This window comes from Panthera onca, chromosome E1 (genome assembly GCF_046562875.1).
Source record: "Panthera onca isolate mPanOnc1 chromosome E1, mPanOnc1 haplotype 2, whole genome shotgun sequence".
Classification (NCBI taxonomy): Eukaryota; Metazoa; Chordata; class Mammalia; order Carnivora; family Felidae; genus Panthera; species Panthera onca.
In genome coordinates, this window is record NC_138352.1 from 52497605 (window position 1) to 52623778 (window position 126174).

The 126174-nt window shown below is 52.5% G+C and overlaps 2 protein-coding genes across 4 annotated transcripts; one reads left to right on the top strand and one right to left on the bottom strand.

The window, feature by feature from the left end:
• The first annotated feature begins 61988 nt into the window (after positions 1 to 61988).
• On the top strand, positions 61989 to 68471 carry TAC4 (tachykinin precursor 4). 2 transcript variants are annotated; one of them, XM_078437287.2, is made up of 5 exons: positions 61989 to 62207; positions 65501 to 65594; positions 66234 to 66266; positions 67233 to 67308; positions 68079 to 68471. In XM_078437287.2, the coding sequence occupies exons 1-4, from the start codon at positions 62088 to 62090 to the stop codon at positions 67301 to 67303; spliced, it is 318 nt and encodes a 105-aa protein (XP_078293413.1). In that variant the 5' UTR covers positions 61989 to 62087; the 3' UTR covers positions 67304 to 67308; positions 68079 to 68471. The 2 variants fall into 2 exon arrangements, with proteins under 2 accessions (XP_078293413.1, XP_078293414.1); XM_078437288.2 differs by lacking the exon at positions 67233 to 67308.
• Positions 68472 to 76959: 8488 nt separating this feature from the next.
• Positions 76960 to 108713, bottom strand: KAT7 (lysine acetyltransferase 7). Of its 2 annotated transcripts, XM_060646337.3 has the most exons (15): positions 108482 to 108713; positions 105891 to 106038; positions 103365 to 103541; positions 101520 to 101759; positions 96315 to 96397; positions 93176 to 93265; positions 91623 to 91721; positions 88839 to 88949; positions 87130 to 87321; positions 84205 to 84294; positions 83829 to 83969; positions 82650 to 82743; positions 80326 to 80472; positions 79605 to 79711; positions 76960 to 78698 (listed from the first exon to the last, which is right to left on the bottom strand). In XM_060646337.3, the coding sequence occupies exons 1-15, from the start codon at positions 108494 to 108496 to the stop codon at positions 78597 to 78599; spliced, it is 1836 nt and encodes a 611-aa protein (XP_060502320.1). In that variant the 5' UTR covers positions 108497 to 108713; the 3' UTR covers positions 76960 to 78596. The 2 variants fall into 2 exon arrangements, with proteins under 2 accessions (XP_060502320.1, XP_060502321.1); XM_060646338.3 differs by lacking the exon at positions 93176 to 93265.
• Positions 108714 to 126174: the final 17461 nt, after the last annotated feature.

The window sequence follows — 126174 nt, forward strand, 5'->3', positions numbered from 1 at the left end:
AGGAGGGAGCTGAACCCAGTGTGTGGCCCCGGAAGCTCGGAGGGGAAGCTGGATTCACCTGTCTGGTTTCCTCCTGCTGCCCCTGGAGAGATGGCCTCAGCTCTTAGACACAGAGCCCAGGCCAGTCCTTCTCAGGGAGGTGAGAGGAGTTCAGAGGGCAGGCCAAGAAAGGGTTTGCTCTTCCAATCTAGCTGGATCCCAATTCGGGGCGCGGTGGGGGTGGGGGATACACACCCCTAGCAACTGTATCATCAAAGGGAGTGGTACAGAGCTTACCAGAGAAGGTTCTGGATAAAATCCCGCCGCTACTGCTTACAGCTATTTGCTCTTGAGCATTATCTTACCTTTCTGAGCCTCAATTTTCTCATCTGTCCCTGAGAGGGACCCAGTCAACATGACAGTCCCTTTGTGGAGCTCTGGGCTCCTTTGTGGGTAAACCCCTGGCGGCGGGCCGGGGAGGGTGGGCAGGGGCTTGGGGGGGTGGGGTCAGAAGTGGGGAGAGGTGCACGTGCTGGGTGGGCACAGACCCCTGGCACCTTGAAGCCAGAGAAGAGCCAGATTTGGGGCCAGACCAACCAGGGCTGCGTCTTAAGGTCGTGGGACTCTGGGAAAGTGCCCGCCCCTTCCTGCACCAGCTTTCCCCTCTGCAAAATGGGGGCGTTCCCGCTTGCCCCATGGCTAGCGCTTGATAAATGTGGATTTTTTTCTGTCCGGCCTCCTGTCTGCGTAGTGGGGTGGGATGCTGTCTGCGGGCTCCATACCTTTGGGGGAACAAAGACAGGCCTCCTCCAGGAGAGGGGCAGATGTTCCCGTCTTGCTGTGGGCTGGTAATCAGCCCTGGGGGAGCTCTGCAGGGGCCCTACCCCTAGGGGTTCAGCCTGAGAGCGGCTGAAAGTGGCCTCCAGCCTGCAGCAGAGGGCTGAGCCGCTGGGGGAGGGGATAAGACACAGGAGGCTTTCTCAGAGGGTCATGGGACACAGCCCTATTTGCCCCTTGGGGTCTGAGTCCTCGGATACTGAGCCCAGGGGCTGATGGAGGCAGGAATGCAGCCAGACCAGACTCCCTTCCTCCACCCTGCCCCCTGTGCGGCCCTCCAATCCTCTATTCTCAAGCAAGGTCATTTCCCTTCCAGTTACCCACCCTGCTGACCCAAATGGCCGTTCCTTGGGGCGCCCGGCTGGCTCATTTGGAAGAGGGTGCGACTCTTGATCTTGGGGTCTTGAGTTTGAGTCCCACGTGAGGTGTAGAAATGCCTAAAGAAAATAAATAAAACTTAAAAAAAAAAAAAAAGACACACAAAACAATGGGTGCCTGGGTGGCTCAGTTGGTTGAGTGTTCAACTCGATTTCAGCTCGGGTCATTATCACAGGGTTGTGAGATCGAGCCCCACGTCGGGGTACATACGGAGCATGGAGCCTGCTTAAGATTCTCTCTCTCTCTCTCTCTCTCTCTCTCTGTCTCTGTCTCTCTTTCTCTCTCTCTCTTTCTCTCTGCCTGTTCCCCCCGACCCCGCACTCTTTCTCTCTCTCAAAAAATGTAAAACAAACCCAAACCAAACCCCAAAATGGCCATGCCTCCTAACCATCTGGAAATACCTTCTTCCCCTCCTCCTCCTTCTTCTGCCTCTCCTCGCCCAGGCTCCTGCTTCTGGAAGCTTTCTGGGACCCAGAGAACAGATGACCGCTGTCTTCACAGACCTTTCCCCTGCCAGGATCCACCCCTCGCACCTGCCGCTTCTCCACAAGAGACACTGAGTCAGGACTTGGGTTTGGACTCGGTGATTCGCTGAATCAGGGACCCTACAAAGAGCAGGGTTTAGGGTCACAATAGCTGCGGTGAAATAGCTAAGCAAGCAGGCTCTGAAGTCAGACAGACGTGGGTCGGGCTCCGTCTCTGTGCCTCAGTTCCCTCACTGTGGAACAGCAAGTAAGATCATGCATGCAGAGTTTTACCACAGCAGCTGCAACTATGCTTATGAATATTGCCTATTACAATTGCAATACGTCAGGACCATAACATCGTAGGCTCCTATATGCTCAGGATTGCAGGGCGGGGGTCTTAGCGGTGGTCATCTGAAACAACTTACCTTCGCACCTCCTGGGTTTTCTCTTCCAGCCTGCCTTTTCTGGAACCACCAGACCTGAATTCCCAAGAGCAAGGACTCCTCTGGGATAGTCACTGCCCACTACCTGTGGGCATTTGGATGACAAGGGTGACCCAGGTGGGTGAGTTAAGTCTCTTCCTGACCCCTCTTCCCCAAAGGTCCATTCCTGGCTCCAAGGAAGTGTTTGGAGCAGGGGAGCCACCCCCAAGCCCCCGCTGAGCCTGTCAGCTGGGGCCCAGGGCCTGTAGAGGTCTTAGCCTCAGTACCTTCTCCCCACAGCTCAAAGCTCTGACCTCTAGGACGCTGGGGCTGCGCAGGGTTGGCAAGGTTAACACAGGACCCTGTCTCTCTCAGGCCTGGCCCATTGTGGGGACCGGAGGCCAAGACCTGTGGGTGTCTGACTCCCTACCTCCTCATCCCTGCCCAACCCGGTGGGCTTCCTGTAAGAGGTGGGCTCAGGTCTGAGCGGTGTGTGGTATGTGCAGGTGCCGGTCTGGGCCCTGAGGTGGTGGGGGCGTAGAGATGGGAGGGTTAGGGGTAGAGGTAGGAGGAAGGCGGCAGGAGAGACGCTCTCAGAGGGCTTCTGGTGGCCCTCGGCCTGGATGGGGAATGGAGTCCTTTTAGTACTCAGCTGCGAACGGCGAATGTGGTGTCTGGGAAGCTTCTGGGCCCCAGTCCCCAGGAAAGGTTGTGTCCAGTAGGTCCCAGGCCTGGGAGTCAGGAAGGTTCCTTGAGGTTGGCCAGCTCCCAACAAGGGTGGCCCAGCCCTAACCAGTCAGGTCACTTTGGACAGTCACCACCTCTTGCAGGGCTCCCCCCCTCTTCTCTTCCACGGCGTCCTCATTTTGTGCCTAGGTGACAGGAGCATAGGACATGCTGGGGAGTGAGCGACCTAGCCCCGGGCGGCTGGGGGTCAGCAGCTGCTCAGGCCAGGGGAGGAGGAAAGAGACGACAGGCAGAGCCCCCGAGCACCCCTTTCCAGTCTGTACCCCAAAGCCCACTGGCAAAATCAGAGTCCTCTCTTGTAAGCCTCTGAGACACTCTGGGCCCTGGAAGAGAGGTGGGGACCAGAGGGGTGTCGGGCATGGGGAGAGGACTAAGAGGAACTCCGGTCCCATGTGACAGTCCCGCTCCTCCGGTGCCTCCCTCCATCCTTGACCTCACCCTCTTCTTTCCCTCCTTTCCAAGGCTGCTCGTCGATTTCCTCTTCCGGGAACCTTTACAGGGCGAAGCCTTCTTCCCTCTGGCCAGGTTCCGCCATCCACCTCGCCACCAAGTGTGCGTCAGGGGCCCAGCACAGGGAGCTGGTGCCACGGGCTTTTTCCCATACCAGGCTGCCCACTAGGAACTTCCAGGAAGTGGAGCAGGAACACGTGGGTCTGCCAGGTGCAGAACAAGCGGGCACGTCCCTGGGCACCAAGCCTGGCAAACAACCTTCCACCGCTGTTGGCGGAAGCAAAGGCAACAACAAGCCAAGCTCCCTACACGTGGTGCTCTGAGCCCAGGGACCAGCGTCTGGGGACCCAAAGCCCTCAGGAAAAGCACCAGGAAGGGGCCGGGGAGGGGCGGGGGACTCCCCACCCTCCCTAGGGGCCACAGTCATGGCCCCCACCCACCATCCAGGGCTGAGCCAGGCCCTGTCATCAGTCTGTCTTCCCAGGAAAACATGTCACCCACCAAGGAGGCAAACAGCAGCTCTCCCCAGGCCACTTCTCTAGCTGCAGTCCCCAGGCAGGACCTGTCCATCTTGCAAAGCCCCTCCTGCTTCCTGCCTCCTGCCTCTCCTCCTGACACTTCCCCAAGAGACAGAGACATGTCTCTCTTCGTTCTAGTATTGCTGCCTTCACTCCTTCCTCACCCTGCTCCTCCTCCAAGCAGCCCACCGTGATGTCCCCCCTCCACGCCGCCGTCGGCTGCTGAACTCCTGCCCCACCCCAGCCCCAGCTCTCTAGATCTGCAGGACAAGCTGTGCTGTGTACAAATGAACCCACACGGTGGAGAACAGGCGATTAGGATGGGAGTGGGGGCGGTGTTCTTGGCATTTATTATTCCTCAGATATTTGCAGCGCTTAAGTTTTCAGAACGCTTCTCCACGCATCGGCTCAAAGCATTAAAATGACGAAAGAGAGGTAGGCAGAGAGGGTTAAACATCTACTTTTTTTTTTTTTTTTAACACAGAGGACACGGGGCGGGGGGGGGGCAGAGAAGGGAGGCTTGCCCGAGGTCGCCGAGACCGTTCGAGGATGCCTCTCACATCAACCGACCTTCTGTGACGCAGGGACGCCCACGCTGTCAGGGCTTGTAAGTCTGGGAGGGCCTCAAGGAGGAAGTGTGCGCGCGTGCTTGCGCATGCGCCGCCAGGGGAGGGCGGGAGAGCCTCAGGTGGCGAAGGGGCGAGGGGCGAGGGCGGGGCGGCGTGGGAACCGGCAGGACGGCCCGGGGGGGGGGGGGGGGCGCGGGGAGGGGGCGCCGCGCTTACCGCAAGGTTCCGCCCCTCGGCGGGCGCAGACAATGGGGTCGCTGTGCCCGGCCGCCCCCTCTCCTCGCTCGGCGGCCCGCGCCCGCCCCCTCTCCCCAAAGCTGCTTTCAATTTAAACGCCTCCAACCAGCGGGCGCTGCCCCGGGGGGCGCGACCGCAGCGCCGAGCGCCCCTGTAATTTCCGCGGGGAGCTGACCGGCTCAAACACGGCCCCGCGGTGCCCCGACCGCAGGCCCCGAGACCGGAGACGGCGCCCAGACAGCCTTGCCCGGGTCGTGGGAGCGCCGCTGGGGCGGCCTCCTCGCGCGGCGCCCCGCCGCCTCCTCCAGGCAGCCCACCGCCACCGGGGAGCCGCTCCTCCGGGAAGCCTGCGTGCCTTCCCCAAAGTGATGCTCCCTTGGGGCCCCTCACACCTCTGCAAGCTCAGCCCCCTTTGGGGGGAGCGGGGAGGAGACGGGGTCAGGAGTGTCCGTTCTCTTAATGTGTACTGTGTCTCCCGCATCAGACTGGAGGCTACCTGAGGGCAAGGGTTCTTTCTTTGCAGACTGGGGGAACGTGAGTGAACTGACCTATAGTTCCTGCTTGGCCTGCTGGGAAACTGGGAAGAAGGCCCTGCCTGAATGGTCTCAGAGGAGTGGGTGGGTGTGGACACAGTGAATCTGCCTGCAGATGCCCTGGCTGTACCCAGGCGGGGCCGAAAGGGTAGCTGCACGAGGGGAAGAATTTTCTGAGTACTGGTTAAGAGGCTCCAGGGACTTGTCCAGGTTGGGCCCTGAGTGGTGCCGGTGAACATACGTGCCAAGGCTCCCTTCTGGCCTAAAGCACTTCCTCTGTGCCCTGCTGCTTTCTGCCTAGAGGTTGTGCCCACCTACCCTCCCTCCCGAGAACTTTGGAGGGGACGTGTTTTGCTAGTACATGAGGGTAAGTTGTCTAAAGGGCCCGATTTCCCTGGATCACTGCTGCTTTTAGGCCTGGGTGGATGAGGCTCTATTGGAATTTTCCAGATTGTGTGTGTTTGTGTGTGTGTGTGTGTGTGTGTGCACTCAGCTGGGGGCCCTGGCTTGTCCTGAGCACTCTGCCCTACCTTGTCCCCTCCCCCCACGTCCCAAACACCCCTCTCTTACCAGCGTGGCTGTTGTGGTGAGGCTAATCAGAAGTAATTATGGGGGAAGGAGGGATCCTCAGAGGGACCCCACAAAGACCACCTCATCCGCCCTGGCCCAGCCCTGGTGGCCCTGGCCCCCAGGGCCTAAGCCTGGCTCAGCTCTGCCTGGTGAGGCTGAACCCACCAACACCACCCCTGCCCACTGCTCCCCCGCCAACCCCAGCCCCTGGAGCCACGGGGAAGCTTTGCCTCAATCTCCCCGAAGCTGTTTCGTCCTCATTCATTCAGCCCACATTCACTGGGCTTCTCCTCCAGGCCAGGGCCCGTGCTGGCACAGGAAGTAGACCGGTCCCTGCCCTCATGGAGCAGCTCCTGGGACTCAGGTCAGTGTGGACATTGCAGAGGGAACGACAGAGGTCCCCTCTGGGATCACAAACCACTCCAGGGAGGCCCTCCCTTGCCACCGCCTTGCTGCAAAGGATGCAGGGGGGCTTGGAAGCCTGTGAGGGGTGTCCTGACTTCTGCACTCCTTACCTGGCATGGTTTCAGGTCCCACCTCCCACCCGGCATCGACAGGTGTCAGGCCGACCCTGCTCTGTCTCCCTGTCCTGCCCTCCTGCCCTCCTCCTGTGGCTGTTTCCTCCATCCACGTCGTTCTCCCCGCTTCTTTGCTTGGGGTCCCTCAGCAGCGCAGAGACCCTCGGTGTGCACCCCTCAGTCACCTCCCTAGGGCTCAAGGTCCCAAGCCAGGAGAAGCCTCAGAGACTGCGGACATCAACTCCTCCTCCCGAATGCGGGGTGGGGGCGGGGAGGCCAGCAGTAGGGCTCTGAACTGAACCTTAGTCTTTGACTTCCGGCCCAGCACTCTTTCTGGGGAGCCCTCCTTGACCTGCACCTGAAGGCAGTGTAGGTCCATTCCTTCCTCTATCCTTTCACGGTGCCCAGAGGACAGAGGAGCGAACGGGGTCTCTGCCATCGTGTCCTCCTGCCCTGCCCCAGTAGCCTGGGCCCAGAGACTGGACAGTGGGGTGGGAGGGCTCGGAGAGGGGCTCGGTTGAGGGCCTCTAATTTGCTCCTGCCCCTTGATGTCCAGAGGAACACAAGCCGCCTGTGCCCAAGAGATTTCCAAGCATAAACGGAGGTCAATGCCCCCCTCGCCTGCCCCGGAGGTGCCAAGGTGGTAATTAGGCTTGGGGGTGGGTCCTGGAAGGGTGGGGGTGGCGTGGCCATTATCCCCAGGAGCTGAGCTGGGCAGGAGCTGTGTGGTCCAGGCAAATGGGTGGTTTGTAGGTGGTCTGGAGAATGAATGAGTGAGTGTTTGGGAGGGAGGCCGGTGGGGAGGGAGCGGGGCAGGGTGGGGGGTAGGGTGTGGGGAGGCAGCAGACAGATTGGAGAGCAAAGCCGGGTAGTCGAGCCCTGGACTCACTGGTCTGGGCCCCTGCCCATGTTCTGAGGCATCAGCAAAGAGAGGACCGTGAGGCAGGTGGTGGGTCTCAGGGAAGCTTGCCCCTGGGCTGCTTCAGGAGGGGTGAGGGGAGATGGGTGGAGGCCATTCAGTGCAGTGTCCTTGGCATGCTCTGGGGTGCTGGCCTGTGGCCCCTCCGTCCCCATTCCCAGCCCATGCCTAATCCCTCTCCCCGTAGGGAAAAATTCCTTGTTGGGCTGAGAAGGTCCTTCGATTGGACCCCTGTCCCCGTCTCAACCTCATGGGGGCTCTAGGTCCCCAAGATGATCTCTCTCTCTCTGACCCCCAAGATCCTCTCACGCGCTCCTTCTCCATATCAGGCTGCACAAGGTAGACTGTATCAGTTGACGTCATCGCCCTGAGCCTTGGTTTCCCTACCTGTAAAATGCGAGTAATACAGCATTTAACTGTGCGGATGAAATTAAGCCAGTCCAAGGCCAGTGTTCCTAAAATGGCGGTCTCAGCAATGACTAATGGCCCACAAGGTGCCCCGCTTGTCTGGAGGCCAGGGCTCCTCCCAGGAATGGGTACCTAAAACCCAGGACTTGGCCGTGACACCCCCCCCCCCCCCCCCGTATGGGGACCAGGACCCAGGCGGGCAGGCAGTGGTGTGAGCAGGTCACGGGGAAGGGGTGGGGTCGATGGGACTGTCCGGTGGCATCCTGCCTGGCCCCAGGCACATTCCTCCTCCCCCGCTGCTCTCCCCACCTGCTGGCTGCCACCTGAACAGCTCACCTGGCCTCTGGAGCAAGAGAGAGTGCAGTGAGACGACCATACAGGGCTCCTCCGAGGAGAGGAATGAACTGAGGGCACGGGTGTGACCGGACCGCCTGCTGAGGCTCCCTAGCTGCTGCACTACATGGAGGGGTTAAGCATCTGAGTCCCGGTTTCAATCCCAATACCCGGGGAGTATCCTTCCCACAGGCGCTAGGCCAGACTGGGGTGGGGGTGGGGGCTCCCGGAGGCAGGAGTTGGGCTCTTACCATCAGATGGGAGGATTCGTGAAGGGAGAGCTTATCCTACCTGGCCCAAGGGGGCTAGGCTGGGGTTGGATGGGTCAGCCTGGCACCTTCACGGGGTCAGCAGCCTCACCCCACTCTTTGCTCAGATCCCAAATTCTCTACTAATGGGAAAGTCCCCAGGGGAGCTGGAGAGCTTTGGAAAACCTGGGGAATTGCCCGCTGCCCTATGATCTGGAAACCGGTGAGGTAGGGGAGGGCCGTGTGTGTGTGTGTGTGTGTGTGTGTGTGCGTGCGCGCGTGTGTGCAAAGGCAGTCTCTGGATCAGGGTCATTCCCAAATCAATCTCCCTCCTCCTTTCCCTCCTTAAATCCACGCAGGCTAACCCCTTTTCTCCCTCCGTTCTCTGCGCCCCCCCCCCACCCAGAATCCTTGGCATTTATTGGTAGGGGTGCCACCAAGGGAGAAAGACGGCAACCTTCCTCCCTCTGACCTGCAGTCAGGCCAACCGAGCAGCCTGCAGGGGGCAGGCTGGGGTGGTTGGGACCATGTGGCAGGGGGTGGGATGCCGATGACACTCACAGCTTCCCACACTGGCACCCAGTCTCCTATCAGGACCTCTCCACTCTATCCAAATATGGATCGCTGGAGGTGGGGGGACGTTTGAGAGATCAGGGAGGAGGGGAGCTGAGCCAAATGGATTCTGGAAGGATTCTGAGGCACTTTGGAAGTCTCTGTTCGGAGTCATTCAGCCTGAGAGCGGACAGAGCCTGGGCAGAGGGACAAGCAGAAGACCATCTCGCCCACCCCTGGCTTCCTCGCCAAACCTCACTGAATACCTCTCGGAGAAGGTCTCCTGATTTAAGGTCTATGTCCACGAGTATTCAATGCAGCGGGCTCCACATCCCCACCACAAAAATAAAAACACTTCTGGGGGCACCTGGGTGGCTCAGTCGGTTGAGCGTCCGACTCCGGCTCAGGTCACGATCTCACAGTTCGTGGCTTCGAGCCCCGCATCGGGCTCTCTGCTGTCAGCACAGAACCCGCTTTGGATCCTCTGTCCCCCACCCCCATCTCTGCCCCTCCCCCACTCTCTCTTTCAAAAAAAATAGACTTTAAAAACATTTTTAAAAAAATAAAAACAGGGGCGCCTGGGTGGCTCAGTCGGTTAAGCATCCGACTTCAACTCAGGTCACGATCTCGCGGTCCGTGAGTTCGAGCCCCGCGTCGGGCTCTGGGCTGATGGCTCGGAGCCTGGAGCCTGCTTCCGGTTCCGTGTCTCCCTCTCTCTCTGCCCCTCCCCCATTCATGCTCTGTCTCTCTCTGTCTCAAAAATAGATAAACGTTAAAAAAAATAAAAATAAATAAAAATAAAAACCCTTCCATTCAAGGCCTACCATGTTCCAGATCTGCAGCAGGCAGAGGGCGATGGTCTAACCATGACGGAGCAACGCTCCTTTCCCTCCTTTGCTCACAATCCAGGGACTGCGACACACAAGACAGGTTGCAGTTCAAGACAGGATGAACTCCCAGCGAGGCAGAGACGCCTGGAAATCTGGGTGTGCACACAGGGAGCTTCGTCCTGACAAAAGATCAGAGATGACCTCCGCTAGCATCCAAACGCCAAAGGTAACTCGAATCAGGCACCCTGAAGCGCCTCTTCTGCCCAGAAGCTTTCTCTGAGTCCCTAGACTCAATCTGCCCCACCCCCATGGTAACTTCCCCTTGTGTTCCCCAAAGCACCCTGAACTTGTCGCAGTTTGTAAGGATATATTTATTTATGGGATTATGCGATTAATCCCTCTCCCCCACAACACCATGAAGTGCCAGGAACAAGCTTGTCTGTGAGCCAAGGTGCTCGGCCATAGAAGTACGTGGCGGGACTAGTGTGAAACAAGCCACTGGATGTGGCTGCAGTTGAAGAAGGTGAAGCGGGGGCCCAGGCTGGAAAGGTAAATTGGCACCAGATCAGGGCGGGCTGTAAATACCAGGCAACGTTGGGACTTTATCCTGCTGGCAATGGGGAGCCATCAAAGGTTTTTGAGCATGAGAGTAGCGTGTTCCAACCTGCGTTCTGAGATCCCTCTTAGTGTGGCGGGGGGGGGGGTGCGGAGGGACGGGGCGGGGGGAGGGGGTGTGCTCTCCTGGAGGAAGGGGAACCAGCCATTGTTGCAGGAGTCTCGGGGACTGGTTTAAAAAGGCCTCGGTTGAGTCCAGAGCGGTCAAAGTAGAAAGAAAAGTGGGCACCTCCAAACCCATTAATGCGGCAGAAAGGGGGAGGCTTGGTGACCCGCTGGGTGGTTTCCAGATACTCGCGTACTGTCTTAGAGATGTGATGCCTTCAGGCTGGATAGGGCATATCCAAGGCACCGTGCTGGAGGAGTTGAGCTCTATTTGGACACGGTAGGTCAGACGTGCAGTCCTTCCTGGTGGCTCTCCAATTGTCTCACCAAAGCCTGGGTTCCCTTGGCCCTCCAGAACCCCAGCTTCAGGGTGGCTTAGCTTCCCCCAGGGTGCTGAGGCTCACAGAGACCACTGGAGAGTGAGTGGGTGGGGGGGGGCGGGGGGGGTTAGAGCTGGGCACCGGGCCTCCTGGCTTGCTGCCCCTCTGGGAGCTCCCACCCCTCCTAGGTGCGGAGGAGGCTCCCTGGGGAGCCTGGAGAAGATGGGGAAGGGATCTGGGAGCTCCCAGGCAGAGGGCCAGTCCAGTGAGGGTTAACAAAGTGCTTTGGTCTCTAGGAGATACACTCGAAGTCAGGTGGCTGGAGAGGGGGGCGAGATTTGAACTCTGAGGGAGATCCAGCTCCAAGAGATGTGCCCTCCTCTCCCTGCCCACCAGATACCCCCGTGCACATCTGGGTTCCCGCAACCCTTAGCAGAAGAGCAAGCGAGGAGGGTGTGGGAGACACACGGGGTTGATGAGGAGGCGTTGGGTCCAGCAACACGCGGGTGTAGAGACGGAGCACAGGCCCCTGAGTGATAATCACAGGTTGAGGGCAGAGCCCAGGACGCAACCCCCAGACCCTAGAAGCAGGAGCCCAGCTCGCAGGGCATCACAGAATGTACCGAAGCGAGCCCTGGCCAAGGAGCAAATGCCTGCTTGGCAAAGCCCCGGCTGAACAGAGATGCATCCCGACACCCAGCAGATGCAGAGAAAAGGAGTGGAAAAGGATCTCACCCGGAACCTCCATCTGAGAGCTTTCCAAACTGTGCTCCCTGGAGTCCTCCCTAGACGGGCTCATGAGTTGGGTGCCAGGGAAAGGGGACCTCACTCCCTACTCCAACCACAAAGCCTCCATTCGTTTGATTTACACACTAGGCACCTGCCTGAGACTCTGCTTGGGGGCGGGGCGGGGGGGGGGGATGTAGGTCGCTACTAAAACAGACACAAATAAATAACGCTGACCCCGAAATACTGCACGCTGGAGAAACGGCGCCCACGTTCCCTGAGTTAGCCCCGCTGACCCTCTCAGCTATTCAGGTATGTGTGTTGGACGAACACTTGAAGTTCTGGACTCTCTGTCCAGTGCTCTTGAGGTACAAGAGACTTTCCAGGAGAGGGCACATGGGCAGGGAGGAGAGTCCCGGTGAGGGAGGGGGGTTATCATCTGTCGCCCGGCCAGTCTCTTAGCTGGGTCGGCCCTCAAACCTCAGCCCCCACCCCCCCACACACCCCCACACCCCCCACACCCCCACCCCCCCCCCAGCGAGCGAGGCCGCACACTCCGGCGGGCGCGCCCCCCGCGGTCAGCGACCACCCGGCAGCCAGAGGCAGTGAGGGGGTGCGGCCAAGAAAGGGTTAATCTGCAGAGCCTTTCATCAGCAGCTTGGCGGGCTCCCAAGGCCCACAGGCTGGGTACCTGGGCGCCTACCTCCGTCGGTGGGGCGGAGACGTGACCACAGGGCAGCCCTGCCGTCTGCATTCCTCCCGCGTGAGTGCGTGAGTGACAGCCGCCGCCGCGCCTGAGCCCCTCGCGGGGCGCCCGGCCTCCCGCCCTCCGCGCAGGGGTGGGGGCGGCCGCCCCTGGAGCGCAGTGCGGGCTCGCAGATCCCTTGTCTCTTCTGGCTGAGGCCCGCGCTCTGCAGGGAGCCAGCCCTGTGCCAGAAGAGGGACCAGGACAGCCCTGCTGGGGGACCCAGGACGCAGCCTCGCCGTGAGGTCAGGATTCAGAGATGGAGAAATCACGCGGGCTTCCTGGAGGAGGGGGTCAGGACAGGGTGGGCACAGCCAGACCAAGGCCCAGCGCTCTGGGAATTTGGCCTCTGTCCCCTCCATGTCCTCCCTTGGCTCCAGCTATCCACATAAATTTCAACCCTCCCATTACATGGTGGCAGAATGGCCATCCTCAACTCCTTTTCCCTGAACTCACCAGCCCTTGCCTTTGATCTCTCTTGGGGCCTGTTGGTGGAAACAGGAAGTCGCCCTTGGCTTGAAGCGAACTCAAACAGGGTGTAAACAGGCAAGCACCCCACCTTCGGGCTTCCCCAGGATGGAGACCAAGTGTCAAGTCCCTCTGAGAAGGCGGTGGAAACGCACTCCCTCTCCCTCTAGGCCCGGCGGGGGTGGGGGGTGGGGGTTCTCCAAGAAGGCCAACAGGACTAGAGAGAGAGTGGCTTCATACCGGGGTCCTCGTCCTAAAGGAGAGCCTGTCCCCAAAGTGGAGCTCCCCCCAAGGCTCAGCATCCCTCCTCCAGACTCGTGTGCAAGGCTGGACACTTGCCCCTTCTGCAGGATGAAATCCCCACCCCCCGCCCCGGGGTCACCTTGCCCACCCAAGGCCTCTGGCAAAGGGGCATTTGGGGCAGCCCAGGCAAAGGAGCAGGGCCACCTCGCTCCCAACTACGCAGCTTCCCAAATGCCTCTGTAGCCACAGAGTCCTCAGATCCAGGAACCCGGCAGAGGACCCTCCTGAGATTTTTCCAGTACCCCTTCAAGCGGGCACTTCAAGCCCAATTGGAAGTACAAGGCTCAGCTCTGGCTTCCAGCTTCTCTCTCTCTCTCTCTGTTGGGGTCCCCAGGGCCCTGGGCACGTGTGCAAGGAGAGGGTGAGGAGGCTGAGGGGGAAGGGGTATGTGGAGAGATGGGTGAGGGCAGGAGCAGGTGGGGACCAGCCCCAGGGTGGCTCGACTCCCAGGACAGCGGGAGCATGGCTCTGCCTGCCGCCCTCTCTCCCTCCGCGCGGCCTCCCAGGCACCTCCTTCTCGTCCACCTGGCTTCTTCAGGTTCTGTCTCTTGGATGCCAGTTGCTGCTGTGAGAACAGGCAGAAGTGTGGTCTGATATCTAGATTTAACGAAGCCCTTCTGTGCCTTTGGAATCCTGCCAGGGTGCTCTCCTCTCCCTTCTCAGTCCTCCGTGAACCATGTAATTAATGTCTGAGGAGTGGGGTTGAGGCCATCTTGGGGGGAGAAGCAGCAGACTCTCCCCCAACCTCGGGCTGAGAGCTTATTCCTGACCTCGAGAAGACAGCCAGCTTTGCCTGAACAGGAGGTGGGGGTGAGGTGCCTTGTGGGGCAGTGCGATTCCGCGGAGGGGGGGGGGAGGGGGACCCTGCTTCGTGCGCCTTCCCCCCACCCCGCCGGCTCAGCCCTGGGGCCAATGACTCCATCTCAGTTCTCTCATCTCTGAAATGGGATAATAACTGCAGAAACCACACACAGCGGGTGTCCCAAAGGTTCGTCTGTTAAGTAGAAATGGGCGCTGGGTGGTCGGTGCCCTGGGAGAGCAGCCCAGCTGAGCCGAGGACCCCAAGCCCCTGGTCCCCGGCATGTATGAGATGAACTGCCAGGCTACCCACCCCCGGCCCCTTCGCCCCCCCCCCCCCCATCAGGACAACCTTCCAACACCCGACGCATTGCCTTGAAAGGAAGGCCACAAATCGTAAGGCGTCAGGCTAAAATCAGGTAAGGGTGAAATAAAATCAAACTAAGACACCAGGCAAGAGACCTCAGAAGAACTGGTCTCTCCTCCCATCTCTCCACCTGGTGGTCTCTGGGACTTATGCTGGAGTAGGGGTGACCAGCTGTCCCAGCGTGCCCACATCTGTTGTGGCTTTAGCGCTGAAAGCCCCATGTCCCGGAAACCCCTCCGTCTGGGGTAAAATGGGCCAATCGTTCACCCTTTCTCAGAGCAGGTTTGGAGATTGGAGAGATCACAGCTGGCTGATCCCCCCCACTCCGCCCGGTTTTCTTTAGATATCTCTATGGCAATGGAAAAATGCTGGAGGCCTCAGAAGCTTCTGCCCACCCCCAAGACCATGCAACATCACGACGAAAAGCGGCACCCACCGCCAACCCCCCCCACCACCATGCTGGAGTCTAAGACCCCTTCCTTCCCGCAGTTATCCCTCTGCCGAGGAGAATTCTCATCCGAGGACTGAGGTTCTGGACCCTCTGCCTGTATCCTCACATTCCAGACACCAGCGGAGCCTTGGCACGCCCAAGCAACGAGAACCTTCCAGGAGACAAGCCCCATGTTGCCATCTGGTGGTAATTCCCCAGGGAAGAGATCTGCCCAGGTGACCTCTAGGTCAGGCTTCTTTAAATAGCCCCAAATTGCCTTTGACACAAGCAACCTGGGGTCGCCTGCCGCTGGGGGAAGGAAGACCCAAGGCTTTGAAGGCCACACCCCCCCCCCCAACGGCACTACCTTGAAGCCCCTTCTGGGGGCCAGCCTTCCAGCTGCGCGGCAGCCATCCACAGGCATTCCTAAGGGGTAGCTGCAGCAGGTCTCTGGGAGGGGCAGGGAAGCGGGGATGGGCCCTCCCTCGGACATGCCCAGCTGTTTTCTTTTAGGAAACACCAGACCCCTGCCTCCCCCCACCTACCACTCACACACACACACACACACACACACACACACACACACAAGTCTCTGTTGATCTCAGAGCATAACCATTATTGTGCAGGACGATCTGGCGGGGAAATGTGGAGATACAGCCCCCCGGGCCCTGCCCTGCTCTAGAGGGACACTCATACCCGCTCACGGAGCCGAGAGATGGCACCTACAGGTGCCTGGGCCCTGTTTGGAACCTGGCACCCCTCGTGGCATCAGGTCAAGGGGGTGGGCAGGCAGCCTGGCCTTGGGCCTCTCCCTCAGAGCCAGGCCCCCCAGGCTGGGCAGGGAGCTGTCAAATCCCCCACTACAGAGACAAATGGAGCCGTCAGAGAAAATAGCTTCTAATGGGGAGCAGGAGCCAGGCTGGGCTGGGGTGCGGGGGGGGGGGCGGGGGTGGACTCTGCTGGCCAGATGTGAATTCTTCACTAATCACACCAAATTGGCCCAATTTGTTCACTGACACGTGGGGGGACCGGCTTCATCTTTCTCCCACTAAGCAGGCTTCCCTCCCTCCCGCATGGAAGCACTTTTGGCTCTAGGGATAGGGCTGGCCAGCTGACAGCAGGCTGGAGGAAAGGGGATGAGGCCAGATCTATATACCCTCTCTCCCTGGAGGACTCCAGGAGTTGGCTTGGGCTTGCCTCCCGGCCATCTCTGCCAGCCCCCTGGGCCCTGGGTGCTGAGGACCACTTAGTTTAGGGACCGTGGGAAGAGGGGGGGGTGGCGAGGAGGGAAGGAGGCTAGGCTACCTGCAACCTTGAAAGTGGGTGGTACGGCGGCGGGGGGGGATCTAGGGGGTGGGAGGTGTTCTTGAGAAGAGCAGGGAGGGGAGAAGAGGCTAAGGGATCACTTAAGGCAAGATGATGTCACCTCTTAGAGGCAGCAGACTTTCCCGGGTCCCATTGGGGCCACAAACTCTGAGCCTGCTGGGGAGAGGAGGGAGAGTGCTTGCCCCTCACCCGAACTCTGAGCCAAACTCTGAGCCCTTCAATGCTTCTACCAGAAAACTACTGAAGGTAGGACCCTAGATGTTGTGAACGTTACCGTCCACTTCACTTGGGCCTCTTTTTCTCCGATGCAGATCACAAGGTGATAAGGCGATGGGCATCTACTAGGGTTTGAGGGCTCCGGGAGGTAAGATAGGAGGGATGTTAGGGGGTAAGCCAGGGCGGGAGCATAAATGGAGGCCCGAGCCTCTAGAACCCTCTCTTCTCTGTCCTACACCGGGAAAGGGATTCATGCACATGAGTTTGGGTGCCCTAGCCCATCGCCCCCTGCCCTGCCAGCCTCACCCCTTTCCCAAACAGCCACTCCGGGGTCAAGAAAAGCTGGAGTGAAGGAAAAAGCCCGTGTAGAGCCTGAGAGTAGGCTCAGGGAAGTCGGGGGTTCTGTGGTCTAGAAAGAGGATTGTGTCAATCTCCCTTGGCTTCAATGGAGTTCTCACTCTGGGGCAGCGAGGAGCTGGCTGGGAGGGGGCCAGAACAAGGCTATTAAGCTTGGGGCCCAAGGCAGAGGCCCCTGTGCCCAGGGCCCTCACTTTGGGCTGGAGAGAAGGTGAAGGGCATTCAGGGCACCCCAGCCTGGCCGGCTCCCACCTCCACACCCCCTTCCCTACTCTTGATCTCACCCACCCCAGGGCTCAGCCATTCCTGCCCCTGGGGATGGACCCTCAAGAACTTTCCAGGCCACCTTTCACCCCAAATCCCAGACCTTCCCAGGGCTCAACTCGGTTGCAATCAGTGCTGCTCCCTGGGGGGAAATTCCACTTGAGGAAACAGTGGAGGAGGGGCCGGCCCTGAGGGGGAGATGGGCCGCCAGGTTCTCGGAAGGCAGGGAAGTCACCTGGTGATAACCTGTGACACCAGGTGTGGCGCTCCTGGTGGGAGGAGCCTGGGAGCAGGACAGAGGGGGAGGCAGGGGGCTCCTGGGCTGCATATGACAGAGGTGGCCCACCTTGCGGGGGAGGGGGGGGAGGGGGAGAAGGGGGAGGTCAGGGGGCAAAGGGCGGGGGTGGGTTGGGGAGAAGGAGCAAAGTGCCACCCAGGGTCCGTCCGGTGCCATCAACAACTTGGTGTTGTTTTATGATCACGGCCTCCTCCTCCTTTCCTCACCTGCCTCCCTGGTCTTCCCTGGCCGAGCAGAGCGCCCCCTCCTGGCAGGGTTAGAGACCTGGCTTCCGGAATGCTGGGCACAAAAGGGAAGGGACGCACACGCAGGAAAGTCCCTGGATTTCTTTTAGACACGCCACCTCCTATTCTCCTGCAGCTTCTGGTTGATTCGTGGGCTTATCTTCCCTGAGAACAAGAGCTCTTTCTCGGGCCCGGAGAGTCATGAGTCCAAGTTCCGCTACTCACTCGCTCTGTGACCACGACCTGGTCCGACAGAACTTTGAGCTGTTAGGTAACCTCTCCGCGCCTCAGTTTCCACATCTGTGAGGGGGGAAAACCACCCCAGATCCCTGCGTGGACTGCATTCGCTCACAGAAACCTAGCACACAGAGCGGGCTGCCTCAGTACCCACCGAAGGAATGAAGGCGCGAATGAATGAGCCAACAGACTTGAAGGGTGCCCTCCGTTTATGCCTTGTGCCTCATTTCCTTACAGATTCTTGGACGCCATCTGGATTTCCATCGGAACGGGGATTTCAGCCTTCCACGTCTCGGTGTTCCTCATCCATAAAAGGGGCAATCATGAAATGAGTCGATCTAGGTGAAGTTCTTTTTTTAAAAAAAATTTTTTTAACCTTTTTTTATTTTTGAGACAGAGAGAGACAGAGCATGAACAGGGGAGGGTCAGAGAGAGGGAGACACAGAATCTGAAACAGGCTCCAGGCTCTGAGCTGTCAGCACAGGGCCCGACACGGGGCTCGAACCCACGGACCGCAAGATCAAGACCTGAGCTGAAGTCGGACGCTTAACCGACTGAGCCACCCAGGCGCCCCTAGGTGAAGTTCTTAGAGCAGTGTCTGGTCTTGGGGAGGGTCTGAGGAATGGTGGTATGGCGGGACTAAAGGCCATGTTGGCCACCCCTCAACACACAGAGCAGGGCTCATCCCTCCCCCACACCACCCTACCTTCAAATGGCCGAGGAACAAGATGCCCCAGGGCCCTTCCTCTCTCCCTAGTCTTTCTGTCCCACAGGCCCAGTCCTCCCACCTTGGAGACCAGAAAGCCCTTTGCTCGCGGTAAGCTCCTTCTCTCAGAAACACTCTGCCAGCCTGGAGAAACTCCAGGAAGTTCCACGTTCCTCAGTGCCTGCCCAGCCCCACCCCGGCCCCAGTTTGCGTGGCTTCCCCTCCCCTCCCGCCCTGTCTCCGGGACCGATCCTTCCTGGGTCCCTGCCCTGCTCTCAGCCAGTGACCTGCCTCCCTCTCAGCCCTCCTCCCCGGCCGCCCCTCTGGCTGGCACCCGGGCCGGTCTGTCCCCCGTGGCGATGGTGTGCAGGCTGAGTCCACAGCGGGCCCTGGGAGGAGCACTGGGTGCCAGGACCAGCCCGGGCCGGTGGCTCAGGCCTCCTCTTGCTGAAACCTGCCACCTCCCAGCCCCTGTGGACACACACTCATCCCCTTTCGCCGCCGCCAGGAAGCCGGCTCCAAACACCTTTACTAGAAACCAACACTCCCTGCGTACCCACTCAGGTCCTGGGAGGGCTCTGCCAGCTTGCCTGAGGGTGTGGCCCGAGGGCTCCGGCCCTGGCCCTCTCGAGACAGTCTTTCCCTGCTGTGGCTGACCTGCCCCCGTTCTGAAGCGGGCGCTGTCCCAAACGGTGGGAGAGGAAATCGAGTGGCTGTGGACCGGCAGGATTTCTCCAGGTTTCTCCTGGGGCGCCTGTAAGAGGAGAGACTTGTGCACGCAGACCCCACTCAAAGCAACTCGCACGGTTACTCTCATTTCAGGCCTCTGTTTTACCTTTAATGGACGCGTCCAGGGGCGTCCGGGTGGCTCAGTCGGTTCAGGGTCTGACTCCTTTTTTTTTTTTTTTTTTTTTTTAACATTTATTTATTTCTGGGAGACAGAGGGAGACAGAGCACAAACGGGAGAGGGGCAGAGAGAGGAGACGCAGGATCTCAAGCAGGCTTCGGGCTCCGGGCGGTCCTCGCAGAGCCCGACGCGGGGCTCGAACTCACAAACCGCGAGATCATGACCTGAGCCGAAGTCGGAAGCTCAACTGACTGAGCCACCCAGGCTCAGCCCCGGGGGTCTGACTCTCGGTTTCGGCTCGGATCGTCATCTCACAGTTCCTGAGATCGCGCCCCAAGTCGGGCTCTGTGCTGACAGTGCGGAATGTGCTTGGGATTTTCTCTCTCTCTCTCTCTCTCTCTCTCTGCCCCTCCCCTGCTTGCGCTGTCTCTCTCTCTCTCAAAATAACTATATAAATAAACATTACAAAAGCGAACATATACATATTTACAGGATATTTTACTCCATATTATCTCCAAGTTGGTTTGTTTTACTATAAAAAGCAAGCTGTAGGGGCGCCTGAGTGGCTCAGTCGGTTAGGCGTCTGAATCTTGGTTTGTGCTCAAGTCATGATCTCAGGGTTCGTGAGATTGAGCGCCTCGTTGGGCTCTGTGTGGACAGCAAAGAGCCTGCTTGGGATTCTCTCTCTCTCTCTCTCTCTCTCTCTCTCTGTTCCTCCCCTGCTCATGCTTGTGCACTCTCTCCCCCCTCTCAAAATAAATAAACCTTTTTTTTTTTTTTAAAGCAAGCTCTAAAACATTTTCTAGTTCCTTTTTCCCTCCAAAAACCTTTGGGTTAGATACACGTATCACAAAAATGCACCACGGCTTTGGGTATTCCCTGGCAGATCGCCTCGTGGCCCGGGGTACATCGGTGCCCCCGTCGGAGAAGCTCGGGCCCAGAGAACAGGTGGGAGAGACCTGGGACAGGGGCGCATGACCTTCCCTTGCTAATCTGACTTGATCTGACACCAGGCTCTCCAGCCCTGACCCCCAGACGTGCCCCATCTTTCTCAGAGTTTTTCCGCACTGGGCTTTCCCTCGCGGCTCGCCGTTCCAAACCTTCTCTCCAATCCTGAGAAGGGCCTCTGGCAGTTCCAATTCTGGGGAGCACCAAAACAGAACCCGGCCCGCCCCACACCTTCCCACACAGCTACACTGTTTACCTTCCGTCACACCGCCCCGTGTCCTCCTCTGCAAACCAATGGGGCTGAACTTTGGTCTCTAGGGATGCCTCCCACGGGCGAGAATCCTCACCTCCTTATAGAAACTGGAGGCCTCACTAGAAAATCAGTCTCTACCTCAGAACGAATATTCTTCCACTCCCGCAAACACGTACTAAGCGACGACGATACGCCCTCCTCCGGGCAAGGTTTCAGGGGCTGCGGGTCAAGCAGGGTTCCTTGCCCGTGCAAAACTCAAGCGTGGGCCTCAGAGGTATGTTGGAGGTGAGGTGAACAGCCCCGGCCCCTTGCGACCAGCCAAGACCAACATGGGAGATGCAGGAGAGTGCTGTGATTAAGCACTCGGGCTCAAGTGGAGGTGGCCTGGCATATATCCCATCTCCTCACGTAGTCCTTAATGCCTCTATACCTCAGTTTCCCCATGGAAAATGCGCTTAACAACAGTACCTCCCTCAAGGGCCATGACACTGGCTGTTCCTCTGGCCTTGATTGCTAGACCCCCGCCATTATTCAAACGGCTGGCTCCCTCCTTTCACGTAGGTCTCTGCTCACCACCTCCAGGAAGCCCACCCCACCGCTCTCTGTCCCTTTATGTGGCTTCAGTTTTCTTCAGAGCGCTTATCCCCACTGGATATCGTACACCTATTTTCTCACGAGTTGATTTTCTCCTCCCCTCGCCAGAATGTAAGCTTCAAGAGGAAAGAGGTTTTGTGGGACGCCTGGGTGGCTCAGTCAGTCCAGTGGCCGACTTCGGCTCGGGTCATGACCTCACGGTTCGTGAGTTCGAGCCCCGAGCCCCGCATCGGGCTCTGTGCTGACAGTTCAGAGCCTGGAGCCTGCTTGGGATTCTGGGTCTCCCTCTCTTTCTGCCCCTCCCCTGCTCGCACTCTTGTCTCTCTCTCTCAAAAACAAATGAACGTTTTTAAAAAAATGTCTTTTAATTTAAAAATAAATAATAATAAAATACTATAAAAAAGAATGGGGGTGCCTGGGTGGCTTAGTCCGTTAAGCATCTGACTCTCGATTTCGGGTCAGGTCATGATCTCGCAGTTGGTGAGTTCGAGCCCCGCGTCGGGCTCTATGCTGACAGCTCAGAGCCTGGAGCCTGCTTTGGATTCTGTGTCTCCTTCTCTCTCTGCCCCTCCCCCACTCGTGCTCTGTCTCTCTCTCAAAAATAAATAAACATTAAAAAATTTTAAAAAAGAGGCAGAGGTTTTGTCTATAATTATAATTATTATTATTATTATTATTATTATTCCTGTATCCCCAGTCCCAGCATCCAGAATAAAGCCTGGCACATAGTAAATGCTCAACAAATACTTCCTTGAACTAATCTTGAATAACAGAGATGCGGAAGCTAACTGCAGCCCTGGCTTTGCACGGTCTCTGGCACCTGACGGGTGACAATAAATAGAAACTGTTACTATATAACACATAACAAGGGGTCTGACTGAAAAAGATTGGAATTTCATGAGGCGAAAAACAAAATTCAGCCCAAATTACATATATATGTTGCTTCATGTTATAAACATTTCTGCTGCTGACTCCCGCCATCTGTCTTGATTAGAAGATGGTTTGACCCCACTGTTGGTGGCCCCAAAAATTGAGCCTGTCCAGCGTTTGCCAGTTCATCTTCTGGAAGCGCTCTTCTTCCAGACTCCGTGTGACCGATTTGGACCATCAGTGAGATGTCACCTCGGGGGCCACCTGGGCCCCCGAAAGCCGCTAATCACAGGTGATGGAGGCTGAGAACCCCAACCTTCCCCTTCTCTACAGGAAACCCGAATAAAGACCGGGACGATGAAGGAGGCCCTTTTGAGGGCTCTCCTGCCTTCCGTCGGGAGTTGCTTCCCTCAGTCTGGAGTCCTGTCAACCTAAAGGTCTGGGGAGAAGGATGCCACATCCCCCCCTTACCCTCCATGCTAAGAGACGCCCACCCTCCAACACCCTGTCCCTAGGTTGCCCTTCCTTTTCTTGGCCGGTTAGGACAGGAGGGGATGTGGCATCTGGGGTCCAGTATGAATTATGAGGCAGAGAGGTCACTCCTGGTCCTCCCCCCTCTCCCAACGTGACCGGTGTGGGCACAAGCTGGAAGGTGACAGTCCCTGACCAGTTTGAAGGGAGAGACAAGTCCCTGCCCTTCGTGGCTACACCATAGGATCACTGAACACTTACGGGTGAAGCTCATCTAATACCCTAACGCGGCAGGTGGGGTTAATAGCCCTATTTACAGCTGGGCAAACAGCCTCGGAGAGGTCAAGTGGCTTGGCTTGCCCAGGGCCAGAGCACAGGCCGGGTCTCTGTGCCGCAGTGAACAGAAACTTGGGCTACCAGAAGGCGAAGAGGTGCGGCCTTTCCGGGCAGGCTTCCTGGAGGAAGAGGAGGAGGAACAGGGCTGAGAAGCAGAGGCAGGGCGACTGGGGAGCAGAGAGGCAGGAGGCCGGGTCGGGGTGCGGGCCTGGGCAGCGTGATCCTGAGCCTCCTGGGCTGAGACCGCATGGGGCCCCAGCCCGGGAGGGGCCGCCGCCCCCAGCCCGCGACCCCGGCCCGCCCGAATTGGGACCAGGAGGCCCGCGCGCGTCCCGGCCACCCCAAACCGGTGGCATGGGGAGGGAGCGGCGGGGACCCGACGCCGAGATGCAAGGCCTGAGCCCCCCTCCCTCCCAGGCGGTTCAGGGCTCCCCAGCCTCGGGGCCCCGGTCTAAGAAGAGTTGGCCTCCAGTAGAAATCAGGCGGTGGAGCCCAAACAGAGGGGTCGGCTCGGCCCGGCGCCCAGGACTGCAGGGTTGGGGCGGTTTCGGCCGGAGCCACGGGAGGGGTGTGGGGACGGCGGGGCTGGAGGCCCGCAGGGCTGGGGCCCGGCTGCTTAATGGTTTTCGGAGGAGGCTCCTGGCAGATTAGAGGTCGGCCTGGAGCCGGGCGGGGCGGGCGGGGAAGGGCCTGGGCCTGAGTCGCTGGGCTGCACTGGGGAGAGGGACTTGGGTTTCGCAGCTATGGCCAGGGCTCTGCCTGTGCCAAGTGGTGCGCGGGCGGAGGGGTTATCAAGGGGCTCGTCTTAAAGCTGCCTTTGCCCAACACCTTACAGAAGGCAGAAATGCCCACTGCAGAGCAGTGCATGGCGCAGGGGGTCGGGGACAGGCTAATGAAGGTGGTGGGGACTGAAATTCCCCAGACCGGGTCTGCGCTGCTGGAGGGGATTTTTCCATGCGCTGAGCCTGGGGGGACGGCCGGAGGGAGTCTGGGGGTGGGTAGGTGGGAGGGCACGGGGACCTCCCCCACAAGACCCCATTGCCCTGGCAGAGCTCCCTCCCCGTCACCGAGCTCTCCCCCCCCCCCCCCCCCCCCCCCCCGCCCCCACAAGCCCACCGTCTTCGTTAGCCCCCTCCCTTCCCTCCTCCCCTCACTGGGCGCCCTTGGCCCCGCCCCTGCCAATCCCCGCGGAGACAGATCTAAGGAGACTGCCACCTCCTCCAGCCAGGCCCAGGCCTGCCTCCCTCTCGTGCTGGTGCTCAGGAGATGGCCCCGGGGAAAAAGAGCTTTCTCCTGAAAGGACCCCAATTCTTTTTAGGGAGGTGACCCAGAAGAGGGGCTAAGCCCTGAGTACAGGCTGGATGACTTCAAAGGGCGGTGGGTGGGGTCGTGACCAGGTGCCACTCAGGGTGGGCCAACCTGTCCAACCGGGTCAGGGCTTGTGCTGCACCCCGCCCTCAGTTCAGAACATCAGGACACAGGCCTGACAGCAGCCCCACCCACCAGGGACTCCCCGCCCCCCCCCCCCCCCCCCCCCCGGCCTCCGGAGAAAGACCTGAGACACAGGATCCAGGATTCGAGGCACAGAGGGCCTGGCAGGTCTCCCACCCGGTGCGGTGCCAAGAGAGGCCACGCACGCCCATCCAGCCAGCCACATGCACACCCACAGAGCGCCACGGTCAGGCAGGCACAGAGCCGGATTCCAGGGCCTCTGCAGGCTACACCTCGCTTTATCCCCAAATTCTCCCTGCTATCTTCTCCTCTGTGAATCCTTGGGAAGACAGCAGAGGGTGGGCCAGTCCTCAGTCTGACGCGGTCTCCTCTGGATTCTGGAATCCCTGAACCTGACAGAGGAGCCCTCTGCCCCCCTAGCCACACTTCATGTCAGGTGAACGTCTGCTCGTTCCTGCTAGGCCCTGGGGCTTTCAAAAAGAGTAAGGTTTGGGGACGCCTGGGTGGCTCAGCCGGTGAAGCGTCCTGCTTCAACTCAGGTCACGATCTTAGCATTCATGAGTTCGAGCCCCGCATCGGGCTCTCTGCTGTCAGCACAGAGCCGGCTTCGGATCCTCTGTCTCCCTCTCTCTCTGCACCTCCCCCACTCACGCTCTTGCTCTCTCTCTCTCAAAAATAAATAAACATTATTAAAAATAAATAAATAGGGGCGCCTGGGTGGCTCCGTCGCTTAAGTGTCCAGCTTCGGCTCAGGTCACGATCTCACAGTTCATGGGTTCGAGCCCCGTGTCGGGCTCTGTGCTGACAGCTCAGAGCCTGGAGCCTGCTTGGGATTCTGTGTCTCCCTCTCTCTCTCTGCCCCTCGCCCGCTCCCACTCTATCTCTCTCTCAAAAAAATAAACATTAAAAAATTTTTTTTAATAAATAAGTAAGAGTAAGTGTTTTCCCCTTCCCATGGGAAGCTAACAGCCTCAGTTTGCTCATCTGTAAAATGGGAATAACGATAGTACTTACCGCCTAAGGTTATTGTGCGGATTAAATGAAAAACCGTGCAAAGTTCTTGGCACAGAACCTGTGCCAATAAATGGCAGGTGTCATCGGGGACTGTCAATATTACTCTAGTTGGGGAGACCGCATATGGAGAACCACATACACCGTGGGCTAGACACACTGCACCCTTTGCAAACTGAGTGGATCCTGGCCTTGTGCAACTCAGTGCTGGCCTCTGCACCTGCTGCTCCACTCACAGCTCACCCCAACGTGGCCCCCAGGATGCAGACTGACCCAGCCATCGACGGGGAGGGCACTCCAAGCCCCCAGGCGGAGGCAGGAATGGTCGCTGGGGACGCTTGTCTCCTGGCTACATATGGCGAAGACGGGCTGAGAGAGGAGAGGGCTGCCGAGGAAGGGTCTCAGCCAGTGGAGTGTTCCCGAAAGACTTTCTGGAGGGGAGAGCTCCCAGGAGCCATGGCAGTAAGCAGAGGGCAGAGACCCTGTGTATCCTGAGCCAGAGAGGGCATGGGGACCAGGGAGTTTCGGGAGAGGAGGATGTTGGGCTGCTGCTCGAGGAGTTATGGGAGGTAGGAGCTGGAGAGGCGGGAGGAGCAAACGGGGGAGTGGGGGAGGGCTCCTCGCCCTGGCTTTTTCCAGGCCCCGCGCTGGCAGGATCCGGCTGGGTACCAGTGAGCCTGTCTTCTTGGCCAGCCCCTGCCTCTGCCCGATGCATTTATCCCCATGCATTTAGTTCAGCAGTCCGGCAGACACGGAGGTGGATTCCCTGGGCCCTGACTGTGCCGGGTCCTGACAAAGTCAGGGTCCCTGAGCCTGGGGCGCCTACAGTCTGGAGCGGCCAGTGACTTCCTTGATCTTTAGAAGGGCTCCTAAAGGCAGATGTCAGGCTGGACAGAAAGGGAGGGTGAGGAGGGGGCGCTGGCGGAGCAGGGGAGGGGACAGGAAGTGGGAGGGGATGTCTCTCTCGCTGGCCCTGGACTCTGGCTACCTCCGACCTCCCTCAGTCTCTTCAGCAAGAGCCGGATCTGCCACATTCCGGGGGAGGCCCCGGTTGCCATCCTCCTGGGCGAAGAGCCCCCAGGGGCAGGCTGGTCTCCAGGGCTGGAAAAACTGGTCTCCCTGCCTCCCCCCCAGGAGTCTGGAGTTGGAGGAGAGGGAGTCAGCAGGAACTGGAGGTTCCCTACATTCCACAGGGGATGGGGATGGGGATGGGAGGGGAGTCCTGGAGGAGAGCACCGGAGGGGAGGAAGGAGGATGCGAGCAAGCAGGCCAGGGAGGCTTGACTGGCTGGTGGAGGGCATTTTTCATAGACTTCGGAAGCAGGAGAACGGAAGTCAGATCCCCTCCCCCCCCCTTTTTTCCCCCTCTCAGTCTGAAAGGGAAGGTTTCCTGCCTGTGAGCAGGAAAGCTTGCAAGTTCAAGAAGAACTTCCCTGACGATGAATTGGATGATTGTCAGGGAGGAGTGAGGTATTCTCTAAGGAGAAAAGGCGACAGTGGCTTTCAGCCTGGGATGAGCCCAGGAAGTGCAACCCTAGGATGTGACAGCCCCCTCGCCATCCCCTCCTTCCTTACCAAGGGGCAGGGGTGGGGGCTGCATAGGATGGGGGTGCTGTCCCACTATCCTCAAGGATCCCTCCTGCTTCCTGGCCCCCTAGGGCCAGCCCCTAGCACTGTCTCTATAAGAATATGCTTTGCAGCAAGAGAGATTTAGAAGAAGGAGCCCTGGTGGCCAGAGGTGTGCTTCTTAAGTCCCAAAAGCGGCCCAAGGGACATGTCAAGCCCAGCTCACTGCTCAGAATGGGCTCACTCTGTTACCCGGGTCCCCATCACCTCTCTGCACTGTGAGCCCCGCACCCATCTGTCCTGGACCCGCCGTGGTGCCGGTAGAGACTAGGTCTCAGCAGGTGTGGGAGGGGCTCTAAGGGACCAAGCCCAAGCCCCTGCAGTTTCCATAGCTCCACAGATCTTCCCTAGAAACAAAACCTGGCTCCTCTTGGAGAGAAAAAGACCAGGTTTCTGCTCAAGGTCACTTCCCAGCCTTCAGGGAGATAGGCAGCACGCTTTCATTTTTTAAAGTGTCGCATGTGAAGGGCACCTGGGTGGCTCAGTGGGTTAAGCGTCTGACTTCGGCTCAGGTCACCATCTCGCGGTTTGTGGGTTCGAGCCCTGCATCGGGCTCTATGCTGACAGCTCAGAGCCTGGAGCCTGCTCCAGATTCTGTGTCTCCCTCTCTCTCTGCCTCTCCCCACCACCTCTTGAAAATAAACATTTTTTAAAAACTTGTCTTGGGGCACCTGGGTGGCTCAGTCAGTTAAGCGTCCGACTTTGGCTCAGGTCATGATCTCACGGTTCGTGAGTTCGAGCCCCGCGTCGGGCTCTGTGCCGACAGCTCAGAGCCTGGAGCCTGCTTCAGATTCTGTGTCTCCCTCTCTCTCTGCCCCTCCCCTGCTCATGTGCTGTCTGTCTCTCTCTCTCTCTCAAAAATAAATAATAAACATTAAAAAAAATTCAAAATCAAAATAAAGGGCAACATACGGATCACCCACTTGCCTCAGAATCAGGGGAGCACTTGTCCAAAATGCAGATTCCCACAGTCTCTGCATTGAAATTCACTGGACCCAGGAACCTGCATTTTATACTGCTTTCCTGCCAAAGTCCCCGCCCCCAAGGCCACCAGAGATTCTCAGAAGTTTAAGAATTTTGGCAAAGACCAGCCCAATGAGCAGCTCCTAGTGGATGTTGTTTGGGAAGCTGAAACCAGCTGGAAAGGAGCCTTTAAGCCTTCTGTAGCCCCAGGGAGAACAGTGGGACTGGAGGGGAAACGGCCCCAGTGACAAGTGGCCTGCATCACCAAGACCCTTCCCCAGTGTCTCTGTTCTTTGCACATGACATCTGCTTACTGATGTTTATTGCAAACCCACTAAGTGCCAGGCTCTGCCCTAGCGGCTGGTCATTTCAAAAGAGGCCCTGCCCACCTGCCTGAGGGGCCAAGGAGGGGTGAGGGCTGTCATGGAGGCCAGAGGAGGGCCACAATGACCTCTCAAGGTTCCCTGGGGACCCAGAGGCGTCCCTGCCCAGCCTTCCCCCCTCCAGCTCTCAGGAAGAGCCAAGCTGCTCTCTGCCTCCTCGCCGCACTGCAAATGGCCCATCATGAAAGCACGACTAACATGGAACTTCCCGATGGTTCCCTCATTCATTCGCTCATTCGCTCATCCATGTACCAAGTGTCCTTGGCCTGACCCTCTCCAGCCAGCGCTGTTGTCTGCGATAGACCCCTGCAGGGTGGTGAGGGGGCAGGGCTCTGCAGCCACAGCCCCGAGTTTGAACCCAGCCTTCTGGCTCCTGGTGAAAACCACCTACCAGCCTTCTGGCTCCTGGTGAAAACCACCTAGGGCTGTGCCTCGTGTGCCCGTGTGCCGGGGACTTCCCCTGGCTGGTTAGATCGCCAAGAGCAGTGTCAGTTAGGGGTAATTGAGGTAACCACATCAGTGAGTGAGTCCCTCACCATGCTTCCCCTGCTGCTGCTTCTCCAATCAAAGCACTTCTCACACTGTGTGGGCTGTGTCTCCTGTCTGCTCGGGGCGGGGGGGGGGGGGGGCACACGCACAGCAGACGAGCCACTGTGGGTCTCAGGACCTGGCCGCGCAGTAAGGCTTTGCCCTGTGAGGGCAGAGATGAAGGGCGAAATCAGCAACGGCCTCTGGAAGGAACTGGGTGTTGCTCTGAAGGTTCCGCCTGCGACTGAACCACTGGCTGGTTTTTGGCTGAGAACCCACCGCTCTGCGGATCAGGTGGACACTACCCCCCCCCGCACCCCCCCCCTCTGTCTTCCAGGCTGACCCAAAGGGGGCGGGGCTGGGGGGCGGGCCTGGAGCTAATGCCAGAGGCAACCGAGGAGAGGAGGACTGGCTGCTCCCAAGCTCTACCTTCACCTGACTTCCCATTATGAAAGGGACAGCCCCCTGCTCCCCTCCCTAGAGAAGCTTTTCTCGGTATCTGGGAAGTGCTTTGAAATTTCTAGCCTTGAGGGGACATCCAAGCACTTCCCAGAGACTAAGACCCGGGAGGCAGGAAGGTGCCATCTGGGACCAGCACCAGCTCTCATCTGGGCCACAATCCATCCAGCGATGATTATCCAGGGCTTCTGTGGTCCTCCCAGGAGAACTTTCTCCTCTTTTCTGCAAGAACCTCCCAATGAGAGGAGAGGAATGCTCCCCTTCCCCCCAAGAGGCACGCATCACTCTACAGTGGGACAGCAGCCTTCCCCAGCCCACCCAGCCAGCGGACCACCACCCTTCCCTGGGGTGGGGGGATCTGGGGAGGGTTCAAAACAAACCAGAGGGGATTTGGGTCAGAGTTGAGGAAGGACTTCCCAAATGGTCCGATCCACCCAAGATTGTACCGCCAAGGAGCGGTGGGGGGGGGGGGGGTGAGGCAGGATGCCCCCCTCTAGAGGTAGTGGCGAATGCATCACTCACTTGGGCAGGTGTCTGTCAGACTGCTTGTCACACACCCACTGGTACCACTGTTGTGTGTCTGAGGGGGTCAGTTCTACAGAAAGAAGCACGCGCCCACCAGCAGTGAGGCATCTGGACAAGCATCTTGGTTCGGCGTTACGGCGAGGACGAAAAATCAGATTCCGTCTAGATGCCCCTAATAAGAGAGGTTAGACTGACTCCACACAGGGGCTCCTCCGTGGCCCTTAAACGTGAGATGGCTCTGGGGCGCCTGGGTGGCTCCGTCGGTGAAGCGTCCGACTTTAGCTCAGGTCATGATCTCACCGTCTGTGGGTTCGAGCCCCGCGTCAGGCTCTGTGCCGACAGCTCAGAGCCTGGAGCCTGCTTCGGATTCCGTGTCTCCCTCTCTCTCTGCCCCTCCCCCGCTCGTGCTTGGTCTCTCTCAAAAATAAACATTAAAAAACATTTTTTTAAAAACATTGTGTATGCAGGTAGGGAACGTTAAAAAACAAGTTGTTGAAGAACTATTCGTTATCACTATTTGTTAGTAACGCCCCATTTATGTCGGGGGGGGGGAAGAAAAGGTTTTAGTGTTTAGAAAGTTCTAAAAGGAAGCACACCAACATTAACCACAGTTAACCTGATGGGGGGTTGGGCTTATGGAGCAGCTCTTCTATTCTACAGACTTCTGCATTGTTTAAATTTTACAACAAGCCTGTAGCACTTTCGAGATTTCTTAGATGCAACAATTTTTTTTTTTAAATAAGCATACCTTTTGTGGGGGGTGGGGAGGCAGGGCAGGGGGTCTTGTCTGCCCTTCAGGCAATGCAGTAGAGGTGATGACTTCTGGAGACACCCTCCTCACACCAGGGAGAGGCCTGCCCCTACCATTCTGAGCCTGAGCTCCACTGAATACTCCCAGATCACCTGCTCCAGCCCAGGCACAGGGTTTAGAGAAGGAGCCTGATCTTTGCCCCAGGGGCTCCGGTACCATGAGGGAGGCCAGGCCTCGGTGGTCCCCCGTGCAACGCAATAGGTCTGACCACAGAGTCAGACACACACAGGGTCCGCGGAGGGGAGACTGGACATCCGCATCTCAGGGGAGTGTTTGGGGCAGGTAGGGGCCTTCCTAGAGTAAAGAAGGCCTGGAAGGAACTTCAGCTGGGCTTGGATGCATGCACACTCACACACTCACACACTCAAACCTACAGCTTCTCAGCTCCGCAAACTGGGGCCCGCTCATGCTGACATCAGACCGTGTCGTGCACTCTCAGCCCCACCTTCAAAGTTGCCGTCACCTCCTCAAGTCCAGCTCAGACAGTGCTGGGGCTTGCATGGGGGGTGGGAGGGGGAGGTCAAATGGGGAGGCACCTCCCCACAGATCAGCTCCCCCCCCCCCCCATCTATTTCCTTCTCTGTCCCTTCCTCCCTCACCCAGCCCCAGGACAGGCCCTGCCTGCATGGAACCTTCAGAGACCCTGCCCCTGAGCTCAGGGAGCAAAGGTCGCTCGCCCACCACCACCCTTAACTGTCCAAATGTCCCTGAAGGAGTTTTTCCCAGCACACCGGAAGTCTGATACAAGGGAAGAGTTGAAAGGCCTCGCCGGAGCTTAACACAAGACCACAGCCAAGGCTGGACTCCAAGGCTGACCTTGGGCACCACCCTCAGACTCTGTCCCCTGTGGTGGGTCCTCGTCTTGCACTGTCCTCCTCCGGTACCCAGAGACCAGAACGAGCCTGAGTGTCTGCTTCCCACGCACAGGCACTGAGCTAACCCCAGCTCCATAGGCTCCTTCTTGTCTCCGTAAGTCTGTCAGGATTCCTCCCCCTCCATGAGAGCTGTGGCCTCTCTCTGCCTTGCTTTCCCCGTAGTGATGTTAGTGAAACTATTTCATATCAGTGGCTGCTTCTCTTTTCCAAATGCAGGCGGCCCCTTTGGGGGAGGCAGGAAGATGGCTGGAGCTAAGGTGAAATACCTGTCAGGTACCAGGGCCCTTCAGGGGAGGGACCAAGCATAGCTGTCGGGCAGCACCCAGAGGCCTCAGTGGGAACTGCACGCTTTCCCCAAACGGGCTCTGTCCCAGGAGGGGAGCCGGAGGAGGAGAGTCCGGCTGCGCGGTCCCCCCCACCTCCAAGGCGGGCAGCTCCCCGGCCCCTCTGCAGGACTCTGGGGGCAGGGTGGGCAGGGGACCTGCGGAGGGAGGGCAGAGAGAGAGGCAGAGAGTGGGCCCTCCGCCCGCAGGGAGCCCCCTAGCCCAAGGGACGTCGGGACCTGGGCTTCTGCTGTCGGGGACCCCAGGGAAGGGGTGGGATGGGGAGATAGGGCGAAGAAGGAGCTAGGTTTATCAGAGCGGGAGGGAAGAAGGACAAAGGGCAAGGGCAAGGGTAGACAACAGTGTCCACAGAAGAGGCAGGCTGAGCTGGAGACAGGCAGGGGGAGGAGGGGAAGGCCATTTTGGCCAGCCCCCTGCCTCGAAGCCCCTCCTAACAAGGATGCCTTATTGTTGGTGGTAGCTTTTTTCTTTTTTCCCTGGGAAAAGCCACCTGAAGCAGAGTTCCCAGCCTCCTTCCTGCCCCTGTCCCCCACCCCAAGTTAGGCTTTCCCCAGGCCTAGCCCTTCTGGGGAAGTTCCTCCTGGAGCATGACCTCAGATGTCCCCCTCCCTTCTGCCTGGGTTGGGGGGAGGGAAACCACTGCTTTAGTCACGCCAGATAATCACCTCTGGTCACTCACTGTCTGGCCTCTTCCTCCAAGTAACTCCAAGTATCTCTTAGACATTATCTCACCGTGCAGGGTTGGAGGGGGTGCGGCGGGGGGCGGGGGGAGAAGTGGGGAGGCAGCACTTAAGAAGGGAGAAACTGAGGCCAGAAAGGACCAACACACCCTGCTCCGCACGGAGGCTGCACTGGGCGACGCTTTGTTAGGATCAGAGGAGGGATGGGGGGCAGACAGCAGAATGAACTTCCAGAAGGAGAGGTGTGAAAATGAGCATTTGCAAGCGGCCTTTGGAGGAATCACCGGAGCCCAGTGAGTGTCAGACTCTGTTAAGGGCTTTACAGGAATTATCTCCTCCCTTCTCCCAATGAGAGCGACACTGTAATTCTTATCTTCATGTCAAAGATGGGGAAACTGAGGCCTGCTCTGAGCAGAGTGAGTGCCTTTGTCCAAGACCAGCCAGAAAGGCAGTGGAGATGCCAGGAGTCAAAGCCAGGGCATGTGACTCCTGGCACGACAAGGGAGAGGTCAGTCTGGAGGCGGGGGCAGGCCCGGGATGGCCGGTGACCCCTCCTGAAGGACTGATGTCATGGCCTACAGGTTTCCCTTAAGTTTACAACTCACCCGCAGATGGACCGTGCCCCCCTCCCCATCGTCACCGGAGCTGACCACGCTGCTGGCCTTTGTCTCCCCAGCATTTTCGTACGACCCGAGGATTATGCCTGGAAGAGGAAAATGAGCCAGAAAAGGACCAGTCGTATTCCTGTTGTGTATATATGAGCCTCAAGCCTCTCCCGTGCTCACCCTTTGAGCATCCTTCTTCCCTCTCCTGCCCACTGCCCGCCCACCTCCCCATATCCCCAGCGCCACACCAGCGGGCTGGCCCCTCGAGGGCTGGACTGATTCATCCCCTAACTCTGCCCCCCTGCCGGTCCGGATCTGGCACAGTTAATGTCATGCACTCCTATGACCTGGGGAGTTCCTCCTGGAGTCCGACCCAAATCCTTTCTCTAACAGCTCAGCGAAGGCTCTCCTCGGGGTGAAAGCTGCAACCAAGGCCCCCGCCTTCAGCTGGAAGTGCAGGGATGGTCCAAAAGCCTTCTTGGACGCAGGGCTTCACGGGACCCTGGAAGTCACTGGCCACATGGCCCGTCTCGTCTCGGGCAGGGTGGACAGGCAGGTGCCCCACGCCTAGCCAGGCCGGGACCCACCTGTCTCTCAGCTGCGTCCCTCATTAGAATAGCAAATAGAGAGGCAGCAAAAGACTGTCTTATCTGATGGGAGCCCCGCGCAGGCCCCCTCCCCCGGAAAAGCCTCATTACCAGGGCTCTGCCATTCCTGTTTACTCTGTCATAAGAACAACACGACTCAGCAAGACTTCAAAGAGAGTCTCCTGGTGGTGCGTGTGCACAGGAGGGAGGGAGGGAGAGTGGGCAGAGAGAGAACACAGAAGGCCAAGGGGGTGGGGTGAGGTGGGGTGGAGGGGCTCAGGGCCCAGAGGCCTGCAGTGAGCAAAGTGAGTGCCCTCTGCCTTGAGAGGCGCTGCCCCTGCCCTCAGGGAGCCCCCAGTTTATGGCGGAGATACAATGTTGCTATGGGAGCCCCTAGTCTGACCCACACAGCTCTTCCCACACCCTCAGAGTCCTCCACCAGCCCCTCCACCCTCTCTGGGGCTGGTGGGAGGGCTTCCCTGGGGTCTGCCCTTGAACCTTCCGGCTGTGATTCCAGCCCTCTGTCTCGAAACCCTGCGCCTGGGCAGAACCGGCCAGTAGACAGAAGGGCGTGAGGGCCTTCTCCCCTCCCCATCCCATGGCAACTGTGATGCCCTCCCCTGGATACTTCCGGGCAGGACAGGACGGGGTGGTGCACCGCCCCACATACCCACCCCGGGGGACCTCCAAGGGAAGCCATCACACCCCTCGAACCTTCAGGGGTTTCTCTCCCCACCTGCCCTGGCCATCCCCAGCCTCATTAAGGAAGGCGGTTAACCTCAAACGACAGGCAAATTAAAGTCCTGCAGCCGGATCAAATAGGAGGCGCCTAGAGGGTACATTGAAGGCAACGTGCCCGGGTCTCGGAAATCTGTTACGTTCTGACTTCCCCGGGGTTCCCTCTCCTCTCCTCCCAGGTTCAGGAAGGGCGAAAGGCTAAAACTCCAGGGGCTCGGTTGGGGCAGAGCAGGGAATCTCTGGGATTCGGGACGAGACACTCCTGGGGAAGATTCCCGGCACAGTTGTCCCCCTGCGTCAGTGCCTCTTGGGAACGGTGACGCCCCGCGGAGCAGGGTCACTGCCATCAGCAGGACGCGGGATACAAGCAGGCCTGACATCCCACTGCACAGCAGCCTGGGCCAGGCCACAGTGACCGTGAGGCCGATAAGGACGCCTCGGTGGTACCCACAGGAAGAGGTCATGAGCTAAGGCTAGCACGGGATTAAAACACGTAAAACAGGGGCGCCTGGGTGGCTCAGTCGGTTGAGTGTCCTGACTTCAGCTCAGGTCAGGATCTCGCGGTCCGTGAGTTCGAGCCCCGCGTCGGGCTCTGGGCTGATGGCTCGGAGCCTGAAGCCTGCTTTGGATTCCGTGTCTCCCTCTCTCTCCGCCCCTCCGTCACTCATGCTCTGTCTCTATCAAAAAATGAATAAACGTGAAAAAAAATTTTTAAAAAAACATGTAAAATACACCTGGGCGCAGACAGCAGCAGGGGAGGCTTCGTCTGGGCCGACTTCCTGTTGGTGGCGTGGAAGGATTTCAGGCAGAGTAATAGTTAATAGTTCACTGTTTTAACATGTGCGAGAAAATACAACCGGTGCGCCAAGCCACAAGTCCACAGATGTCGCTGTGCAGAAGTGTTTATTTACTTATTCTATTTAACAAACGCTTACGCGGCACTTTCCACGCATCGAGCCCACTTCTAGCCACTCTCCAAATACCAACGCAACCCTCCCAATAACCCGATGAAGGGGTTACTATTATCACACCCACTTCACGGATGAGGAAACAGAAGCATAGAGAGGTCAAGGGACTTGCCCAAGTCACACAGCCAGAAGTGGTAAAAGAGCCAGGCTTAAGAGGTGGGTGGAGGACGAATCAGTCAAGTTTAGAGATCTCACGCGGCAGAAATTGGGATGGTTGTGTCCCCACAGCTGAAGCGTGGGTAGCTCTGAGTTCAAGGGACATAATCGGAGCTCTGTGTCTAATTCTTTATCGGTTTTAATTGTGAAGATGCATTTGAAAAGGAAAGAATGTGGTCGTTCACGTCTCCAGCCATATTCCAGTCCTTCACGCATTTTCCCCACTTTCCTCGGCCCAATCCCAGCTGATGAGAAAAGCTCCAGGCTACTGACCCAACCCTGTTGGGTCTCATGCTGGAGTTCACCCCTACATCTTGTCTCACTGACCACCCCCCTCCGCCAACCCCATCGCCATTCCTGCCCCAGTTTTCGTCCTCACAGCCCAAGGTGCTGGATCCTGGCCTTAGCCAAACCATAGGCTCCGTAACCCCTAGCTCTGTTTACAAATTCAAATATTTAGTGAACATTGGGGCGCCCGGGTGGCTCAGTCGGTTAAGCGTCCGACTTTGGCTCAGGTCATGATCTCGCGGTTTGTGGGTTCGAGCCCCGCGTCAGGCTCTGGGTGGACAGCTCAGAGCCTGGAGCCTGCTTCTGCTTCTGTGTCTCCCTCTCTCTCTGCCCCTCCCCTGCTCACGCTCTGTGTCTCTCTGTCTCTCAATAATAAATAAACGTTAAAAAAAATATTTATTGAACACCTACTATGTGTCAGGCAGTGCATTCAGTGCTAGAAAAGAATAAAAGGGAAGGAGAGAGGGGAAGAAGGGAGGAAAGGACCAAGTCGCTTTCCTATTAATCCTCCCTAGGAGAAAGCCCTTGGCCTACAGCTGGGGTCTCATCCTGCCCCCCTCACTCTACTGTCTCCTGCCACCATCAGGAAAGGTCATGTGCCTCTCAGGCCTTGGGACACACCACTCCTCCTCCACCCCCGTCAGCCGGGTCAACCCAAGGGACCATCCTGTGCTCTGCCGGCTCTGTCTGCCCCTTCGTCCACAGCCCCACTCCTGGCTCCAGCTGGGGGTGAAGGGGTGGGGTCCTGAGAGACAAGAAGGGGGAGACTGGGAGTCAAGGAGCTCTGGGGAGGAGGCCACAGCCTCTGGAGGAGGGGGCAGGGATTAGGGGACACCAAGCCTGTGGGTGGCTTGGGAGCCTCTCCAGACATTTATCTCCCCACCTGGGCGGTGGCTGCCGTCTCCACCTATCTGTCTGGCGGGCCTCCTCTGCCTGGAGGCCTGCCCTCAACCTCCCACCCATTCCCTATGGCAGAAGCCGGCCCCAACTCCTCCTCACCCAGCACCCCAAGACCCTCTCCACCCCCACAGCCTGGACAAGGAAGCATCCCCTTCGTGCCTCTTCGACCTGAGCCACGTCTGGTCATGAGGAAGGCTATTTCAGATCACTTCAGACTTTTCCATGTTGCCCCCCCTTCCGCCTCCTGGCCACCAGCATCGCCCCCCCCCCACCTGCCACACCTAGAGATGAGGAGGGGCTTCGAGCAGCCTGCAGGGCACCTGGGGGCCTCTGCCGGTGGCGGGTCACAGGCTCGGTTCCTTACTCAAGGTGGCGTCTCTCATTCTTCAAAGACGGGATGGTGAAGGAGCGGGGAGGAGGCGGCAAGAAAGCGAGAAAGGAGGGGTCCCCTTGGAAGCCCCCAGGACGAATGCAAATATAAAGTGTTTGCACTGCTGTCTCCCCCAAAGCACCGTAGGCTCATTAACCCCTTTAACCTCCACAGCAAGCATAGGCACTATTGCCACGCCCTTTGTGCGGATGAAGACATGAGGCCCAGAGAGGTTAAGCAACTTGCCCAAGGTCACGCAGCTCGGCGTTCAGAGCAGGGCTTGCACCCGGGCAGCCGGGCTCTCTGCTCTTGTTGTGTAACCTTCCTGTTATAACACAGGAACATCTACACTTACAAAATCAAGTTGAGGCTCCTGAAGGAGGCATTCAAAGCCCTTGCCGAGCTCTGAGCTCCCCCTATAGCATTCCCTCTGCCTCTACCCTCCTTGGAGCCTGATAGGCTGAACCCCGCCTCTGGCAGCTGCCTAGCTGCGTGACCTTGAATGAGTCACTCTACCTGCCTGGGCCGCAGCTCCTCATTCCTAAAACGCGGCCTAGGGACACCCTATTCTCAGGCAGATTCAGTGAGGTCAGCTGGGTGAAGTACCTAGCAGATGCCCAGCTCGAGCGGGAGCCCAGAGCAGGAAGGGGGAAGACAGAGGGTTCTGAGATGGTCCTTGGAGAGGTCTGGCTCGTTGGGTGGGCGTGGTGGGGAGGCCGGGAGCCCAGGTGGGGAGGGGGATGTCACCCAGAGAAAAATGTGCTCTAGAGTGGCCTGGCCAGCTGCCAGCAGGGGGGCTGCCTTGGCATCAGCTCTGGGTACCATGGCACCAGATCAGGGGGCTCCCACTCACATCTCCCACCCACGCACGGGGACCCTGTGCCTCCCGCCAGCCCCCAGCGAGCCCCAGAGCTGCAAGATGCTGGCTGGGGTTGCCAGGCTCAGCCTCGAGACAGAAGGCGTTACTTCCGCAGAAGGGAGCCTGAGCGCCCAGGTTGAGGGGGCTCAGCACTTGGGGGGTGACGGCTGTGTCAGGGTGGGGAGCCGTCTGGACTCAGCCTAAGGCAAGCCTTTCCACTCCCCCTGGTCTGAAGCAGACTCACTGCCCGCCTACGAGGGATCCCAGGCTTTCCTGGCTCCAAGGACCAAACTGATCTCCTGAACGTGGGAAAGAGGGGCCCCCTGAGCCCAGAATCCGGCCCTCGTCCTGAACTATGGGTGTCGCTCGACCTCGGCTTCCTCACCTACAATGGGAGGGAAACCAGCCCTCTCCCGCCTGTGTCTCAGGACTGCCTGGGCTCCGCGTAAAGTGCTCACAAACTCCAGCAGCTCCTATCTGAGATGTGTTCGTGGCAATCGATTATAAATATAGCTATTTGAGCCATTGCTACACATGCCAGTTTGGGTCGGATGGAGCTTTTAAAAAAGTTTTTTTAAATGTTTTTATTTATTTTTGAGGTGGAGAGAGAGCATGAGCAGGGGAGGAGCAGAGAGAGAGGGAGACACGGAATCTGAAGCAGGCTCCAGGCTCTGAGCCGTCGGCACAGAGCCCGACGTGGGGCTCGAACTCACAGACTGTGAGATCGTAACCTGAGCCAAAGTGGGACGCTCAACCGACTGAGCCACCCAGGCGCCCCCAGATGGAGCTTTTAACACCCAGCAAAAGGCCAGCCCGCTCTCAGCCCTTTAGAACCTTGACTTTCTTGCGAGAAGAAAAGGGGCCCATCTACCATGAGGATTTAATTCTAGACCCTTCTATCCTTGGTCACACCCACCACTTCCCTTTCGCTTGAAGCTGGAAACAGTTCTATGGGGACACGTGTTCCCTGCTCCCAAGAGCCCCTCAGTTGGGGGAAAAACCAATCTCGGGACCCACCCGCCGCCCCCGTACCTGATTCCCCAGGCAGAGAACAGGGCACAGGAAGGCAGAGCGGGTTGACAGTACTGGAACCATCCAGAATGGGGTGGCCTGGACCTTGTTCCACCCACGCAGTCACTCACCTCTGGGGTTCTCTGAGCCTGGTTTTCGAGGCTGCGGTCAAGCAGGCTACCTGGGAATGGGTGGGTCCCAGATACCCCCAGAGGCTCCATTCTCCAGAGCTCCCCATGGCGCTCCCCCCAGAGCTCCCCATGGCTCCTCCCCCCTCCCCCCACAGGGATGAGCCAGTGGTGGCCTTTTGCACTCTCACCACCCCCTTGCCCTCTTCCTCCAGCCGAGTGCCCCAAGAGACAGGCCAGGATCTCCTGGATCTGGGGAGGAGTTGGGGGGCAGGGGGAAGTGAGCCAGAAGCTGAAAAGGTGGGGGTCCCAGGCTGCCCTCCCATCCCATCCCTCAGTGCTGAGGACCCTGCTTCCTCCCCAAAAGCTGAGTGATCTCTCCAAGGAGGGGCAGGCAGGGAGCCCCTTCACAGCCCTCTGAGTAGGCAGTCTCCCCAAAATATTCGTGGGAGACTGAGGCAGAAAGAGAAAGAGAAAGAGACAATGAAGAAGGGTCAGTCCCAAGGGGTTGGTTCCAGGGCCCTGGTGAGGCCCCGATGGTCACACTATGCCAGAAGCCACAAGCATGCAGAGTTTCAGGGTGAAGACAGTTGTCCCTGCAGACCGGTGGCCTTCAGAAAGCTGCCCAGGGCCTCACAGCTCAATTCCACCTGTCCCCTCTGTCTCCTCCAACTCTGGCGTCCTCCCTTCCTTCCTACTTTCTTTCTTTCTCTTTCTTTCTTTCTTTCTTTCTTTCTTTCTTTCTTTCTTTCTTTCTCTTTCTTTCTTTCTTTCTTTCTTTCTTTCTTTCTTTCTTTCTTTCTTTCTCTTTCTTTCATTTATCCAAAGAATTGGGTGGCTCCATTCAGCCCAGCCCTTGGGAAGGGCCGTGGATCTCAAGGTTCTGTCTGGCCAGTCATTGTGTCCTTATTTCACCGCGGGGAGCCAGCTCTCCGGCTGTGTGTCCAATCACTCCCATCAAAATTTTTTTTTAATATTTATTCATCTTTGAGAGACAGAGAGAGACAGGGTGTGAGCGGAGGAGGGGAAGAGAGGGAGGGAGACACAGAATCTGAAGCAGGCTCCAGGCTGGGAGCTGTCAGCACAGAGCCCGACACGGGGCTCAAACCCACAAACTGCGAGATCATGACGCTTAACCCACTGAGCCACCCAGGCGCTGCCCCCCCCCCAGTTTCTCCCATCAAGCTGAGGGGTCCCCGGGTCAGGGCTGCTCCTCCCCGCTCAGAAAGGGGCTCCCCAGAGCAAGGGCTGGCTTCTGCCTAGCCGGCCACCCCCCAGGGCATGGTGGCAGAAGAACCCGTCCCTCCCTGCAGCCGCCTTGTGTTCAGACAAGTCTGTCTGGGGTGAGCATGCCAGCCTTAGCCCAAATCCCCAATTTCTAAAGGCAAAAAGAAAAAAAAAAATCAAACCTCCCTCGCTCTTCCAGGCTTCTCTCCAGCCAAGAACCTCAGACCGGAGGCCCTGCCAAGTTGGCAGAGCTGAGAAAACAGGTCAGAGTTCTTGGGGTGGGGGAGAGGGTGAGACCCAGGGAGCCAGAGGCTGGAACCAGGAGGAGAAGGCTTCACAGGTGAGGAGCCGAGGCCAGGAGAGGCAGGGCCAGTGAGGCTGGAGCCACCTCCCTGACCCGCCACGGTCACATGGTCACACAGACCCAGGACTGAGACGCCCGGTGCTGAAAGGTCTCTCTTGTTCCCATTCCCACACTGGGCCTTGGGGTGGTGGGGAACTAGGAGGCCAGGAGGCCACTATTTTTCCTCCCCTTCCTCTCCTCTGCACCCAGGCCTCAGAGATAGGGGCCGCGTGCCCCTCCTTCCTGAACCGACCACCCCAACCTGGGCTCTGAGGACATCCTTCTCACTAGCAAAGGGAGAAAAGAGTGTCACCAGGGTGCTTCTGGAATTGGGGAGTGGTCCTGGCACTTGGTCCTCAAAGGGTGGCTGAGCAGGGAGGGGAGGAAGAAGAAGGAAGGGGAGGAATGAGGAGGAAGGATAGCAGGCGGGAGGGAGGGGATGGCCTGGTGGTGCTGCTTATTCAAAAGCTTGGGGGCGGGGGGGGGGGGGGAAGCCCCAGCGTATGCGCGTGCGCGTGCACGAGCGCACACACACACACACACACACGCGCGCGCGCACAGCCTCTCACACCTGTTCGCTCCCTCCTGCTCCGGATGTTGGTGTCTGTGGGCATTCTGTCACCCCCGGAGCGCCGAGCGCCGAGGCAATTCGCGCACACGCACAGCCATGGACACCCGGGGCTATTCTCATTCAGAAACAAGCTCCCACATCTGCACGCACTCACACAGGCACGCCCGCTCGCACACCCACCTACACAGTCCCGCGTACGCTGAGTGCACACACACTCGCTCTTGCTGGGGTACACACTCTCGCCTGCTCCCTCACCATCGTGCGCGCAAACACACTCCCACTTTGTTGGGCTGCCAGGCCAAGCCCCCCTCTGCCCAAGGTCTGGCCAATTTCGAGGGGATGCTCCCCCAGCCCATCACGTTCCTGATCCCCTGGGCACACACGCCAGGCGTGGTCCTTCCCGGGGCCTGTCCAGAAAGGCCCAATATTGGGGTGCCTGTATCGCCCCTCAATTCCTGAGCTCCCATCTACACACTGGGCACCCATCTTTGCCTAGAGCCTAGAACCAGCCGGAACCACCCATATGTCCTGCCTGTCCCCCATGATCTGGAGCCTGGACTCCCACGGGGCTGAGCCCCCAACCCAGTCAGATTGCCCTCCCCCTCTAGGAGGGGCACCTGGGGGCATAGCTGAGCCTCTAAGCCGTCATCTGTCAAAAGGATGTGTTCATTTCATTCCCCACCCACGTTGAAGGTCATGAGGTCCATGTGACCAGGGAAGGGCACTGTTAGCTGGAAAACATCATGTCCAACCTAAGGGTTAGTCATGTCCTTCTTATTATCACCCCCTCATGGCATCCTTAGGACCAGGCCCAGGGAGGACAGGGCCAGTCCAGAATTACAGCATTTAAGAGAGGGCTCAAACCTGGCTTCTTCAGCCCTTGGGGGTCTATCCACATCCAGACCACTCACCACCTAACGTTTGCCCCTCGGGGTCAGTCTTTCCAAGAGGGCCTGGATCTGGGGCACCAGATGCCCTGGGGATGGGACACGGGGCGAGGGGGGGTGTGTGTGTGAAGGTTTGTATGGTTCTTCATCCCCTATTTTCCAGGCCTTGAGAAGGTTCTGGAAAGACACTGCGTCTTCTCTTGGGAAAGAGGAGGACAAGGCACCTTCTGCCATAAGGCCATGAAGGGGGCCACTAAGTGGGAGGTCAGCCTGGCCAGAAAAACCAGACCTGGGAAGGGCCCGAAAGAAGTCCAGGGAGGGGTGGGAGGCCCTGGGGCTGTGCTGAGGGCCCAGAGGGCTCCGACCAGTGGAGAGGCAGACAGCCTGTGGGCCTGTCTGTCCTAGAGCCAGTCTCAACCCAGGAAGGCACAGAGCGCAGCCTTCAGTGTGGGAAGGGGGTGCAGATCATGTCAAAAGGAAGGAAGGAGGAAAAGGAGACACAGGCAGAGCTTGGTGACATGGGGGAAAGACACAACAATGAAGACAGAAAAGCCAAGTGGGCCGTCAGACTGAGAGAAGAGACGGAAAAGGAGGGAAGGGGAGAGCGGGGGAGACCACAGCCTGGGGCGGCCAGGGGACCGGTCTGGACCCTGTCCCTGATGGGAGAGGCTCAGAGAGCCAGAGAAGCATGAGCAGGGAGAGGGGAGAAGGTGGAGAGAGAAAAGCGACAGGAGAGTCAGAACCAGATTGGATCAGAGCAGGGAAGGGAGAGAGCGAGAGGCAGCCTGAGAGGCTCTAATTATGGATGGCGGTGGAGACACAGGGCAGTCTGTTTGAAGTCTGTGGTGAGAAGCATCAAAGAGAGAGGAGGGAGGCCAACGGGACAAGGGGAGACACAGGAGGGGCGGCCCTCTGCTCAGGCCCACCTGGACCTCCCATCTCCACCTACCCCTGCCCCAGCCCCCGGCACTCCTCCACCCAGTGGCTCAACGACGATGACAGGCCAGGGGTCCGGGCCACCTGGTCCTCAGCCAGAGGCCCCACTGCCCTCTCAGCATCCCCAGGGGCATGGCAGGCTTCTGGCCTCCGGGACTGCCCAGCTTGGGAAGGGGGCAGGCTTCCCTCACGGTTCCTGCAACTACCATTATCCTGTCCGTCTCCCAGAAAATATGTCCCAGCATCCACCCCCAAGACCTACTTTTGGCATCCGGAGATGGGCTCCGAACCACCCAGCTTCAGTCCAGCACCAGTTCTCGTGATTTGCCTTTCCTCGGATCTAGAAAAGTTCCCTCTCAAGACTCCCAAGTCCCACCCAGGCAGGAGATTCTACCCCCTTTTGGCTGCAAGGGGGTGTCTCCTGATGGCCTCTGGCCACCCCGCCTCCGGCCAGCAATGCAGCTGGGTTGGAACCACCACAGGTCACCTTCTCTAAAGAATATGTCTTTACACCTTTCCTCTTTTGGCCATTGCAGAGTTCTACACCTTGTAGGCCAGAAGGTCCTCCTTCTGGAGGCCTCCCCTGTGTCTCTCTGATGTGTCCTTCAAGCTGCTGGTCCTTGGACCCGTTCCCCCCAGCTGGACCTGAGACTCCAGGAGGGGGGTGAGGGTCTCAGAAATGAGAGCTTGCATGAGGCAAAGAAGCCAAGCCAAGTTAAATGGGAATCTTGATGTGATGACCAGACAAGTAATCCTGGGCACGTCCTTTAATCCCTCTGAGCCAGTTTCCTCATCTGTAAAATGGAGGGAAACGCTCCCTGCCTGGAAAGGATACTGTGAGAATGTATCTAGCAGGTACTCTGGCTGAGGCTCCTTTCATTGTCATGGAAAGCAGGGCTCCAACCAGGGACCCCCCCCCCCCACTGCCCAGGGAAGATCTTCCCCCAAGAGAAGGGCAAAAGAGAGTCTTCTGGAATCCAAGAAGAGGCCCGGCACCTGGGACAGTACAGAGAAAGTGTTCCACAGCCCACCCCATGCCCACACCCCATCCCCGAGCTACGTGTCTTGTTACAGTTTCCAGGCGCCTCCTCTCATTCAGGGGATCAGCTCAGGGAGCTTCTGTTGTCAGGAGAGCATTGCTGCTGTCACCCTCCTGACAGCGTCACCCTGCTTGGCAGATGCCAGGCTAATCTCCACGATTCTGAGCCTCTCCATGCTGGCTAATCTCAGGGAAACCCGAAGAAGGCACTGGACCCTCTGAGAGTCCAGTCACTTTTCCCTGACCATAGGGGAGGAGGGAGCCCACCAGAGAGACGCAGGAGAATCACACCAGTGCTGTCGGCATTCTGTATCCATCTGTGAGGGGATGCTGTCCTTCCCAACATGGGAGGAAGGAAGAGAACAGCAGAGCAAGAGGAAAGTCAGAGCTGGAATCCCAAGAGGAGCCACATCTGTGCCCGACTGACATGTCACAGATGCTCAGACCCTCGGACTTCATAGGTGAGAGCTGATTGCCCTCTACCCATGAATATGACATAAATCGGGTTGTGACCAGTCAGCATCTTCTAGATTCTTCCATGACATGGTTTCTCTCCATCAGTCCAGATGATTGACGGCTGACCAAAGCCAAGGTAGTTGTGGAAAACTCATTCCCCATGTATGGCCGGTCTTCTAAAGGCACCTCCAGGCTCCCAAATTTCGGCCACAAATCTACTCATACACCTATCCACCACTGTCCCATACATCTCCATCCTTCCTTCCTTCCATCTATCCATCCTTCCATGCATCCATCCATCCATCCATCTACTCTTCTATCCATCCATCCATCCATCCATCCATCCAACCACTCTTCTATCCATCCATCCATCCATGCATCCATCCATCCATCCATCCACTCTTCCATCCATCCATCCATCCATCCATTCATCCAACCACTCTTCTATCCATCCATCCATCCATCCATCCACTCTTCTATCCATCCATCCATCCATCCATCCATCCACTCTTCTAACCATCCATCCATCCATCCATCCACTCTTCTTTCATCCATCCATCCATCCATCCATCCATCCATCCACTCTTCTATCCATGCATCCATCCATCCATCCACTCTTCATCCACCCATCCATCCATCCATCCATCCATCCACTCTTCTGTCCATCCGTCCATGCATCCATCCATCCATCCATCCATCCACTCTTCTATCCATCCATCCATCCATCCATCCATCCATTCTTCTATCCATCCATCCTCCATCCATCTTCTAATGTATCCATTCAACCATTCACCCATATATCCATGTACCTAAATACTCACTCACCCATCCATTCAAACACCACCCACTCACCCCTGCACCCACGCCATCTGCTCACTTAGCCATCTAGCCACTCACCCACCAACCCACCTAGGCACCTCCCACCCACTCACCTGTGCATTCGCCCTCCTCTATATATTTATCCATCCACTCACCACTATACGTCCATCCACACATATGGGTCATGTTTTATTTTCAAAGCACCGAGCCAGCTCCCAACCTCCAAGGCCTCCTCCAGTCAGTGGGAAATCCCAGTTTCCATCTTGGCAGCATACTCCCATGGAACTGAACAGAAGGAGACAGGCCTCGCATGCAGCAGGAGGAGGCTAAACCTACAGAACAACACTGTCATAGAAAACATTCACGTGGAGAGGTCTTTAGGACAAAGTAGATCCCAATCCAGTTGGCAGGAGGAGGAAGGGAGTTTCCACAAACAGCCCCAGAAGCACAGGAGGGATGACAAGGACTGTCCGGGGGAACGGAGCCCTATTGCTTAAGGGTGGGGTGTGATTCAGAGAGGGACCGGGCCATCTCCCCCAGCTCCCACTGGCCCGTTCCATTCCCTGGTTTCCCAAGACAGCAGACTCTTCAGGAGAGGCAGGGACAGGGTGCCGAGGAGGCCACAGGAAGTTGTCTCCTGACGCTTACGGAACAAGACCCTGGGGTCCAGCCTGGCTCTATTGCTCACTTCGGGTAAACCCTTTAACTTCTCAGAGCCTCAGCCTAAACATCTCCGAAATGGGAAAAGAAACAATACCCGCCCTCTCTGTTGAGAAAACCCAATGAGAGCTCACGCAAAAGACTTTGAGGACCGTGTCAGGCTTTGCACAGCCCAAAACAAGGGCTACACTCGAAGTCATGAGGCAGTGACTCCAACCGTGCTTGCCCTTCTTCCTGATGGAGGAGAAGCCACAGGGCGCTCTCCAGACCCACGGTAAACGACCCAGACCCAAGGTCACGCCCAAGTCTCCTCCACTGAGCCCATCCCTCCTGACCCAGTGCTGACACAGCAGGGGCGCCCACTCCTTCTCCCTTGCTCTGAGGCTCCCCGGCCCCATCAGCCCCTCCCCGCGGGAAAGCCAAGGGAAAGAACTGGAAGGTCTGAGCAGCAGTCAGCGGTGGGGGAGGACTGCAAGGTCCAGGAATGATATTCAAAGACACAGAGGTGCCGACAAGGACGTGGGCTCGGTAGGCATGTGCTTGGCTGACGGGAAAGTAGAAACCAACGGGGGACCCAGCCCCGACCCGCAGGGGAAGATGGGAGCCCAGGACCTGCTTCTCCATGGGCTGCACCTCTGCTTCTGCCGTGGTTCTGGGGGAGGAGACACACACACACACACACACACACACACACACACACACTCCAAGCCAGAGAGGTTGCGGTGAGGGCACCGCCCCTGGGTTCCGAGGTGTTGGTGCCAGCCGGGTGGGCTGGCACGAGGTGGGGAGAGGGCGGCGCGGGCAGCTAATCCCCCCAGCGTCTCCCAGACGCCCACAGAGACCAGGGTGAGCTCTTTGTCTGAGCGCAGAGACACAGAGGGGCGGCGGGCAGGCGGGCAGGCTCCTCTCTCTCTCCCCTGCCTCCCGCCCTGGGGCAGGCAGGCTTCTACCTGCCGTCTGTGGGGATGGTCGGAGGGAGTGGGGTGAGGGGATTAGGGGAGAGACAGATGCTTACAAACTTGTAGGGTTCCCTCCCCCGGGCCCAGAGGGCCTGTGGCTTTGGGGTGGGGGTCCCCGGAAGGACAGCAGGGCATGACCCCCAGCGGGAGCAGGCCTCGTTTGCAGTGGAGAACAGGCTGGTGGTTGCTAAAGTGGCACACATTCACATACCCAGTCACACCCAGGATGACAATCTACACACACACACACACACACACACACACACACACACACGCATGCACGCGCATGCACGCGCACGCGCACGCACAGAGCCAGAGCCCCAAACTGCCCCCACACGTGTGTTTATGCAGTCTCACACACAGAGACCAGCATCCAGGGGGATAATTACCCGGCCCCACAAAATCACACAGCTCTAGCCCCTCATCTGCCACCGCACTGATAGGCTGCCCCCCACCCCGAAGCATCACGACAGGCTGTGCTGGTCCCCCGCAGCGGAGCAACGCCACGGTCACCCGCGGGTCATCTCACCCCTGCCCACCCCCCCAAACCCAGCCACAGTCACACACAGTGACACGGGCCCAGCCCGGCGGGCACCACGGGGTTGCCGCTCTGTGTGCCTGTTTCTTCTGCTCTCGCGCATGTGTACCTGCCCCCTCCCCAAGCGTCCCACTTTCTCCGAACCTTGACGCCCAAGCAGGTCAGTCTCTTTCGAGAGCACAGAAGGGCCACCCCCCCCCTTCCTATTTCTCGTGCTCTGCCCCCTGCCCTACCTCCTGACCCCCACATCCCTAGATGAGGACAAAGCCCCCCAGATGAGCTCCATGCCATGGACACGCTGGGTCTCGGCCAGGCCTGATCTACCCCAGGCCTGCCCTCCCCTCCCAGACCTCCCACACCTCCTGCAGAAGCCCTCAAGCCTACAAACCCATCCTGAGCGTGGCAGTCGGTGCCCTGACTGGCATTGCCACTCTCCTCCCTGCTGCAGAGATGGACAGGGTCACATCGGCCCCTTCTCCTCCGTGACCCCACTCCCTGCCCTGAGGCCTGCCTGCCCTCCGGCCCATGAGCCCACTGTTGGCAGGCTGAGCCCCACTGTGGCCAGCGCCTCCAAGAATGAGAGACCTCTGGCTGCTCCAGAAACCAGGGCTAAATATACCCCTCGCCAGCTTTCTTGTGCCTAACTGGAACCAGCTGGGCAAGACCCACCCTTCCGCCGGCAGGACAGGCCACGGACTGTCGGCCGACGGACAGGCCGATCGTCAGCAGGAGCCGTGCCTGACCGAGCACCGGGATCCTCAGAGTGGAGCCCGGAAGTATATGAAGACGAAAGCCACGTCTCTCGGGGGCCCCTCTCTTTGAGCCCCATCAAAGAGACAGGCATGCCCTCTAAAAGCAAGCCACATGAGACCAAGCCCGGGGCATGACAAACAGGCTACTTCTGAGCCTCGGGTTTCCTCTCTGTAAAATGGGGATAAGGTAGCACTGACCTCCCAGGGTCGTTGTAGACAGTACATGAATTAATCCAGGTGAAGTACTAACAACACAGTAAGCACTCAGTAAATGCTGGTCGTTATTATGGGCATCCTGAGCACCCCTCCTAGGGTGACACTCTCCTGAAGGTGCTGGGGTTGTGTGATCTGGGACATGCGCCGGGATGCGGGCCCAAGGCTCACCGCCTCACACCGGCAGGGCTGGGGGGCAGCAGGACAGAGGGCTGGGCCAGTGAGGGGACAGGGGAGGGCTCAGATGAGCCAAGATACGCCCCCACCCGGCCCGGCCGGCCCCGGGGCCTGGCCACGTCCTGGTTCCCCTCCCCCGCCAGGACTCCGCCCCCGCTGTGGTCTGCGCTGTGGCTGCAGCTCCCACGCCAGGGCCCAGTTTAGCGGCTCCAGCCCTCGGCCCCAGGACAGCCCCACTCTCCGGCCCAGTCCAGAGGCCTGAAATAGGAAGGAAGAGGGGCCTAAAAATAGCCCTAATTACAGAGGGGCCCAAGGGGGTGAGGGGGGGGCGGCTCCTCTCTGGCTCCTGGGCACTGCCACAGCCGGCTCAGGATCCTGCTCAGGCCCTGGGGAAGGGACCCCACCCTGGGCCTCCTGTCCCCAGCCCACTGCTGGTCTCCCAGTGGGACAGGGAGTGAGGGGGTGGGGCAGGGCAGTGGGCCAGGAAAGGAGCATGGCCCAAGGTAGGGCCGCCATGGTCCGCTCCCCTGCCTCCAGGGCTGCAGCGAGCCCACCCCATCTACTCCCCATACATGAAGATCGCTGAGCAGCTCCTGGCCTGATAGCTGCCACGGAAGGCATTCCTTTACTCAGCCTACCTTCCCCTAGTCTTGGCCCCTGCCTCCTCCAGGAGGCCTGCCCTGATGACCTTCACCTAGCTCCAGCTCAACACCAGTAGAGGCTCCAGGAAGGCTGTACCTCTGTCTCCGCCATTCTGTGGCTCCTGGGACAGGGCTGTGCCTCCACGTCAGCCTGGGGGTTCCCAGGGCAGAGAGGGGCTGGCTCTTGTACATTTCAGCCTCCTTAGAAGAGACAGCTTCAAGATGCATAGAGAGAACAAAGGAGAAGACAGAAACTTGTCCCAACTTGGACAAGTGACTTCATTTCTTTGGGTCTTGTCTTCTTCGTGTGTAAAGTGGGGATGCTTTCCAGGACTTCCCAGTTTCCAGGAGTAAGTGCCTCAATGTGTGCAAACACCCTTTGCGAGGTGTTACCCTGCAGGGATAGTAGAGCGTCACCAGGGAGCTCCCGGCCCCCACCCAGGCCCTTGCCTGTATTTTGCTACTCTTTTCCTCCATGTCTAAAGTCCCAGCAAAGCACTGGGCAGGGTGTGGGTGTTGTGAAGGGTTAGGGGTGGTTAATCATCCTGGTGTGGCGGCAGGGGCAGGTGGGGGTGGAGGGGGAAGGGAAGGAACCCCCGGCGAGGATGGGACCCGCGATGCGCTGCTGCCATCTGGTGGCCACCAGTAGCAATGCTGGTGACCGGGTTGAGCGAAGAGATGGAGAAAAGATGGGGGGAGTGGGTATCGAAGAAAAGGAGGAAGACAGAAAGGCCTGAAGGAGGGAGGGAAGGAGGGAGCGGAGAAGGACAGAAGGAGAGAGAGTGAGATGGCAGGACAGGAGAAGGAGCCAGAGGCCCACAGCAAGACGGGGGCGGGGGAGAGGATATGCTGAAGCCGGGGCCCTCTCACCTGCTGCCGCGGGCCCAGGCAGGCCAAAGCAGTAACCCCAGAACCTTTGTCTGCAGCCTCTGAGAGGCTCCCAGAGGCCACAGAGACCCCCCAGCACACGGGTCTGAGCCATGAGACCTGAAAGCTGGGAGGCCGAGATCCAGCCGTTCAGACCAGGTCCAGCCTCATGAGCCTTCAACTGGTGGCCCCAGACACCAGGGATGGGATGAGATGGTCCCCGTGAGTCCTGGCCAACTTGGCCCCTGGAAAAATCTGGCCACAGCTCCCCTAAGGACGTGTGTGAAGGCAAACACACTTCTGCACACGTCGCCCACCTGCAATAGCCCAGCACGGGCCCCACGGACGCTTATCGCGTGCACCTGTGTTACGCAGATGGCTTGGGCCAGGTGGAATGTTCAAGGGCTCCCCACCTCACCCTCTTCCCTGCTTCCTCTCACGAGGCAGGGAGGCAGAGGGTGAATTTGTTTACCACTTCTGCTCCAGGCAGTGGTGATGAGCTCAGACTGGCCCATTGCCCTCCATGGGCAGGGCCAGCCAGGCCTGAGTCATGGGGGTCAGATGACTATGGAAGCTAAATGGGTCCCATCCCGCAGCCCCTGGGAGCTGCTAGACACCCCACCCTTCCCCAAAGGTGGGCCGCCCTTCCAAGGCAGGCCCTCCCAGGCAAATGAGCCGTGGGGGAGGGTCCTGAAGTGGAGGCTGAAAGTGGTCCCCTTTCCTGAGCAGAGGACAACAGGGCAGATCCCCACCCCTCCGTCGCTGCCCAGCCAGGCCCACGCCACTGAGCATCCGTCTAGGGGCGTTCTTTACCCTCTGGGACGTCTCAGCTCAGGCCAACGCCCTCCCAGAATGCCAAGCACGCCTTCGCTCCCATGCAAGGCCTCAGACACATCTTAGAAATAAACGAAATGTTGAAAAAAAATGGTCGTATTGCAGATTTATGTTACTGCTCCCCGGGCCTCAATCTGCTCCTTTGTAAAATGAGGAGGGAGAGGGCCACCTGGGTGGCTCCGTCAGTTAAGCGTCTTGGACTCTTGATTTCGGCCCCGGGGTCGTGATCTCACGGTTCGTGAGTTCGAGCCCCGGGTCAGGATCTGCCGCTGACAGCAGGGAGCCTGCTTGGGGTTCTCTGTCTCCCTCACTCTCTGCCCTTCCCCTGCGCGTGCTCTCTCTCTCCCAAAAATAAGGAAATAAACTTTTTTTTTTTAATGTTTATTTTTGAGAGACAGAGCATGCGCAGGGCAAGGACAGAGAGAGAGGGAGACACAGAATCCGCAGCAGGGTCCAGGCTCTGAGCTGTCAGCACAGAGCCCGACGCGGGCCCTTGACCCCACGAACTGCAAGATCATGACCTGAGCCAAAACCAAGAGTCAGATGCTCAACCAACCGAGCCACCCAGGCGCCCCACATTTTCTTTTTTTTTAATGAAGAGGGGGATCAATGTTCTTCAGGGCCACTTCCCAATTGACCCTCCTCCTTGGCTGGCAGTACATGTTCCTGGGCCTGCAGTGGAGGAAAATTAAGAGAAAACTTCGCTGTGTCCCCCAGTAGACCTACAGGCCTCAGGATCATCTGCTGATCAGAAGACCCACACCCCTGACCCCCTGGGTCAACCAAGGTCAGCTCCAGACAGCCAGTAATAATCCCACCTTCGTGATGTACTTTTGTCTTGCAAAGTCTTTTCTGGTACTGTAGGCCATTTGGTTGCCACTGAAAATTAATTCTTAATGGATTTAGTGCCTCTGCATTTTTTTTTTTTTTTTTTTTTTTTAGCTCTGCCGAAGCTATAGCTTCCATAGGTCCCCCTCTCCCAAAGGTCCCAGCTCACAGGAGGTACACTTCGCTGTTGCCCCAGAACATTTCCCCAGGGGTGCGGGAGACCATTCCACAGCTGGCTGGGTTTGCACGTGTTTTGCCTGCCTCCCCACCAAGACCCCTGGCTCCCTTGGCCAAGACTGGAGCCCTTCACTCTGGGCACACCCACCCCCCCACCCCCAACTCCTACCCCGGACCCAGTACCCCCACAGGTATACAGACAAGGACACACAGGCGGGTTGGGTCCAGGTCCTGTGGCTACTCTCACTGGGTGGCCCCGGAAAGGCCAGCGCCCCACTGCGAGCATCGCTGTCCCCATCTGTACAAAGGCGGGATTTGGAAAAGATGGCCCCAGAGGGCCCTGTGGACTCTGAAACTCACCAACAGAGGCTTTATAGATCATCAACAAGAGGCATCTGTTTTTGTCACAAAACTGAATGAGACGGAGGGGAAAGGGTGAGCTCTAGGGCTCCCTCTCCCCCCCCGCCAACCCTGCCCCCGGCGGCCTCCTGCTTCAAGCCCTGACAGTGTCTGGGCCCTCCCCCATCCACTCCTCTGATCTCCGGCCCTGGCAACCCCTCTCCCCAGCTTGGCATTGCATCTTTCAGCCCGCTGTCTGCCAAGCCCGGGCATCGCCCACTCTCCATGCCTGGGCACCAGGATTTGGCTTTTGCCTCCTCAAACCTTCAAGCCTCAACACTGTCCTCGCCCACCCGCCCCCTGGGCGCCAGAGACTCGCTGACTCCTGCCGAAGCATGGTCATCCCCCTGCCTCGGGGCCAATCTACGCCTCCCGCAGGGCTGCTGTCACCCCTCTGATCCTCAAGGAGTCTCTCCCAGGGTGATAACTGCATTTCCTCTTTGGTGACAAAGGAGGACAGATTCCCTGCGTCATCATCAGCAACATCCAAGAGCCTCAGTGTCCCCGCGTGTGTCCCAGAGGCGGTGGGGGCCCCAGCTGGACCACTGGCTGAGAGTGGGGTCTCAAAACCCTCTGGCCAGGGGTCTTAGCAGGAACGCTGAAAGCAGACCGTCTGCCTATGGGCCGGAAACGCTGGTGGGCACCCCCCCTACCCCAGGGCAACCCAGGCTCCACCTGCCGCCCCTAATTTACTTTTCATACTGTCCACCCTGCCCCTCTTTCATAAAACCCTTCTCCCCCTTGGTTTTTCATATTTCCCTTCTGGTTTTTCAAAATGTATTAATAATACCCAGCACATAAAAATGTACAGATAATAGGGGCGGCCGGGTGGCTCAGTCGGTTGGGCATCTGACTTCAGCTCAGGTCACGATCTCGCGGTCCGTGAGTTCGAGCCCCGCGTCGGGCTCTGGGCTGATGGCTCAGAGCCTGGAGCCTGCTTCCGATTCTGTGTCTCGCTCTCTCTCTGCCCCTGCCCCGTTCATGCTCTGTCTCTCTCTGTCTCAAAAATAAATAAACGTTAAAAAAAAATTTTTTTTAATGTACAGATAATAGGACAGCACACATGAATACTCAGTACCCAGCTTACTGAATGAGTCATTACAGAGAAAACCGAAGCCACCTGTGTCCCCCAATTGCCCTCCCCCTCCCATAGGCAAGCTCTCTTCTGAACATATCACATATTCTCGCGAGTCTTTTCTGTGTCCATATTATATATATATATATATATATATATATATATATACACATATATATACACACACACACACATACACACACACACTACACGTTTATGTATCCATTTATAATACGGATCTATGTTTTTAAATTCTACACAGATGGAATCATACAATAGGTAGGCTGCAACTTGCTTTTCTTGCTTAACACTTGATATCCGAGTTGATATCCACATTCTAACTGATTCATTTCCACTGCTGTATAGTATTCCGTGGCCACAACTGACTAATCCCTTCTCCTGTTAATGGACAGTTTGAGGACTTCCTATCTTGTTTCATTTATTTACTTCTTTTTATTTGAGAGAGAGACAGAGCGCCTGCGCCAGCTGGGGAGGGGTGCAGAGGGAGGGAGAGAGAGAGAATCTTTTTTTTTTTTTTAAGGTTATTTATTATTTATTTTGAGAGAGGTAGAGACAGAGAGAGCGCGAGCAGTGGAGGGGCAGAAAGAAAGGGAGAGAGCGAGAATCCCAAGCGAGCTCCCCACTGACGGTGCGGAGCCCTGACTCGGGGTTCGAACTCACAAACCGTGAGATCGAGACCGGAGCCAAAATCCAGAGTCGGACATTTCTTCACTGACTGAGCCGCCCAGGCCCCACTCCTATCTTGTTTTACATTGTGAAAGTAACGCATGCACGTATCTCACTGTAACATATTCAGACAATGTTAGGATATCGAACAGACCATGGAAACCCCATTACCTGCCGCCCGTCCCAAAAGTACCACCGCCAAACCACACGTGTTCTGCACTGTTTTTTCTAGGCATTAACATACACGTTTGTTGACATCCATATGTGTATTTCATAAGCATCTCTCGCCTGTATGTCTGTGCCTCTCCTCTCTCCCACGCGCCCACCCTTCTAATTTCTCCCGTGTAGTCTCTTGCCCCACGCCCTGTCCCCCACCTGCCTCTTTTTTTTTTTTTTTTTAATTTTTTTTTTCAACGTTTTTTTATTTATTTTTGGGACAGAGAGAGACAGAGCATGAACGGGGGAGGGGCAGAGAGAGAGGGAGACACAGAATCTGAAACAGGCTCCAGGCTCCGAGCCGTCAGCACAGAGCCTGACGCGGGGCTCGAACTCACGGACCGCGAGATCGTGACCTGGCTGAAGTCGGACGCTTAACCGACTGCGCCACCCAGGCGCCCCCCACCTGCCTCTTAAGTACTGAGGCTGCTCAGATGTCCAGCTTCAGCCCTTTTATTTGAGATTTCCCTGGGTCGTCCCCTCGCTTCACCATCGTGGTACGCTGACCTCCTGAAGCTCTATGACCTTGGCCCCTAAGCCCCCAGCCCTTCCTGGTCCACCCCGGGTCCATCCACAGATACTTCAAACTGTCACCGTCCAAACTGACACCCACCAGCTCCTCCCCCGCACTCCCGGAGCCTGTTCTCCTTCCTCTTCGTCATCCCAGTGCCCCCTCTCTGTCCCTCCAGAGCTCAGACCTGCTGACGCCCCCCTGCAATGCTCTGAGCCAGCCCCTCCTCCAGCCCCTGTCTCCTTAGCCGATCCTGATTACCTCCTAACAGACTTTCCTGTCTCCAACTCCTCCCCACTTTCAGCCCCTTCTCTTGGTCACCCCATGGAGAGGAGGCGGCTTTGGGAACCCACGAAGGGGGGAGAAAACCAACAACAACAAAATCCCATACAAATCCTTTGTTCTCCAGCTTTCAGTGACTCCCCAGTCAGTGTCTGCTGGGTGAAATTTGCCCTCCCCAGCCTTCCCTCCTCCCGGCTTCCCAGGGAAGCCTGCTCAGGGTTTCCTGAACTCAGCATTCTTCTGAGAGCTCCGTGGGCTCAGGTGTTCCAGACAGTGGTCAGGGAGAGCAGGACAGAGGTTCAGTCCCGAGCCTCTTGCCACAACCTGCCAAGTTACCCAACCCGTGGGTGCTGTCGCTGGGTGGCTGGCTCCAGGGTCCTCCTGGACTTGAGAAACAAACTGTTCCGCAGACAGTGGGGTCTGGAGGCTCCACTCGGTAGACAAAGGACAGTGCATTATAATTATATTTTCAATTAGCTGTTCACTTTTCTCCCACACTCGCTAACCAAGATCCAGGAAAAAAGAGCTGATTTACATCATGAGCTTCGCCTCTCCCACTAATGGGGTCAGACTCTGGATGCCTGTATTGCTCATGGGCTCTGGGAGAAGCAGACAGAAGAGAGACTTCTTCCCACCCCACAGTCGAGGCGGGGCGGGACCTGAACCCACATCCACCAACAAGGGGGGGTTTCACCCGCCTCCCTCGGCTCTCAGGCCTGAAGCTTCTGAACCCTATCTTTATTTATTTATTATTATTTTTTACCTTTTTTTAAAATTTATTTTTGAGAGCCAGAGTGTGAGCGGGGGAGGGGCAGAGAGAGAGAGGGAGACACAGCATCTGAAGCAGGCTCCAAGCTGTGCGTTGTCAGTACCAAGCCCGATGCAGGGCTCGAACCCATGAACCATGAGATCGTGACCTGAGCCGAAGTCAGGCACCCCTGAACTCTACCTTTAAAACCTGGCTCACAGAACCTTGTCTAAAGAGACCTGGCCACAAGGGAACTCCTAGTCTGACAGGTCAGACCCAGTCCCCGTCCTTAGGAAACTCTCAGTCCGATGGCAAAATATCAGGAAATGCCTGAAATCACTTTCCTTAATCTGGGCTTTCCCGTAAAACATGGATGAGTGTTATTGTTCAATTACATGATTAATGGCAATAAACTGCTACCATGTATTAAGGCTTACAATGTGCCAGGTGCTGCGTGAAGTTCTCCTATGCATTATCTCATTTAAACATCTCAGCAACCTTTTGAAGTGACTATCTTATTACCCCCACCTTATCGATAAGCTAAGTGAAGTTCAGAAAGGTTAAATCACTTGCCTGCAGTCACACAGATGGCAAGTGATGGGGTCAGAATTTGAACCCGGTGTCTTATTCTTAACCATGGTTTGCTTCTACTCATCACTTAAATCCTTCTTGGGGACAAATACCGCTCCCCCCCGCCCCCAACTCTGCTCGTTTGTCTTTCCTTACAGAGCCTGGTTGCAAAAAGAAAAGATGTAAGTGGGTGCCAAGGCCCTATGGAGAAAGGTGAGGAGACAGGGTGCGAAGTTCCCAGGGCCAGGATGTGCTTTTTACGGTGGGGGGAGGTGCCTGCCGATAAGGGTGAGTGAGGTCAGGGGCTGTTCTGAATCATTCTCGGGACTCGGAGAATTTTCTTTCTGAAACTGAGCAGTAACCCCAGGCCTTTCCGGAGATATTCGGGGCACAACTGAGGGGCTAGATGTGAAAAACAAGGCAGGCTTGGGCCCAAATGTCTGCCATGACTCTGGGCGGAGATATCCGCCCACACGACCTCTGGGCGCAGAGGGCCACGGCTCTGTCTGCTTCCTCTGCGCTCCGAGTGTAGACGCTCACTTTTCCAAACCCATGGTGTCCTGTCTAGGACAAGTGTCTGGAGTGTGCCTGCACCATAAATGCGGGTAAAGGGGGTCCGGGATTCTTCGTTTCTCCCCAGATGCCCTTTCCATGGCGCTTTCCACACTGGGTTAAATTGTTATCGATGCTTGCCTGTTTCCTGCATCTCTGTTCCGGAACAACTCCCATGCTGCAAGGTGCTCAGTCAATCCAGAATCAATGCCTGCTCGAGTGTAACCTCTGAGATGCGGGGGAGTTGCCTTTTTCAGAGGGTTGTGCCCGATCAGCACGCCCCGGCTACTCTTATCCATCGCCCTCCCTTAGAAGGACCACGCTGCCGCTGAGAAGGCTCGCCCCGCTTTGGCGGCCCAGCCCCTCCTTCACCTCCTGTCCCTCTATCCAGAGGACAGGCCAGGGGGACCGGCACCCAGCTCTTGCCCTACCTGGATCCGCCCACTCTGAGACCTAGGAGGGGAGACCAGGCTTCAGGAGAAGCTTCCACATGGGGGCGCTGAAAGGGCGTGGGAAAGACTGAAGCAGGGCCCCTGTGGCGTCATCTGGGGTGGTGGAACCAGCTCGGCAGCCTGACGGCCGCCCCTCTCCCCGCAAGTGTCCCCTCGGGGCAGCCGCGACCCCTCCCTGGAGCCCCCCACCCCCAGTCTCCCCTCCCAGCCTCCCTTCTTCCTCGCTCCGGGCCCCGCCGCTCCCCTCGGGCTCGCGTCTGCGTTCTCAGTCAAGGTGACAGAGCACGCGGTGGCAGGCCCACCAGGTTCGAATCCCGGGGCGGCCTCCTGGAGCCGGCCGGCCCCGCGGGGCCCATCCTCCCTCCTCCTGGGGCCAGAGTGGGCGCTCGGGAAACGTCAGCTTCCTGCCCGCATCCCGCCCTCCTCTCGTGTTTCCCTCCTCGCTGCTCGCCCTCAGCTTTAAAAAACTCCCTCCCTCCTGCGCCCTTTCTCTTCTCGGCTCCGCGGGCTTTGCCAAACCGCAGCCTTTAGCAATCCTGCGCGCCCACCCGGCGCCCCGGGAGCCTCGCCACGGCCGCGACCCGCCCCGCGGGCACACGGCCACCCGCGCCCGCCCCGGCCCCGCGCGACCGGCCGGCACCCGCCTCCACGCAGCCCTCCGGGGTCGCGCCCGGCTCCGCGCCGTCGGCCTCGTCCCGGCTCCCGGCCGCCGCGCCCCAGCCCTCCGGCCGCCGGGGCCGCGAGGACCGGGTCCGGCGGGGCGCGCGGGCCGGGGCCGTGCCCGGGTGGCCGAGGGCACCGGGCGGGGCGGCGGGCTCGGCCCCCAGGGCCGCGAGCGCCAGCCCGACCGCAGCCCGAAGGCAACGCTGCAAATAGCCGCGGTTTCCAGCCCGTGCCCTGCCTTCCTCCCGGCCTTCCGGACCTTTGGGATTTTCTCTCCCTTCTTCCCGCCGCCCTCTCCTCTGCCCCGTGCCCCCCACCCCCCCGCCCCGCCTCCTCCCTGCTGGGCACCCGCCACATCCTGTCCCACGCGGGGTGGCTTCTCCGCTGGCGGGGCCGGGAGTCCACGCCGAGGCCCCGGGTTCCAGAGGTCGAATAATCCCCCCGCCAAACCTGTTAGGATTAATTGAGCTCATACTATGTGCCGGCCAGGCACGGCTCTGAGCTCTTTACAAGCGGGGAAATCCTGGAATCTTGACCACCACCCAAGGAGTAGCAGCTCCGGTTTGCAGATGGAGAAGCTGGGGCCCAGGGAAGCTCCTTAAGTCCCAAGGTCACCCAGTTTGGACCTGCGAAACGGGAAGCCATCTGTTACATGCAGTGGTCCATGCTGTCACGCTGCCACCAGTCTTGTGTTGCTTGCCCTTACAGGCTGAGGCCCCAGTGGGAGGCGGGAAGCAGCTGACTGGGGTCTGGGATGCTAGTCGGCCCCCGGTTCTTTCCGTAACCTAGAGCAAACCCAACCGACCTCAGTTTCCTCATCTGAGACCAACCCGAGAGGGGGGGGGGGTTGGAGGGGGGCTGGTTGCAGAATAGGGCGGAGCTAGGGAGTCTGTTTTAGCACAGGCAGGGATTCGCAAGCCATCAGTATCCATCAGAGATTCCTGGAGGGGAGGCGGAGGTGGTGGCTCGGGGTGTCCTCCCCCAACCCCCACACTTGCCGTTATCCATGGCTGCCTAACCTGGCCTGGACTCAGAATGACTACACTTCTTTCTTTTCTTTTCTTTTTTGTTTTGTTTTCTTTCTTTCTCTTTCTTTCTTTCTTTCTTTCTTTCCTTCTTTCTTTCCTTCCTTCCTTCCTTTCTTTCTTACCTTCTTTCTTTTCTTCCTTCCTTCCTTTCTTTCCTTCTTTCTTTTTCTTTCCCCTTCCTTCCTTCCTTTCTTACCTTCTTTCTTTTCTTCCTTCCTGTCTTTCTTTCCTTCTTTTTTCTCCTTTTTCTTTCCTTCCTTCCTTCCCTTCTTTCTTTTTTCTTTCTTTCTTCCTTTTCTTCCTCCCTTCCTTTCTTTTTCTTCCTTCCTTCCTTTTCTTCTTTCTTCTTTCTTTCTTTCCTTCTTTCTTTCTTTTCTTCCTTCCTTCCTTTCTTTCCTTCTTTTTCTTTCCCCTTCCTTCCTTTCTTTCTTACCTTTCTTTTCTTCCTTCCTTCTTTCCTTCCTGTCTTTCTCCTTTCTTTCCTTCCTTCCTTCCTTCTTTCCTTCCTTCCTTTCTTTCTTTCTTCCTTCTTTTCTTTCTTCCTTCCTTCCTTCCTTTCTTACCTTCTTTCTTTCGTTTCTTCCTTCCTTCCTTTCCTTTCTTTCTTCTTTCTTTCCTTTTCTTTCTTTCCTTCCTTCCCTTCTTTTTTTCCTTTTTCTTTCTTTCTTCCTTCTTTTCTTCCTTCCTTCCTTTCTTTCTCTCTTCATTTCTTTTTTTATTTTTATGTTTATTTTTGAGAGGGGGGCAGGGAGGGGCAGAGAGAGAGGAACAAAAGATCTGAAGCAGGCTCTGCCCTGACAGCATAGAGCTTCTCATGTGCCCACATGTGGGGCTGGAACCCACGAACCGCGAGATCATGACCTGGGCCGAAGTCATACACTTAACTGACTGAGCCACCCAGGAGCCCCTTGACTGCACTTTTCTTAAGGACCCACTGTGTGCCAAGCACATGTATATCCCAGCCCCGCTCTCAGAGAGCTCGTGGCATAACATGGCAGACCAGCAGGGCTATCCTCAGCCTGGCTGTCCCCTCTGGGAGAAAGGGAGCAAAGTGCCTTCCTCCAGGGGTGCAAAGCCTCGAGCCAGACTGTGCAGCTCAGTGAACAGAGGGAAGGCTGGGTTTCACATCCACTCTCTCCATCGGCTGCCACTCCGTGCAGGCCACACCCTGCACTCCCCAGTACCCCCCCTCACCTGCCCCCCCCCCCCCCCCCCCGCAGGGCTGCAAGAGATGTAAACAGGAGATACTGGGAAAGCAGAGGAAAAGAGCCAATCAATTCTTGCCGGAGTCAGGAACAGACGCAGAAAAACTCTACTGTGGAGGTGATGGTGAAGCGGGACCTTTAAGGCTGGGTGGGACTATGTCAGGTGGGAAAGGAGGCCCAGGCAAGGCAACAACCAAGGTCGAAGCACGGGGCAGGGAGTTTCGGCCTGTCCTGGGAGCAGGTGATGCAGCGTGTCTGGGACCAGGGAATGGCTTCTGGGCAGACTGGGGAGGGGATATGCCCTTCTCTGGCTCCAGTCTCTATGCGGCTACCTACCAAACTGAACAGAGCTTACCTGCCAGCCAGAGGTCTCCTCTTCTGGACTGCGAGATTCTGGAAGTCAGGGTTGGGGTCTCATTCATCCCCTGTGGCCCAGTGCCTCACCCAATCGATAATAGTGACAGGAATAATAGCTCAAGGTGTGAAAGATTTATCGTCACGCCCCGTGCTAAGTGCTTCACGTTCATGATCTCATTTGATCCTCCAACAACTTTGGAAATAAGTGCTGTTGTTAATCTCATCTTACAGATGAGGATTCTAAGGTTTAGAGGGGTTAAGTAATGGGTCAAGGTCACATAACTATTTAGTGGTGGAGGTAGGATTGGAATTCAGGTCTCTGACCGCAGGGCCCTTGCCCTACACTGACAGATGGACAGAAGATGGATGGATGGATGGATGGATGGATGGATGGATTGATGGATGGGTGGATAGATGGGGGGATTGGGGGGCTGGGGGGCTGGGGTGGGTAGGTGGATGGATGGATGGGAGACGGGGAGGAACTACATGGAGAAAGGCCTTGGATGCCATGCTGGGGGAGCTCCAACATTATTATGCCAGGAGCCATGGGGGAGACACTGGAAGGCTGTGAGCAGGGAGGACAGGTCAGGTTAGGGGTCTAGAAAAATCACTCTTGGGCGCCTGGGTGGCGCAGTCGGTTAAGCGTCCGACTTCAGCCAGGTCACGATCTCGCGGTCCGTGAGTTTGAGCCCCGCGTCAGGCTCTGGGCTGATGGCTCGGAGCCTGGAGCCTGTTTCCGATTCTGTGTCTCCCTCTCTCTCTCTGCCCCTCCCCCGTTCATGCTCTGTCTCTCTCTGTCCCAAAAATAAATATGGGGCGCCTGGGTGGCGCAGTCGGTTAAGCGTCCGACTTCAGCCAGGTCACGATCTCGCGGTCCGTGAGTTCGAGCCCCGCGTCAGGCTCTGGGCTGATGGCTCAGAGCCTGGAGCCTGTTTCCGATTCTGTGTCTCCCTCTCTCTCTGTCCCTCCCCTGTTCATGCTCTGTCTCTCTCTGTCCCAAAAATAAATAAACGTTGAAAAAATAAAATAAAATAAAATAAAAAACGTTGAAAAAAAATTAAAAAAAAAAAAAAAAAAAAGAAAAATCACTCTGACAGCAGTGGGAAGTAGTTTAGCCCTGATGACACCTCAGCAGGAGGCCATTCTTCTGGCGAATTCCAATTCTCCCTCTCAAGAAGTTCCACTCCTTCAAGCACCGTGTTCCTTCTCTCAGGGCGGGAAGTGCGTTTCTATACACACCCTGGGACTCAACAGAAGGGAACAGCAGGAAGGGGGGGTGCTCAGCAATGGGAAGACAAGCGGTAGGATCTGGGGAGAGGCCTCTCTTACAGGGGAACAGTGCACCGGGCAGGGAGGAGCCACACAGTCCCCTTCCCTTGTCACCCACCATTTCCAGGGTGACAAGGCCCCCTCGGGCTTGTAGCCAGGCCCCACACAGTGCCCCATTGTGCACCTGCCACCAAGGGAATGCAGCCAAAGGCGAGGCGGGTGTTGCATCAGAGCGCTGAGCCCGGGGATCAAGTGCTGGGGCACCAATGGAAGAGGTCTGGTCCCTCCTTTGGTATCATTGGCCTTTCCAGCAGGGGAGGGAGGGGTGGGAGTCACAGGAAGTGGCCTCAGGGGTCAGATAAGCCGAAGGAAAAGCAGGGTAGCTGGAAGGACCGAGCATAGGTGGAGCTTCACACACACACACACACACACACACACACACACACACACACGAAAGGAGCCAGAGAGAGGACCCAGACCTGGGGGCAGCATCTACAGGCCGAGAGGGGCTCCCAGAGGGTCCCGGGACCGAACACTACTGACCATGCTGCCCTGCCTCCCCCTGCTTCTCCTGATGGGGCTGCCTGCATGCACCGGGGCAGTTGACGAGAAACTGGCACTAGCAGCTGAAGCAGGGTCCTGGGTAACCGTGACCCTGGAGGAGGTACCTTTGGGGTGAGGCAGGGGCTGGTCCGTGGTGGAGGGGTTAGAAGACCCCTTCTGCCGGTGTCAGGAGAGTAGGTTGTACATTGTTAGCCGTGTTGTCTGACTCCCCTCTGTGGGTAGGTTCAGGGCCGTGGCCCCTGGCCTGGCACACCTCCGAAGGGGCACATGTACATGGAACAGTGGGTGTGTGTGCGTGTGTGGGGGGTGAGCGTGGGTGTGTGAGTGTGTGTTTGTGTCTTAACATACACTATGTTCCTGGCACTGGCCTAAATGCTTCATAAATATTCACCAGTTTAATCCTCCTATCAGCCTTGTGGAGATGATATCATTACTATCCCCATCTCACAGATAAGGAAACCGAGGCACAGAAAGGTCAAACAGTCTGTGCAAGGTTATGCAGATTCAGCAGCACAAGGTCAGATTTGGTGTATCCGTCCATCAGAGGACATTTTCCAGAGTTTCCTTCCTTCTTTTATTTTTTACATTTATTTACTTTTGAGAGACAGAGAGAGACAGAGTACAAGTGAGGGAGGGGCGGAGAGAGAAGGAGACACAGAATCCGAAGCAGGCTGTAGGCTCTGAGTTGTCCGCACAGAGCCGGACGCGGGGCTCGAACTCACAAACTGCGAGATCATGACCTGAGCTGAAGCCTGACGCTCAACCGACTGAGCCACCCAGGCGCCACCCCCCCCCCCAGAATTTCCTTTCAAAGGGGGGGCCAACTTGGGGCGGGACCACGGTTTCATCTGTATAGAAACTCTTATTTCCTGATAAGAGTTTGATTGCCAGGATCTTCTACTAAACTGGGGAGAAACCCAAAAATCAGGCATACAGCATCTGTGCCCCGACTCCATCTGATTGGGAAGACAAAGACCCTGACCTTGGGCAGCTCCCAGACAGGGGAGTGAGGTCAGCAGAGCAAACAGGACCAGTGTTCCGTGAAGGGTTTTAGGAGGGCAGACAGGGCAAGCCTGAGCCTGGCTCTCCCAGTCCCAGGATGGTCAGGACCCTGGGGTCACTGGGAGAGCCATCGAAGGAACAGCCACTCGTGGTGGATTTCCAGGAACCCCTGCTTTGTCCCCGAGTGTGGTCGAGAAGACAGCAGGGTGGGCAGTCCTGGGTTCAAGTCTCCGCTTCTCCACTGATGCTGTGCGGCCTTGGGAAGGTCACGGCTGCTCTCTGGCCGTGAGTGTCCTCACCTGTAAAACGGGAGGCGAGGGAAGATGATCCCCGAGACTCTTTGCAAGCTGTGACATGCTTTGCAGCATCTGTGCCAAACATCACGGGACCTGGCCCAGGCCCGGGGACACCGAGCCACGTGACGGGGAGCTCTCTACGCAGCCACGCGAGAAACAGCACCTCACCCGGTCTGCTGGGCTTCCCAGCCCCGGGCGCCAACCCCTGCAGCTGGGTCTCATGAGTATTCTGTTTCCTGACACGCAGGGCTGGGAGTAGAGGAACCATTTCCACGAGGGAGGTGACGGAAGGAAGGAACAAGGCAGTGTCAGCATGGCTTGTCACCTCCCCCGCTCTGAGGGATCCCCCACGTGCAGCTATCCCTGGAGCTGGGGATTTGGGTTAAATGCATGAGGAGGGCTTCAGGCAGGGGGAGGAGTCTGTCCCGGGTAAATGGGGACCAGTGTCCAGCCACCCAGGAGGGTGGGAGAGAGGTGAGTCTTGTTTAATTCATAAGCATCAATTCTCTCCAGCTTGCCTTTGAAGGCCGCCTTTTACCCAAAGTGGTTTTCATGAGCTTTTCAGAAATGGGTCCAGATCTCCAAGGAGGCTTTTCCGGTTCCAGGCCAGGCCAGGCGACTCCAGCTAGGTGGCTTGTGTTACTTGAGGGCTTTAGCTGCCTGTCTTCAGCCTTCCTGGGAAAGGAGACCCCATCCTCCTCCCTCTTCCCAGACTGCCAGAGAAAGGGCCCCTCTTCGGCATTCTGTATCCCACACCTGCTGTGTTCTAGGCTCTGTGCCAGGTACTGGGCGCACAGAGATGTGAAGATGGTCTAACGACTGTCACCCATTGTCACTCTCTCCACTAGCAAGCATCTCTCCCTCTCGGCAGAGCTGAGCAAGCCCTTCGGGGTTAAGGCCAGAAAGTGAGATGACATTGGCCCACATCACGAAGGCTGATGGAAAAATGAGAACTTCAACCCATAGCTCTCGGCCCAGAACTTTCACCCCAGCAGCTCAAGGATGAAAAGGTCTTTGGGGGCACCTGGGTGGCTCAGTCGGTTGAGCGTCTGACTTCGGCTCAGGTCACGGTTCGTGAGTTCGAGCCCCGCGTCGGGCTCTGTGCTGACATCTCGGAGCCTGGAGCCTGCTTCAGATTCTGCGTCTCCCTCTCTCTCTGCCCCTCCCCTGCTCATGGTCTCTCTCTCTCTCTCAAAAATAAGTAAACATTAAAAAAAAAAAAAACTAAAGAAAGAAAGGAAGGAAGGAAGGAAAGAAAGAAAGAAAGAAAGAAAGAAAAAGAAAGAAAGAAAGAAAGAAAGAAAGAAAGAAAGAAAGAAAGAAGAAGAAAGAAAGAAAGAAAATGCCTTTGCCAAGGGTCGTGGCCTCCACCCCAGGCCTCATGCCATGTTCCATATGGGAGACCCAGGCTGTTGGGTAGGACACGCGTGGGGGGAAGTCAGGGGAGAAGCAGTGGGAGTGAGGGTGCAGGGGGAGATCTCCCGCCTTGCCTACCAGGTGCCCACCATGAGTTCATCAGCTGCCCCCCGCCCCTTGTCTATGCTTGGAGACATTTCTAAGATAGAGCAGAACCCAGGCCCTGGAGGCAGACTCCTTGGGTTCAAATCCTGCCTCCACCACTTCCTGTGTGACCTTGGACAAGTCATTTACACCCCCCCCCCATAAGTCTTAGTTTCCCCACCTGCAGAGTGGGGATAAACCACAGTCACTACTTCATATGGTGTTTGTGAAGAGTAAACGAGATTTTGGCCTTTGAGCCAGGTGACCCAGATTCAAGTTCTGGCTCCATCTCTGGACAAACCAATCTCTCTGTGCCTCGGTGTCTTTGTCTGTAGCCTGGTAACCATACCGGTTCTTAGTTGGTGTGGCTTCAGCGGGGATGAAATGAGTTCATATGCAGAAGCACCGGGAACCGTGTGAGGAACGTAACAGGCAGAACATTAGCTATCTATTGCATCTAGTAGGCACAGTATTGGGTAAAGAATGCGCCAGAGCTGCGTGCCCGCACGGAGCAAGGGTCATGACGTTGCTGTTGTTCAGGCTGCCCTCCCGGTCTGGTCTCCGGCCTCTAACGATGAACTCTTTGCTTCCCCAGGACGGTGTCGTCCCCCACATTCAGCTCACGCTTCAGGAGGTGAAAAGGGGCAAAACGAGCCAGTTCTTTGGGCTGATGGGGAAGCGGGTGGAAGGTGAGTGACAAAGATGGGCGCTGTCCAGACAGGGGTGGTTCTGAGCGGGTTCTGTGAAACCAAGCCCAGGCACCAGGCCGGTAGGGGTCACCCGTGCCATAGGGTGTCCGTATGAATGATCGTCAAACAGCGACGCTTTGTGGAGAGATCATTAGGCCAGGCTACAGGTGTGAAAACAGGGGCTGCCTCTGGCATGTGGGGGTGCAGCCACCCCCTAAGGGTGAGGGCATCGAAAGTCAGATGCTCAACCGACTGAGCCACCCAGGCACCCGTTTTGTTTTGTTTTGTTTTGTTTTGTTTTTAACAACTACATACTTACATATATATGCAAACAGATACGGAAATTTCTAGAAGGATAGACATCAAACTGTCAACAGTGGTTACATCGAGGCTGGGAAGTGGAGGTGAGGGGAAGAGGGTGAAAGGGACTTTAATTTTGACTCCACAAACCTCTCATTACTTGACTCTTTTCATAGTGGGCATGTATTCAAAGGCTGCTTTTGTAATAAAAAAAAAAATAGGCACATTAAAAAAAAAAAAAAAAAGGCACTGAGCCCCAAAGAGCCACCAACCCTTCCTGCCTCACCAAGCCCCCAGGGAAGCAGTGTGGCTCTCACTCCTTCTTCCTCTTCCCCCCAGGAATACCTCCTATCCAGCCAGAGAGAAGAACAGGTAAGTGTTGTCTAGGTTTTCCTCTCAGCCTGCTCCCCGGGGAGGGCGGAGTTGTCCCAGCCACTAACAAGCCGGAGGTGGGGGACATGTTCTGGCCAGGGGCATGCCAGGCTGGCATCGGAGAGGGTGGGGCCAGCCTGGTTTGGCCACACACTAGGCTTCCTGGCTGTGTCCTTAGAGAGGTGGTCTGTGCGTGTGGGGTCGGGGGCGGCGGGGGGTGGGGAGTAGTTGCAGGGATAAGGAAGAGACAGGATACAGCCAGTTCTGCCCAAAGGTTTCAAAATCACTTTGGGTCTAAACCTGGAATTGGAAAAACTAACCAATCCATTGCCCACACTGAGCCTAGAAGGATCTGAAAAGCGCAAATCTGAGCGGCCGGTACCCTGCCCCCAATCCCTGGTGAAAAGAGGGGGGAAAAAAAATCAAAAGAAAACCGACCAACCTTGACCCACCACGCCCTCGGGACTCAGGAGGATCAAGTCCAATGCTCTGACGACTCACCACATCCTCCGGGCTGCTCTCACGGGCTTGACTCCAAGCCCCACCTCTCCTTCCCCCACTGCCTGCCCTACCCTGGGCGCCGTGCTGTCCTTGGCACATTGCCCTGCCCTGCCTTGCTGGGTCACGTGACTGGTGTCCCCAGAGTGGCGCCCCTCCCACCTCGGGCAGGAGCAGGTCTGCTGTCTCCTCTGTACCCACAACGCGAGTTTCCATCAGTGAGAGGGGCCCCCTAGGTGTCTGTGGAAAGAACGGCAAAGGGAGGGACGGTGAAGGAGAAAGAGGCGGAAATCAATGAATGAAATCAGTGAGCAAAATGAACCAATCCACGGTTCTTCCTCAACTCCCAGGATGCTTGAGCAATGACTACATTTACAAGGCCCCAGGGCTGGCCCTGCCCTGCCCTGCCCTTCTTGGGTCCCAGGACAGCCTTACTGTGCTGCTCTCCTTCTTTTCTGTCTCTTCTAGCTCCACCCCCAGGGCACCCACCAGCAGGCACAAAGAGCGTGGGGCCTCCTGGGCAGGGCAGGACCCTCTAGAGAAGGTAGGTGAGAGCCTCCAGCGGATTGCAAGGGCATCGGGAGAAAGCGACCAGACGCCTCACTGCGTCTCCACGGTGGGAGCTGCCCAGCAGCTGGACAAACAGAGCAGGGTCCCCACCAGCCATTAGGCAGATGTCCCATAGAAGAACGCAGCTGAGGTGCAGGGAGGCGGTCCCTTTGGTGATCCAGGCCCGAGACAGCTGTAGTCCTGAAGCTGGACCCTCTCCATCCAGATGGCAAGTCCTCTGTGTCCCCCACCCCCACCCCCACCCCAAGACTCTTTTCTAAATGTCTGAGCGATTCCATCTGAAGGGCCATGGAAGTCACCTCAGTACCAACACGGGATCAGTGTCCCTCCATGCAGAGTGTGGGGCAGGGATCGTCATTTTGCAGGGATGGGAAGCAACTTGCCCAAAGTCACACAGTGAGCTGAGGACAGCAGGGACGAACGCTGGGTCTCCTGCTGCCTAGTCCGCTGCACCTTATACATCTCCAGGAGGGCCTCTGGCCTTTCAAATACTGGATCAGCACTGCCCTTCTTTTAGACAGAATAGCTGAGGTGAGGGCTGGCCCATCCGTGTTCTGGAGGCGCTTACAATTGAATCCGGGAAGATACGATACCCGACAGATGAACTTGTCATTTGTCCAACATATGTACAGCCTGGGGGTAGGGAAGTGGAGGGCCCAGAGGGGAGTGACTGGGGAAGCCCTCCAGGGGTCGGGGGTGGGGTGGGACAGACGAGGTTCTTCTAACCGCCGCCGTCATGCACAGAACCCTTCCCAGGCAGAGAGGACAAGGACCACGGGTCAGAGTGAGAGCGCCCACCGCACACTTCCCAGGGGCCGAAACCCCGTCTCCTTACCTGGACGTTCCAGCTACAGCGGCCAGGCCAACGCGCTTCTCCGTGCGTCTCCCGCGCCCCGACGCAGCCATGTCCCAGCCGGCTCACTGAACTCACTGCGGTTCCTTCCAGGACTCTTCAGTGTTAGGCAATGGTGACGCATAAAGGCACTGTTGTCTCAGTCGCGAGTTGGGGCTGACTGACCCTGCCCTCCCTCGGCACTCAGCCCCCATCTGGCGACTAAGCAAGGGCCGAGTGCTACCTGCTTCCACGTCTCCTGTGCCTGGAACACAGTAGGGGCTCAATAAACGGACAAACAGTGAGCAGTTTCTTCTCTGGCACAGGGTAGACGGCAGGAATGCCCAGGGGCCCGGCAGGGCAGCAGGCGAGGTCTTTTCCAGAACCGCAAAGGGAAATTCTAAACAGCCCTGGTCCCCACCTTTGGGACACAGGTAAGCAGGACAGCCCCAGCCTGAAAGCAGACACCCTTTTCCCTACTCACAGGTCATCATCTCAACGACCCGAATCCATGGGTCCACTGACCTGGAGAGGAATTGGATCCCAGGTCCTCCTTCATCAATTCTCATGTATAAAAAGGGGCTCTTCAAGTAACTGCTTTGCTTTTGGGACACAGGCAGCTAGTTCATGCTGAGCACTGGGGAGAACTCCGGAGCAACGAAACACTTCCTACCCTTAGGGAGCCCCCAGTCTGATGGGGAGACCACTGTCGCAGCCCCAGGGGTTAATAGGCAGGCAGGGCACAGAGGACTCTGGGATGCTTAGAAATAGGCCTGCCAACCAGAATGAAACCACGGAGGGCAAAGCTAGGGAGTAAGCGTGGAGGGGCTACGTAAAGGAACGAGTAAGGAGTTGTGTGGGCTCAGCAGAAGACAATTCATTAATTCCCTAGGGTACATAACATTTAGCTTCTGTGTCCCTCTCTCCACAAAGGAGGAAACGGGCTAGAGGTTTTTTGGGAGGGGTACATCTGATCTTTTGGGAGTGGGGTGGCCAGGCTGTTTTTATTTTTTACTTAAAAAAATTTTTTTAATATTTATTTTTGAGACAGAGAGAGACAGGGCATGAACGGTGGCGGGGGGGGGGGGGGTCAGAGAGAGAGAGAGGGAGACACAGAATCCGAAACAGGCTCCAGGCTCTGAACTGTCAGCACAGAGCCCGACGTGGGGCTTGCTTGAACTCACGACCCGTGAGATCATGACCTGAGCCGAAGTCAGACGCTTAACTGACTGAGCCACCCAGGCGCCCCCAGGCTGTTTTTAAAGGGAGGGGAAGATGGCACTGGAGGAGAGGGCAGGCCCTTCATCTGGGTGCCGGGGAAGGTTTCAGTGAAAGCAGAGACCAGTAAGGGGCAGCCAGATGGGGTCAGCACAACCAGTTAAGATAGATCCCTCTATTCGACCTGTAATAAAATAGCCTCCATCCTGTTCATCATGAGCCCTGAATCAACCTCAGGTCTCCCCGTTCTTCCTTCTCCCACCTCACGCACGGCCAGTGAGCCAGATGGGAGTGGGGGCAGTGCAAGCCCTCTCCAGACACCCCTGCAGAATTCCCCAGTTAATGCATCCCTTACTCCATCCACTCCTGAACTCCTATCCCCCGTCCCCCCACCCAGTGCCGTGGTCCCAAGAGGCGGGTCACTGTCATAGCCCAACTTGAAGGAGTGGCAAAGAGGACTGAAATTTGGGACATTTAAGAGAAGCTGGAGTCACCAAATATTTAGTGAGCTGCCTCTCCGTGCTGGCACTGGGCCAGGAACTCAGACGGAAGAAGGGGGACACAGATTTGTCCTTGAAGATCTAACGAGCCTTACAGGGGGGATTGAGATGTGCAAAGGCCACTCCCTGCTCTCCATTGATCCTGATCTCACCCCCCACCACGTTCCCTCAACTTCTGGTTCCCGCACCTACCATGCTGGGGAATTCTTACTCAGAGGTCAATGTCTCTGAAAAGCTTTCCCGAGCTGGGAACTACTCATTCACTCCCGCCTCTGAGTTTCCAAAGCACCTTGCACATACTTCCATGACATCACTCAATATAGGATCTTCTAGCTCACACGTCCCGTCAGCAGGGTTTCTCAAGCACGCGGACCACATCCCATGCGTCTTTATCCCAGAGCCAAAGTAGGGCTTGGCGCCTAAGAGGTCCTTGGAGAGTGTTTTGACAGAAGGGCTCACACTTCCTGTCCTCGGGGAGTCTCTGTCTCTAGAGAGCCATGAGGGAGCCAAACTTAATACAGGTACCTGAGATAAATAATCGCAGCCACAGCTTATCACACACATACCGTGTGGTTCTCAACCTCAGCAGGTGCTAACGCTGAACTCTTCACCGACCGCCCCAAAGGCACTCCTCCCCCCTCCCGCCCCCCCACCCACCGTGGTGGGCATCTCCACAAATGGCACCTCTGCGTGCCCGGTAGAAACCTGGGAGCCACCCTCTCTCTACTCCTCATGCCTCACATCGAATACGTCCCCCAGTTCTTGGCTTCTCCAAAATCCATCTCAAATTCCTGCCCCCTCCACGACCACCCTTTGTGCAAACCGCGGTCTTCCCTTGCCGGGAGGGCGACACCCCCCCTACTTCCTTGCTTTCCCACCTGACTGCCAGACCCACCCCCATCTATGCGCCACCCAGAGCATGACCTTTTAAAATGGGAAATCGGATCCCGCCAGCCCCTGCTGGCCGCAGTTCAGCTTCCAGGGATAAACCTGACAGTCAAGGCCTCCAAGTCCCTGTGCTCTGTTCTTTCCCCCACAGCCGGGCTTTCTCTCAGGCCCTCACACACACCAGGGCTCACCTACACCCGGCTCCATACCCAGGCTCTCTCTGCTTTGGGAGAGCTGCCCCCATCCCTCCACTCCCCCACCCCTGGCCAACTCATTGTTCAAGATAAAGGGTCTTCTCAGGGATTCCTTGATAACCAAGCTCAACCAGCGGCCTCCACTGCTGCTCCCACCCCTGGTCCTTTTCCCTTCGCAGCACTGATCACAATTAGAAATCATATGTATTCATATCTGCCTCCTCCAGGAGACTGCAAGGCCTTTTTTTTTTTTTTTTTGGACAAATGAACATCTGTGTATAAGCCAGGCATTCTGCAAGACAATTTCCCTTCATAGTTACTATCCTCACTCTGCAGGTGACAATAAGCCACACGCTTGAAGTTACACGGGAAATGGCAGACCCAGGATTTGAGCCAAGGTGCCTTCGCTCCAAACACCCAAACCCCTCCACTCGCTTGGTCTACGCCTATAACCGTACAGACAAGTCCCAGGCAGAATTAAGGCTTCACAAGGAACTCCTTTTTAGCTGGGCCATTTCAATTGGTGGGGAAGAAACTTCCAAATGTCTACCCACTCCCCCCCCCCCCCCCCCCAGCATACCAGTCTTGCAGGAGTCTCCTTCCAGATTGGATCCTTTTAGGAAATGTTACTGTGTTTTCCTCTAGGAAAAGCCCAAGAGGGAGGTTTTGGGAAGCTCTGAAGTCAAGAAACATACCGCTACTTTTTAACTGAGTTGATTCCCTAGCTTGTGTGGCTACAGTATCCTTTTTGCCCATACTATAGGGTTCAGTGGAACACACTTAGGGGAGGATTATCCAGAAAAAAGAGGAGAGGGGGTAGAGACTAAGCCAGCTGCACTCTGAGGCTGTGTGTAGGGGAACCACCAAGGCCATGTGAGCTGAGCCAGCTTATGGAAAGACTTGAAAGCCAGGATGAATGTGACCTTAATCCAACAAGCATTGGGAAGCCCGGTGGATGAGCAGGGAGGCGACGAGCCACATCTGGACAGCAGGATATTCTCCACTCTTCCTGACCCGCTTCCATAAGGAGGTAGCAGAGATTCCAAGGCCAGGCAGGGACCTCAGAAGCAACTTGACAGCTGAAACAAGCTGAATGGCCACACCGGGCTCGAAGTGGCTCCCAGGCTGCCGTAGTATGGCCTAGGAATAGTGCCCCTAGAGTTACACAGGGGGTGGCCCTTTGCCAGGCACATCTGGTTTCCAGTCACAGGCAACCAGCTGAGGCAACCTACAGGCCAAACTCAATTCCTGTCCTCGCATTTCGAAAGTTCTCTTCTGCCCTTGCCCAACGCTGTGTGTCAAAATCATCTGCAAGGAAGGGCTTCGAACGGTATTTCACCCTTGCGTTTTAGTTTCAAGCGATGCCAGCAGGGGTCACTGCCGAGGCCGCATTCAGGAGGGAGGCCTGGGATCTCTGTATTCCACTTCTGCACCTCCTCCCACGCCCGGTCTCTCTTCGCACGGCCCTCACTCTTCACTTTCGCTCAAGCTTCGGGTGTGGAAACATCTCAGCTGGTTTCCCACAGCAAAAGCGGAAGCCGCCAGCCTATCACTTCTGCCTCATTCAAGGGGTCAAAACAAGTGAAGAGTCCAGCCCACTCTCCAGAAGGAAAAGGATGGCTCTTGCTGGGAGGAACAGAACACATAGCCAGAAATGGCAGAGACTGCTGGTGGCCAGCTCTGGAGATGATCTACCACACCTGTGTGTGTGTGTGTGTGTGTGTGTGTGTGTGTGTGTGTGTGTGAGAGAGAGAGAGAGAGAGAGAGAGACACACAGAGAGAGAGAGAGAGAGAGAGAGAGAGAGACAAGAGTATAGGTTTCTAATAACTCTGGAATAAATAGAAGGTGAGCTGTTCCCAGAAACGAACCCCCAGTGAAGAAGGGAAGGCTGCTTGGAATGAACATGACGGGTCAAGGACAAAGGTGTTTATATCTCACAGAGATCGTCTGGGGCGAGCAACGGAGCCCGTGTTGTGCAACAGCACAGGTTATTTTTCTCCACTCTTGGCACAAATAAACAAGCCCCCAAACTCGCAAATGGCGGCCACATGACCGGCATCTCTAAGGTCTTGCACAAGGCCGAGGAGACAAACTGGTATTTCAGCACCAGGGGCATTTGTCACCACCGGGCGGTCCTTTGTTTCCTCCTCGGTGACACTGGCATTTGGTTGGAAGACACCACAAAGGAAGTGGGCAATTACACTGCCCCCCTCGGCAGGAGACAGTCTGGGAGAGGCAGTCATACAAGTTTGGAGCAGAAAGTGCCGGGGCAAATCCGGCGCGTCTAGTGCTTAGAATTCCATGACCCAGCGGAAGACCAAAGATCGTGTCTACGGGGCGCCTGGGTGGCTCAGTCGGTTAAGGGGCCGACTTCAGCTCAGGTCATGATGTCGCGGTCTGTGAGTTCGAGCCCCGAGTCGGGCTCTGTGCTGACCGCTCAGAGCCTGGAGCCTGTTTCAGATTCTGTGTCTCCCTCTCTCTCTGCCCCTCCCCCGTTCATGCTCTGTCTCTGTCTCAAAAATAAATAAACGTTAAAAAAAAAAAAAAAAAAAAAAAGAAGATCGTGTCTACAACTCCTAGCACACCCCACATAGTTAACCAAGTTTTCACTTTATCCTAACACGCAGAACCCCGTGCCGCGTTTTGTGTATATGCACGCTTGGGAGGCCACGGGAGGAAGTGGAGAGCCACAGCGAGCCAGGCCCGCTCCGTCAGCGGTCACTTTACCTTACTCTGTGGGACCGGTCATTTGAGCCTGCACACACAAACCAGTTGAGGGCTCTGGGGGGGGTGGTGTGAAGGCGGGGTTCACACTTGCTCACAGAAGCTTTCACAAACCAAGTTTCTTATTTCTGAACCTCAATGCAGGAATGGACTTCGAAGGCGGGGTCTCCTGAACTGTAGACAAATGGGTGCGTATCAGCATCGCGTGCATTCCAGAAGATCCAAGGCTAGTTTTTCTCAAAAGGTCAGAAGAAAAAAAATGATAGTCTCTGCAGAGAGCTACGACGCGTGACCCCGGCACCGGTCACACAACCTGCACTTCCTGGATGCCATTTGGCCTATCAGTGGCTCTTTGGATGAAAAGGCAGGAAGGTGAAGTTACTAATACACCGTAAGTCGACGCTTTCCATCCCATTCCATATTCCAGAAATGTGTACCGTAAGCTGTGGTCTGTTTTCCTACTGGCCTTTCATACGTAGCCCCAACCTCCATTCGAACCAACTACTTTTCGCATCAACTCCATGCAAGACCATTCCCAACCCTAGGCAGGCCATCTGCCCAGAACTACAGGGACAAAAACATAGCTAACAATCACAAGCGTCATCTCGGCCTATACAGGGTAAACCATATTGTTTAAAAAAAAAAAAAAAAATCACTTGACTCCCTCTACTTCCTTGGGAGAAACGGGAATAACAGGCAGAGGGATCACGGGGCTCATGACGGCATCGTTAACGGGTCTGGAATCAGAGGGAATCAGGACTTGGTTTCTATAATCCAGCAGCAAGAACTCTGAGCCTCCAATTTTCCCATGAAGAAGAGCGAGGTATGAGGAGGGAAGGAAACCTCAGAAAGGGATGATGCTTACTGAATAGCTCAATCCTAAAATCAGCAGCACCAGAACAGGGCAAGGCTTCTGCTTCCTGGTTCAGGTCTCTGGCCCCCAGCTGCTGCTTATAGGGTCAACTGAAGTCCTTTCCTTCATCTGAAAGCTTCCACGTTTATTTTTCTTGCAACGGAAACCACTGGAAGTATGGGTGCCTGTGGCTGAAGCAAGGAAATCCCAAAGGGGGAGGATGACTGGGGTGCATGGATGGATGGCTCAGTCAGTGGAGCGTCTGATTTTGGCTCAGGGCATGATCTTGCGGTTGGTGAGTTCGAGCCCCGCGTCGGGCTCCGTGCGGACAGCTCGGAGCCTGGAGCCTGCTTCGGATTCTGTGTCTCCCTCTCTCTCTGCTCCTCATCCTGTTCACGCTCTCTCCAAAATAAACATTAATTTTTTTTTTTTTTTTTTTAAAGGGGAGGGGTGGGGGGGATGACTGATTATCATGGAACCAAAAACGTGGAGAAGGGGCGCCTGGGTGGCTCAGTCGGTTAAGCGGCCGACTTCAGCTCAGGTCATGATCTCGCAGTCTGTGAGTTCAAGCCCCGCGTCGGGCTCTGTGCTGACAGCTCGGAGCCTGGAGCCTGTTTCAGATTCTGTGTCTCCCTCTCTCTGACCCTCCCCCGTTCATGTTCTGTCTCTCTCTGTCTCAAAAATAAATAAACGTTGAAAAAACAATTCTTCAAAAACGTGGAGAAAGATAGAGGGTAGGGTGTTAGGTTCTCACGCTGGACAGACTACAAAATGAATGTTCTGCCTTCATTGTTTGTCACCTTAGGCTCCAGGCGTCCTGCAGAACCAGTGTGAATTACTCCTGCGTGGGGCCGACGTGAGGGTCAGAGGCAGTGGGAAGGCTCATAGCAGTGCCAAGCATATACAGGAAGTAGCCAGCACACGCCAGGGGTCCCTTCTCCTCCGGAAATAGAGTAGGCGCTTCCACTTAGAGGGTTTCAGGAGCTGGATCCAGGAATAATTCCAGACTTGTTCTGCTAGAAAAGAGCGTAAGCAGCCGAGTTGCTTTTGTGCAGGTAAAAAGAGTCAGAGGGGTCAGTCTTACACAAAATCGCCCAGGAAGCGAACACTCTGTTCCCATACCTGTAGGGGATTTAAACCAGAGAAATCTTTTACTTTTCCGTAAGGCACGTTGGGTGGCAATCAGCTGAGTCTTGGGATCCGGACTGTGCGCGAGAAAACTTCTAGTGCCCTGACCTCAACATTCCAGGCTCATGGCTCACATGACGCATTCCAATGTTTTAGAAATGTGAGCGAGCAGGGGCGCCTGGGTGGCTCAGTCGGTGAAGCGTCCGACTTCAGCTCAGGTCGTGATCTCAGTCAGTGGGTTCGAGCCCCCACGTCGGGCTCCGTGATGACAGCTCTGAGCCTGGAGCCTGCTTCAGATTCTATGTCTCCCTCTCTCTCTCTGCCCCTCCCCTGCTCATGCTCAGTCTGTCTCAAAAATAAGTAAAAACATTAAAAAAAAGAAAAAAAGAAAAGAAATGCGAGTGAGCAGAATTTCCCTTTGATACAAATATCTAGAATAGGGAGATTTGGGTATACATCATTCTAAGAGTTTAAGAAGGGTCTTTGTTTCTTTTTTAAGAATTTATATATTTTGAAAGAGAGTAAGCAAGAGGGGGAGGGACCGAGAGGGAGAGAGTCCCAAGTAGGCTCCGTGCTGTGAGCGTGGAGCCCGACCAGGGGCTTGTTCTGGAAACCGCAAGACTATGATGTGAGCCAAAATCAAGAGTCGGCCACTCAACTGTGCCAGCCTTCCTTTTCCTGCACTGGGTAAACGTTCCAGGGCAAATGAGCTCCTTTCAGAAAGCCTCTCAACTTGGGCGTCAGCGACTGGGAGGAGATAATGCTATTAACAAAGGAGCTTAGTGAAGAGAGGGAAACCTGTCCCCACTCCACTCCAAGTAGCCACTGTACCCCGGCTATCCAACTTCCTGCTGGTTCCTTTGCACTTGGAATCACAGGAAAATGCACTAATAATAATGAGGCACCAGGCTGGCTCAGTTTGTAGCACAGGTGACTCTCGATCTCGGATTTAGGAGTTCGAGCCCCACGTTGGGCATACAGCTTACTTTAAAAAAAAAAAAAAAAAAAAAAAAAAAGGAATACCGACCCATCACTGCTATGCATACCTATTAGCGGCAACTGAGTGAGGCAGAGAGAAGCCATCCCACCGAGAAGAGTTCGGAGCAATCACTCCCTCTATAGATAGCCTGCATCAGAGAAGACAACAAAAAAAATTCCACAGCCACAAACCACATCCCTCAACAGTCAGCTTACTGCCGGGGAAGATAAACCCCAAGCGCGTGCACTAGGAGCGCCGGGTCCTCGGCACCCCGTCCAGACAAAGAAAGGCTCCTGCGCAAAACGGGCTTGAGCAGAGAACATGCTTTATTGAGGAGTAGATATAGAACAGCACATTCTACCACATGTGGGGAAGGGTTAGCTTCGATAAAAGGCCTTTACCCCTTAAGAAAACCCCCAGTGAAGTTGCTTTTGGATAAACTTTTAACAGTGACACTGAAACTGGCAGGGAGCTGCCACTGAACATGCTTAAAATTAGCTCCCCCCAACCCACAGTGAGTATAAGTAGTGTACAGAGATGACAGGAGAAAGGCACAAATGACCAGAGTCGGGATTGTGGGGAGGGCTCCACACGAAGACAGCGGTGTTGGAGGCGACCAAGTTGGGAAGGGTGGCGGGTCCTACATCAAAAGCTGCCCCAAGATAGCAGGTTATAATGGGCCGGACAGAAATTAGAGGGAGCATCTCTTCCTTTGCTTGAAACCAAAAATAGGAGACCAGAGAATGGGCGGGGCGGGGGGGGGGGGGAGGTTGGGTAGGGACGGTGGCAGATCCCAAAAAAGGAAATGGAGGAGGAGTTCTTGGAAGGGCAGGAGTGCTTCAGTTCAAGAGGGGAGGGTGAGGCACTGTCGAAGAGGAGCCAACGTTGGCGGGGGGTGGCCACTCTGCCCTGCTGAGTCATGGGCTGAGAGGAGATCCGGAAGTCCCTCGCGGTCACTTCCTACTTCTCCAGGGATGTCCGGGCAAAAAAAAAAAAAAAAAATCACCGCGACTGGGACAGAAGTAAGGGTGTGTGCCAGATCGGACTGGCGGGTCCTGGGGAAAGGTCCGTGCAGCCTAACGACCCAGGGAGCGTGCGACCTGGACATTATTTTGGCACCTGCAGACGTACATAAAACGGGGCGGGGAGTTAGGGGAGGAGAATACATTCAGGACTGGGCACTTCCCGGGGAGGCAAGGAGCACTCATTGGCTTCCCCCGAGACACTGCAAGTTCACTGCAGGTGAACGCCAGGGACAGAATCACCACCTCTCGACCATCCTTCTCCATTTCATTCGGATAAATTACATACTGTTACCAAGTTAAAAACTACAGGTCTCCGGTCAGCTGGACGCTGATCAAAACCAGACCTTTCAATAGAAATGGTGGGGGTGAAAAAACTGCAAGGGAGATAAAAATCCAAAGGGAATGGACCCCTCCGAGTGGGCACACACTCACAAGCGTTCCCTCTTTCCTGCTCTTCCAAAAAAAAAAAAAAAAAAAAAAAAATACACGTTAAGGAGGAACTAGAAAGGTCCTGGTGGCGACAACCGTTATTTGGAAGTCTGGTGACCGGGGCAGCAAGATGCACTATTACAAAGTTCGGGAGACACAACACAACCTGAAGGGGCTAGAGGGCACGAGGGGAACCAGTGACTGGACAGGTACAGTACCAAACAGAACACCTTGGGTCAGTGCTACGAGGGATCTGTGCTCAAGTCTACTCGAGATCCCATCCAGGCAACCTCACTGAGGCCGAAACAACAGTTCCTCAGAACCAGCGTCTGCAGAGTACGTGAGGCTCGGAGCCAGGACAGTCCTGAGGGGCATGGCCTTCCCAGAGGATACTGTACTTGCCAATCACAAGAGCAACAGAAATGACAGACAGATCCCTAGGGTACGGATTCCTACTGCTGGGGTTCGCTGGCTCAGAGTAACAGGTCACTTTAAGTGCCCTTGGGAGGGGTCCATTTTAAACAGCTCGGATCCATGGTTTTATTGGAGTTGGATCTTTTGGCCTCCTTGGCTATCCACTCATCAATCAGGTCCTGGGGGAGGGAGAACAACAGGAAAAATTATTATACGCGTTCAACGAAAATGTCTTTGTACATACAGATTCCAAAATGCTGGTCAGTCAGGAAGGAATCACCCCAAGTTTAATGATATGCTAAGGTGCGAAAGAGGTATAAAAATATCTCCGGATTTACAAAATTCTTTCCCGCAGAATCCGTTTCTTCCTACTGTGTCCTCCGTAAGAAGTGAAAATTATTCATCTTCCCTTCTTATACAGGAGTCAACCAAATCAAATTAAAAGTGGCCATGACTTGAGATGGAATTTGTTAAAGGAATTTAAAAGCACTTGCACGAGCCCTGCGGTCTACGAAGATTCCCCTCTACAGATGGGCAATTTTTTCCAATCGAAGAAAATCACGCAACGACACAAGTACTGTGGGACACAAAGCTGCTTAACTGAGCGGCTTCACTTGTGTCATCTGAATCTGAGACAGGAGCTTACCCAAGGTTTCTGAGAGGGGAAGATAGGAGGGAGACAAGCCTAACAGACATTGCTGCCTATGAAAAAAAAAAAGAGAGAGAGAGAGAGACCCAGTGAAAGGTGTATCTAAGCAAACTCTTCCTTTAAGAAGAGAAGGCGGGGGGCACCTGGGTGGCTCAGTCGGTTAAGCGTCCGACTTCGGCTCAGGTTGTGATCTCATGGTTCGTGAGTTTGAGCCCCGAGTCAGGCTCTGTGCTGACAGCTCAGAGCCTGTTTTGGATTCTGTGTCTCCCTCTCTCTGACCCTCCTCCACTCACTGTCTCTCTCTCTCTCTCCAAAACACTAAACATTAAAAAAAAGGAAAAAAAGAGAGGGCTGCCTTTTGGGTGTTAAGCCCCCACTTCGCTGTTAAGCCTTAAGAGACATTTAGCCATGAGCCAGCAGCTGACAAAAACCTTACCTGTCTCTTTAAAACTAGATGTTTTCCTTTCCAGTACTTGAGCATCTGAAGGGCTTGCAGAGTGCTGACAATGTCCACAGGATTCACAGCTGTCTCCTGGCTAATTTCTGAAATAGAAGCACTATTGAGAACCTGGCCAAAGTGCAAACCCTCAAACCCCCAACTGAGCCTCGCTACCGCCACCCCCCCCCTTAGAGGAAATCCAAATGGTTGGAATCTTTGATACTCAACCCAACCTGTTCAGAAAAAGTTTACAAAACATTCATTTGACCGGTTCTAATAACTACAAAAGAGGAATAGTACAGCAGGAAATCACTCCGGCCCCTATGGAAATCAAGGTCAAAGACAGACCTGATTAAATTCTTCCACCCTGGCGTAAATATACAGGGATGTCTTACCAGCTCCTGTGTGTGCCAAAAGACCTGATGGAAAATAAACGTTTTTCTTCTTTCTGGACTTTTGTTACCAACCCCAGGTTTGTGCAACCAAATCGATAACCATTCCCAAGGGGCCAAACGCTCTGGAACCCGAAGGCACCTTTAGGGAGAGTCTCTGCAGTGCCCCGTATTCAGTGGGCCTTCTATTCTCATATTCAGATGAGACACAGAATGAGGCATTCTCTTTGCAGGTTACACGCACAGCGGGGCCAGTGGAAAAGCTGGACTATCCAGTGGCATTAACATCTTGGGTACCAACCATCTTCAAGAGTCAAAACACCAACCTTTGATAGAAATCTCTTTGCCTTGGAAATTATGCAGGTAACGGAGAAGCACTTCTTTCCAGTAACTGCGATAGCTTATGAGTCCCAGGTCGGAGAGCGGGCGTTCCGGGGAGCCAACTTTTTCTTCCACTTTGGAAAGCAAATAACCTGCCAGGGAATGGAACACACACACTGTTATTTCATCCGAACGGCAAACGACATTGTGCCAACGTGGCAGGCCTAACGAGAACCGTCTGCTGTGCGGTACGTTAGGATTCAGACATTCAACAAAATACAGTGTGGCTGCTGTATGGTATGCTACCTCGGGATAAACCAAAAGAAAGAACGTTATGTTAATATTTACTTGTAGGAGACAGGAAGAAAACTCGAGAAGGTTTCACACGTAGAAACTTTAGAACAATGGTTACCTGTAGGTGTGTGTTGGGAACAGGGGAGTGGGCACAGAGACGGGAAGCCATTTCATTACGTCACTTTGTGTGTTTTTGGAGATTTAAAAATTTTTCAAATAGATTATTATCTCAGTACCTACATCTCGTTATGGGGATGCAGTCCACAAACTCCACTCTGAGAAACCTTAGTGGGAAACTAACCTGCTTTCGACAAATAAATAGCAAAGAAAAACAAGAAACAGATGGAGTGGGAACTTTCAGACTGCAAGTGATTTACAAGCCACATCTATCAATGCCAATATGTCAATTCTCTTTGGAATGAAGTAAAAATAATTACGTGTGCTTTTTAAAGGAACAAAATCATAAAATTAAGGAAATCTGAATACTCTAACTTAGGTTATTAAAGGATTTGGGGAGGTTTGGTTTTGTGTAGGTTTTAACCTGAAATAGATCTTTTCTTTTAGAGACAACCAAGTAATTGAGGGTAGAAACAGAGGTAAAACAAGACTGGCCAGAAAATGCTAATCATTCATTACAGACGGTTTTAGGCAATGATTCTACTTTTACGGATGTTTGAAATTTTCCATGAAGACAAGTTTATAAGATAGGTGTCACCTCTTCAGAGTTACAGGCACACACACACCCCCACCCCGGTAGTGGGACTGTTCCACTTCCTGATTTCATCTCTTCCCAGGTGGTTTAAACATGGAAAAGCTGGAAAGCTAACTCTAAGAATTCTAATTTTGACCAAAACATGTCATAGGCCAGTGAACCCTGCATAGAATACAGTTGATTATCATTTACAAGAAGTTAAATGTTCTCTGAAGTCACGGCAAATACCGCACCACCGCTCCTAGGGGAAATACCGGGTTCGGTTTCTATGAGCCTTCGGTCATATTTTCATCAACCCGCCATTATGTAACCTTATTGTAACTGTGTCTGTTTCACAACTTATTTAACATACATTGTTGACTCCTTAGCATCCAGCTTCCGGCCAATAGCACCACAACCTACACCTGAATGAAGCCTGCCTAACTCAGGTATTTTCTCTGCGAGGCACCCCACAGCCTTTCTGGATGGCATTTCAGCACTACACTCAGGGGCAATTTAAAATCACCAACAGGGGCACCTGGGTGGCTCAGTCGGTTGAGCGTCCAACTTCAGCTCAGGTCATGATCTCGCGGTTTGCGGGTTCGAGCCCCGCGTCGGGCTCTGTGTGGACAGCTCAGAGCCTGGAGCCGGCTTCAGATTCTGTCTCCCTCTCTGCCCCTCCTCCATTTATGCTGTCTCTCTCTCTCTCTCAAAAATAAGTGTTAAATTTACAACAAATACAACCAGCAACAAAAAGCACAAAATTATGAAAAATGTAGCACTGACGGATCGTGAAACAAACATCTGTTTACACCATGAATGCTGAAACAAGGCACCTGCTTGTTTGGAGCTGAGAAAATGCAGTGACTTTTTGCTGCTGTGTGCGTGTCTACAAGTGACGGCAAAGTGCCGAGAGTATTGACTTGGGGTTTAAAAATAAATTCCTAAATACAGAATACACTATTGATGCGGCCCGAAGCCTCCACCAGGTATATATATAGGGACTGCCTCTAGACAAGGCCTTACAAAACCGAAATCCCTAATCCGGGAGCAGATTTGAAGCCTTATGCACGTATGTGCTGTTCCTAAGCCTCAAACGGGGATAATCCTCAAAAGCTTACTTCACTATCCTCTCTTTCTCCTACTCTCAGGTACCAACTCCAGGTTGGTCCAACGAAGGTTCCTTGCATACCAGGCTGGCCGGAATTGCTCAGATTTTTCTCCACATATTCATTCACTTGCTACACGCCTGCCCGGAACTACAGGGACCACAGGACAGAAAGATGACAATGTTCCCATAGCCCCTGCCCCTTGTGGAGCGTGGGCCTTAGCAGTGTCACTTACTGAAATCAATGAGCATCTTGCCATAGCCCTGTCTCATGTACTGAGGCATGGTAAGGATACAGGACACATTGTAGTTGAGGAATGAATTCTTTTCCTGAAATCAAGAGCAAACAGATGGAAGCAGGTCACGAGGGTTTGGAACCAGAGGGGTCCGCAGTCCCACAGATTCAGAATTAGGCACCGGCAAAATATCTGGCTAACCAGTCCCGGGGAGCGGCTCACAGCTGTTAACGTCCACACCTACTAGGTATGGCCAAAGCCATTAATCCCAGGGTTTCCCTAGCTCTTGGGATCAGTCTCATTTTCAGGGGGCGGACTCAGAGTTCTTTATAGTCACAGCGCAAGGCAAGGAGGTCTGAGGTTTCGACTGCTGAGTTGGTGTCGGGCAACCCTCTGTAAATGCTATTTTTTTAAAAGGGGGTTGCCCACTGGAAAGGAGGGAGACCCCAAAGAGTAAGCCCCCAGTTTGGAAGGGGTTGGTCAACAAGCAAACCACATTCTGGAGGATTCCGCTTATGTCAAATGTTCACAAGAGGCACACTTCTAGAGATAGAGGGCTGGGAGGGGTTGGGTGGAAATGTGGAATGTTGCTTAGGGGTTTCTCGCCAGGGTAACGAAAACAGTGGGGCCTGTGTCGTTGCCGCACAACTCTAGTAAAAACCACTTAAGTATGCACTCTGAATGAGTGACTCGTATGGTATGTGGATTACACTTCAATAAAGTTTATATTAAAAAGTCCTAAGCAAAATCTGGCCTTCGGTCTTCAAAGGCACAGTGGGGTTATCACTGAAAAGAGCCCAGCTAGAAAGCCAGGCAAAAGGAATATATTCCTGGTTTTAGGCTAATAACAGAGGGCAGAGCCAGGAGGGTTGGCTTGACTACAAAATGTGGGTTTTAAGGGTTAGCAGGCAGGGCCTTGGCCAATAATTAATAGGCAGCTCCAGCCCACAAGTCCAGAAATGAATAAACCAGAAGCTTTCAATAAAGAATTGCACATTTTCATTAAACAGCCTTTGATACATGGATTTCCGAGCCCCGAGCCCCCGCCCCTGCAAGGGAAGGGCGGTCATCACTGTCCAGGGTACTGCCTCTTCCTTGTCAGTGATTTGGGTCCCCATATGCCAACATCAATCACCCCTGCTGTGGCCATTAGCTTCTTAATCTCCAGATCCTGCTGACCTTGGAAAAATATCCAATCAGGTGACAGCCGGTGTTGTCCGCTTCAGTCATAACATAAAACAGGAAGGGTTCCACATCGTAATATAATGTCTTGTGGTCCAGAAAAAGCTTGGCCAACAGGCACAGGTTTTGGCAGTAGATCTGGAAACCGAGAAACAGAATTCATGTGTGGGCCAGCGACTCCTACACTTATCAGATAAAGGCCTAAAATTAAAGATCATTATTGCTGATGAAACGGCAAGTGTACTCTGGTCAATAGTTGAACTTTATCTTCTTTACAGGGCGAGATGGAGACCAAACACACGCCTTCTGAAGCCTGTGAATATGCACCACCACCACCACCGCCGACGCAGCCACCCCTCCTGCCACTGTTTACCTTGTTCTTCTTGCCATCTACTTCAAACACAGAGACGGAGCCTTTGCGATAGATCTCGTCGCCGGGTGGGTGTTTCCACACACATTTAGCCTGCAGGAGAATGGAATTCATATCAGGGAAACAAGCTTTCCCCAACAAGACTACCGCTCAAGAGGGAAAATGAATCACAGGTCAAACTTTAGTTAGCGGAGATGACAAGACAGCTGACACACTTGAGAAGGTACAGCAAGAGAGAGTTTGTTTCAGTAAAACAATTAAAGTCTTCTAAAACCATAGTAATGTTTTTATGGTATTTTTATAGCAGTTTAGAACAAGATTTCTAGATGGTATTCTGGCCCTGCTTCAACCCAGGAGATTAAAATCATCTACTGCGTAAAAGACAGATAAATAAAAAATACCCTTATTATAAAACGCCTTGTGCCAACAGGAAATTCTTAAGCAGCTTATTTCCAGCAGCTTAGAGTTGCTAAGTAAGGGCAAGAATACTTGACGTTCACCTTTACCAGTACACTTTGCTACCACCTAGCCATTAGTCTTGGTTTTCAGATCAGAAAATAGGCCTGTAATAAAAACTACCCCCACCAAAGTGTTCCCTTTGGTATATAAGGAATAGGAGGAGCAAGTCCTTTCTGTGGCTTAAAAAAAAAAAAAAAAAGGAAAAAAAAAGTCAAGCAACAAGAAACTGCAGGGGTAAATGGGCACCCGGCCACAAGGGGGCACAATGTACCCCCCCCCCCCTTTCCTCACCTTCAATGGCTAACAGATCTAATTTTTTTTTTTAAGGTTTAAGACAGAGACAGCACAAGCAGGGGAGGGGCAGAGAGAGAGGGAAACGGAATCTGAAGCAGATTCCAGGCTCTGAGCTGTAAGCACAGACACAGGGCTCGAACTCACAAACCTTGAGATCATGACCTGGGCTGAAGTCAGTCGCTTAATGGACTAAGCCACTCAGGTGCCCTCTTAACCGATTTAATGCAGGCTGTCAGCCATTGCTGTACATGGATGAATTCTTTTGAAAAGTTTTATGTGAATACATTTTTTTTTTTTTCATTTTTGAGACAGAGAGAGACAGAGCATGAACGGGGGAGGGGCAGAGAGAGAGGGAGACACAGAATCGGAAGCAGGCTCCAGGCTCTGAGCCATCAGCCCAGAGCCCGACGCGGGGCTCAAACTCACGGACTCACAGACCGTGAGATCGTGACCTGAGCTGAAGTCGGACGCTTAACCGACTGAGCCACCCAGGCGCCCCTGAATACATTTTAAAATATCATTTAAGAAGCGCATGTACGTGGAACATTTTCTACCAAGTTTTATTGTGACTTTTGTTCAACTCAAGAATCATGGCCCAATTGGTCACATGTAAATCCAAGTATTAACTGGAATTACTTCAAGAAAGCTCCACCCAGTCTGTTCCTTTATCCACCTCCTTATTCATGCTGGCTCTTTCCAATAACCTAATTAGTGTGACACTCACTTGTTTAGAAACAGAAGCCAAACTCTTGGCCAAAAGGCCAAAGAAGGCCCACATCAGTGATTACTCCTAAAGCAATGGGAATCAGAGGAGGTGTGGACGAAAACAGGTTTTCATTTCCGGAAATTCGATTCTTGCACCTCACTTAATGCAGGAGGTCCTCAAATACACATAATGTTTACCTGGCCTTCAGATTTATCCAAACCCTTTTTTTACCCTTCTACTACTATTTCCTGCCCTTTTTGACTACTTCATTGGTTAATGCCACTAAATAACCAGAAACAAAAAGGAAGAGGAAAGACTTAAATGGTGAGAAGTTCACATCCATAAAAATACCAGCCTTACTTTCACGCAGCAGCACGGTATTTTAGCTTCCCCTCATGGTCTACAACGGTTGGAGACCAGGCCTTATGGTACCGCTCCCCACCCTCTCCCCACACTGGTGTCTCCACCAGTCCTGCCCATCTCTCCAGCAGTCCCTCTCTACCCGAAGTCAAGCGTGCAGGGGTCTGAATGGCTTAATTCACAGGGGCGGTTCTGGGCCACAACACTACAGACCATGTGTTCAGCGACGGGAACACAAAAATGCAGTTATCCCCCAACCCAACTAGGGAGAAGAGTGGAAAGACAGAAACCCTGGGTTGTAGACGCTGGCCATATGGAAATCCTGGAAAATAAGGGGGGAGGGAACAGAAGAAAAGACACCCTGAAAGGTTTTAGAGCCAAATATGCTGTGACTGCAGAAACAGGGAAAGGAAGGTTCCCTGCCGGAAACGCTCCAGTCTTTCCCCATCTCTGCTCCCAGAAATTCCCATGTTTCAGACAAGACTTTTCACCCCACAACTAGGGAAAGAAAAATGGCTCAAGCTACAAAATATCTAGTAACCAATAAAGTGAGTGTCATGTCTTTATTCCTATTTAAATCAGAAGGACAATGTTCAGGAACCAGAAAGCACTAATCTTGAGAAGGCACCAAAGGACCCATTTTGTAAATTTCATAACTTGCCTCCTTTAAATAAGCACTCATTCAACAGTCACTGGGCATTTACTGCCCACACTGGTTGCTAGGGATATACAAAGGTGAGTCAACGTTGTCCTTGCTCTGTCTAATGAAGTCTAATCTAATGAAGTCTATTTGTTTTCATCTAGCTTGGGACACATAAAAACTGCAGGCAGGTCATTTATATCCCAAGGAGAAACAGAAAGGAGCAGGCAATGTGTATGACAGGATGTGGTTAAGGGACATCAGTTGTTTCAGGTGCCACACAGCACACCTTGCCACAGGCTGAATCCCCCAACCCTGAGATGTGGCTTTCAATTTCCTATGCCTTCATCTCATTGCTATGGACCACGGAGAGATGCATGGATAAAGGCCATCCAGACAGACAGCAATATCTGGAGCTCCAAAGCTCATCACCATCATGATTGCGGAACCCCAGACCCGGACAACTTACCATGTGCCGGCGGAGTATCGTTTGGCTCTTCATGTATTTTAAACAGAATTCGCACATGTAGAGACGTCCCAATCGTGCATACTCTTCAGGATAGGGAGAATGGTACCAAGTATCGAGCTCATAACGACCAAAAGCAATTGTTTTAATCATGTTGCTCCCCTCTGTGATTTGGCCTTGCAGCCGTAACTTCTCCTAGTGTGGAGAAGAAATCCAAAGTCAGAAGATTAGAATTGATCATCTGTGTTATTAAAAAACCCGTAGTTAGCTTACTATGCATACTACCACCCTAGGCTATGAGAAAAATAGAACTGGCTTCTAACTCACGAGAAATCTGCACTATGGAGGGCTACCTACCTGGGCATGGATAATCAGGAAGGCTTCTAGAAAACTCCTGCCTACACACTGCCTGGCACAGGTCTCAACAGACAGCAAGCGGCTTCTCTCTGCTCCCCCCTACCATGCTCCAGGCCTTGTCTCTTGAACCTCAGAACAAGTCCTTGGTAAAATTTTGTTTTTAACCAGCCTGCACCAAACCAAATTTTAAAGCAATCTACCAAGAATGCAAATGCCCCACCCTTACTGGACACTTCTAAAATGAAACAGAAGAGAATATCTAGAATGTGCTTTGAGATCTGCTTCTAAAGCTCATGGATCGTTGGGACAGAAATCTACTGGGATAGAGGGCCATCCTCTCAACCTCGGTCCCTGAGAAAAAAAACATTCCTGAAACATGGATGGGTGCTTTAATTCTGTAATCTAAACTCCAGATAAAGTAGAAAATACTTTTGGGGATCTATCTCTACTCAGTCGCTAGAATTTGTCAGCATAACCAGGTGGAGAGCGGTGAAACAGACTAACCTGGGGAATGTTCTGTTCCGGAGCAGAACAGAGAAAGCCAGCCATAGCACAGCAGCCCAACCCAGCCCAGCCCAGGGCAGCCATCAAACCCTGCCTCCTCTAAGTTTCCAGTAAGTCTATAGGAGGATTTGTAAATTAAGTGTTTGATAAAATTAAAAAAAAAAAAGGTTTAACGGGATGTTCAGGTTTTAAGCTAAGTTTCCCTCAACACATTTAATCTGTTAAATCAGAGGTACCACAGTTTTTAAAAGCAACGCTGTTGAAAATTCTGCCTAGGGTATCAAAACTACGTGTAAAACTAACTGTAAATAAAAAGCAGAACACAAAACCAGCTTCATGTATGAAACTTGGCTAGGTCAACGCTGAATTTTCTAAAATATCCACCTACAGTCTTTTCCCTTATTCCTCTTCACTATTCTTTTAGAGCTAGCCTGGAAGGGCTGAAGAAACTGCTAAACCTAAGCCAAGTTCCTGCAGGGGGTTAAGAGAACGGAGAGACTCATCAACCAGTCCAGAGGCTCTCAGAATTGCAAATTACCCAACTGAGACCCAGGGGCACCTATTGTCTTTACCAGCCTCAATACCTCCACACCCGGAACTGGTCCTTCCGGGAGGTGAAAGGGAGAGAGAAAACCCATCAGGCAAAGGAAAGAGAAGGGAGGAGGGGTAATTAATTTTAACCATGAATGGGGTGGATCACCTCGAAGCTGGATAGCTGGGGGAAGGGGAAAGAGATTCAAGCGGCAAAGTACGTTTGTTTAATTCCTGGCCAACTGATGGCTGATCATTCTTCTTGGCAGTCCCACATGCCCTTCCCAAGTGGTCCAGAGCTTGAAGGTTTTCATACTCACCAAATCCTCTGAAGCCCGGGCTTGCGCTCTTCGGAAAAGATCCAAGTCATATTCGCTAGTCAGGTTTTCCAAGAGAGGTTCCCGAGTATTCCCATAGGTCTGTCTGTGTTCCTAGGAAAATAGCCAGAGCGTGATTCTCTCTGCTTCTAAGAACTTCATCTATTTCAACTGATGCCAACCAGAGGGCCAAGCACAACTATAAGCTATTTACTTAGTGCCTACTATATGCCAGGCATTATACTCGGCACCAGGAATTGAGCGTAAGACGCACTATCAGGTTAATGCCAAAAACCACCACTATCCACCCTAATGAATCTAGAAAGAAAATGCTCCTACACCTTCAAAAAGGAGCTTCATTCTTCTATCTCTAAATGAGCACCTCGAGGATCAGAATTCTATGCCTCCATTTCTTCATCTGAAAATGTGCATGACAGTACAAATAAATAAAAATATAACAAACCCAAAGGCACTACACATTCCTAGACAAAACAAAAAACAAAAAAACCAAATCTCTGACACTCAGAGTCTGAGAGTTTAGACTGAAAGGGAAAGCTGCAAAGGGGAAGGGTTAGCTGCGCTAAGGAGTCCTTGGTAAATTCTGTCCCGAGTCGCTGCACCCACTGCGGTCTGCCAAAGGCCCAAAGCTCCCGACTCAGATCTCCAGCCCGAGTGCACAGGCAAAAGAGGATGGCCTCTTTAAAAAACATTTTACTAAATATTAAGCAAGAAGAAAGAGGCAATATTCATAGAAAATCCGAAGCATAAAAATAACCCAGTTCTTAATTAGTATCAAATCTCACCATGATAGTAGAGAAAAGTATCCTTGCGCAGGAAAGGAAGGGCACGGGGGAAACTTCCCTTTTAAACCTCCGATTCTAGCCCTTCCCACTTGATCCTAGACTCCACCTCCCACCCAGAGAATAGGAGATAATGGTTGTTAAGTGGAGTGGATGGCTCATCCTAGGGAGACCATTATAGAGTTCACACGCATATTAGCATGTGAAAAAACCATTCACCAATATCTTGAAGCTATTACAATTTCTTCAGGTTCTTCTGGGCCCATCTGACCAGTATATTTTGAATTTGGACTCTGTTATCTACGATTTAGGTTCTCAGTATTAAAAGTATTTCTTCTAGTTTCATACACATCTTTTTTTAAGTTAAAAAAAATACCCTACCCAGCATTTTTAACAGGAAGGTTGGGTCCCCATCACCTAGCTCAAATTATTGCAAAGTAAATGTTTGTAAGATAAACTTCAGGAGCTTTTCCTTTGGACACTCCTTATACTCATATGATTTCTGGGCAAATTACCTCTCTAAACCTCTCCATTCTTATCTACGAAATAGGTGAGACGCCATCCGTCATAGAGGGCTGTCCTAGAAATGATGGGAACAACATAACCATAACACCTAACACACAAGCACTCGATAAATGCTATCACCGTATTATTTATGCCCCATCTACCCAACATGTGAATAAAAGCCCGGGAAGCAGCAGTCAGCCTCATACTAGAGCCCTCCCTCTACAAACCCAACAGTCTGGTGTAGGTGTTTAGCTACAAATTAGCCCACCATCCATCTCCTACTGGCTGTTGCCATTTATTCGTAAGATTCTCATTCTCAGGGCAGGGAGGACCACCAAATAAAGTAAATACGTAGTTTGGCACGTTTTGGCCTTAGTGAAGCCACGCTGACTGTCTAAGCACTCACAACCCATCTAGTCTGATGACTCAAGAAGCCAAAATTCCAATTCCATGAAAAAATAAACATCAGAAAAAGACCCAGAGATCACACACCGAAACACCCAGGGGGTTACATCTCAGAGGGTGATTTTTATTCTCTGTATTTTTGGTATTTTCTTTCTTTCTTTTCTTTAACGTTTATTCATTTTTGAGAGACAGAGTGCGAGTGGGGGAGGGGCAGAGAGAGAGAGGGAGACACAAGATCTGAAGCAGGCTTCAGGCGGGTAGCTCAGAGCCTCAGGCGGGCTCGAACCCATGAACTGCGAGATCATGACCTGAGGCAAAGTCGGATGCTTCACCAACTGAGCCACCCAGGTGCCCTTTGGTATTTTCAATAGTAAGCATTTATGAACACGTTTATAAATCTTTATCAATTACATATATTCACATATCACATTTAAAAGAAGTCTTTATTTACATTTTATGCAAAAGTGTTTTGAAGAATTTTTCATGAACTTGAGGAAATTAGTTCAAACCATTTAAGTGAAAACACAGAAATTCAAAGCTGTACTTACAGTAATATCCAAATGACATAAATAAGGCATTATGTAAAAGGTCAGAAAAGGTCAGGAGGCTCTCCCCCCAGACGCTAACTGTGGTTACTTTTAAGTAACCACTACACCCAATGTGGGGCTCAAACTCACAACCCCAAGATCAAGAGTCCGATGCTTTTCTGACTGAGCCAACCAGGCGTCCCTATTTCCCTGTACTTTTCTTAATTGGTCTGTATTCCCTATTACAAATGTGCATTACTTTTAAAACTAGAAAAAAATTAAAATACTACCAAAGAAATCTTATTATATAGAATACATCCCCCAATTAATACTCTTTATCATGTAGGAATTTTGCTTTCCCATTAAAAATACACAGACTCTCACTCAGTTGGAATACTTTTCCTTATACAGACATCTCCAATATCTCGGTATTTGTTCAAGGGGCTAAATTTAACCGTTTACAGCAAATCTGAAAAGCAGAGTTTAGAAACCCAAAAGCAATCACATGCAATTACAAGAGTTCATGCCAATGGTCAACGTTTTCTCACCATGTATTTCTCTTTCTGCTCTTTGCTCAGCCCAGAATTCCTTTTCTTCCTGAGTTCGGCCACCTTTTCCTTATACCGCAGCTGCCTCTCTGTTGGTGCCTGAAAGGAAAGAGAAAACTGAGAAGCTAGCCAGAAAACTCATTATGTCAGTACGTTTCAAAATGTAGAACAAAATGAAACGAAACAAAACAAAACATGGCAGGGAAGAAAAAAACGCCAGACGTGTGAAGACCACCCTATGCCTATGACGGCAATTTTCAAATTCCAAATTGGGTTCCCAGACCACCGTGGTTACAGGCAGTTCATGTTTATTTTAAATATTAAGCCCAAAAGAACACATATTAAGGAGGGACGTCTCCACCAGAGCAACACGAATAAAATAAAGATGATTTCAATTCAGTAAGCATTTATCGAACATTTACTGTTTTCCAAGTACTGATACGACAAGGAATACAATTTTTACACTGAGAAAGATTAGAACCCAAGACAGACAATGAAAAAAAGGAGAGCTACCACTTACAGAGTGCGTATTACCTGCCAAGCACTGGGGATAGGTATTTTGTTAGCTGACGACCCTACCAGGTAGGTATTCTTCTTCACTCGTTTTTATTAACAAAAAAATGCCAGGTGTGTTACAAGGACAGAAAGTTTAGGGAGGTTAGCTGACCGGCCCAAGACCACACAGGTAGAGTCACAGAATCACAGTATTCAAATCCAGATCTGTCTGTCTCCAAACCCAAACTTCTCCCTCCTCACCATGCCTTCCTCTGCTATCCACCTACAATCTAACCACAAAAACAGACATCCGTATGATGAACTGTGATAAAGGCTAAACCGGCCTTCTGAGAACATTACAATGGAACAGATGAGGAAGAAATTCATTCTTGATAGGAGATCTGGGAAGAATTCCTACCACGGCTGAGAGGTGCTGAAGGCCTTGAAGGATAAGCAGAATTTCTTCTTGGTATAGGCACAGAGTTAGGCAGAAAAACAGCAAGACCCAAGACCAAAGGCATTCGTGGAAGAACTAGGAATTTAAGCGTAATCAACAAGCACGAACGTTCAAAGAGGTAGACAAATTAGGGCAAAGCAGCATCTAAGAATCCAAGGGAAGAGAGAAATGGAAGAGAAATGACATGACCAACAAGTGTCAAATGCTAAGGAAAAGTCACCGGTGACCTCGGAAACATGCCAGCAAAGCGAAGGGGTTTGAAAGTAACAAAGGGCTAAAAAGTAGATGCAAAGTGAGGAAACAGAGCAGCAAGTGTATCTTTCAAAGAATGAGGATTATCTTTTATCACTATTACTATCATTATCATAAATAGCACGGGTCCTTCATTTATGAGGCAGAGGTGTTTGCTTCACGAAATTTTACTCTTTGGAAAAACAAAACAAAACAAAAACGCTTCTGAGTTTATGACTGAAGACCAGTTATTTAGAAATACCACAGGGAACGAGAGGCACAGATAGACCTAAAGACCGTTAACGGGGCAGAGGAGATCCCAGACTTGGCTCTCAGACTGTGAGCGGCCAGAGTTTAACAAGGCCCATACCTGGTGCCTGGTTGCATGCCTGTTGTTGTCATCTTGCCTGTGGGACAGCATCCTTTCTTCTATCTGCTTATCCCGGCTCTGTGCTCTCACCTGCAACCATCAACAACGTCAATAAATCCACCTGCTTCTAAGACTAAGTTTACTGAAAGCATAAGAATACAATGGTCATCCCTTGAATTTACGTTGCACTTTCACCTTCAAAGGGTCTTCGCGTTTATTAGCACAATCTCTCCAAGAACAGGCGAGGCAGGCGTCACAGTCTGTCGCCTCAACCACGAACTAGAGTCAGAGAAGTGAAACCAAGACCGCTGACCGGTGGTAAGGCTAAGATCTTAATTCAGTCTGAGGACTCTGAGCCTGGACCCTTCCCACCGTACAGTGGGTAAGAAACAAGAAACCGTGAGGAAGTGCAAACACAGGGCAAAGAAGTGCGAGGGAAAGGGCGGACACCCGGGGTCAAGTCTACAGGGAAACTGACCTCTGGAGTCGGGTGATCCTAAGACGGATCACATCAGCTCTCCCAACCGTTTCAGGACCATCTCCCGGAAGGAGAGGGCTCGTATCCCACCGCCTGTTCAACTTCACGCTAGGACTCGGCAGGTCAAAACACAATGACTGACATCTTCCCACAGATCGGCTCCTCCCAAACATTCCGTCTATCGACGGCAACGCTTTCTAAGCCACTCACCACGTCAGAAACGAGAAGGTCGCCCTCGTTGCTTCTCTTTGTCTCACACCTCGCATCACAAAATCCATCAGCAAGTCTATCAGGCTGCTCCCCTCCAAAACGTATCCCGAGTCCAATCAGCTCTTACTATCTCCACTGGTACAACGCCAGTCCAGGCCACTAGCTCCTGTCTGAGCCCAGAGCGGTCTGCCAACTAGTCTACCCGGGTCAGCGCCTGCCCCCTCCAGTCCGTTCTCCACACCACGAACCAGCCGTGACTTTTAGAAAGTGCTCGTGAAAATTCTATTACACCTCTGCTAAAGCCCTCCAAATGCGTCCCGCCGCCATCACAGTAAAGACGCGCTTCCAACGCCAAGGCCTTAACAGGTCCTTCACGATCTGGATCCGGCTTCCGCGTTCCCAATCATGTTCCAGCCACGCTGGCCTACTCTTGGTCCCTCAAACCCAGGCGTTTACCCCCACCTCTCAGCCTCTGTGTTTGCTCGTCCTTCCACTTAACGTCTCTCCTCCTAGATGCAGACACAACCGTCTCCTTGCCCATCAGCCACGTCTCAGGTCAGATGCCAACTCCTCCAGGAGGTCTTCCTGAACAACCCAAGCGGAAGCAGTGCCGTATCCCCGTCACCCCCAAACAGCCACTCTCTGTGTTTGTAGTTTTTGGTTCCTCGCAGCATTTATCACTGCTTGAAATTCTTCTTCACTTATTAGTTTGTATGTGTTTTGCCTCCCCCTGCGAGAACGTTAGCTCCTCGAACGCAGTCTTTTACTGCATTCACAGGACCCACAGATATCTGTCACGGTGTTTGGCACAGCAATCTGGAACTGAATAAATTTGGTCCTAACGCTGATTGCAATTGTCCACTGGGACACTCAGAGTGACCACATATAGGCAAGTACTTTAAAAATGACAGAGCTTTCAATTTAGGTGAGGAGTTAGTCTATAATTCTTCCACTTGGCATTCCAAATATAATAAAAACCTATATCTTTCCGAAATCCCCTGGATCGTCCAAGTTCCAGTAGTCAAGATGGATTATGCTGAGCCTGATTTCTCTTGCAAAGAAGAAAACACGACAGAGGAAAAATTCAGGAAATGCTTTCCTTTTCTTCGTAACTTTCTTCCCCAAACTGGCATTTTTCTTTTTCTTTTTTGAAAATAAATTGCTTAAGGTAACTCGTTCACATTGCTACAAGCCAACAATTTTTGAAAGTTGTACCCGAGGAAGACGTCAACGCGAGACCACGCTTAGTATCGGATCACGATATTTAAAGTCAAGAGGTAGAGGACAACTCCCAAAAAAGAGATCACGGTTATTTTCAGAGAACGAAAGACCCAAAGCCTTGTCGGCTTCTGCTGCAGATACCGGCAGAGCTGCTCCTGTTGGGATCTGGTCTCAGACTAACGGGAAGATAATGGGCAGACCAACCACTCACTCTTACACAGAGCAGAAGAAATGGAGCCTGCTTACACAAGAGATTTGGAATAAAGAAAAATGACAGTGTCTTCAACCTTGAAATCCGTGTAAGCTTTCAAAGTCTACTACTTTGCCGAAAGACTAAACATGCAAAGAAACTTCCCATCGTGTGGTCTCGTTAAGAAAATGAGGACAAATTCCTGAATCGGAAAGAACTAGTGTTAGTTAGGGATTCTAACTTTTCTTAGGATGAAACTGGCTCAGACGGGAATAAATCTGTGACCTTGGCGTTGTCAGAAAATAACAACCACAGGAACAGTTAATGCTTTGATGTCATGAGCTTTGATAACCTGTCCCAACACTACCCACGCAATGCATTTAATTAAGCGTGTTTGCAACTCCTGCTTCCCCATTATTAGTTTCATCCTTGGTAACAGCAGCCTATACAGGAGCCCACAAAATAGGATCTTAGGCTCTCCTAAATCCATCACCCCCAAATCCCAAAAGTTACGTAGGACTGTATCTTTCAAGAATTTAAGACAAAAATTGGCCAAGAGTGGGTGTGACTGAGAGTAACAAAAAGGAAACGTATTCTGCGGAAAGAGAGCCAAAGGAAAATAATCATGCAAAAATTTAAAGAGCAAAATGTCTTCACAGATTCACGAGAAGAGAACTTAATGCATAAATACTGAGATCACATATTTAGGCAAATTAATTCCTCGTGGAAAAGGTCCCTGCCTCGTCGAAGTCAATTTTCGATGGAAAATATCAATGCACACAGGATGATATTCCAAATGTTCCAGATCTCCCTATTAATTTCTTTCGAAGCAGTCATTACATACTGTAATTCTTTTATTTATCTGTTTAAATCTTTTTTTAAAAAACCCAGCTGTATTTTTATTGTTTCCTCCACTGGAAGATAAGAAAAGGGACCTTGCCTATTTTGTTCACATTGTATCCCCAGTGTTTAGCCAAGTGCCTGGCAACAGAAAAGCACTCACTAGATTAAGTATAGAGTCAAATAATGAATACAATTACCTTGCACTCATCAGCGGACAGGTTATGATAGAGCGGGCATCCTGAGATGGAGAAATGTCTCTCATGTTTTCCTGTAAGATGTCCTGTTAAAAGAGGAAAAAACTTAATCTCGAGACAGAAGATTTAAGCTCATAAAGTGACGTGGGTTTTTTTGTGTGTGAAAAAAATTTGTTTAATGTTTATTATTTTTGAGGGAGAGACAGAGAGCAGGCAGGCGAGGGGCAGAGAGAGAGGGAGACACAGAGTCGGAAGCAGGCTCTGGGCTCTGAGCTGTCAAGCACAGAGCCCGACGTGGGGCTCGAACGCACAGGCCATGAGACCATGACCCGAGCTGAAGTCGGACGCTCAACCGAGTCACCCAGGCGCCCCAAAGTGATAAGTTTTCTATAGGACAACTGTGTAATTTGGCTGTATCATTTCTATCCAATATGTATCTGATCACAGATTGAATCCACCAAAAGTAAGTGCTGCCAGGGCCATAACTTGCACCCACTGATGAATTCTTTTTTGCCCCAGGAGGGATCTGGCAATCTTTGAACATACTTGTGTATGTTTAATATAAACTGTAGCTCCTTCTGTTTTTTTTTTTTTTTTAAAGTTTATTTTTACTTATTTTGAGAGAGAGATAGAGAGCAAGCAGGGGAGGGGCAGAGACAGAGAGGGAGACAGAATCTGTGCTAACAGCGCAGAGCCGGATGCGGGGCTCGAACCCAGGTACTGTGAGATCATGACCTGAGCCAAAGTCAAGAGCTGGACGCTTAACTGACTGAACCATCCAGGCACCCCAGTTCCTTCTGTTCTGATAATGTATTTCTCAAATTCTAAAAAATCATAAAGCCATATATTTATAAAAAGGAACAAAATTACAAACAGAAACATTTTCTTTTGGTGAAACTTAACTTTCCGTTGCTAAATTATCAAGTTATATGTATAACAGGTGCTCCTTCCTTTCTATTATGCAATGCTACCCAATCCGAATTGAACTCCTTTCAATAATCAAAAGAAACTTGTGGAAAATGAAAAAGAAAATGGACTCTTCTATTCTGCAAATAAACATATGTTGACAATTTTGAATCAGGTTAAATATATTCATTTTTTTGGAAGGGGGCTGATTTTGCTTAAAGATTTAGGCTTCTGTAATCAGACTTTTTAATAGATGGTATTTTTAATAATGGGATATTACTCAGCCATAAAAAAGAATGAGATCTTGCCATTTACAATATGGATGGTATAGGGGCACCTGGGTGGCTCAGTAGGTTGAGTGTCTGACTTCAGCTTGGGTCATGATCTCGCGGCTCGTGGGTTCAAGCCCCACATCGGCTCCACGCTGACAGCACGGAACCTGCTTGGGATTCTCTCTCTCCCTCTCTCTCTGCCCCTCCCTCACTTGTGCTTTCTCTCTCTCAAGACAAAAAAACTCAAAAAAAAATTTTATACAATATGGACGGCATAATGCTAAGTGAAATAAGTGAGTCAGAGAAAGACCAATACCATATGATTTTACTCATAAGTGGAATTGTTTCAGAGTAACAAACGAAGAAAAAAAAGAGACAAACAAACAAACACCAGGCTCTTAAATACAGAGAACAAAGTGGTGACGCCAAAGACGGAAGGCACGTGGAAAAAGGGGTGAAACAGATAAACGGGTTCAAGAGTACACTTAGCTTCATGAGTACTGGGTAATGTATAGAATTGCTGGGTCACTATATCATACACCTGAAACTAATATACCACTGTAACACAAATAAACAGGCACAAGTTAGCACAAAGCTCCTTCTTATGAGGGGATAACGTGAGGAGTTAACAATACAAAAAGCTCACTTTAAAGGGGTATCTCTTCACTTTTTAATTTTTCATGTGGTTTTGGGAAACACACAGGGAACTGAACATTACTTCCTTTTTATACGTCTCTTTAACCAAAAAGCTTATAAAACCTTCAGGTAATAGAGACAATAGGATTTTAAAAATCATATATGATTTATAAAGTAAGCTTTAAAGAACAATAGTTCACGTATTGGGAGAGACAGGAATTAATACATGTTATGCGGACTGCCATTTCCCCAGGATTGTGTTATTAAAAATGTGATTTTAGAGATCTGTTCAATTTATCTTGCACACAAAAAACTAACCTCAGTGATCAAACACCGTGTACAAAATGTAAAGCATCCATGTTTTAGAAAGTCTTCTTTCTGTAGATTATTTCCAAAAAATATTTCTGTAGATATTTCTAAGATATTATTCATCTATATCTTCTGAGTAAATTATTCAAATGTCTTAGTTTATAATAAATAAACTAAAACCAATCAAATGAGTCTATATTAAAAGTTTTATAAATAGGATAGCTAATCTATTGATCTAGCAATTCTATTGTTACAAATTTATTCCACAGGTTTTCTAGCAAGACATCAAACTACATACGTACAAGACTATCCACTATAGTAATATTCAAAGTAGCTAAAAATGAGAAATCTAAATGTCAACTTACACTGTACAATTTAAAAAATTTATAAGCTTTAGGGGTGCCTGGGTGGCTCAGTCGGTTAAGCGTCCGACTTCGGCTCAAGGTCATGATCTCGCGGCTTATGGGTTCGAGCCCCGCGTCAGGCTCTGGGCTGACAACTCAGAGCCCGGAGCCTGCTTCCGATTCTGTGTCTCCCTCTCTCTCTGCCCCTTCCCACTCATGTTCTGTCTCTCTCTCTCTCTCTCAAAAATAAATAAACATAAAAAAAAAATTTTATTTTAATTTATAAGCTTTCAATATAATGGAATGCTCTGTATTCTTTTAAATAGATGGAACCCGGGGCGCCTGGGTGGCGCAGTCGGTTAAGCGTCTGACTTCAGCCAGGTCACGATCTCGTGGTCCGGTCCTTGAGTTCGAGCCCCGCGTCAGGCTCTGGGCTGATGGCTCGGAGCCTGGAGCCTGTTTCCGATTCTGTGTCTCCCTCTCTCTCTGCCCCTCCCCCGTTCATGCTCTGTCTCTCTCTGTCCCAAAAATAAATAAAAAAAAGTTGAAAAAAAAAAATTTTTTTTTTAAAAATAAAAATAAATAAATAAATAAATAAATAAATAGATGGAACCCTAAGTAAGTAAAATACCCAAGATGCCAAACCAACCACTGTATTTTCCCTTTTGTGAATAACAAAAAGGAAATATATGTACATATACATGTGTATGTACATACAAACACACAAACTTACTAGAAGCATTCATAAAAAACTACCAAGAATAGTTTTATATCTGAGGATATGAGTGAAGGAGAACTTTTACTTATTCATTTCAGGGCTTGTAAGTTTGTACAAGCACATAATACTTTTATACCAAAATTATACACACACACACACACACACACACACACACACACACACACACACAAATTAACGACATTATTTTCCCAAACATAAAGAGTGGAACAGGATCAAAAGTAATTTTGGCAACGGATTTTTTTTTTTTTATTAAGTAATCTCTGCCCAATGTGGGGCTTGAACTCACGACCGAGATCAAGAACCACATGGTCTACTGACCGAGCCAGCCGGGTGCCGCCTTATCAAAAATAATTTTGGAAGCTCAGGTTCACACTTTTCAAACTTTGCCAGCAGATGAACACCAAAATTCAAAGTGAACTTTCTCTGATGCAACAGATTTGTATTTATCCGCTCATCTATTCCATTAAGGGGGTTAAGTACTGAGCAAAGATAACACACGGTCAGGCCCGACTCTGACCTCACCTCCTCCTGTCCACTGTGGCTGCTCCGCCCTAGGCATAGTGGCCCCTAAGTGTGCCTCCAACAGCCTAAGCATTCTCCCGTCCCATACCCTTTGCACTGGTGTGTGTGTGGGTGTGCATGGCCGTACATATGCACAACACCTTACTTGCCCTCTCAGCACTACCTTATCTTCCTTCAGAGAATGGTCTCTAGTTGACCTATTGTACACCTACCTGTTTTGACCTTCCCAGTTAGACTATAAGCTCCGTGAGGGTAGGAACTCTGACATGTTCATAGCTACATCCCCAGAACCTAAAACAGTATCCGCTACATAGCAAACATTCAATAACTATGTACTGAATAGCCAATTAAGCATACGACATAAAGGGAACAACTTAGGGATGCACGGACAGTGACCAGCAGTGCTGGAGTCCCTTTCCTTGCTGTGCGGCAAGTCGATCCCCTTACCCTCTTAGAGCATGTTGGCTAGCTCTTAAACACTGGTGTTTATATGATGAGGTCTAGTCTTACTTTTTCATTATTTGCGCAAGGAAACAGATTTAGGCCTGAACCAATTAGCTTCTTTGAGCGAAGGCTGGTATGACATTCAGGGGAATTTACGCCCTGTGCATTCTGAGTTCAAATTATCTGAGAAACCAGTGCCAAGACCCGGAAAAGATCCAAATAAATTAAATACTAGGGAAAACATACTGTGGGCCCACAAAGCAGCAGCTCACTCTGTTCTACCTTTTCTGAACCTGATGGCCACATTCACAAGTTCACAAATTCGAGAAGCAGACCCGGTGGAGAAATGCCTGTGATCTCAAAGTCAGCACCTTCCAACTCTAGACAAAAACTTACGCCCAACATGTGCACTGAAGCTCACCTAAGGAGAATTGATAAGGTTTAAACCACTATAAGAATCTGTCAGTCAGGAGTCAAGGTCATAAGAAAACAAAGACATACTCATTTATCTGAGAAGAAATACTTGTCTGGTTTGTATTGATTAAGCACACAAGACCTAAAACCACTGAAGTCACAAAAGGCCGGGGTCTCCTCTGTGCCCTTTTAGTTTCAAAGCCACGCAACAAGAAATCTGTTTTTCTCACTTCCTTAGCAGCTGTGGCCGCACAACCGGGGTTGTGCATTAGCTTACACTCATTGAGTTTGAGCTACGCGCCATACAATGAGTTGTCTGAAGGTAAATGGTCCTCTGTTTTGTTTTTTGCAGGAAAAAGGAGGAAATTTTTCACGGGGGGGAAGCTCTCAATAAGCAGAACGGTGCATCCCACTTAATTTCCTTGCAATCGGATCTGTTATTATGGACAGACAACAGGCCAAGAAGCAAAAATATTCAAGTGGGCAACCCAGTGATACTCTGAGCACCACTGAAGAACCTAAGGAGCTAGGTCACAAGGGAACACAGAACATTTCTTCAGGAGCCCAAGTCCAGAGGGCGAGAAGCACAGAACACAGGCATCGTGAAGCTGGGCGCACTCACCTAGAGAGTTACAGCCTGGAGTAGGACATTTCATATTGAAATTGTAGCTTTCGTGGAAGCGACGACGCTTGGGGCGATGAGAGAGGTCGCTGCCTGAGTCCTTCAGGGACATGTCCTTGGCCATGCTCTCATCGTGAGACACATTAGGGCTGGAGATGTCGATGTCAGACTCAGAAGAAGGTGCGTTTCCAGTTGGAGTTCGAGGTGGAGACTCATCATGATCGGCTGTATTTTTAGTTTCTAAAGCAAAAGTAATTGGTACAGCTCATGAATGAAGTTCATTTGTTGGAGGTTTACTATTCAGAAGAGTTTATGGACTTTCCAGATCCTCTATCGTTTAACCAGTAACTTCTAACCACTTATCTGCTATAAATGAAAATGAAGAGAAACTAACATCATTCCTTTGTGCAACTTTACACTCTGACTACAATTAAGTTTGGAGTTTCCCCAATACATTTCACTTATCTGTGTTCCTCACAAACCCCCAACCATGGATAATCAAAACTAGATGGAGGCAAACTTTTCTTTAAAATTACCATCCAGGGGTGCCTGGCTGGCTGTTGGTTGAGTGTCCAAATGTTGACTTTGGCTCATGTCATGATCCCAGGGTCATGGGATCAAGCCCCGCCTCAGGCTCCTCACTGGGCATGGAGGCTGCCTGGGATTCTTTCTCTCCCTCTCCGTCTGACCCTCCCACGCTGGACAGCACACGCACGCATGCACTCTCATTCTCTCTCCCCCTCTCTCAAAAAGCAAAAATAAAAATGCAATGAAATAAATAAAATAAAATAAAATAACCCATTCCACTCCTAGGAGACACACAGGATGGAAGAGAAATGGATGACAGGCTAGGTGTGTGAGTGTGAATGAACTTGGCTCTCGAGATAGCTTGTGAGTAATCTAACAACGTAGATTATAAATCACGGGCTGTAAACCAAATGCCTATAGGAGCTGGGCAAGGCCAAACAGAGACCCAATTGTCCATCTCAAGGAGACAACTACTATTCCGCTCTAGTCAATACTGTGAGTGAATGGGTTACCTCATTCATGTTCCCGGAGATTTGCATTTTTTAAAGGAAACTAGTAACTCAGGTTTTTATATGAAATCTCTGTATTTTCAAATGCTGGCAACAAACTTTTAAAAGTGTTAACACAGTGGGGCACCTGGCTGGCTCAGTCGATTAAGTGTCTGACTCTTGATTTCAGCTCAGGTCACGATCTCGCAGTTCGTGGGTTCAAGCCCTACATCAGGTTCCACACACTGACGGCGTGAAGCCTGCTTAAGAGCCCCCCTCTCTCTCTCTCTCTGCCCCTCCCCTGCTTGTGCTCTCTTTCTCTCAAAGTAAACTTTGAAAAAATAAAAAATAAAAATGGGAACCCTGTGCAAGCAAACCAACTGAGCGTGTTGGCAGACTAGACGCTCCCCAGTCTATAAGCCATGCGTTAAGGCCTCTGATTTGGGCTGGTGAATCACGATCACAGCAGCTCGCCATCCCCCATTACCGAAGGTCACCTCTCCCCAGAATTTCAGAGATAAATGGACAGACAAGCATGAATGTAAGAAAATCTGGTTTAGGCCTTCCTCATCTGTGGGTAAGAGGGCCACAGTCCCTTTTGCCTGTTATAGGTCCAACCCAATATACTCCAGAGACTGTAAACTTCAAGAGTACTCTAGAGCAAAACTGTCCTCAGCAAGACATTCAAGAAAGGAATCCAGCAAACAGCATTTGCCTAGCTGAATTTCGTCAGTACCAGGCATCTACCTGCAGTGGCCCCAAGCCTTCCTTAAGAGGAAACTGACCAGATCTTCTCTGTAACTGACCAATTCATACTATACTCACTCACCTCTATCTGAAAAGTCAACCACCTGCTCAGTTTCTGAGCCAGACGAACGAGTCTGCCGAAGGGGGTACTTTTTTGGAGTCACTGGGGTAGGCTGCTGCTGACTACGGGTCACTCTTCTGGTAGAATAAGCAGGCTCCTCAGTGCCAAAAGATTGCAAATTTCGAACCGGGCTGGAATCTGATCCCCAATTTTAAAAGATAATAAAATAATTAAAGAGAAAAGAAGGAAATTTGTTTTATTTCTCATCCATATGACTTATTACCACCTGCGCCCTCCTCTTCGTATTTCACAAAATCCAACAAATCATTAAAATGTCTATTTTATTAAATAAAAAGGAAGCTAAAGAGACTAGATCAGGCATAGAAATCCAATATAGTACAGAATTAATAGTTTTAGGTTCTGGAATCAAAACTGACTCCCATTCAATCCCCCTGCACCATACCAACTAGCTATAACATCTTGGGCAAGTTCATCTCTCCAGGCCTGTTTCCCTGAACTATTAAAAAAAAAAAAAAAAAAAAAAAAGTAAATTATTTGTAAATTCCTCACCTTTGTTGTGAGAAGTAAGTAAGATAATTCATAAAAACGTTTAACGTAATCCCTGGTACCTAGATCTATAGCTTTCTAAGTATTAGCTGCAACGTCTCTTTCTTTCCTGATTCCAACCCACCATCAAACAGGTACTCTACTTCTAAAGGTAGAACAATACACGTATTTCCTTTCTTCAGGCATCTCTTGTGTTCTTCCTGATTACCCTGTCTGATACTCTGAAGCAAAGTCAGAATGGATTCATGAAGGGTAAGGCAAGAACACAGCTTTTGAAATTCTTTTGGATAACAAAACTATTCTGAATCACCCAGCAGCCTTTTCACATCTCTAATTTGATGACACTGAAAAAAGAATTAGAAAAAGATTCAAAGCTGAAACTAAAGCGTGTTTTAAACAACGAAAGATCCTAAGAGGATATGTACATCTTATTCTGCAAAGAAGAAAATTGAAATTCTCAAACTTTTGGGTTAAAAAAAAAAAAAAGCACACAGCTAGGTTATCAGCTTGCACGCCTCCAGGGGATTCAGCCAATTCATAATAGGGTCTATATCTTGCTTTAGAGAGAGCCACCTTACACAGACTACATTGTGAATGATGCCCCTAGGCGTCGTCCAACTCCATAGTTATGAAGTAGAACAACTAAGAAGTGACCCAGGACCCAGTTATTTCCTAGCTGTTTGGAATATTTTCAACTTTCAGGTGGCCAGGGCACAGCCAATTATGCTTTGTGAGAATATCACTCCCTTTCCTTTGCATATACTGTTCTCTCTACCTAGAATGATGTTTTCCCACCTTTCAGTTTGTAAATTCCTAGCAGATCCTTTAAGATTTCCATCTTGGAGACCGGCCCCAGCTCTGAGCTTCCATAATATGCTATACAAACGTCTCAGAGCTCTTAACCACATGCATTACTACGATCAGCTGGCATACTATATTTCGCACTGAACTGTGAGCTCCTTATGGGCAGGAATTATGATTTTTCTATCATGGCATTCCAATACATAGCATAGTATCTGAATTACAGTAGTTTTTTATCGGTATTCCCAGTATGCTAAAAAAATAAAAACTTACAAATTGAGAATCTTACAAAACTTACAAACTTACAAAAAGACAACAGCTATACTTTGGCTGAAATGTTAAATACAAAAATAAAGTTAGGAACAGTTGTTGAGAATGTTCTCGTTTTCTCCCTTGAAAAACTGAGGTTTTTCTCTCATTTTGCATCGTGCTCCTAAAGCAGTAACTAGACCTGCACTATTTAAGTGCTTGAAGCATATTACAAAATTTTCCCCCTTAATCTCTCATCAGCTACTGATCATTAGCTTTTTGTATTAACCGCAACTTTCTTTCCTCCCCAGGGAATGAATCCCAGAGCAGAACCAGGAGGGATGAGGGGCACCTTCTAAATCAAAGCCCAGATGGCTAATCGCACTAGAGAACCTTCAAACTGCCTTCCAACACGGAGGTCCTCTATTCTTTACTACCAAAGCCAACTTCTGGGTATTTACAACTGTAAAGTAGTTGGATGCAACTACTTATGTCTATGAATCATGTCTGACCACGTTACAGAATTACATATAAGTTATGGAAGTATTTAGAAGTATTGAACCTCCTCCAAAAACAAGTTCAAGAGACTATTTCAAATGCCTAAGTCTAAGCCATTCTAACAGAAAGTAAAAATATGGTCTCCCCATTTTACTCATGGAAAAACTATTATTCTAAACAAAAGTTAAATGACTTAAGACATATACGCGCCACACAGTCATTGTATCAGATATAGTTCTTTGGGGTCTACAAACTGGACAACCCCCAACAGAACCATTTTTAAGAACCTGATACTTCTGCAGGCATTGACCCTGCATTTTACCAGATTTTGTCATCTACACCAAGCCAAAGGACCAGTTTCCACATTCACACAAGAATATGATGACCAGCGAGGTGGCTATGAGGCACATCAGGAAGAATGAATTCTTATACCTTGGGAACTCTGGCTCAGCCGGGCTGAGGAGCGGGTGACTCGGGCAGATCGCCGGGACGTGCCGTCACTCTCTGAACTGTCTGTGTGCTCGAGATCTGTAGAAAAATCGGAATCTTCGGTTCCATCTGAACTACTGCCTGCATTCCTCTGTAACACCATAGATCCAGACATTAGCACAGAAGCATTTACTCTGTGGGTTTGTCTTAACACTGGAAATAAAACGAATTATGATACTGAAAACACTAAGAAAGGATTCCACCGCCAAATTCCCTTTATTTAAGGCATTTAAATGGAACAACCTGCAGGTAATGCACCTTGGTTAAATAAACAAGAGAATTAATTCTTACTTTATTGTCACTAATTCTGAAACAAGTACATTTAGAGGTCAGTACCACAAACTGGAAATAAAAGTACCTAATTCGAAATGGTCTGGCTGACATAACTACGTACTTCGAGTCCATGGTGGGGAGAAAAATGTCAGCGCTAGACCCCTTTTAACTTTGGAGTAGCTTTTGTTCAAAGTCTCCATGAACAGCCATCACATTTTTTTTTTAAACCATATACTAATTCAAAATACCAGGGTCCACAACTCTGATCCCAAGAGAACTTAAAGGAAAAGACTAAAGTTCTTCTTATGTTATCTATCTACGAAGTTTCTCCACGTGAATGCTGAACGTGGTTTAAAAAAAAAAAAAAAAAAAGCGGCTTGCATGTGAAGACTTAATATCTAAGAACAGAGATTTTATCATCTTTTCAATAATCATTTGTCAATTTTTAGCCTCCTGAAGATGATTAGCCATAAAGATAACTTTCATCGGTTGAGCATTACCGCTACACCCTTTACTAAGCCAGGAAGGAAAGAGCATTTGCTTAGAAAACAATACAAAGCCTCAAACCACAAGTCCTCTATTTTTTATCCAAAACCCTTAGGGCCAGTTGTGCTTCAAATTCCTAACTTTTTGGCTTTTTGGAAAGGGAATACTTTGCATATATCCCTCAAGTAACACTCCATAATCAAACACACTAATATTTCTACAGCAGAATATAGAAACAATCGCACCAAATCAGATACACAAAACCTGTAAGTAGCCTCAGGATAGTTGAGGACAGGTTTTGCCACCAAATAAGTTACTAAAAACACTTACATTTTCAAAAGCTCTTTGTATTTGGGACCTGCAGAAAAGGGACTGTGGGCCTATTCCAAGGCACCGACACTATTCCTGCACTTGGTTAGCCTTCATATAAATAAATACCACCTACCAATGTAGGCCATTTTAGGAGAAAATAAAAGGTTCAGATGTTTTACTTGAAAACCTCTGTGGAAAAAAAAGATTTCTGCAGAAATAAGCAAGAACACCATGCAGCTTTCCAAATATTTCAAGGGTAAACTGCCCAGAAATGAGCAGAGACTTCAGAGTCATAAGATGAAGGGGGGAGTCTTACAGGTCATCTAGTCCAGTTATCCGTTATTTGAATCCCTGACCATCCCTTCCGGGTTTGACCCTGGAATTCAGCTCTTCTCTCTGGCTTTCACCAACCTCCTTCCCATCTTACCCCAGAGCAGACTTAATCGCTCTCTTACTTCCCTCCCATAATACTTTGTATATACCTCCACGTAGAGAATTTACTAGCTCCTTCTACACTTAAATATGTCCGTTTTCCCCATCAGACTGTGATCTCCTTAAGCCAGGGATCATGTCTGATTAATTTGTGAATCCCCAGCAACTAGCACAGTAGCAAGCAGTCAATAAGCATTTGTTGAATTAGATTTGTTCTGTAGTCCAGGCTCTGCTATTGCCTAATGGGAGTGGCTTAGGGCACTCCATTAGGCCTCTGTTTGTTCAGCTGCAAAGAAAAGGGATGGGGGTGTCCCTAGGTGACCTTATAAATCCTATGTAATTGTGGAAAGTTTTTGACTTTACGAACTGCATTTTCTGGCCGCTGTCCAAATGAGCAGCTAAGGAAAAAAATACGTCTTAGATGCAAAAGGGCCTGAGCGGGATCCCTAGGGAGTGGGCGCTGGTTCTCTACCACCCAGTCTTCTGCTTTGTTGTGCCCCCCGCCTGGAGAGGAAGGATGCTCCAAAACCCCGCCCATGCACCTATCAGCATCCCCGGCCGGAAGGGCGGGGATTCGTGCCCCCCAATCGCGCTACGGCTACGCCGCGCCCCCACGGGACAGACTGCCAAGTCTAGCCAATCAAGAGAGGAGGGATCGTTCTCTACAGCCAGTCGGAGAGCTGTAGGGCCAGGCCCCGACACCGCCCCCGCACGCGGGGAGGTGACCGTTGGACCCAAATGGGCGGTGTCACCAGCCAATCAATATGCTTCCAGGCGTTTCAGCGACCAATTACCGAGAAGAACGCCTCCGAGCCAGGCAAGCAGAGGGCGGGAATAGTTGCAAGCATAGGCCGAGGCCAGGATCGGGCCCACATTTTTCTGTCGGGTATGGACAGAAGAGAGGGTTGCTGAGCTAGATTGGGGGAAGCGGGAAGTTGGCACCCAACCACCGTGAGGCGTGGCCAACTGCGTCACGTTGCCCAGTCGACTGTCCTTAGACACCCGCCATCCCTCTGTCCTGTTCCTCTCACCTTCCTTCGCGGCATTGCCGGCGGCTGCGGCCCGACAGTTCCGATTCGGGCAGCGGCGGCAGCAGCAGCAGGAACGGTGGCTCCGGCGGGCTCCGTGGCGGCCTCTGTAGCAGTCCCAATCCTGCGGACGATCCCAAGTGCCTCCTGCTTCACAGCGTCTAGACCCTTCTGCGCAGGCGCCGCGGGCTGAGGCGCTTTTTCCTTCACTTCCGGCTGGGGCTCGCGTCACCTGACGTTACGGGCCAGAGAGGGTGCTGGGAGGTTCGCTCCTTCTGGTGAGGCTAGTGAGCGCCATTTTAGAATTGGGCAGAAAGTAGCACGGCGGTAGAAACCCGGGCCGGCCATGTTTAGTCAGGGGCTTGGCACCTTTTGTGGACGTGGGCAGCCATTCTTGTTTGGGGCTGAAGCCTGACAATTGAAGTTAACGGTTCTCATCTTTACCTTGGGCAAAATTTCCCTTCCCGTTCGTTTTAATTTCTGAAGTGGAGGAAGGAAACCCCCAGAATCCATCAGGTGGCTGAGGTTTAACCCCTTGGTTGCCTGGTTGACCAAAGGACGTTTCCGTTTATCCTTTAAACTCAACGTTGGGAAGGGATATTTTGCCCAAGAAATTGCATCTTAAAAGCCATCCTGTGTCTCAAAGTGATGGGAACGGGGGCTTGTAAAAGGAACTGAAGGGTAGCGTCCATCATCAGGAAGTTTGTTGTCTGGTAGAGGAGACATTGTCCTTGCCCGTAGCGAACAGCAAGTAAGTTAGTTAGTCGTTCAGGTCGCGGAAAGAGGCAGAACCATTCTCCAGAGGCTGTAGCTACAGAGAATTCCCACATTCGCTCTATGGTGAGCGCCCATCTCCTTCCCCCATTCTGTGTGGGTTTGAGAGCCCTGGGTGGCTCGCGGGGGTGGGGGCGGGTGCTGGTGCGGTAGCGAGAGTCGGAGAAGCAGTGATCCCCACTTAGCCCAAGTTAACTCTGGAAATCTAGATGCTTGAGCCAGGAGTTGGAGGAGGGAAGAAGAGGAAGGAATATTTTTAGTAAAGCTGGAGCTTAACAAAAAAAAAAAGGCATGGATATTTAAATAATAATAATAATAATAATAATAATAATAATAATAATAATAGTAATAGGCCTGTCTTGAGAGGAAGGAAGAGTTGGTCAAGGATGTAAGGCTAGGAGAAGAGCAATTTAAAAAGGCTGGCAAATGGAGAGCAGGCTTTGAGGATGTAATCTCTCTGGAGGAAATGCTTTGAGAGGACCAAAGATTGGCGAAGAGCGACCGGGTGGAATCCAGGCATACTCAGTCATTAAGTTAGGCTCCTGGACCCCAGTTTCACCTGAGGCCAAGTAAGACGGAGTTTTCCCCCTGGAGCAGAGCTAAAGAACAAAGCAGCCGAAGGTAAACATCTGACTGATGCGCTAAACAGAGAACTAGGAAGAGTTAAAGTTCCAGACCCTTAGCCAACACTCTCCTGCGGGGGGGGGGGGGGGGGGGGGGGGGCATTCTGGACCGGTGGTAATACAGGCAGCTTTCAGTATTTAGTATCTAGCTTCTAGTGTTTAGTATAAATACCTCTGAATAACCTGCTTTAGGTTGAACTGGACATAAGAACTTGTTGGAGCTCTTAATGCTAAAAGCACATCTCAGTTTTGTGTGTCATCCCTAATAGTGCCCAAACGGTTCTCTATGCACAGGAAATGCTTGCTAGTCAATCAAATCATGTTTACCCTTTCACAGTCTCTGAATGGATAGCCCTCAAAGATGGTGAAATATCCCTCCCTGGAAATTAGCACTTTAGAAGATCTTATCCTGACGTAACCACTCGGCATACGAACACCAGCATTACGAATGTTCAACATTAATCTCTTACGCTGGATTCTCCAACACTGCAGCTGACATGAAAAAATGTACAGTTTCATTTAGACATGGTTCTTATCCTTGGAAAATGTGCACTCTGGAAAAAAGGTGAAAAAAAACTAACATCAATAGGATAGAAAGACGGTCCTAAGGAAAATGTATACTTAAAGCGGAATGGGTAGGCGTATTTAGAAGGGGGAAGAGAGAACCCTAAAAGCTCCTTTTTCTTCCTTTCTTTTTCTGAATTAAATATAATCTTTACTTTGAGGGTCATTTTTCATCGTGGCACAATTGGCTTTTGAAGCAGGGACTGATGCTGGGTTTCAGAGTCTCTTGACTAAGTTGCCCCCTGCCCATCCTCATCCACCAGACTTAACGTGGGTAGCTCCACTGGTTTTCCTGCCTTTACACAGGCTTTTCCTCCTGCCTGGATGCCTCTCCCAACTTTCTTTAAAACTTATTTCTTCCAGGGTGCCCGGGTGGCTCAGTAGGTTAAGCGTCCGGCTTCAGCTCAGGTCATGATCTCACAGTTTGTGAGTTCGAGCCCCGTGTCGGGCTCCGTGCTGACAGCTCAGAGCCTGGAGCCTGCTTCGGATTCTGTGTCTTCCCCTCTCTGTCCCTCCCCCGCTCATGCTCTGTGTGTGTGTGTCTCTCTCTCTCAAAAACAAATAAACACTAAAAAATTTACTTTCTTCAGAAAGTCTTTCCTGATTTATTCATTCTAAGGTAGTAAGGCACCGTGATATGGTATTTTGCACTTACTGCTATATTTACACTTTTCCTTATACAACTTGGTAGATGTCCTGTTCCCCTTTCTCCTTTCCAAACAGATAATAGGAACATAACTCCTATTTATTTCGCTCATCAGCTCTCCTAGTGTCCAGCACAGGGCTCTGATGTCAGATCTGGCTTTGAATTTCAGCCCTGCCACTTTCTCGCTGGGGTGCTCTCGGACAAGTTTTCGAATTTGTGCCTCGGTTTTCTTATCTGTGAAATGGAGATGCCAATAGCCGCCCCCACAAGGCTGTTGTAAGGCTCAAAAGAGGTGATTGTGGTAAAGCGCTTAGCAAAGTTCCTGACCAGAGTAAGTGCTCAATAAATGGCCATTGTTACTGACATTTATAATTCCAGTCACCCTAGTCATGGCTGGCATCCTAATGTTTGTGAATGTGGGCATGGTCTAATGATTGCTTATGTCTGTTCAACCTCACTTCAGCTCAAGGAACACAGAGTGGGGGGCGGGGGGGCACCTGGGTGGCTCAGTCAGTTGAGCGTCCGACTTCTGCCCAGGTCATGATCTTGTGGTTGGAGTTCGAGCCCCGCGTCGGGCTCTGTACTGACAGCTCAGAGCCCGGAGCCTGCTTCGGAATCTGTGACTCCCTCTCTCTCTCTCTCTCTCTCTCTCTCTGCCCCTCCCCTGCTGATGCTCTGTCTCTCAAAGACTAAATAAATGTAGGGGCGCCTGGGTGGCTCAGTTGGTTGGGCGACCGACTTCAGCTCAGGTCACGGTCTCACAGTTCTTGAGTTTGAGCCCTGCATCGGGCTCTGTGCTGACAGCTCAGAGCCTGGAGCCTGCTTTAGATTCTGTGTCTCCCCTCTCTCTGCCCCTCCCCTGCTCATGCTCTGTGTATCTCTGCCTCTCAATAATAAACATTAAAAAAATTTTTTAAAAACCTAAATAAACGTAAAAAAACTAAAAAAAAAAAAAAAGGTTCTCTGTCTCTCACATCTGTGTTGGGGTGCTTGGGTGGCTCAGTTGGTTAAACATCAGACTCTATGATAACTTACCCTGAGTTGAAGAGGAACAGAGCAAGGTCAGAAGTGGGGGTAGTCTTTTGTGTATGTTCTTGTGCATTTTCTTTCTTGTGTCTGTATCTTGTCTCAGTCACATTTGTAAGCTCTTTAAAAGATTCCTCAACTTCCTTGGGGCACCTGGGTGGCTCAGTCGGTTGAGCATCTGACTTCGGCTCAGGTCAAGATCTCGCATTCGTGGGTTCGAGCCCCCTATCGGGCTCTGTACTGACAGCTCGGAGCCTGGAGCCTGCTTGGGATTCTGTGCCTCCCTCTCTCTCTCTTTCTCTCTCTGACCCTCCCCTGCTTGTGCTCTGTCTCTCTCTGTCTCTCAAAAAGTAAAATAAAATGTTAAAAAAAAAAGTCCCTCAACTTCCTTTAAAATGCTCCCTTGTCAGTAAAATGATAGGTACCATATTTCAGATGCAAAGTGTGGTTGGTGGTTGTCTCCTTCCAAGGCCTGGGAGCTCCTGGAGGTTGGGAGCCTTGCCTGGCTGGCTACACCGTCTCCAGCTTCTCCCTTGCTGCCTGACATCTTAAAGGGCCCAGTAAATGCAGTGGCGACTGCCAAGTGTTGGCTCAGTCAGGAACCAGACACCCTCTCTCCTCTTAAACCTGCTTTTTGACCAGTGATGGGTCTAGGAAGGGTTAGAAACAGCGGTGTCCTCTGCGTGCAGAAAGCTGACCTGCAAGGTGGAGAAGCATGCCTTGGCCATTTTAGCGGCGAGGGTAGCCAGGCCAGTCTCGTAACTTCTAAGTAGAGGTATTGGCTTAGTCTCTATCCCTTTGGGAGAAGCTCAGAGGCTGCTGATGTGACCATAATTCATATTAAAATATTTTTGTGTACAGCTGCCTTAAAAATGGAGTCAGCGCAGTCACGAATGGTCATGTCTTTCTTACTCTTCTTGGAGGTGGCCTGGAACTTCTCTTACCTTCTTGGCCACTTGGGAATTTGGTTCTTGTATCCCCCTTAGCCACCACCCCTCCCCAACCCCACCCTGGGGGAAGGTATTGGACAGATCCCAGCAGGCTCAGGCATAGCTCCCCGCCTCTGCAGCTGGGGTTATAAATAACCAACAAAACTAAACAGTCAAATAACCACATTTTGAAAATGGCTTTAAAAAAAAAAATCACCCTAATCTTGATTCCATAGTACTTCTCCCACCCTTGCCCTTCATCACCCGCCTTCTCTACTTATCTACCTCCCTTCCCTAATCCAATCTCCCTCGGGAAGTCCATCTGCCCACAAAGCCTGCCTGTGATAAAGACATCCTTTTCCACATTTGACAAGGCCAAAGCCCTCCAGGGGTGTAGTTATAGTTACAAGGTGTTGTTATGGCAGCGGAGGCCTCAGGGCAACATATGTTCCTGGGTGGTAATTGGGTTTGCTCTAACAGACTGTCTCTCCCTGGGTTCTCCGTGCCCAAATTCACTTATCAAGAAGACCAGGGAATTGTCATTATGGATAGGACTTCTTTTTTTTTTTTTTTTTTTTTTGAGTAAGCTCCGCCCACCTTGAGGGCTTGAACTCACAACCTGGAGATCAGGAGTCACATGCTCTACTGACTGAGCCAGCCCGGCGCCCCGCCTTCATTTTTTTATTCGAGCGAAACCTAGTTCCTGTTTATTCCCCAGGATGGAACATACCCAACGATCCTGGGTTGAGACTTTTTGGACTGCAGGCATTTTCGAGTACCCATTCAACCAATATTTACTGAGCATCTGATAAGTGCTAGGCTCGGACTGGGAGCTGAGTGCACACTGTGGATAAACGGACATGGTCCTTCCCCTCCCAGAGCAGACAATGCAGGACAAGTGCGTATAGAGGGGGCTGGGAGAGTATGACTTTCGAGAATAAGACATCTTAATCTCACTGCTGCCCCCAAGCTGCTTTTATTTATTTATTTTTCTTTTGGCAGGGTGCGGTTCAGTTTCTCTCCACAGGCACACGCTTTATTACTGTGCACATTTTTTTCATAGATGCACTCAGAGTTTACATGAAATTTCACATTTTCTTAGTATTCTCAACATTCGCCATGTGTCTCTATGGCCTTCATAACTGTAATTATAATTGCTGGGTGATGTCGCTCTGGTACTGTGACATCAAGTGCTCATTCTGGGGCGCCTGGGGGGGGCTTGGTTGAGCGTCCGATTCTTGATTTCGGCTCAGGTCGTGATCCCAGGGTTGTGGGATCGAGCCCCATGTTGGGCTCTGAGCTGAGCGTGGAGCCTGCTTGAGATTTTTCTCTCTCCTTCTGCCCCTCCCTACTGCGCGCCCGCTCCCTCTCTACCTCAAATTAAAAAATAAAAAATGTGCTCATTCCTCTATTCGAGATTATTGAGGGTCTTTTGTCAGATAACGCTGTAGCGAGCGTCTGCATGCCTCCATAGGTCTGTCCTGTTACTATGTCTACCCTTTATTTATTGCTTTATTTCTTTCCGCAAACTGGGGAAACACTTGCCCAAATTTAAAGTGTCACCATCATTGTGTGAGGGTGCCAATTTTAAGAGATGGTTCCCAGAAGTGATTAAGTGTTACCATTTAATAAGATCTTGCCATTTTTTTAAAGATCGTGTTATTTCGTCAGAACAAAAACTGTGCCTCCAATGTGCTTTTTAAAATTTATTTTTTTTTATTTTTTTAAATGTTTATTTATTTAATTTTTTTTTTAATTTATTTTTGAGACAGAGAGAGACAGAGCCTGAGCAGGGGAGGGGCAGAGAGAGGGGGAGACACAGAATCCGAAGCAGGATCCAGGCTCTGAGCTGTCGGCACAGAGCCCGACGTGGGGCTCGAACTCACGGAGCATGAGATCATGACCTGAGCTGAAGTCGGACGCTCAACCAACTGAGCCACCCAGGCGCCCCTAAATGTTTATTTATTTTAAAAATGTTAATTTTTGAGAGAGAGAGAGAGAATAAGTGGGGGAGGAGCAGGGCGGGGGGCATAGAAACTGAAGCAGGCTCCAGGCTTTGAGCTGTCAGCACAGAGCCCCATGCGGGTCTTGAACTCATTAACTGTGAGATCATGACCTGAGCTGAAGTCAGACGCTTAACTGACTGAACCACCTGGGCGCCCCTATTTAGTTTTTTTTTTTTTTTTTGAGAGAGAGAGAGCATGCGCACCTGCACTAGCAGGGGAGGGGACCGGGGGGGGGGGGAGGGGGGGAGAGAGAGAGAGAGAGAGAGAGAGAGAGAGAGAGAGAGAGAGAATCTTAAGCAGGCTCCACGTTCAACGTGAAGCCTGACACGGGGCTCAATCCCACAACCCTGAGCGGAAATCAAGAGCCAGACTGGCTGAGCCACCCAGGCACCCCTCCAATGTGCTTTTGATTTTTATTTCTGGTTAGGATATACGTCAGTCTTCCATGTGTCCCTTTACCAGTTCTGTTTCCTCTTCCATGAAATCCCACTCATTACTCATTTCCCTACTGAGGCCTTGATGATTTTTTCTTTCTTTTTTTAATGTTTATTTTATTTACTTTTGAGACAGGGAGAGAGGCAGTGAGCGAGAGCACAAAGCGGGGAGGGGCAGAGAGAGGGAGAGAGAGAATCCCAAGCAGGCTCCACACTGTCAGCGCAGAGCCCAGGGCAGGGCTCGGTCCCACAGATCACGAGATCACGACCTGAGCCGAAATCAAGAGTCGGGCGCTTAACCGACTGAGCCACCCAGGCGCCCCTTGATGACTTTCTTTTTAAGTCCGAACGAGGTATAGACAGGTAGACAGACAGATGCCTCGTGCGAGCCACATCCGGTTACAGAGTCAGTTGTGTCAAGAACGCAGACCGTTCGCTTCGTAATCCTTGATCCAGTACTTTCTCCTGCTCTGCTCTGGCTTCCCAGTTACCTCTAGGAGCCAACTCTTAGTCAAGTATGCGTGCTGTTGAGAGAGAATGACACGGTGAACAGAGTATGCAGGTGACAGGAGTTAAAGCAGTGAGGAGGCAGACTCTGTTTTATCTCAGCAAGAGTCAAGGAGCCACTTTAAAACTACAGTCCCTCTTAGCCAACTACAGGAACCTTGAAGACGGTTCTGTAGACGACATTTTCCCAGTGACTTAGGAGAAACTGAGTCCCAGGGAAAAACATTTCCCAAACCAGTCAAACTTCAGGAGGATGAAAACTGACCCTGAATTTTGCCATGCATAAACTGTGGGTCGTTTTATTTTGTTGGGAGATGCTTTCCCAGGAATGGGGGCTCGGAATGGGTCCCTCTGAGTCATTTACACATGCTTACCCAGCCTCCCTTGTGACTAACTGTACCCAAATGTGAATCAGCTGGCCGAAGCGAGGGATGGAAACCGCGACTAGAAAGAACATTTCTGCATTTAAGGCAAGGCAGCACGTACATGGTCCAACGTGTCTTGCTCTAACCAATATCAGAGGCTTAGGATGATTTGTCTTCCTAGACCAGAAATTGCTTGAGGATGAGTGGGCATCTGGTCATTTGCTTACCTGCCTAGCCTTGCCAGTAGATGTCACTACACCAAACCACATTCTCCGAATAAAGGACAAGAAGGAAGGAAGGAGAGGCCTTCAGAAAGGCTAAGTCCAATCACCATGACCCTCTTCTCCCATGACTTCCAGGAGGAAAACTTCCCGTGGAGAACTATCAAGGATGTGTAAATATACACGGTTCCAGACAGTACAGATGCCTGAACTCAGCAGGTCAAGACCCCAGGTTCTAGGCAGTCAGAGTTCTTATCCAGGGGCCTTCCCCAGATCAGGTGGGAAGAACAGCTGTACAGGAAGGGTGGCGGGGTGAGCAGGCCATTTAAATGGGGGTAGGTATACCTGATAGAGTTATCTAGGAACAAGAGCCATAGTCTTGGGGCTGTTCCAAGCCTCACTGTGCAGCTGATAGCTCAGGCAAAGCACTCCACCCACCCTCCACCCCTGCTCCTCTGTCCACAGGAGCAGGGGCCATCCCTTGCCTGAGGGCTGCCAGGCTGGGGCTGGCTTATCAGTCCTGCGCCTCCCCAGTGCCAGGCAAACACAGCCACACCATGCCAGGACACCGGGAATGTTCTTAGGAGTTCAGACCATCGTTACTGTTCTCCTTCAAGACAAGTAGAAGCAGCATTAGTAAGCTGGGGAAAAGAGCCACCCTTCCGGAGATTTTTGCCTCATGTGCTGCTCTAGAATTAACGACTGGCATCCTTACCTAGCCCGTAGTGTCCTGTACGGTCTTTCTTCCATTTATCCCACACAACCTCATTCTCTGTGCTGTATGTAGCCTCACTGGCCTGCCTACAGTTCCACTGGAGCACGCTGGTCCCTTCAACCTCAGGACCTTTGCACTTTACTCGCAATGTTCTCCCTCATACCCTTCTACCTACCTCCATACTCCTTCAGATCTCGGGTCAAATGTCGTTTCCTCAGGGAACCCTTTCCAGACTAGATCCAGGCCCCCATTTCGACATTCTGAGGCACCCTGTACATTTCTTCGCGGCCCTCGGTCTCAAGTTTGTAATTGTGTGTTTATTTTGGTGCCTTTCGGATTCTTTATCTTCTATCCCCATAACACACACCCCAGACTTAAGGCTCCGTGAGGGGAGTGTCCGTTTTACCTACCATTGCAACCTCAGTTCCTAGCACAGTACCTACCGTGGTGCTTAGTGGGCACTCAGTGACTCCTGGAGGTTTGAAAGAATGGCAAACAGACCAATGAAGGAAGTCAGAAAACATAGTGTTGCTCGCGTGCACACATTCATATAGCATTTGTCTACAAAGGACAGTGCCTGATTCTGGTCACTCAGCTCCCAAGGGAGACCTGTCAGAGTCCAGAGAAAGTCATGCAAATTAGCAACGGAAAAGTGGAGACAAACTTTAAGTATGAAACAAACTTTAAAAGACTGGAAAGACGGAGGCTGAGGGTCTGAGCCACGCGTGCGAAAACGGAAAGGGGTCAGATGCCAGTTTGATTACCAAATCCCCAAAGGTCAGCACAAAGGAAAACCTCTTGAAAACTAGACTGTGGACTCCCCCAGAGAAACGAACCGTGTGTGTTGTTCATCTCTATATCCCTAGCACCTAGTGGGATGCCTGGCACATAGTAGGAGCTCAAGAAAACGCCTGTTGAGCTATTTTGTTGTTAAAGCTTAAAGGCGGGTAGTCTTGGGTCAGGGGATAGGGTAGTAGGCAGTCATTCACTTGGGAAACCCCAAAGGCCGAATGAAAGAATGAAAGAAAGAAAGAGAAGTATGAATAGGGCCAAGAAGGGTTCCTTTACATGTATAGACAATAGCTATACAATAGACTGTTTCAGGGACATTAGGGCTATTCAAGGCCCATCCCTTGACCTTTTGAGATCATACTTATGAAGGGTAATTTACCAGGCGCTCTCACAAAATGCATCTTCTTTCCACCAGCAAGGGCCAAACTCTAAACTATAGAAAGCACGGGCCTCACCCTGCCTCACGTTGTTATCTCCTTCAGTGCCCTCCAGACTCTTGGGCACATGCCCTGTTGGTCCCCTGGGCATATTCTACTCTGGTGTTTCGCCAGCGAAGGGAAAATCCCAGAAGGTGGTGCCCTTCAGTCAGAAGTAAAAATGGCTGCATCTCTCAGGGCAACCAAAGCCTGGGCCTGGTATTCCTGAGCCCACAGCAGGGAGGCCATTAGCCCCTGTCCCAAGAATCCCTGCGACCAGCATCTCTGGCATTTAGCCTTCCATCCCTGGCACTTAACCCCCTGGCCCCTTAAGCAGGGACATTTCAAATAGTTTTTCTTGGAGCCGTGGAGGGTTCAAAAGAATTCTTATGCATTAAAAAAAATAAATCCTCCCAAAACAGCCATTGAGCTGCTCTGCCTCACTTATTTCTTCCCTCGCCCAGCAGTGGGAGGCTTACAGGAAAGGCTAAAGCGTTGGACGTATGTCCATTAGACTCATTCCAGCCAGTTGCACGCGTCTCATCCCAGATGGTACCCGAGTCTTAGGGCCCAGGAGGGGTATCTTGAAACCGAAGGCACATATATCAGGTAAATACTTTTGACTCTTGTCAATGGTGTGCTGACGCGTCACGGTGGCAACTAGTCCCGGGGGCTTCCCCTCTCTGCACCCCACCCCCTGCCCACCTTCCAGCAGCCCATAAATCACTGAGTATTAAATACTGTCCAGAGGACCCTTTTTACCCCACCTCTCTCGGGGGCTCCCTGCCAGGCAGAAGTTTACAGCAAACTAAGCAGGGAGAAAAGAAAATGGGCAACGGGCAACGGTGCTCATCATTTATCAGCCAAACACACGCTTCCCCACCGAGCTGTCGGACAGGCCGGGCAAGCGGTGTAGCCGGTGTGTTGTGGCCGTGGAGAGCACAATCCAGCAAGGGTGCAATTTATTTTGTTCCCCCACCCCAGAGATGGGGAGACAGAGTCCCAGGGGCGAGTCCCTTTCGTTTTTGATTACGGTGGTTTCAGAATTCAAGCACACTTTTTTGGTCCTGGATCAATTCTTTTTTTTTTTTTTTCTTTCTTTTACTTTATTTATTTTGAAGAGAGAGAGACAGGGACAGAGCACGAGAGTGGGGAAGGGGCAGAGAGAGAAGGAGGGAAAGAGAATCCCAAGCAGGCTCTGCACTGTCAGCATGGAGCCCAACGTGGGGCTCAAACTCACGCACAGTGAGATCATGACCTGAGCCGAAACCAAGAGTCCACTCTTAACCATCAGAGCCACGCAGGCATCCGGGTCCCGGATCAATTACCAGGACCTCCTTCCCACCCTCCTCTGGTGAGGCTTCCATAGGGCCTCCTCTTGTCACCTCTCTTTTGACCCCACAAAGAGCTTTCTCACTTTACCTGCCACACTACAGAAATTTCTTAAGAGTCTTGGCTCTGGAGCTCTGGAGGCCTTGATCAGAGAGCAATGCTGCCCTTCTACCCCCTTTCATTTTCTCCCATTTCTCCAAATGGAAACCCCCCAGCTTCCCCATCTCTCTCCCCTCCTCCAAGCTGGGAAGCTCGGAGGAAGCAAATGGATTTGATCCTAGGCTAGTCCGCTGAAGGAAAGACACGCTTTTGCCAAGGAGAAGTTCCAAAAAATGTTCAACTCCCACACCAGGAACAGCTGGAACCTGCCAGATTCACCTCCATCATTCCTGAGCACAGCTTCCTGTGATATAAACAAAGGCAGAATTTGAAAGAGTTTAAGGCTGGGGAAGTGACAGGGAGGCAGGGTAGTAGGTGGTCTGACGGGTGGCATGGCTGGTCCGGCCTGTTTTCCTAACTCTGACCTTCAGCCTCTGGGGAAGGGATGGACCTATAGGTCTGTATCCCTCTGACCCCCACCCTCCCAGTGCCCAGTAGCAGGTTATACACACAGTCCTTAAAAGCAGGTGGGCCTGTCACTTTTATCTATATAACTTTCAACCCATTTCCTAACCTCTCGGAGCCTCAGTTTTCCTCCCTGTGAGATGGGGGTGATTATACCTACTATATAGGGTATAATAATGCTGAGAATTAAATGAGATTATGTGTACAGATTACCTAGCCTACAGGAAGCACCCAGTAGGTGGATGTTTTCTTCCATGCTGTGTAGCAGGGTCACATGGCCTTTAGCATCCTGATTATATATCCCTTCCTTCCAGGGGTCCTGATGTTACTGTCTCCACAGGTGGTACAGGCTTCTTGGGCATTTTGAGGAATGCAGGCCCACCACTGGTTCAGGGATCCCAGGATTTTCTATCTGTCCTCGGAAGAATTCAGAGTTGAGTGTACAGGGGCCGAGAAATCGGCAGGGTTGGGTTCTAAACCCTGGCTTGACATTCTAGGCCAACACCCAGGAGATCAAAGAATTGGAAAGAGCTCCTGGGTGGGACTTCCAAGGAAGGTGCCAACTTGTGTGATATTATCAGAGTGGCATGGAAGAAGCAAGGCCGAGCTGCTTCCTACCCCAGCAGAATACAGGATACTTTGTAGACTACCAGGCCTTTGCCCAAGTTGATTGGAAGCAGGGGTCACAAAGGCCACTGGTGGAATGTACTGGAACATTCCAGGCCCTTCCGCTGCACAACAACACAAATCCTCGAGGCTTGGAGCCATCAGGGGCTTCCAGAATTGAGCACAAGTTCCTCACCCTCCATGATGCACAGCAGGAGAAACCATCTACTCTGAACAGAGGGCGATTCTAAGTGCCGTGAGTCACTAAATGGAAGGAGTGTCCATCCAGCCCTTTGGAAGTTTTTCATTAGATAGACTCAGCTGCCAAAGCCATTTTGTTGAGCCAGAGCCATCTTGTGGAATACGTGTGTTGGGTACAGGATATCCACAGGAAAAACCAGGAATAGATACCTAATTCAGTCAGGGCTTGAAGAATTGGACGGGATATAACCGGACTTCACTCTCTGAGTCAGACGCAGGTTTATCATGAAGCTAACGAAACTTTAAGAGTCAGAGCCCCTCATTTGTACAGAACCTTCTAGGGCTTTGTGCCTGGTTCTCTAATGTCTTTACTCTGTAACCGAAAGAGGAACGCCCCAATGACAAGCATCAAGGCCTCACAAAACCTGGAGGCTTCACTCCTTTCGGTCTACAGGACGTTGAGCCCCAACTGAATTTCAAGAGTGATCAGAAACACTCAAGAGGGATCATTTGGAGAAATAATCCATCGCTTAAACAGCCAAGGCTGTTTCACCACTGCTGGCTGCAGTGGCTCACGGTAGTTGCCGGCAAGAAATACCAGAGCAAACGTTTCCCTTTGCTCAGAACTGGGGAGAAGGAAATCAGACTACAGACCGACTTTCCAATCACTCCTTCCTTCCGTTATATTTAGCATACCTTTCACTTGGATTTCATGACACTTGATGCCTGATGTGGAGCATGGTGTGAGGGGCAGGGAGAGGGATTGGATGTGCAATCAGATGGAGAATGTTTAGGGTTTTGTAGCTTATTTGCCCTGGGATGATTGTATTTTTTTTAATTTTTTTTTAACGTTTTTTATTTATTTTTGAGACAGAGAAAGACACAGCATGAACAGGGGAGGGGCAGAGAGAGAGGGAGACACAGAATCCGAAACAGGCTCCAGGCCCTGAGCGGTCAGCACAGAGCCCGACGCGGGGGCCGAACCCACGGACCGTGAGATCATGACCTGAGCCGAAGTCGGACGCTTAACCGACCGAGCCACCCAGGCGCCCCTGGGGTGATTGTATTTTTGAGGCCAACTTGAAGAAGGTACATGGGAAGAGAAGAGGGAAATCTAAAGGGGGTTAAGGGGCACCTGGCTGGGTCAGTCAGTAGAGCGAGCACGTGATGCTCGATCTCAGGGTTGTGAGTTCGAGCCCCATGTTAGGCATAGCAATTACTTTAAAAAAAATAAAAATCTTTAAAAAAAATAAAGAGAGCTGAGACTCCACAGTCTCCTGGGAGTGTACGTAACCCAACCTGTCTTCTCCAAAGGCTTTGATCTCTGAGGAGGTCCGGGTGTGAGGGAAGCAACCTGTTGCCACCAAGGTGCTGCTCTAGAAACCAAACGGTACCCCAAGGCGCCCATGGTCACGTGACACAGCAGCACGCGGCAGAAGTAGAGTTCATTTGAATTCCTTTTTTTAAATGTTTATTTATTTTTGAGGGAGTGCAAGTTGGGGAGGGGCAGAGGACAGAGGATCCGAAGCGGCCTCTGCGCTGACAACAGACAGCCTGATGTGGGGCTCAAACTCATGAACTGGGAGACCGTGGCCTGGGCCAAAGCTGGGCGCCCCACTAACTGAGCCATCCAGGTGCCTCTGGATGAATGAATTCATTTCATTTATTGACAGGCACGACCTGCATGCCGGTCAGAGTGCTGGTGAGGCCATAAGAGTGATGAGTGAGACGCACCTGTTCTCTTTAGGAAACTTCTCTATTTTAGAGAGGAGGACATTTGTAAAAAATGAAAAATGCCAGCCTGGGTGTTCCATAGGCCAAAGAGCCAAATCTTATGTCTCTCATAGTGACCTTTTAGGGAGATCGTGGGGGTAGCGCTGGTTCCCGAGACATTCCCTTAAAAGATTAGCAGGGTTTGGGGCACCTGGGTGGCTCAGGCAGGTAAGTGTCCAACTTCAGCCCAGGTCATGATCTCACAGCTCATGAGTTCGAGCCCCACGTCACGCTCTGTGCTGACAGCTCAGAGCCCGGAGCCTGCTTAGGATTCTATGTCTCCCTCTCTCTCTGCCCTTTCCCCCCTCACGCTCTGTCTCTCTCTCTCTCTCCCTCTCTCAAATATGAATAAACATTAAAAATTTTTTTAAAAAGGTTTAGCAGAGCTGGCACATATCAGAGATCCCTCACTCTTAAACATATCTAACTCCTTTCTTTGGAGACAGCTTGATTGAGGCATAAATTACATACCATCAAATTCACTTATTATATATGTATCATCATGTGATTTTTAGCAAATTTATAGACTCGTGCAACCGTCACCACATTCCAGTTTTAGGTCATTTTATCACACCAAAAAGTTTTACCGTGCTCGTTTTCAGGCAACCCTTGCTCCCTTCCCAGTCCCAGGCAACCACTGATCTGCTTTCTGTCTCTATAAGTTTGCCTTTTCTGGGCTTATAAATGGAATCCCATACTATGTAGTCTTTTGCATCTGGCTGCTTTCACTTAGCATGATGTGTTTGAGGTCTATGCATGCTGCGGCACATATCACTAGGTCGTTCATTTTTATTGCTGAATAGTATTCTATCTAAATTCCCTCAAAAGTCATTTATGTTTTCAGACAACACTAAACAGGATGCAGGAGCCCTGGTCTCCTACCCTGTGTCTGATTTTCTGAGTGGCCTCTGACCACTTGTCTTGGGCATCCGTTTCTCCATCCGTAAAGTGAAAAAAAATCTACTCTGTATTTTCCATGGAGTGCCCCTAGGACCAGCATTCCAAAATGTCGATGTCTCTGATCCCACATTTATTTACCCTCTCCCTGTTTGAAGACTTCCACCATATCCTATGTTGTTAAGGATGAGGAATCTTCATTTTGAAAAAACCTGCCGTTTCGGAGGCAAATCTGATTCCCAGATTGGGGAACGAAGAACGGAGGAGTCAATGTCATCCGGTCCGAAAGAAGGAGAGCGAGCAAGCGAGAGAAGTAAGCCAGAAGACAGGAAGCGGTGGGCCGCAGCATGTCTGATGAAATGTGTCAGACACGGTACCGAAGGTCAAAATCCAGGCCATCTAGTTACCTTGGGAGTAAGAGGGAAGGGATAGAGAGAGAGAGAGAGAGGCCACCAGAGTGGGAGAGGTGTGGAGGGCTGGGATCCCCTCCCTGCTCTCGTTCCCATAACCTCATTCATTCCCTCAACCCTCCTTCCCAACCCCTTTCCAGCCGCTCTGCTCCTTCAGTTCTGACCCCATTTCCTCAGGATCTCGTTCCCTGAGGAGCCGGGCCTGACATTTCAGACAGAGGCTGAGGAAAGGAGGTAGGTCGGAAAGAGACACTGTGTGTCTGCGTCATCTGATTTTCTGTTTTATCATTTTGGAACCCAAAGGCCAGAGACGGAAGCACTTAGACATTTACCTGGAAATTCAGAGACAGTCCCCCAGATACCAAGGAATACGAAGAGCCGTCTATTCCCTGAACAACTGTTACTGAGAATCAGGTTCGGGAGGGTAAAAACGGCGATCTGGAGTTCCCATTCTCATTGGTAACCATGGCAAAAACGCTCAGGGTGAGGGTCAAGGTGTCCTGGAACTAGGGCTGGACACCACCTTCAAAACTAGAACACTTCTCTTGGCTCTGAGGACGCCAGCCTTCTCCTAATTCAGGAATCAGCAGGACAACACCTCCCTGCTGATCCTCGGATCGGCCAGAATTCCCCACAGCCTTTTGCCCACAGTACTCCCTCAGACTCCTGCAACTTTTAAGACTCCAGGCCCTAGGGGGACTGCTCGGAGAGTGGCTGTACCTCTGACTCGCTCCTGTAGGAAAAGTGACTCCCATTCTTTGAGTCCTCGTTTGTTTGTGACAACCGTGGACATCCCCAAAGTAGGTTGGGATCAAGGAACCGAGCATTTGCTGTTGCAGCCCTCTGAGGCAACTAAGTCTCCTACAGAGGAGAAACAATTTATTGATCTGCTTTGCGTAAGTAATCCTCCACTCTTGCTGTTTTTGAGTGCCTGCCTCTGACCGAAAGGCCCTGAAAGCAGGAGCCACATCATGTCTCAATAGGAATAGCGTCTAGCCCAGGACCATTTCGGCATACAGGCCTGCTGGGTTGTGAGTTCCAGGGTAGGGAGCGTGTCTCCGAATATCACGGTCATTCCTTAGTGCCAAGCTCTGTGTCTGGCACGGAGTCGTTGTCTGAATACATTCGTGATGAGTAAATTAATGAAGGACCATCACGTGGACAAGGATGATGGGGGGACAGTCGCAAAGGTTTTGTTTTGTTTTGTTTTTGCAAGCTGGAAGACGCTTTGTAAGGCATCTGCAAGATATGCGTAGCATCACCCAGCCTCCCCAAAGCCATAGTTTCTCTCAGTGGAGGAAAAAGACAAGAGTTTATCTTCAGATGAGGTCTTTATCCTCACCATCAAGCCCGTGCCAGGAGAAGCTATCTGTGATAGAAAAGGGAATAAGAGACAGCTGCTTGGGTGTGATACCTGAGTAAGGAGCGGACGGGGATCTCCTATGCCTGCCTTCTCACTCCTTCAGCTAGGTCAGCTTGAATGTCGTCTGCCAACAACTTATCAAGAAGGACCATGACTCTCTGGCCTCAGAAGATCCAATTCTCCAGCTACACTGTCTCCGCTAGCTCTTCTTCCACTGTCCGGGCCCTCATTTTCTGGTACCTCGGCTTTAGAACAAAAGTTAAACACCACGTCCTTGAGACTGCCCACATTACCCTTCTCTCCAAGGGAAGAGTGCCTCTTCCAATACTGTGCCATTTTATCTTTAGAACAACTCTTCGAGGTTAATGGAGCAGAGGTGATGCTTGCATAGAGAAAGGAAGCCACCTGCCCAAAGTATTTCAAGCTTCCTCATCCCAGGGCTTTAACCTCTAACCCATCCTGTATGGCTCAACCAATAAAAATCACTCATCATCTCCTAAAATTGTCTGAGAATTTACTTGTTGAGGGGTCC

Coding starts and splice junctions, on each gene's coding strand:
- TAC4 (XM_078437287.2), top strand. CDS start 62,088: ATGCTGCCCTGCCTCCCCCTGCTTCTCCTGATGGGGCTGCCTGCATGC. Junction 62,208..65,500: donor TAACCGTGACCCTGGAGGAG/GTACCTTTGGGG, acceptor TTGCTTCCCCAG/GACGGTGTCGTCCCCCACAT. Junction 65,595..66,233: donor GATGGGGAAGCGGGTGGAAG/GTGAGTGACAAA, acceptor TCTTCCCCCCAG/GAATACCTCCTATCCAGCCA.
- KAT7 (XM_060646337.3), bottom strand. Junction 93,266..96,314: donor TGTCCGCTGATGAGTGCAAG/GTAATTGTATTC, acceptor TGATGGTTGCAG/GTGAGAGCACAGAGCCGGGA. Junction 83,970..84,204: donor TAGATGGCAAGAAGAACAAG/GTAAACAGTGGC, acceptor CTCGGTTTCCAG/ATCTACTGCCAAAACCTGTG.